This window comes from Coregonus clupeaformis, unplaced genomic scaffold (genome assembly GCF_020615455.1).
Source record: "Coregonus clupeaformis isolate EN_2021a unplaced genomic scaffold, ASM2061545v1 scaf0577, whole genome shotgun sequence".
Taxonomy (NCBI): Eukaryota; Metazoa; Chordata; class Actinopteri; order Salmoniformes; family Salmonidae; genus Coregonus; species Coregonus clupeaformis.
The window spans coordinates 45956-190134 of NW_025534032.1; the positions used below are offsets into that span (position 1 = coordinate 45956).

General features: G+C 44.5%; 3 protein-coding genes and 1 long non-coding RNA gene across 4 annotated transcripts; all 4 read right to left on the reverse strand.

Moving 5' to 3' along the window:
* Nucleotides 1–13263: 13263 nt before the first annotated feature.
* Nucleotides 13264–18055, reverse strand: LOC123485121. Its single transcript, XR_006658872.1, has 4 exons — nucleotides 17863–18055; nucleotides 17218–17255; nucleotides 16755–16819; nucleotides 13264–13281 (listed from the first exon to the last, which is right to left on the reverse strand). It is a non-coding gene; the product is annotated as an uncharacterized LOC123485121 (long non-coding RNA).
* Nucleotides 18056–19575: 1520 nt separating this feature from the next.
* Nucleotides 19576–24298, reverse strand: LOC123481217 (protein NLRC3-like; the record flags this gene model as incomplete). The annotated part of the gene is made up of 2 exons (XM_045215995.1): nucleotides 19576–19633; nucleotides 23706–24298. Coding segments are annotated over 2 exons (651 nt in total), but the record flags the coding sequence as incomplete, so codon positions are not given.
* Nucleotides 24299–24307: 9 nt separating this feature from the next.
* On the reverse strand, nucleotides 24308–26502 carry LOC123485118 (protein NLRC3-like; the record flags this gene model as incomplete). Its single annotated transcript, XM_045215996.1, has 3 exons — nucleotides 26393–26502; nucleotides 25973–26139; nucleotides 24308–25767 (listed from the first exon to the last, which is right to left on the reverse strand). Coding segments are annotated over exons 1-3 (1698 nt in total), but the record flags the coding sequence as incomplete, so codon positions are not given.
* Nucleotides 26503–54429: 27927 nt separating this feature from the next.
* Nucleotides 54430–112540, reverse strand: LOC121573544 (protein NLRC3-like). Its single transcript, XM_045215997.1, is given in 21 exon segments — nucleotides 54430–55027; nucleotides 57565–57594; nucleotides 57680–57812; nucleotides 57979–58104; nucleotides 58264–58523; nucleotides 58711–58925; nucleotides 59058–59122; nucleotides 59521–59558; nucleotides 60168–60217; nucleotides 103721–103765; nucleotides 105199–105278; nucleotides 105280–105749; nucleotides 105886–105932; nucleotides 106693–106866; nucleotides 107128–107301; nucleotides 107381–107388; nucleotides 109844–109979; nucleotides 110063–110208; nucleotides 110210–111855; nucleotides 112035–112201; nucleotides 112455–112540. Coding segments are annotated over 21 exon segments (4482 nt in total). The 5' UTR covers nucleotides 112526–112540; the 3' UTR covers nucleotides 54430–54626.
* Between the last annotated feature and the right edge of the window lie 31639 nt (nucleotides 112541–144179).

A 144179-nucleotide genomic window follows, 5' to 3' on the forward strand; every position in this document is an offset into this window, starting at 1 on the left:
GTAGATGTTTTCGAAGACCTATTACTTATGCATCATTTTTAAGATGGAAAATGGTTGAAAAATGTATCTATGCCTTCTAATTTCCCCAAAAACACAGACTCTTAAGCTTTCATTTGATACCCAATTTGATATTCTCCTATGACCTTCACATGTTGGTGCTCATGGGTCCTTTTACATGGAAATTACCTTATGCAGAAAAATGTCCAATGATGGAAAATATTGTTTGTCTGGCAAGAGCATTTGATAGTGCCTGAGCTTGGGTGTACTCGTTAGTGAACACCGTACCAAACCGTAGCAAAATGTTTCAACAACAAGACTTTTCTATTGGACAAATTCTGGTAGGTCCCTAGTGGTGGGATGGGCAACTTTGATGGGGGTGGGTGCCACAAAAAAAAACAGAACTCATCATGGGGTGCCGCAGGGTCTCTGCGTACCCACATCCATAATAGTTTTCATGTTCATTTCCTGCAATTCTACACATTTCGCCATGAGGGCGGAGAGAATATTTCGCAATTTTCTAACTCATTTCATGCAATTCTACACATTTTGCCAAAGGGTGGAGGCAAATGTTTGCCGTTTTTAATATGATAACTGACGATCAATGGTCCCCACCCGCGGTCTGTAATTCAGTAACCTACCAATCTAAAAACAAATGTAGCTGACATGGGCTAATTGAGTGACTGCTGAGGCACAACCACATTTCCAAATTGCACCTCGTGTGTTCTATTATTCTAACGGTCAACAGCAAGTTGAGACCCAGACTGAGTTCCAAAACAACGTCTTTTATTATTGGTCCGCGGGACTACAAAAGGTGGGTCGCGGCCCGCCAGTTGCCCATCCCTGGTTTAGTGAATACACCCATGTAGCGCTTGAGTTCCCTTGAGGTGCGATCAGTTTATCTCGCCCGGGGCACCGGGGTTTTGCATTCAGAGAAAAGGTGTGCTGCCGATTCAAGCTGTGGTTAACAATGCGCGTACGTGAGCCGGTAAATTATATCGAGCGCACCTGCGCCAAACGGACCACTGCCTTTCTGATCCGTCACCAGAAAGCTTTAAACTTAAAATTTGATTTAGCCCTACATTTAAATAGTTTCTATGCACATTGTTGCACGTCACTTTTACTTGACGAGACATACTATTTTATTTAGTGGACAGCTTTACATAATTCCGATGCACGTCTTCTTTCAGGAAGTGGAAGTGCGCAGTTTCCACAGTCGTTCACGCGGATAATTATCACGATAATGTGCTGTCAATCGCCAATAACAATAATACCCATAATCATAGCCCTGTAGCCTATCACATCACATTCGATCTTATCGATTAGGCTGATCACTAACACCAATGTTAATTAGCCAAAATTATCATTCACGGAAGCTGAAATCAATATTGTAATAACTTGGCGGATGTCTTACCCCCCTAAATCATCTCTCTCTTTATGATAGCATAACTTCTCAATAAATAATAGTCTACATTAAATTGTACAAGAACGCTACAAACCTCTTAAACATGTTTCCTCGACGACAACGTCCTCTACTTCCTTATACATGTATTTCCTATTTCAAACTAGTGATGGGGTCGTTCGCGAAAGAACGGCTCTTTGTGAACGGATCTTTTTTGGCGAACATCGGGAATCGAATTGCATCGGTGAAAGAGCCGTTAATTTGTCTCCCTGATTTACATGCAGCCAGGAGGTGCTTTTTGAGCTCAAAACAACGATCACCCGCAGATAAGTTACACAATAATTATCTAAAGAGGGTGAATCCTTACTGCAGAAACAGTAAATAGTGGGGAGAGCGCGTCATTCTGCTCCAGGCTTATGTTTGTAGTGCGTTAAAAATAAACTTTATTTTTTAAGCAGGGGATCTAATAATTTATCCAGGTAAAAATGTATTTGAACGCGCATTTCACTATCTGACGTAATGGTAGTCTACCTTTTGACCTTTATATTGTAGATTTGCAATTAAGCATTTTAAATGAAGAGCCATTTGGGAGCCAAATGATGGCTCTCTTATGTGAACGGAGTCAAATGAACCGGCTCACCAAAAATACTCATAGGTTTATAGCCTATTATATATTGATATTTAGGTCATGTAAAGTCTCCATACACTTAAGGCAAGTATCCAGCCGATACGTTCATATTCTAGCTAGTGAAAGTCGATTTATATTTTGTATTTCATGATTTAATGAAATTAGGGAGTGGTCGAAATGCACGCAATTGTTCACAATGGGGGAGGGTCATGATCTTTCGCTTGGTCTCAATCACATGATCCATGGCCTCTACTGTAGGCCTAAGGCTATAGGAAGAGAATGCTCGGAGAAGAACAGCGCCAAGTTCCATTTCTAAGAAAATGTACTTCCTTTTCCGAGTTTTTGCACTGCTGCTGGGATGGTGTATACAGTGTTACACAGTGCAATGGATAGGTTATCCCAATCATGAGCCCTGTCCTACCCTGCTCTTGCTGATGTAAACCCCGGTGTGCTTCCTAATCAATGGATGTGCTGTGTACCGTGGGACTTCAGGAGGCGAGTCAAAGGCTTCTAACGAAAAATACATTTAAAAAAGGTTTTAAAAAAGGCAATATCTGTGTGCGCGGACTAGTCTTACTTACTTCCTGTTCAGTTTGAGAGGGAGTACGTGAACATGAGAAGGAAGACAGGAGGTAAGCTCGCTACTGCTGTAATTGATATGAATAAAAACAATATGTTTTGTTGCCCCATAATGAAGCTATTTATCAGAGTTATTGACCTCTCTTTACAATTTATATAAATACTACTGGTCTATGTATTAAAATCCTGTAATATTCTTCTATATGCAGACTATACGGTTATGCGCCGACTGTTGACAAAGCTATGTTAGAGCTGCAATCTGATTTAGTTACATTACAGGAAGCCCTTGTTGATTTAAAACTCGTACTTATTGCGGGCAAAACTAAATATGTTGTTCTCTTATTCACTGAATAAACATGTCTCCGATGGGCTACATATTCACTCATTGGGTGGCTCTGTTATGGAGCTCGTTCCCGCTTATAAATATCTGGGCATTTGGGTTGATAAAGATCTAACGTTTAAAAAACATACTGATGAGCTAGTTAAAAAGCTAAGATTTTAAAGTGGGCTTCTTTTTTATTAACAGCTGGACGCAGATTGTGCTGTCAATTTTCCTTCCAGTTCTTGACCACGGTGACTCCATTTACCAGAATGCAGCAGCCACTACTCTTAAACATTTGGATGCCGTCTACCATAGCGCCTTTCATTTTATCACAGGTGATAGTTTGAATACACATCGCTGCATCCTGTATTAAAAAGTTGGCTGGTCCTCACTAAAATCCCATAGATCACTTCATTACTCCCTTCTTGTTTATAGAGCTCTTGTCCACAAGCTTCCAACATACCTCACTTCCCTGTTGAAATAAAACAACATGAGATACCAAACCCGTTCCGCAAGGTTGGTTAACTCTTGGGGTCCCGCTTGTCTCTACACATTTTTTGGTAAATCTGCCTTTTAGTTTTAACGCACCACAGTTATGGAATACAAAACGAATCACCAATTCGATGATTCGAATCCATCTGGATTCCCAGGTGCTGATAGGGCAGTTTAAAACTCTGTTGTTAAATGAGTCCCACTGAAGTGTGCAATCACCTGATGTCATGTATTTATAGCTGTCTGGTAGTTTCTCTTTGTCTTTTGTTGTTGTGTTGATGGAATTTTTGTCCTCAAGACACCATTACAAATGAGACACTGGTTTCAGTTGGGCTCCCCTGATTTTAAATTCAGGTAAATAAAGAAATAAACCATATTCAAGTAATTTCCATAACTTACCCATGAAGCGGCAGCCGCGGAGATGGACAGTGCATGGGTGCTGAAAGTAGGCTAATTCAAGAAGGCTTCATTCACTTAAACAACCTTCATTTTAATGTCGCTTTAGGCTACTAACAACGAGGGATTTGTGTTGCATATAGAATATCATTGGTTTGTCTCTATGACATTCAGAGGCTGTGCTACAACTTTCTATATTTTTAAGTCATTTAGCAGACGCTCTTATTCAGAGCGACTTACAGGAGCAATTAGGGTTAAGTGCCTTGCTCAAGGGCACAGCGACAGATTTTTCACCTAGTCGGCTCGGGATTAGAACCAGCAACCCTCTCGGTTACTGGCACAACGCTCTTAACCACTAAGCCACCTACCGCCCCAGCCGGTGTGACAAAGGAAACAAAACATTGACTTTGCAAATTCATTGATGATCAAATAGTTCAGTTGTAACTGGTTCTGTTGCACTTATTTTTTTACAGTTGAAATACAACTTTAGCACTGTTCCAAAACTTAAGACTATATCCTCTTTCTTAACAACAGCCTGTATAGAAATCAAAACGTCTCCGGTGAACAGCCTGTATAGAAATCAAAACGTCTCCGGTGAACAGCATGTGTAGAAATCAAAACGTCTCCGGTGGAACAGCCTGTATAGAAATCAAAACGTCTCCGGTGAACAGCCTGTATAGAAATCAAAACGTCTCCGGTGAACAGCCTGTGGGGCGTGCGCTATTCGTTGTCATGCTCTGTTGTGGTATTAAAATAGATTTCTGCTTGTCTCCAGTCATGTAAAATGACGAAGAATTGCATGAAATGCCTTTTATAAAAGCTATCTTTTCTTCACCCCTACCATTGTCCGTGGTGGTCTGCGAATCCACAACCTTCTGGCTACTTTGCCATGTGATGGTTACAAAACAACGAACAGTTTCTAAAACTCCATATCTAAAGGCTCTGGCCTGTCCTAGGAGTGAGGGTAATTTGGGGTATAGGGGAGGGTCACTTATTTTTTTCCTCATGTTTTACAAATTCACATACACAGATAGACAGACACATAGATACATTCCATTCCTTTTAATTTGATCTATGAAATGTATTTGACAGGGATACTGCACATCAATCAACATTTCAGTAAAGGTGTCAGATTTAGCCAGCTAGCTAGTTTTCCACTGTAGTCCCTGGGCAGGTAGATACAAAATAAAATTGCCCTAGCACTAACACACCCGATACAAAAAATCAAAAAATCAAGGGCTTGATGATAGAGTTAATTAGTTGAATCTAAGGTGTTAGTTCTAGGACCAAAAACTAAAACATGCACCTCCCGGGGGCCCTGGAGGAGAGCTTTGAAAAAGGCTGAGCCAGAATAACGTCATTCAAATGAAGTTATAGTATCTGAAGATTATGTCTTTGTTAAATGTTTTCATGAGAAATAATTATGGTAGTATCAGAGGAATGTTTTAAAAGAGGAGGTGGGTGTAGACAGGAGACTTGGGAGGAGGGGCAATAGGGGATAAGAGGACATTCATCATATACGACAAAGTCATTATTTGTTAATGAACTAACTGACACGTTGTAGTCCTACATCAGTTGTACAACTTCAGTGTGGACTTTACAGGTCCCTATGGCTGTGTTTACACAGGCTGACCAATTCTGGGTTCTTTTCTTTCACTCATTGGCTTTTGACCAATCAGATCAGCTTATTTTGCCAATTAACAGGAAAAATATCAGAATTGGGCTGCCTGTGTAAAACGCAGGTGATCCGCCTTCTCAATGAGACAGTCTGTTATCCTCATCACATGACCATGCTAATTAAAAGGCGCAATATGTAGCTTTGTGGGCGACCAGATCAAATTCACGTCAGTTATAGATCTGTCTTCTGGTTGAAAAGCAGTTCTGATAAACGGTAGATCTGTTCTATGTATGTGTGCTACTTCTATGCTTCCCATCCTTAAAGTGCCAATCAGCAGTTGAAACAATAAGAACACGTTATATCCGCCACTGTTTCTGTTAAAATCTGAGGGATTGGGGCTGGAGAAATGTAACCACTCTTAAATTCATAGACAGAGCTACGGATGCATGGACTGACCATCCATGATATCAACATTATAGTTTTAACCATGTTGAGGCTATACAGTGTTGGTTTACATGTACTTTGTTTACAAACAAAGTAAAACAAGCTTAGATTCTGGGTTCTGATGGGGTATGACAGTTGAACTGAGCTCATGAGGCATTTATAAGTTAGATTCTGGGTTCTGATGGGGTATGACAGTTGAACTGAGCTCATGAGGCATTTATAAGTTAGATTCTGGGTTCTGATGGGGTACCACAGTTGAACTGAGCTCATGAGGCATTTATAAGTTAGATTCTGGGTTCTGATGGGGTATGACAGTTGAACTGAGCTCATGAGGCATTTATAAGTTAGATTCTGGGTTCTGATGGGGTATGACAGTTGAACTGAGCTCATGAGGCATTTCTAAGTTAGATTCTGGGTTCTGATGGGGTATGACAGTTGAACTGAGCTCATGAGGCATTTATAAATTAGATTCTGGGTTCTGATGGGGTATGACAGTTGAACTGAGCTCATGAGGCATTTATAAGTTAGATTCTGGGTTCTGATGGGGTATGACAGTTGAACTGAGCTCATGAGGCATTTATAAGTTAGATTCTGGGTTCTGATGGGGTATGACAGTTGAACTGAGCTCATGAGGCATTTATAAGTTAGATTCTGGGTTCTGATGGGGTATGACAGTTGAACTGAGCTCATGAGGCATTTATAAGTTAGATTCTGGGTTCTGATGGGGTATGACAGTTGAACTGAGCTCATGAGGCATTTATAAGTTAGATTCTTCAAGAATCAATGGGTACATACTGTATCATTAATTTATAAGTCAAAAAATGGATTTAGCAACTGCCGAGTACCTCATTAAGTTTTGTTTTGGCATCTTTTTACTTTCTGTTTTGTACACCAGCTTCAAACGGTTATTTCTCAGCGGTTAAGATGGTACCATGTTTTGTCACACAAACTGAAATTAGACAAACTATCAGCATTTTTGCAACCAGGCAAATGTCTCATAAAACTTTCCAGTAATCCAGTCTACTAGTTTCCCCACTGAACCTTTTAACATTTCCAACATCCAAGACACCCAGGTAGATTGACTTCTCAATGAGATAATCTGGGATTCTCATCATCATTTGGACTGAATCTATCTCCATGAAGGCCAACAGGTCACACACACACACACACACACACACACACACACACACACACACACACACACACACACACACACACACACACACACAGATTAAAACACTACAGGTAGATTGACTTCGCGGGCGGGCAGGCAGGCAGGTACAGAGACAGGTCTAAAGTAGTGCACTATATAGGGAATAGGGTTCCAGGTCTAAAGTAGTGCACTATATAGGGAATAGGGTTCCAGGTCTAAAGTAGTGCACTATAAAGGGAATAGGGTTCCAGGTCTAAAGTAGTGCACTATAAAGGGAATAGGGTTCCAGGTCTAAAGTAGTGCACTATAAAGGGAATAGGGTTCCAGGTCTAAAGTAGTGCACTATAAAGGGAATAGGGTTCCAGGTCTAAAGTAGTGCACTATAAAGGGAATAGGGTTCCATTTGGGACAACATGTTCTACTAACTCCAGCTTAGCATGTGGTCTCCCAGAGTCAGGGGGAGGTTGTTACTACAACATCTGGATTGAAATAATAATTTTTCCTATTAGGTTTATTGAGAAGTCATTGAAAATAGATTATTAATGTTTTATCAACAATCTACTCAGAATAATCTAATGTCAAAGTGGACTTGTCCCCCATACATTCAACATCTGGAAGGTCCCTCAGTCAAGTATCGCATTTCAAGCACAGATTCAACTATATACAAAGACCAGGGATCTTTTAGAAAGCCTCATAAAGAAGGGCAGTGATTGGTAGATGGGTAACAATAACACATCAGACATTGAATATCTCTTTAAGCACGGTCAAGTTAATAATTATCCTGTGGGTGATGTATTAAACCACCCAGACACATCAAAGATGCAGTCGTCCTTCTGAACTGAGCTGCAGGACAGGAAGGAAACTGCTTAGTGATGTCACCATGAGGCCATTGGTGATTTCAAAACAGCTACAGAGTTCAACGTCTGTGACGGGAGAAAACTGAGGATGGATCAACAACATTGTAGTGACTCCACAATGATGACTTAAAATAACACAAATATACAGAATAAAAATATTCCAAAACATGCATCTCATATGCAACAACGTACTAAAGTAATACTGCAAAAGGAAACAGCTAAGGAATACACTTTTTGGCCTAAATGCAAAGCCTCATGTTTGGGGCAAATCCAACACAACACATCACTGAGTAACTGCCTCCTTATTTTCAAGCACGGTGGTGGCTGCATCATGTTATGGGTATGCTTGACAATACTGAGGAGTTTTTCAGGATAAAAATAAACGGGATGGAGCTAAGTACAGACTAAATCCTAGAGGAAAACCTGCTTCAGTCTACTTTTCACCAGACACTGGGAGAGGAATTCACCTTTCAGCAGGACAATAACCTACAACACAAGGCCACATCTACACTGGAGTTGCTTACCAAGAAGACAGTGAATGTTCCGGAGTGGCCAAGTTATAGTTTTGACTTAAATCTGCTTGAAGATCTATGTCAAGAATTGAAAACTGCAGTCTAGCCACGATGCCCAACATCTTGACAGAGCTTGAAGAATTATGAAAAGAATAATGGGCTAATATTGTACAATCCAGGTGTGTAAAGCTCTTAGAGACTTAGCCAAGAAGACTCCCAGCTGTAATGGCTGCCAAGGTGTTTCTAACATGTATTGACTCAGGGAGCTATTTCATTTCTATCAATCTAAATATATATATATATATATATAAATATTCTTCCACTTTGACATTAGAGTATTTGATGTAGATTGTTGACATAAAATGACAATTAAAATTAAATCCCCTTTAATCCCGCTTTGTAACATAATAAAATGTGATGCAGATACTTTTGCAAGGCACTGGGTTTCTGTCTGAATGTTCTGTAGCATTACACACCACTGAACATGACTCATGAAGGTCTTCATCACCCCACTGAACATGACTCATGAAGACCTTCATCACCCCACTGAACATGACTCATGAAGACCTTCATTACCCCACTGAACATGACTCATGAAGGTCTTCATCACCCCACTGAACATGACTCATGAAGGTCTTCATCACCCCACTGAACATGACTCATGAAGGTCTTCATCAACCCACTGATCATGACTCATGAAGAATTTCATCACCCCACTGAACATGACTCATGAAGACCTTCATCACCCCACTGAACATGACTCATGAAGACCTTCATCACCCCACTGAACATGACTCATGAAGACCTTCATCACCCCACTGAACATGACTCATGAAGGTCTTCATCACCCCACTGAACATGACTCATGAAGACCTTCATCACCCCACTGAACATGACTCATGAAGACCTTCATCACCCCACTGAACATGACTCATGAAGACCTTCATCACCCCACTGAACATGACTCATGAAGAATTCCATCACCCCACTGAACATGACTCATGAAGACCTTCATCACCCCACTGAACATGACTCATGAAGACCTTCATCACCCCACTGAACATGACTCATGAAGACCTTCATCACCCCACTGAACATGACTCATGAAGGTCTTCATCACCCCCACTGAACATGACTCATGAAGACCTTCATCACCCCACTGAACATGACTCATGAAGACCTTCATCACCCCACTGAACATGACTCATGAAGACCTTCATCACCCCACTGAACATGACTCATGAAGACCTTCATCACCCCACTGAACATGACTCCATGAAGACCTTCATCACCCCACTGAACATGACTCATGAAGACATTCATCACCCCACTGAACATGACTCATGAAGACCTTCATCACCCCACTGAACATGACTCATGAAGACATTCATCACCCCACTGAACATGACTCATGAAGGTCTTCATCACCCCACTGAACATGACTCATGAAGACCTTCATCACCCCACTGAACATGACTCATGAAGACCTTCATTACCCCACTGAACATGACTCATGAAGGTCTTCATCACCCCACTGAACATGACTCATGAAGGTCTTCATCACCCCACTGAACATGACTCATGAAGGTCTTCATCAACCCACTGATCATGACTCATGAAGAATTTCATCACCCCACTGAACATGACTCATGAAGACCTTCATCACCCCACTGAACATGACTCATGAAGACCTTCATCACCCCACTGAACATGACTCATGAAGACCTTCATCACCCCACTGAACATGACTCATGAAGGTCTTCATCACCCCACTGAACATGACTCATGAAGACCTTCATCACCCCACTGAACATGACTCATGAAGACCTTCATCACCCCACTGAACATGACTCATGAAGACCTTCATCACCCCACTGAACATGACTCATGAAGAATTCCATCACCCCACTGAACATGACTCATGAAGACCTTCATCACCCCACTGAACATGACTCATGAAGACCTTCATCACCCCACTGAACATGACTCATGAAGACCTTCATCACCCCACTGAACATGACTCATGAAGGTCTTCATCACCCCACTGAACATGACTCATGAAGACCTTCATCACCCCACTGAACATGACTCATGAAGACCTTCATCACCCCACTGAACATGACTCATGAAGACCTTCATCACCCCACTGAACATGACTCATGAAGACCTTCATCACCCCACTGAACATGACTCATGAAGACCTTCATCACCCCACTGAACATGACTCATGAAGACATTCATCACCCCACTGAACATGACTCATGAAGACCTTCATCACCCCACTGAACATGACTCATGAAGGTCTTCATCAGTGTCCTTCATCACCCCACTGAACATGACTCATGAAGGTCTTCATCACCCCACTGAACATGACTCATGAAGACCTTCATCACCCCACTGAACATGACTCATGAAGACCTTCATCACCCCACTGAACATGACTCATGAAGACCTTCATCACCCCACTGAACATGACTCATGAAGACCTTCATCACCCCACTGAACATGACTCATGAAGACCTTCATCACCCCACTGAACATGACTCATGAAGACCTTCATCACCCCACTGAACATGACTCATGAAGACCTTCATCACCCCACTGAACATGACTCATGAAGACCTTCATCACCCCACTGAACATGACTCATGAAGACCTTCATCACCCCACTGAACATGACTCATGAAGACATTCATCACCCCACTGAACATGACTCATGAAGACCTTCATCACCCCACTGAACATGACTCATGAAGACCTTCATCACCCCACTGAACATGACTCATGAAGACCTTCATCACCCCACTGAACATGACTCATGAAGACCTTCATCACCCCACTGAACATGACTCATGAAGACCTTCATCACCCCACTGAACATGACTCATGAAGACATTCATCACCCCACTGAACATGACTCATGAAGACCTTCATCACCCCACTGAACATGACTCATGAAGACCTTCATCACCCCACTGAACATGACTCATGAAGGTCTTCATCAGTGTCCTTCATCACAACTTGAAGAGACGTTTGCTCTATAACCCGTTTTATAAACCTCGTCCCCAAAAACAAACGTACCTATTGGATGAGAGTCTTTGCTGTATTCATCTAAAAGACAAACAAGAGAAAACATCATAAAAACATTTTAATAGCATCTGTAAGAAAAGTACATTTATGATTGACATACTGTTCATGTATAGTATTTCTTACCTTTTGATACCACTGATCTCCATACTGTCCTCTCATCATCCCCGATTAACTCCATCTCAATGTCAACCCCTGTGTTTCTCATAACCATCTTACAACAGCTTGGTGTGGTGTCTGCAGGTAACAGCTGAATCTTCTGTAGAAGGTCATATGGTGCAACGGTTGAGACAACAGACAGAGAAAGAGAGAGAGAAAGAAATAGAATGATATTCCAGTTATGAATATATAATATGACAGATTCATGTCCTCAGCCTGCTAAAACTGCACCTCTGGATTGATGGAGGAGGAATGGGGATTCTTGACTGCAAACCAACTGTTCAGCTTTAAGGACCCGTTTGGACTTGACAGCAGAAATTCTGAATATCCTTGGGACACCTGATGTTTCTCCCGGTCCCGAACAGCCTACAAAATGAGCAGTGTAGTAGTCAGTCTGAACAATGTAGTCTAATAATTCACACAACATGCAGCTCACTGAGCAATCCCTTTTTATCAACCCCCAAAAATGTGTACACTATTTTGTATTTATTTTACCCTTATTTTACCAGGTAATTGACTGAGAAGAGAGTCTATTTTACAGCAACGACCTCGGGAAGTGTTACAGGGGAAAGGGGTTGAATGAGCCAATTAGAAGCTGGGGATGATTAGGTGGCCATGATGGTATGAGGGCCAGATAGTGAATTTAGCCAGGACACCGGGGTTAACACCCCTACTCTTACGATAAGTGCCATGGGATCTTTAGTGACCACAGAGCGTCAGGAAACCTGTTTAACGTCCCATGCGAAAGACAGCACCTTACACGGGGCAATGTCCCCTTCACTGCCCCGGGGCATTGGGTTCTCCTTCGAACAGAGAGAAGAGTGCCGTCTACTGGCTCTTCAAATGAATGAGACAGAAATAGATTTCTCACAGAGCTGCATGTTGTCTTCGTAATCTATAGATTTTCAACAAACTATCAGCTTTCCTTTAGTAAGTTTCAACATACTGTTGTCACTTCAATGATGGTGCCTCACCTCTTTCTGACTGGAGTTTCTGAGGAGCATGTACAGCCGTGAAATTACTGTTGCCTTTTTACTGCCATATAGAGGACCACGTCACAGTGGACATCTACGTTCCAAAAAAAGATATAGCTCAGTATAACAGAGATAGCTGAGAACCTGGGATGGAGAATCTTAGCATGGAATCTGGTGACCTCATGCACTTCCTCAACAGACACTCCATGTTCCTCTACATGAAGAATCTTCATCTCATTCCTCAGGGAAGGGTTGGTCCCTGAACAACACAATAAAAAGGAGACAGAAAGACAAATATTGTATTATTCAAACAACTAAAACACAAGGAATATGCGGTACCAGATCACAGTAAACTCAAACTCCCAGAATATTCATTTATTCATTCAGGAAGTGAAACTCAGTTACATGGAAATGTCTTTCTGAATACTATGTCTATATGGTTTTACCTAAACAGACAAAGTGTGGCAGATGAACTTCCTCCAGTTCACCTAACTCCATAGTGATGTCCAGCAATGGACCACCTTGTCCGTACTGCATGTCTTTCAGAAGTTGACTGTAGGGTTCCCAGTTCCTGAAGTGATACTTCAGAATGACATCTCTCTCACACACCCAGCGGAGCCCAGACACTGTGCACTCATAACGCCCTTTGGGTGTCCTGTGCCTGAGGGCAACAACAAGATATGGTAGAGAGGGTCAATCGTCAAATGGAGAGGTTGGATTAGTAGCTGCTGTACTTAATTACAGCTACTGATAACAGTCTGCTGTAGTTTACAACAATTCTAATTTCTAAAGTGGAAGTTGGGAGAGTTTTACTCGGGTGGTTCAGTGAAACAATTATAGTTTCTGAGGTGGAAGTTGGGAGAGTTATATATATATTTTTTTTTGGTGAGGGAGGCCTGCCTCTCTCCTTTCCCTGATGTTTAGTTCATTTCATTCCGATCTCCTCTGCATTATTGTAGCCATCTGCTGCAGCCTGTCAACTATGCCTCTGCCTATCCCTGTTCTCTCCTCTCCGCACAGGCTACACAAACGCCTCACACCGCATGGCTGCTGCCTCTCTAACCTGGTGGTCCCTGCACGCACCACACACCTGGAGTTCCAGGTCTCAGGCAGCCTCTGGAACTGCCGTTCTGCCGCCAACAAGGCTGACTTCATCCCAGCCTATGCTACCCTCCAGTCCCTCGACTTCCTGGCGCTGACGGAAACATGGATTACCACTGAAAACACTGCTACTCCTACTGCTCTCTCCTCGTCTGACCATGTGTTCTCGCATACCCCGAGAGCATCTGGTCAGAGGGGTGGTGGCACAGGAATCCTCATCTCTCCCAAGTGGTCATTCTCAATTTTTCCCCTAACCCATCTGTCTATCTCCTCATTTGAATTCCACGCTGTCACAGTCACTAGCCCATTTAAGCTTAATATCCTTGTCATCTATCGCCCTCCAGGTTCCCTTGGAGAGTTCATCAATGAGCTTGACGCCTTGATAAGTTCCTTTCCTGAGGATGGCTCACCCTTCACAGTTTTGGGGGATTTCAACCTCCCCACGTCTACATTTGACTCATTTCTCTCTGCCTCCTTCTTTCCACTCCTCTCCTCTTTTGACCTCACCCTCTCACCACCCCCCACTCACAAGGCAGGCAATACGCTTGACTTCATCTTTACTAGATGTTGCTCTTCTACTAATCTCACTGCAACTCCCCTCCATGTCTCCGACCACTACTTTGTATCCTTTTCTCTCTCGCTCTCCTCCAACACTACTCACTCTGCCCCTACACAGATGGTAACGCGCCGCCGCAACCTTCGGCTCTCTCTCTCCCACTACTCTCTCCTCTTCCATCCTATCATCTCTTCCCTCTGCTCAATCCTCCTCCCTCCAATCTCCTGATTCTGCCTCCTCAACCCTCCTCTCCCCCCTTTCTGCATCCTTTGACTCCCTGTGTCCCCTATCCTCCCGGCCGGCTCGGTCCTCCCCTCCAGCTCTGTGGCTTGATGACTCATTGCGAGCTCACAGAACAGAGCTCCGGGCAGCTGAGCGGAAATGGAAGAAAACTAAACTCCCTGCCGACCTGGCATCTTTTCACTCCCTCCTCTCTACATTTTCTTCATCTGTTTCTGCTGCTAAGGCCACTTTCTACCACTCTAAATTCCAAGCATCTGCCTCTAACCCTAGGAAGCTATTTGCCACATTCTGCTCACTGCTGAATCTCCCCCCCTCCCTCTCTGTGGATGACTTTGTCAACCACTTTGAAAAGAAGGTTGACGACATCCGATCCTCGTTTGTTAAGTCTGATGACACTGCTGGTCCTGCTCACACTGCCCTACCCTATGCTTTGACTTCTTTCTCCCCTCTCTCTCCAGATACAATCTTGCGACTAGTGACTGCAGGCCGCCCAACAACCTGCCCGCTTGACCCCATCCCCTCCTCTCTTCTCCAGACCATCTCCGGTGACCTTCTCCCCTACCTCACCTCGCTGATCAACTCATCCTTGACCGCTGGCCATGTCCCTTCCGTCTTCAAGAGAGCGAGAGTTGCACCCCTTCTCAAAAAAACCAACACTCGATCCCACTGATGTCAACAACTACAGACCAGTATCCCTTCTTTCTTTTCTTTCCAAAACTATTGAGCGTGCCGTCTTTAGCCAACTCTCTTGCTATCTCTCTCAGAATGACCTTCTTGATCCAAACCAGTCAGGTTTCAGGACTGGTCATTCAACTGAGACTGCTCTTCTCTGTGTCACGGAGGCTCTCCGCACTGCTAAAGCTAACTCTCTCTCCTCTGCTCTTGTCCTTCTAGACCTGTCTGCTGCCTTTGATACAGTGAACCATCAGATCCTCCTCTCCACCCTCTCCGAGCTGGGCATCTCCGGCGCGGCTCACTCCTGGATTGCGTCCTACCTGACCGGTCGCTCCTACCAAGTGGCGTGGCGAGAAGCTGTCTCCGCACCACGTGCTCTCACCACTGGTGTCCCCCAGGGCTCAGTTCTAGGCCCTCTCCTTTTCTCCCTATACACCAAGTCACTTGGCTCTGTCATATCCTCACATGGCCTCTCCTATCTTTGCTACGCTGACGATACACAACTAATCTTCTCCTTTCCCCCTTCTGATAACCAGGTGGCGAATCGCATCTCTGCATGTCTGGCCGACATATCAGTATGGATGACGGATCACCACCTCCAAGCTGAACCCTGGCAAGACGGAGCTGCTCTTCCTCCCGGGGAAGGACTGCCCGTTCCATGATCTCGCCATCACGGTTGACAACTCCGTTGACCCTGGACAACACCCTGTCGTTCTCCGCTAACATCAAGGCGGTGACCCGATCCTGCAGGTTCATGCTCTACAACATTCGGAGAGTACGACCCTGCCTTACACAGGAAGCGGCACAGGTCTTAATCCAGGCACTTGTCATCTCCCGTCTGGATTACTGCAACTCGCTGTTGGCTGGGCTCCCTGCCTGTGCCATTAAACCCCTACAACTCATCCAGAATGCCGCAGCCCGTCTGGTGTTCAACCTTCCCAAGTTCTCTCCGTCACCCCCCTCCTCCGCACACTCCACTGGCTTCCAGTTGAAGCTCGCATCCGTTACAAGACCATGGTGCTTGCCTATGGAGCAGTGAGGGGAACGGCACCTCCGTACCTTCAGGCTCTGATCAGTCCCTACACCCAGGCGAGGGCATTGCGTTCATCCACCTCTGGCCTGCTGGCTCCGCTTCCTCTGCGGAAGCATAGTTCCCGCTCAGCCCAGTCAAAGCTGTTCGCTGCTCTGGCACCCCAATGGTGGAACAAGCTCCCTCACGACGCCAGGACAGCGGAGTCACTCACCACCTTCCGGAGACATTTGAAACCCCACCTCTTTAAGGAACACCTGGGATAGGATAAAGTAATCCTTCTACCCCTCCCCCCCCACTGGCTATAGGGTGAATGCACCAATTTGTAGTCGCTCTGGATAAGAGCGTCTGCTAAATGACGTAAATGTGCCCTTGAGCAAGGCACTTAACCCTAATTGCTCCTGTAAGTCGCTCTGGATAAGAGCGTCTGCTAAATGACTAAAATGTAATGTAAATGTAAGCCTATTCCCAAATGTAATGGGGAAATACACTAGCAAGTGGAATGAAATGTTAAAAGTAGTTATTTTACCTGAACATTGTCACTCCCTGGACAGTGGAAGTCAAGGGTTCAATCTGAAGCCAGTGTGTGGAGTCCTGAACAAGGACAAGCATGTCAGTTATACATATGGGGCCAGTTTCCTGGACACAGATTGAGTCTAGTGCTGGACTTAAAGCATGATCAATGGAAGTTTCAATAGAAAGTTTTTTAAGGTCCAAGATTAGGCTTAATCTTTGTCCGGGAAACTGGCCCATTAAATGAACAAAGTAATTTATCTAATGTATTTATTCAATGTTACATGGAATGCTGGTGATTGATCCAATTAAACTGTCTAATGACAAAATATGACAGAAGTTAAAATCCTGCATTCCTACAAGCAGAACACAGGACTGTCTATATCCCAGTATGAATGGTTGGTCAGTACACACCTGGCTTTCAGACTGTGCCTGACTCCTGAAGGTATGTAAAAGTGAGAATTGACATTATGACTTACCTCAACATGGTCACAAGTCTTACAGCTCTGAGGAATCCCTGAAGTCAAAAGTAGTTGTTATTTAAAACGGACAATCTCATGTAATAATGAATTAATAAATATTAAACAGACTTGTAATAAAAATGAATGTAAGTGAGCAACAGTCTCAGAATGTACACTCATTATCATACCATAATCTGACATTAGTGTTATATTAATGAATGTTTGTGGAAGCAGGAAACAACATGGTTCTGGTCCATGTTTTGTAGATGTTGGGGGCCTGATTTCTGGTAGATCCCAGGATGAGAGCTTAAAGGTAGAGTCAGCTAAATGATGTTGTACGAGCAGCACCGCAGATATTGTGATGAGCAAGATGCCTGACTTCTCTCTCACACAGTATCTGCCCATGTGCACGGGTTCTCTTCACTCTCTTACAGCGTGGTAGCCACGGGACCAAAACAGAGGAGTTTAGCATCGCGCTCCAACGCCCTTAGTTGTTGTAGAAATTGACCCACTATGATGTTTACTTTGTGCATCTACATCATATTGCTGACTCTACCTTTAAGTTTGTTTTGACCAAATAGATCATGATTGTGTTCCTTGCCTGGGACTCAAGAACGCTTTAATCGTATTTTGATTTTAAAACAATTATCAGTTAACACTCACATATCTGGTCTCTGGTGTTCTCAGGTCCAGGCTTGATACAACACTCTCCACCATGGTCTCTGGTGTTGGGAAAGCAGATGGATAGACTGTGATTAAACTAAATACAACTTATAAAGGCTTTATATAGCATACATACAGTCTTCATAAGCAATACAAAGGGTGTATAAAGGGTGACAGAACAGCTCCCTATGTAGGGTGCATTGCCAAATGTGACATAACACACTGTCAACTTCCATGAAGTCAATACTGATGGTGACATTACAGGTGACATTGCTTATCTTGATGAAAGCCCCTAGAGACGTGAAGTCACCAGGTATCATTTTAACAGGTTCTGATGCCCTCTTGTGGTTAGAGTGAAACTGACACTACAGTGAGACATAGGAGAGGAAACATCTGTACATCCAACAGAACACATTAAAACACACCACTACTAATCTAACTGTCTGTAGGTCCAACAGAACACATTAAAACACACCACTACTACTAATCTAACTGTCTGTAGGTCCAACAGAACACATTAAAACACACCACTACTACTAATCTAACTGTCTGTAGGTCCAACAGAACACATTAAAACACACCACTACTATTCTAACTGTCTGTAGGTCCAACAGAACACATTAAAACACACCACTACTACTAATCTAACTGTCTGTAGGTCCAACAGAACACATTAAAACACACCACTACTACTAATCTAACTGTCTGTAGGTCCAACAGAACACATTAAAACACACCACTACTACTAATCTAACTGTCTGTAGGTCCAACAGAACACATTAAAAACACACCACTACTACTAATCTAACTGTCTGTAGGTCCAACAGAACACATTAAAACACACCACTACTACTAATCTAACTGTCTGTAGGTCCAACAGAACACATTAAAACACACCACTACTACTAATCTAACTGTCTGTAGGTCCAACAGAACACATTAAAACACACCACTACTACTAATCTAACTGTCTGTAGGTCCAACAGAACACATTAAAACACACCACTACTACTAATCTAACTGTCTGTAGGTCCAACAGAACACATTAAAACACACCACTACCACTAATCTAACTGTCTGTAGGTCCAACAGAACACATTAAAACACACCACTACTACTAATCTAACTGTCTGTAGGTCCAACAGAACACATTAAAACAATCTAATTGTAGGAATGATTCCAGAGGAAAACACATGATAAAACATTGCTATGACTCACCTTTGAATGTGTTGGTCATCTATCTGACACAGGGTCACTGAGGAGGAGGAGGGAACCCCAAACCCAAACCCAGGATAGAGGGGTTCAGTGAATGTGGTGTGTTTTGTGTAAAGGTGTGTCAGTGTACCAGAGGAGGACACACTATAGAAGGACAAAGTACCAGCTGGCCAGTCCAGATACACTCCAACTCTGTTAGGAACAGGACCAGGGATGGATCTGCAGACTCCAGCATGGTGAAAGGCATATCCACTGTCAATGCAGAATAAACACCAGGACTTCCTATTGTATCCAATCCAACTGTCCTCCTCTCCCTTCCTCTTCATTCCTTTGTACACCACACCAATGCCAGCCCCGTCACCACCCATTTCCACCTCCCAGTAATAACGAGATCCAGATAAGCCTTCTCTGCAGAGAACTTGGGGATAATGGTCAAATCTGTCTGGATGGTCTTCATAATGCTGCTTCTCCTCCACCCATGTCACCTTCCTGTTCCCCTCAGACAGTATCAGGTGTGGGTTTGCTGTATTTGGGTCCAGGGTGAGATGACAGGCATCTGTAGACAAAAGGAGAGTTTAATCAAACCACATCTTCATATAAAATGTTGTTTTGTAGGTAGAGAACAAGTATTGATTAGTTACTATGTTACTGTAGTTCTGAATATGCAGTTAATTAGGATTGAAGAGACTTACATTTCCTCAGCCCTGATTTCAGCCTGAACTCTCCACCATGATCCACACTGTAGGAGAAACAGGTTATTGACTGACAAAGACCTAATACAGCAGTCAACATTTAAACCATATTGTTGTGTTCTGGTGCACTATCCAAGTTCATTACTAGAGAAATACAGGTATTCTATCCTACCTACTGCATACAGAACAGAGTACAATTCATTACTAGAGAAATACAGGTATTCTATCCTACATACTGCATACAGAACAGAGTACAATTCATTACTAGAGACATACAGGTATTCTATCCTACCTACTGCATACAGAACAGAGTACAATTCATTACTAGAGACATACAGGTATTCTATCCTACCTACTGCATACAGAACAGAGTACAATTCCAACAGGATATCAGAGATGCAGAAGAAGAGTATTAATGTGGTGATGATGTATGCTGTGTTGGAGTGCTAAGCCTGCTGGGTAAACATCCCCTGTATTCTACCATCATGTCCTCATGTTACTGAACCTACTACACTACATAGGACACAACCACTGCTCACACTATTAGGACATCTATTCTGACTTACTTCAGCTTCATCAGTTTATCTGTGGGATCCACCAGAGCAGCTGAAAGCAGTCCCCCTGCAGAGTCTCCTGGGTGATTGTAGCTCAGGTCCAGCTCTTTCAGGTGGGAGGGGTTTGACCTCAGAGCTGAAGACAGAGCAGCACAGCCCTCCTCTGTGACCAGACAGCCAGACAGCCTACAGAGAGACACAACAGCTGTCTAGGTTGGTGGACTGGTGTCAATCATCTTGTAGGACACCCATATATTTGTCCATGACACAAACATTGTGATGAAACATTTGATTTTCAGAGTATTTGTTTTACTAAGCTCAGTACCGACCTGACTGAAACAGCTGTACATACCCCAGTGTGTGTAGTTTACAGTCTGGATCCTCCAGTCCAGCAGAGGGCAGTGTAACTCAGCTCAGTACCGACCTGACTGAAACAGCTGTACTTACCCCAGTGTGTGTAGTTTACAGTCTGGATCCTCCAGTCCAGCAGACAGCAGTGTAACTCCTGAGTCCTGCAGGTCATTGTCTCTCAGCTCCAGTTGTTTCAGTTGTGAGTTGGGTGAACTCAGGACTGAGGCCAGATCTGAACAGCAACCCTCTGTCAGACCACACTGACCTAGACTAGAGGGCAGAAGAGCACATGATTAACAAATGTCTAAAACATCCACATAATAAGTCATACTGAAGAAAGTTAACTCACACTAGTGTCTGTATGTTACAGAGAGGACTGGTTAGTCCAACACAGAGTAGCTCCACTCCGCTGTCTTCCAGGTCATTGTAGCTGAGGTCCAGTTCTCTCAGGGGGGAGTTTGGTGTCTGCAGAGCTGAGGCCAGAGTCTCACAGGATTCATATGTGAGTTCACAGTCAGACAGTCTGGAGAGAGGAGATATAGTGATTCACTGTTAAATATGCAAAGCTTTAAGAATAATGAGATGCATTAAGACAATAACAGAAGGACACATGATTAACCAATGTTAAAAACATACTAACTCACTCAAGATATTTACCTTAGTTTGATATATGTTGTTATGTATGTTTCTGGATATGTCCCAAAATGTTAAAATAATGTTAAAAACATACACATACTAACTATACTGAACAGAAATATAAACCCAACATGTAAAGTGTTGGTCCCACGTTTCATGAGCTGAAATAAAAGATCCCAGATATGTTCCATACGCACAAAAGCTTATTTCTCTCAAATGTTGTGCATAAATTTGTTTAGATCCCTGTTAGTGAGCATTTCTCCTTTGTTAAGATAATCAATTTTGTTAAGATAATCCATTCACCTGACAGGTGTGGTATATCAAGAAGCTGATTAAACTGCATGATCATTACACAGGTGCACCTTGTGCTGGGGACAATAAAAGGCCACTCTGAAATGTGCAGTTTTGTCACACAACACAATGAAACAGATGTGTCAAGTTTTGAGGGAGTGTGCAATTGGCATGATGACTGCAGGAATGTCCACCAGAGCTGTTGCTAGAGAATTTTATGTTCATTTCTCTACCATAAACCGCCTCCAACATCGTTTTAGAGAATTTGGCAGTACATCCAACCGGCCTCGCAACCGCAGACCATGTGTAAACACGCCAGCCCAGGACCTCCACATCCGGCTTCTTCACCTGCAGGATGGTCTGAGACAAGCCACCAGGACAGCTGATTTAACTGTGGGTTTTCACAACCGAAAAATGTCTGCACAAATAGTCAGAAACCTTCTCAGGGAAGCTCATCTGCGTGCTCGTCATCCTCACCAGGGTCTTGACCTGACTGCAGTTCGGCGTCGTAACCGCCTTCAGTGGGCAAATGCTCACCTTCGATGGCCACTGACACGCTGGAGACATGTGCTCTTCACGGATGAATCCCGGTTTCAACTGTACCGGGAAGATGGCAGAAAGCGTTTATGGAGTCGTGATGGTATTGTGTGGGCAAGCGGTTTGCTGAGGTCAACGTTGTGAACAGAGTGCCCCATGGTGGCGGTGGGGTTATGGTATGGGCAGGCATAAACTACGGACAACGAACACAATCACATTTTATCGATGGCAATTTGAATGCACAGAGATAGCGTGACGAGATCCTGAGGCCCATTGTCGTGCCATTCAACCGCCGCCATCACCTCATGTTTCAGCATGATAATGCAAGGCCCCATGTCACAAGGATCTGTATACATTTCCTGGAAGCTGAAAATGTCCCAGTTCTTCCATGGACTGCATACTCACCAGACATGCATGTTTGGGATGCTCTGGATCGACGTGTACGACAGCATCTTCCAGTTCCCGGCAGTTTCCAGCAACTTCGCACAGCCATTGAAGAGGAGTGGGAGAACATTCCACAAGCCACAATCAACAGCCTGATCAACTCTATGTGAAGGAGATGTGTCGCGCTGCATGAGGCAAATGGTGGTCCATTTATGGACTGGTTTTCTGATACACACCCATACTTATTTTTTTTAAGGTATCTGTGACCAACAGATGCATATCTGAATTCCCATTTATGTGAAATCCATGGATTAGGGCCTAATGAATTTATTTCAATTGACTGATTTCCTCATTTGAACTGTAACTCAGTAAAACCTTTGAAATGTTTGCATGTTGCATTTATATTTTTGTTCAGTATACAGTACATACATAATATATAAACACTCACAGTGGATAATGAAGATATTTAACTCACACTAGTGTCTGTATTTTGCAGAGTGTACTGGTTAGTCCAACACAGAGCAGCTTCACTCCTCTGTCTCCCAGGTCATTGTAGCTGAGGTCCAGTTCTCTCAGGGGGGAGTTTGGTGTCTGCAGAGCTGAAGCCAGAGTCTCACAGGATTCATATGTGAGTTCACAGCCAGACAGTCTGGAGAGAGGAGATATGTTGATACACTGTTAAATATGCAAAGCTTTAAGAATAATGAGATGCATTAAGACAATAACAGAAGGACACATGATTAACCAATGTTAAAAACATACTAACTCACTCAAGATATTCAACCTTAGTTTGATATATTTATCACATTCTATGTATGTTTCTGCATATTTACCAAGACGTTCAAATAATGTTAAAAACATACACATACTAACTACATACATAATATATAAACACTCACAGTGGATACTGAAGATATTTAACTCACACTAGTGTCTGTATGTTGCAGAGTGCACTGGTTAGTCCAACACAGAGCAGCTCCACTCCTCTGTCTCCCAGGTCATTGTAGCTGAGGTCCAGTTCTCTCAGGGGGGAGTTTGGTGTCTGCAGAGCTGAGGCCAGAGTCTCACAGGATTCATATGTGAGTTTACAGCCAGGCAGTCTGGAGAGAGGAGATCATCTGTTAGATATACAAATCCTTCAGAATAATGATACTGTATACATCAACTCAATAACAGAACTTACAGTGCTCTCTTGCAGGTTTTCACTACCGGCAGCAACCTCTGATAACCTTCCTCTGATGTGGTGTATGTCTTCAGGTCAAACTCCTCCAGCACCTCCTCTGACATCAGTAACAGGTAGGCCAGGGCTGAACATTGGTCACGTTTTAGTCTTGTTTCTGAAAGAGTTCCTGATCGCAGGGAGGTTTGCATGTCTTCAACTAGAGAGTTGGCACCAAGTTCATTCAGACAGTGGAACAAGTTGATGATCCTTTCTGGTGAACGTTCCTCCTCTATCTTGTCTGAAAGGTACCTGACTGTTCTCTCAACTGTTTCCTCATTGCTCTGTGTTGTACTTCCTGTCTGTGTCAGAAGGCCTCGTAACAGATTCTGATTGGACTCCAGTGAGAGACCCAGAAGGAAGCGGAGGAACAGGTCCAGGTGTCCATTCACACTCTTCAAGGCCTGGTCCACTGCTCTCCTGTGTAAGTCAAACAACTGGATTGAATCCTCCTCTTCATCCTCACTAGTGGTGGAAAAAACATTTTCCTTCTTGTCATCATCCTTCTCTTCATCATCATCATCCTTCTCTTCATAGTCATCATCATCATCATCATCATCCTTCTCCTCATCATCATCATCATCATTCTCCTCATCTTCATCATAGTCATCATCTTCGTCATCATTCTTCTCCTCGTCATCATCATCACTGACTGAAAACGCTTCATAGTACTCTTCATCATCATCATCATCATCATCATCGTAGTCATCATAACCACTAGTGACTGCTTTGGGGGAAAAAACATTTTCCTTCTTGTCCAGCCATGATTCTAAAGCATGCACTGCTGCTAGAAACTCCTGAATGCTCAGATGCACAAAGCTGTAGACCTTCTCTTGGTTCAGCCCAGATTCTTCTTTAAAGATCTCTGTACACAATGCTGAGTACTCTGATGCCTCTGTGACATCAAGGCCACACTCTCTCAGGTCCTCCTCATAGAAGATCAGGTTGCCCTTCTGCAGCTGTTGGAAAGCCAGCTCTGCCAGTTTCAGGATCATCTCTTTGTCTGACTGAGACAGTTCCTTTGGGTTTGTCTCTGTGGCTTTGTTGTACTTCTTGTTCTTCACAATGATTTGGATGAGCGTGAAGTGTGTGAACATCTGGGTCAGAGTTTTGGGGACTTCATCCTTCTCTGCCTCTTTCAGCATAATCTCAAGGACAGTGGCTGATATCCAACAGAAGACTGGCATGTGGCACATGATGTGGAGGCTCCTTGATGTCTTCATGTGTTTGATGATTTCATTGGCCAGATTCTGATCTGTGATTTTCTTCCTGAAGTACTCCTCCTTCTGTGGATCATTGAACCCTCGTACCTCTGTCACCTGGTCAACACACTCAGGAGGGATCTGATTGGCTGCTGCAGGCCGTGAGGTTATCCAGAGGAGAGCAGAGGGAAGCAGATTCCCCTTGATGAGGTTTGTCAGCAGCACGTCCACTGAGGTTGGCTTCGTGACATCACAGCACCTCTCATTGTTTTTGAAGTCTAGAGGAAGTCGACACTCATCCAGACCATCAAAAATGAAAACAGTTTTGGTTTCACCATCTTCAATGCTGTCAATCTCTTTCAGCTCTGAGAAGTAGTGGGAAAGAAGTTGCATCAGACTGTATTGGTCCTTTTTCAGGTTCAGATCACGGAAAGGAAGAGGAAACATGAAATGAACGTCCTGATTTGCTTTTCCCTCTGCCCAGTCAAGGATGACCTTCTTCACAGAGACTGTTTTTCCAATGCCAGCGATTCCTTTTGTCAGCACAGTTCTGATAGGTTTGTCTTGTCCAGCTAAAGGCTTGAAGATGTCGTTGCATTTGATTGGTGTCTCTTGTGTGGTTTGTTTCTTGGATGCCATCTCTATCAGTCTCACCTCATGTTCATTATTGACCCCTCCACTTCCACCCTCTGTGATGTAGAGCTCTGTGTAGATGTCATTTAACAGACTTTGGTTTCCATGGTGTCTAATTCCTTCAGATATGTGTTGATACTTGTGTTTCAGTTTAGCCTTAATGTCTTGTTGGACTGTCAGAAGAGTTTGACCTGTAGGAGAACAATGAGAGTTGGGACTCATAAGTTTGTGTGTGTGTGTGTGTGTGTGTGTGTGTGTGTGTGTGTGTGTGTGTGTGTGTGTGTGTGTGTGTGTGTGTGTGTGTATGTGTGTGTGTGTGTGTGTGTGTGTGTGTGTGTGTGTGTTAGAGGGGCCTTTGTCCCGTTCTTTGTAATATTGTATGAAACACAGTCTTACTTCTTCTGTCCAGAAGGTTGTGTGTGATCTTTAATGCATCCTCACTGTCCAAACTCTCCACTTCCTTATTGTCATCTGGTAATGGTTCCTGGCTGAAAGCAGGTGGCTGATCACTCTTCATTGATAGCAGGCTGGGGGCAGGTGACTCTGCTCTGGGCTTCTGGACACTGAACAAAACAGGGAGGCAGATCACCTCATCAATATCTCATCAATACCTCACCTACATCATTTCAACAAGTGTATAGCTGAACTCATAGAAGTCCTGATGTTTCTTTATAAAGCTACAGTCTGCAATTGGTAAATCGGTTTGGGGACTTTTAAATGAATGATGTAGAACTACATTTGATGTAATTTGGGAAAACTTTTCCCTTTAGTTTTATATCTTTAAGAGAACTGTATATTTTACATGTAATCTCTTACCTCTTAGAACTGGTGTCTTGAGTCATTTTAGAGGTAGTGGTCCCCTCCTCTCTCTCCCCAGAGAGACTCATTTTAGAGGCAGTGGTCCCCTCCTCTCTCTCCCCAGAGAGACTCATTTTAGAGGCAGTGGTCTCCTCCTCTCTCTCCCCAGAGAGACTCATTTTAGAGGCAGTGGTCCCCTCCTCTCTCTCCCCCAGAGAGACTCATTTTAGAGGCAGTGGTCCCCTCCTCTCTCTCCCCCAGAGAGACTCATTTTAGAGGCAGTGGTCCCCTCCTCTCTCTCCCCAGAGAGACTCATTTTAGATGTAAGTCACAGCTCACTCAGCTACAATAAGAAATAACAGAACAGTCAATATTTCTGAACATTGTTGAAGAACCATTAACAATGACAACACTTTTACTGTCTGTGGTCAAAGTTCAAACAGAGACTTCATGTTGCATTTAAACATGCACAGTTAATTTGATTTGATTTGACTTGGATCCCCATTAGCTGATGCCATAACAACAGCTAGTCTACCTCGGGTAAACACAACTAAAAAGACGTTACAGCTTAGATTGACAGACATTATCAACATTTACCAAGTAGACATTACATACAGTTAAAATAGTTGACAGGTATTTCTTCTATACCAAAGGAAGCCAGGCTATAATGTATCTTTCGTCTCTCTTTGCTTCATAATTGTCCTTTAATTCGCAAGAGGCTGAATGTATCTCACAGGAGAAAGCATCCGAGCGAGCTAAACAGCGCCCCTCTGTCTCTCTATGTGTAGGCCATCTATCTGATGCTGTCTGGTCCAAACGAGTATGACATTGTTGCCCGTAGCATTGAAGACAAGGGAAGCCAGCGAACATTTGGCCTTTGATTTAAAAAACTATTAGAAATGAGCCAATCAGCGTTGAGCTAAACTGAGCGAGCTCAACTGTGATTGGTTCTGGTGCTCCAATAAAAGGTGTCAAGGTAAACCAGCTTGGATTTTGACAGAAACTACTTGAATTGTTGCATCTCGTTGTGTTGTTGTCCTCTGGTGTCTAGCTAGCTAGTTAACATGGGCCCTTTCCTAAATGAGCCATGGATGGAGATAGGGATTCGGACTTGTGGTTTTACTTAATTCTCCGTACTGGCGAATGATTATAACAGCGATTTTGATCCAACCATTAAGTCATACATTGCTGTGCCCCCTGGCCTGAGAGGATGGAAGTTCAATATGTAGCTAGATGTAGAAGGCTAATGTTAACTAGCTAACCTTGCCCATGAATGGAAGTTAGGCTAGTGAGCAAGCATTTTAGCCAGGTAGCCTAGGACAATAAAAAAAGCGTGTACTGTATGACAGAGTGATAGACCGTGTACTGTATGACAGAGTGATAGACCGTGTACTGTATGACAGAGTGATAGACCGTGTACTGTATGACAGAGTGATAGACCGTGTACTGTATGACAGAGTGATAGACCGTGTACTGTATGACAGAGTGATAGACCGTGTACTGTATGACAGAGTGATAGACCGTGTACTGTATGACAGAGTGATAGACCGTGTACTGTATGACAGAGTGATAGACCGTGTACTGTATGACAGAGTGATAGACCGTGTACTGTATGACAGAGTGATAGACCGTGTACTGTATGACAGAGTGATAGACCGTGTACTGTATGACAGAGTGATAGACCGTGTACTGTATGACAGAGTGATAGACCGTGTACTGTATGACAGAGTGATAGACCGTGTACTGTATGACAGAGTGATAGACCGTGTACTGTATGACAGAGTGATAGACCGTGTACTGTATGACAGAGTGATAGACCGTGTACTGTATGACAGAGTGATAGACCGTGTACTGTATGACAGAGTGATAGACCGTGTACTGTATGACAGAGTGATAGACCGTGTACTGTATGACAGAGTGATAGACCATTTTGTCAACATGAAAGAGAGGAGGATGTCATTGGCATTTCTCTACAAGTAGGGTGAGTCAACATGTTTTTTATACTTGCACAAACACATAAATCAGGACCATGAACCATTCTTTGCAACTTGCTGTAAGTCTCTGTGGTTCTAAATCAATAGTTGTTTAGTGGTCTGAAAATGTCGGAAACATTAACTGGCTTGACCATGATGTAGGTCATGTAACTGTCTGTTACATAGAATATGCTTTGTGGACTTAACCGGACAGAAGTTGCTCTCTGGTTTTGTGATAAAACAAAGGTGTGGTTGAATTTATTCTCCCACTGTGTCTTCTTATTGTCTCGACCTTTAGGCCTAAAGCCTATATCAGGGTCACAAGGCATATGAATTAACAGGTTATAGAGCAAAAACATTATTACAACACATAGATTGTATTGTATTTTTCTGTCTTCCCCAGTGATTTTACGCACGTACCTCTACTGGTGTGACCTCATAATTGGCGTGGATGCAATTTGGACACCCAAGCTTTAGGCTTCTGTAGGACTGAACCTGCCGAGTTGATGTATGAGCTTCGGAATGTTTTAATTATAGGCTGTGCCCAGGCTTTTCTCCGTTTATTTTACAAGTTGTATCATGTTAAATATCAGCCACTATCGAGAGCCACCGTCAGTAAAACCCACATACATTTATAACTGTCACGTTAGTGTTCGTTTTCTTCAATTTGTAGCTTCCATTTAGCGTCATTCCATTCTGTTTCCCTTTCTTTCCTCTGTCACGTCAGTTGTTCCTGAGGGTCGTCAGCATTAGGCTAACGTTGTGCAAGAATTTAGGACATGTAGCCTGTTTGAATCATTATGGAACTCAGACCACACGTAGCAGGTTAAACCTGTAGCCTGGTTCACGGTTCACGACGACTGAACCGGTTTCATACAGTTCCATGATTACTGAGAATTAGGGTAAATGTATAGGACCCCCCTATTCAACCCCTATTGTACACTTTTTTTCCACCTTCCAATATTTCATGGATTGAACTTGAATATGACAACTTTCAGGATGAATCAAACCACTGTATTTTTTTATTAATCAATATATTTAGTGTGTAAAGGTTCTCCAAACCAGTTTATTTTATGATTCATACATACTTTCCTAACCCTAAAATGTGCCTAAATAATCTACAAAATCTGAGTATTTTTAAATCTACCAAGCAAGTGGGAGTGTTTTCAGCGGTTGAAATACATTTATTCAGCGGTCGCAAGCGAACCACGCCTGCAAAACCCGTTGTGCAACTTAATAAGGTAAAGTCTGAATAGAAACTATGAGCAGTGCGTAGGAAAGGCGTAATTTCATAAGTTGGAATAGTGCCCTTAGTGAATACACCCATAAACTGCTTGACTTGGTGCCAACAGTTTATCTCGTCCGTTGCACCCGGGCTTGTATTCAGGGTGTGCGGACAACGATGCGGAACATTACGCAACAGTGCGCTGGCCAAGTTATATGAAGCGTAGAGCACTGAGCAAAACGGACCACAGCCTTTCTGATCGGTGTCGCCAGAAAGCATTTTCAACTTGAACTTTGACTGATCCCAACATTTAAATAGTTTCTATGTCTATTGTTGCACGTCATTTTTACTTGACTGACTTGTCGAAACAGACTATTTTCTTTAGTGACAGCTTTACATAATTCCGATGCACGTCTTTCTAACGCAGTTTCGACATACGGATAATAATCACGATAATGTGATGTCAATCGCCTTTACCAATAATACCCTACCTCGTAGCCCTGTAGCCTATAACATCACATCACATTGGATCATATTGATTAGGCTAAGCAATCTGAATCAACACCAATGTACAGTAAAATTATCATTCTTGAAAGTTGAAATCAGTATTGTATTAACTTTACAATTCTGTAGATGTCTTACCCCTAAATCATCTGTCTCTCTATGATAGCCTAACTTCTCCAGAACACTTTTCTACATTAAATTGTAAAAGAAAGCTACAAACCTCCGATGTTTTTGTCTTCTACCCATAACGTCCATTTCTTCCTCTACTTCCTGATACATGGACTTCCTGTGTTGGGACATTTACAACACCTCGCCTTAAGAGGTGACGTCACCACATTTACAACACCTCACCTTAACAGAGGTGACGTCACTACATTTACAACACCTCACCTTAACAGACTGACTACACTACATTTACAACACCTCACCTTAACAGACTGACTACACTACATTTACAACACCTCACCTTAACAGACTGACTACACTACATTTACAACACCTCACCTTAACAGACTGACTACACTACATTTCCAACACCTCACCTTAACAGACTGACTACACTACATTTACAACACCTCACCTTAACAGACTGACTACACTACATTTACAACACCTCACCTTAACAGACTGACTACACTACATTTACAACACCTCACCTTAACAGAGGTGACTACACTACATTTACAACACCTCACCTTAACAGACTGACTACACTACATTTACAACACCTCACCTTAACAGAGGTGACTACACTACATTTACAACACCTCACCTTAACAGACTGACTACACTACATTTACAACACCTCACCTTAACAGAGGTGACTACACTACATTTACAACACCTCACCTTAACAGACTGACTACACTACATTTACAACACCTCACCTTAACAGACTGACTACACTACATTTACAACACCTCACCTTAACAGAGGTGACGTCACTACATTTACAACACCTCACCTTAACAGACTGACTACACTACATTTACAACACCTCACCTTAACAGAGGTGACGTCACTACATTTACAACACCTCACCTTAACAGACTGACTACACTACATTTACAACACCTCACCTTAACAGACTGACTACACTACATTTACAACACCTCACCTTAACAGACTGACTACACTACATTTACAACACCTCACCTTAACAGACTGACTACACTACATTTACAACACCTCACCTTAACAGACTGACTACACTACATTTACAACACCTCACCTTAACAGACTGACTACACTACATTTACAACACCTCACCTTAACAGACTGACTACACTACATTTACAACACCTCACCTTAACAGACTGACTACACTACATTTACAACACCTCACCTTAACAGACTGACTACACTACATTTACAACACCTCACCTTAACAGACTGACTACACTACATTTACAACACCTCACCTTAACAGACTGACTACACTACATTTACAACACCTCACCTTAACAGACTGACTACACTACATTTACAACACCTCACCTTAACAGACTGACTACACTACATTTACAACACCTCACCTTGACAGACTGACGTCACTACATTTACAACACCTCACCTTAACAGACTGACTACACTACATTTACAACACCTCACCTTAACAGAGTGACTACATTACATTTACAACACCTCACCTTAACAGACTGACTACACTACATTTACAACACCTCACCTTAACAGACTGACTACACTACATTTACAACACCTCACCTTAACAGACTGACTACACTACATTTACAACACCTCACCTTAACAGACTGACTACACTACATTTACAACACCTCACCTTAACAGAGGTGACTACATTACATTTACAACACCTCACCTTAACAGAGGTGACTACACTACATTTACAACACCTCACCTTAACAGACTGACTACACTACATTTACAACACCTCACCTTAACAGACTGACTACACTACATTTACAACACCTCACCTTAACAGACTGACTACACTACATTTACAACACCTCACCTTAACAGAGGTGACGTCACTACATTTACAACACCTCACCTTAACAGAGGTGACGTCACTACATTTACAACACCTCACCTTAACAGACTGACTACACTACATTTACAACACCTCACCTTAACAGACTGACTACACTACATTTACAACACCTCACCTTAACAGAGGTGACGTCACTACATTTACAACACCTCACCTTAACAGACTGACTACACTACATTTACAACACCTCACCTTAACAGACTGACTACACTACATTTACAACACCTCACCTTAACAGAGGTGACTACACTACATTTACAACACCTCACCTTAACAGACTGACTACACTACATTTACAACACCTTACCTTAACAGAGGTGACTACAGCAAGTTGTTGATGACTTTCGACTCCAGTGCGTTCAAAACAACTGGGAACTCTCCGACTTTCTACTCCAGTGCGGTCAAAACAACTGGGAACTCTCCGACTTTCGACTTCAGTGCGGTCAAAACAACTGGAAACTCTCCGACTTTCGACTTCAGTGCGGTCAAAACAACTGGGAACTCTCCGACTTTCTACTCCAGTGCGGTCAAAACAACTGGGAACTCTCCGACTTTCGACTTCAGTGCGGTCAAAACAACTGGAAACTCTCCGACTTTCGACTTCAGTGCGGTCAAAACAACTGGGAACTCTCCGATTTTCGACTTCAGTGCGGTCAAAACAACTGGGAACTCTCCGACTTTCGACTTCAGTGCGGTCAAATCAACTGGGAACTCTCCGACTTTCGACTTCAGTGCGGTCAAAACAACTTGGAACTCGGGAGAAAAAAAACGTTTCAATGCCCATTGCTGCACGTCACTTTTACTTGGCCTAATTGACGAGACGGACTTTTTTTCTAAGAAACTAGTTTACCTGATACACGTCTTTCTCCAGTAATTGAAAGAGCGCAAAGCTAATATCACGATCATGTGCAGTCAATCGCCCATACCCTACCTCATAGCCCTGTAGCCTATAATATAACATTGATTCATTTTGAATAGGCTAATCAATATGATCCAGCGACAATGTAAGTAAGCCTAAAATGATCCATATTGAACGTTGAAACCAGTATTTGAATAAGTTAACAATTCTGCGGATGTCTTACCCCTTAAATCACCTCTCTCTGCGATGGCCTAACTTTTACAAAACACTTTTCTACATCAAATTGTAAAAGAACGCTGCAAACCTCAGAAACATTTTTCTTCGACCGATAGTGTCCATTTCTTTCTCTATTTCCTTATAAATGTACTTCCTATTTCAACACAGTGGGCGGGTTCACCACGTATAGGTTTATAGTATATATTTATGTCATGTAAAGTCTTCATAAACTTAATGCAAGTATTCAGCCCATAAATTCATATTTTATCTAGTAAAAGTGGATTTTTATTTCAGGATTTGATTTAGTGATGTTTTGCAGGTGTCACCAAGAGAGGGCCCTGTGACAACACCCAGGTTTGGCAGAAGGACGCTAGACGGTCATATCTGTGTGGTAACATGATAGGATGGGTAACCAATGATATACAATGATTCTGCAAACCCCCAAAAATATTTATTGTAATGTATAGCATATGAATTTAAAAATTGACTATTTATAATGTGAAGTTACATTGAATTTATCACTCTTATCAAAGACACATTCACACACAGAGATCGACCGAAACACATTCACAGAAACACACACACATAAATGCATTCCATTCCTTTTAATTTCATTTATTGAAAATGTAATTGACAGTGATACTGCAAAACATTACTGCATTCGAACGATCTGTTTACAGGTCCACAACTATTTGCAAGTGTTTTTGTCTTTCAGAAACGGTCAGATAGACTTACAGCAAATGTCCCTGTAAAATAAAACATTCTGCCAACACCTCCAAAGACATTTGAAGTTCGCCATGGATATTTCCTTTAGATATACTGTCTGGGCCTAATTCCAATCCTTCCAAAGTATCCAGCAAATAAGGGCGTTATTGTCACCATAAAAGATTGATGATGGGTGTATTTCATAACGCTAGTTCATGCAGGCACCGTTTTACAACAGGTCTGATTTATAACTGCAAACATGAATGCGCCAAGTTTATACATCTCAATGCTTTTGTACACATTTATCAATTTATAAATATTGTGTAGAAACTATCCTAAAATACTACTTATAAACGCTATTGTGGTCAAAATATATTATAGCCTGTCAAGACATGTTACATGAATTCACAATGTCAATATAATTACATAAAAAAATGTCATTATTACTCTCACAATTTCACACATTTTCAACATACATATGTATATTTTGGGGAGGCAGGTCGCCTGGCGGGTAGGAGCGTTGGGCCAGTAACCGAAAGGTTGCTGGATCGAATCCCCAAACTGACAAGGTAAAAATCTGTCGTTCTGCCCCTGAACAGTTAACCCACTGTTCCCCGGGCACCGATGACGTGGATGTCGATTAAGGCAGATCCAACAACTCTCTGATTCAGAGGGGTTAAATACGGAAGACACATTTCATTTGAATTCATTCATTCAGTTGTACAACCTACTATGTATCTCCCTTTCCCCATTCTACGCTTGACAAGCAGTTCCCTTATTCCACCACTTGGCACTGATCGTGGTCATGGGGCTGAACACTCTCAAGCTAACATTTATATTGATAAATCTCCCACTTTGCGTGGAAATGATCCCTTGCATGGTTTATGTACAGATTAGCGCCTATGTATGATGTAATGAATAGTAATAATCATCATTATTTTGAAAACAAGAATAATCTCAAAGTCATGTTTCGTATGCTGCTGTAAACAAAGGAGTCTGCCTATGCTGCACTTTGATTTAGAAAGTCTTTATTCTATCAAGCTTACAGCATAAGTTTACAGACTCGGTTGAATTATAATAACCGCGTGTTATAAACCCTTCTTATATAGACAATGCCAAAATAAGGGTTACCTCTTCTGGCCAATCACCAGTCTCTCGGCGCACTCAAACGGAACATTTCAAATCAGATCATAAAACATCCCCGCTCTGGCCTAAACACCCAACATTCCATTTCGTCATGAAAAACATTTAACACAGACATAATCTCCATATACAACAGCATAAAATAAACTAGAAAATAAAAGTTTAACAAACAACACATTAGTATTTTTGGGAGGTTTGTACCAGAATTGTATTTTAGAACACAACAGGACAAAAACAAAACTATGATAAGAGGGGAGAAAAATGTAAAGTAAATAAAACCATACCTGGTTTGTTACTGATGGCCACCATGGATCACTTCCTCATTTACCCTAGCCACACCCCCCAATGGAGATGTCTCATTGTTACAGAGTAAATATCTACATATTATTCTGCTTTATTACTGTTTCATTCACATATCACTCCCCCCCCTGCTGCTCCCCCTGTGGGCATTCCCCAACGGACTCTTACCCTGCCCCCACCACCACCCAACAGACTCTTACCCTGCCCCACCAACCAACAGACTTTTACCCTGCCCCCACCACCCAACAGACTCTTACCCTGCCCCCCCACCAACCAACAGACTCTTACCCTGCCCCATCACCCCCCAACGGACTCTTACCCTGCCCCCCACCACCCAACAGACTCTTACCCTGCCCCCCACCCAACAGACTCTTACCCTGCCCCCCCACCACCCAACGGACTCTTACCCTGCCCCCACCACCAACCAACAGACTCTTACCCTGACCCCCCACCACCCGACAGACTCTTACCCTGCCCCCACCACCCAACAGACTCTTACCCTGCCCCCACCACCACCCAACAGACTCTTACCCTGCCCCCCCACCACCCAACAGACTCTTACCCTGCCCCCCCACCACCCAACAGACTCTTACCCTGCCCCCCCACCAACCAACAGACTCTTACCCTGCCCCCACCACCCCCCAACGGACTCTTACCCTGCCCCCACCACCCAACGGACTCTTACCCTGCCCCCCCCCACCCAACGGACTCTTACCCTGCCCCCACCACCCAACAGACTCTTACCCTGCCCCCCACCACCACCCAACAGACTCTTACCCTGCCCCCCACCACCCAACAGACTCTTACCCTGCCCCCACCACCCAACAGACTCTTACCCTGCCCCCCACCCAACAGACTCTTACCCTGCCCCCCCCACCACCCAACAGACTCTTACCCTGCCCCCACCACCACCCAACAGACTCTTACCCTGCCCCCACCACCCAACAGACTCTTACCCTGCCCCCACCACCCAACAGACTCTTACCCTGCCCCCACCACCCAACAGACTCTTACCCTGCCCCCCACCACCCAACAGACTCTTACCCTGCCCCCACCACCCAACAGACTCTTACCCTGCCCCCCACCACCCAACAGACTCTTACCCTGGCCCCACCACCCAACAGACTCTTACCCTGCCCCCCACCACCCAACAGACTCTTACCCTAACCCCCACCACCCAACAGACTCTTACCCTGCCCCCCATCACCCAACAGACTCTTACCCTGCCCCCACCACCACCCAACGGACTCTTACCCTGACCCCCACCACCCAACGGACTCTTACCCTGCCCCCCACCACCCAACGGACTCTTACCCTGCCCCCACCACCACCCAACAGACTCTTACCCTGCCCCCCCACCACCCAACAGACTCTTACCCTGCCCCCCACCACCCAACAGACTCTTACCCTGCCCCCCCACCACCCAACAGACTCTTACCCTGCCCCCACCACCCAACAGACTCTTACCCTGCCCCCACCACCCAACAGACTCTTACCCTGCCCCCCACCACCCAACAGACTATTACCCTGCCCCCACCACCCAACAGACTCTTACCCTGCCCCCCACCACCCAACAGACTCTTACCCTGCCCCCACCACCACCCAACAGACTCTTACCCTGCCCCCACCACCACCCAACGGACTCTTACCCTGCCCCCACCACCCAACAGACTCTTACCCTGCCCCCACCACCACCCAACAGACTCTTACCCTGCCCCCACCACCCAACGGACTCTTACCCTGCCCCCACCACCACCCAACGGACTCTTACCCTGCCCCCACCACCCAACGGACTCTTACCCTGCCCCCACCACCCAACGGACTCTTACCCTGCCCCCACCAACCAACGGACTCTTACCCTGCCCCCACCACCAACGGACTCTTACCATGCCCCCCCACCCAACGGACTCTTACCCTGCCCCCACCACCACCCAACAGACTCTTACCCTGCCCCCCACCACCCAACGGACTCTTACCCTGCCCCCCACCACCCAACAGACTCTTACCCTGCCCCTACCACCACCCAACGGACTCTTACCCTGCCCCCACCACCCAACAGACTCTTACCCTGCCCCCACCACCCAACGGACTCTTACCCTGCCCCCACCACCACCCAACAGACTCTTACCCTGCCCCCCACCACCACCCAACAGACTCTTACCCTGCCCCCCACCACCCAACAGACTCTTACCCTGCCCCCCCCACCACCCAACGGACTCTTACCCTGCCCCCCATCACCAAACAGACTCTTACCCTGCCCCCATCACCACCCAACAGACTCTTACCCTGCCCCCACCACCCAACAGACTCTTACCCTGCCCCCACCACCCAACAGACTCTTACCCTGCCCCCCACCCAACAGACTCTTACCCTGCCCCCCCCACCACCCAACAGACTCTTACCCTGCCCCCACCACCCAACAGACTCTTACCCTGCCCCCCACCAGCCAACAGACTCTTACCCTGCCCCCCCCACCCAACAGACTCTTACCCTGCCCCCCACCACCCAACGGACTCTTACCCTGCCCCCCACCACCACCCAACGGACTCTTACCCTGCCCCCCCACCCAACGGACTCTTACCCTGCCCCCCCCCCACCCAACGGACTCTTACCCTGCCCCCCACCACCCAACAGACTCTTACCCTGCCCCCCACCACCCAACAGACTCTTACCCTGCCCCCCACCACCCAACAGACTCTTACCCTGCCCCCACCACCCAACAGACTCTTACCCTGCCCCCACCACCCAACAGACTCTTACCCTGCCCCCCCCACCCAACAGACTCTTACCCTGACCCCCACCACCCAACAGACTCTTACCCTGAAACGGACTCTTACCCTGCCCCCACCACCCCCCAACAGACTCTTACCCTGCCCCCCCACCCAACGGACTCTTACCCTGCCCCCACCACCCAACAGACTCTTACCCTGCCCCCACCACCCAACGGACTCTTACCCTGCCCCCCACCACCCAACGGACTCTTACCCTGCCCCCCACCACCCAACAGACTCTTACCCTGCCCCCACCACCCAACAGACTCTTACCCTGCCCCCACCACCCAACAGACTCTTACCCTGCCCCCACCACCCAACGGACTCTTACCCTGCCCCCACCACCCAACGGACTCTTACCCTGCCCCCCCACCACCCAACGGACTCTTACCCTGCCCCCCACCACCCAACAGACTCTTACCCTGCCCCCCACCACCCAACAGACTCTTACCCTGCCCCCCACCACCCAACGGACTCTTACCCTGCCCCCCACCACCCAACGGACTCTTACCCTGCCCCCCACCACCCAACAGACTCTTACCCTGCCCCCACCACCCAACAGACTCTTACCCTGCCCCCACCACCCAACGGACTCTTACCCTGCCCCCCACCACCCAACAGACTCTTACCCTGCCCCCACCACCCAACGGACTCTTACCCTGCCCCCACCACCCAACGGACTCTTACCCTGCCCCCACCACCCAACGGACTCTTACCCTGCCCCCACCACCACCCAACGGACTCTTACCCTGCCCCCACCACCACCCAACGGACTCTTACCCTGCCCCCCCACCACCCAACGGACTCTTACCCTGCCCCCCACCACCACCCAACGGACTCTTACCCTGAACTGCCCCACCACCCAACAGACTCTTACCCTGCCCCCCACCACCCAACGGACTCTTACCCTGCCCCCCACCACCCAACAGACTCTTACCCTGCCCCCACCAACCAACGGACTCTTACCCTGCCCCCCACCACCAACAGACTCTTACCATGCCCCCCCCCCACCCAACGGACTCTTACCCTGCCCCCCACCACCACCCAACAGACTCTTACCCTGCCCCCCACCACCCAACAGACTCTTACCCTGCCCCCCCACCACCCAACAGACTCTTACCCTGCCCCCTACCACCACCCAACAGACTCTTACCCTGCCCCCACCACCCAACAGACTCTTACCCTGCCCCCCACCACCCAACAGACTCTTACCCTGCCCCCACCACCACCCAACGGACTCTTACCCTGCCCCCACCACCACCCAACAGACTCTTACCCTGCCCCCACCACCCAACAGACTCTTACCCTGCCCCCCCCACCACCCAACAGACTCTTACCCTGCCCCCATCACCAAACAGACTCTTACCCTGCCCCCCATCACCACCCAACAGACTCTTACCCTGCCCCCACCACCCAACAGACTCTTACCCTGCGCCCACCACCCAACGGACTCTTACCCTGCACCCCCACCCAACGGACTCTTACCCTGCCCCCCCACCACCCAACGGACTCTTACCCTGCCCCCCCACCACCCAACGGACTCTTACCCTGCCCCCCACCACCAACAGACTCTTACCCTGCCCCACCACCCAACAGACTCTTACCCTGCCCCCCACCACCCAACGGACTCTTACCCTGCCCCCACCACCACCCAACGGACTCTTACCCTGCCCCCCACCCAACGGACTCTTACCCTGCCACCACCCAACGGACTCTTACCCTGCCCCCCCACCACCCAACGGACTCTTACCCTGCCCCCCCACCACCCAACAGACTCTTACCCTGCCCCCCACCACCCAACAGACTCTTACCCTGCCCCCACCACCCAACAGACTCTTACCCTGCCCCCACCACCCAACAGACTCTTACCCTGCCCCCCCCACCCAACGGACTCTTACCCTGACCCCCCACCACCCAACAGATACCCTGAAACGGACTCTTACCCTGCCCCCACCACCACCCAACAGACTCTTACCCTGCCACCACCCAACAGACTCTTACCCTGCCCCCACCACCCAACAGACTCTTACCCTGCGCCCACCACCCAACAGACTCTTACCCTGCCCCCCCACCACCCAACAGACTCTTACCCTGCCCCCCACCACCCAACAGACTCTTACCCTGCCCCCCACCACCCAACAGACTCTTACCCTGCCCCCCACCACCCAACAGACTCTTACCCTGCCCCCACCACCCAACAGACTTTTACCCTGCCCCCCCACCCAACAGACTCTTACCCTGCCCCCCCACCACCCAACAGACTCTTACCCTGCCCCCACCAAACCCAACAGACTCTTACCCTGCCCCCACCACCCAACAGACTCTTACCCTGCCCCCACCACCCAACAGACTCTTACCCTGCCCCCACCACCCAACAGACTCTTACCCTGCCCCCCACCACCCAACAGACTCTTACCCTGCCCCCCCACCACCCAACGGACTCTTACCCTGCCCCCACCACCCAACAGACTCTTACCCTGCCCCCACCACCCAACGGACTCTTACCCTGCCCCCACCACCCAACGGACTCTTACCCTGCCCCCCCCACCCAACGGACTCTTACCCTGCCCCCCACCACCCAACGGACTCTTACCCTGCCCCCCACAACCACCCAACAGACTCTTACCCTGCCCCCACCACCCAACAGACTCTTACCCTGCCCCCACCACCCAACAGACTCTTACCCTGCCCCCCACCCACCACCCAACGGACTCTTACCCTGCCCCCCACCACCCAACAGACTCTTACCCTGCCCCCACCACCCAACAGACTCTTACCCTGCCCCCACCACCACCCAACAGACTCTTACCCTGCCCCCCACCACCCAACAGACTCTTACCCTGCCCCCACCATCCAACAGACTCTTACCCTGACCCCCACCACCCAACAGACTCTTACCCTGCCCCCACCACCACCCAACAGACTCTTACCCTGCCCCCCACCACCACCCAACAGACTCTTTCCCTGCCCCCACCACCACCCAACAGACTCTTACCCTGCCCCCCCACCAAACAGACTCTTACCCTGCCCCCCACCACCACCCAACGGACTCTTACCCTGCCCCCCACCACCCAACAGACTCTTACCCTGCCCCCACCACCCAACAGACTCTTACCCTAACCCCCCCCACCCAACAGACTCTTACCCTGCCCCCCACCACCCAACAGACTCTTACCCTGCCCCCACCAACCACCCAACAGACTCTTACCCTGCCCCCACCACCCAACGGACTCTTACCCTGCCCCCACCACCCAACGGACTCTTACCCTGCCCCCCACCACCCAACGGACTCTTACCCTGCCCCCCACCACCCAACGGACTCTTACCCTGCCCCCACCACCCAACGGACTCTTACCCTGCCCCCCACCACCCAACGGACTCTTACCCTGCCCCCACCACCCAACGGACTCTTACCCTGCCCCCACCACCCAACGGACTCTTACCCTGCCCCCCACCACCACCCAACGGACTCTTACCCTGCCCCCCACCACCACCCAACGGACTCTTACCCTGCCCCCCACCACCCAACAGACTCTTACCCTGCCCCCACCACCACCCAACAGACTCTTACCCTGCCCCCACCACCACCCAACAGACTCTTACCCTGCCCCCACCACCACCCAACAGACTCTTACCCTGCCCCCACCACCCAACAGACTCTTACCCTGCCCCCCACCACCCAACAGACTCTTCCCCTGCCCCCACCACCCAACGGACTCTTACCCTGCCCCCACCATCCAACAGACTCTTACCATGCCCCCCCCACCCAACAGACTCTTACCCTGCCCCCACCACCACCCAACAGACTCTTACCCTGCCCCCCCCACCACCCAACAGACTCTTACCCTAACCCCCACCACCCAACAGACTCTTACCCTGCCCCCCACCACCACCCAACAGACTCTTACCCTGCCCCCCACCACCCAACAGACTCTTACCCTGCCCCCACCACCCAACGGACTCTTACCCTGCCCCCACCACCACCCAACGGACTCTTACCCTGCCCCCACCACCACCCAACGGACTCTTACCCTGCCCCCCACCACCCAACAGACTCTTACCCTGCCCCCCACCACCCAACGGACTCTTACCCTGCCCCCCATCACCAAACAGACTCTTACCCTGCCCCCCATCACCACCCAACAGACTCTTACCCTGCCCCCACCACCCAACAGACTCTTACCCTGCGCCCCACCACCCAACAGACTCTTACCCTGCCCCCCACCCAACAGACTCTTACCCTGCCCCCCACCACCCAACAGACTCTTACCCTGCCCCCCACCACCCAACAGACTCTTACCCTGCCCCCACCAGCCAACAGACTCTTACCCTGCCCCCCACCCAACAGACTCTTACCCTGCCCCCCACCACCCAACGGACTCTTACCCTGCCCCCCACCCAACAGACTCTTACCCTGCCCCCCACCCAACAGACTCTTACCCTGCCCCCCCACCACCCAACAGACTCTTACCCTGCCCCCCCACCACCCAACAGACTCTTACCCTGCCCCCCACCACCCAACAGACTCTTACCTGCCCCCACCACCCAACAGACTCTTACCCTGCCCCCACCACCCAACAGACTCTTACCCTGCCCCCCACCCAACAGACTCTTACCCTGACCCCCACCACCCAACAGACTCTTACCCTGAAACGGACTCTTACCCTATCCCCCACCACCACCCAACAGACTCTTACCCTGCCCCCCACCCAACAGACTCTTACCCTGCCCCCCACCACCCAACAGACTCTTACCCTGCGCCCACCACCCAACAGACTCTTACCCTGCCCCCCACCACCCAACAGACTCTTACCCTGCCCCCACCACCACCCAACAGACTCTTACCCTGCCCCCCACCACCCAACAGACTCTTACCCTGCCCCCACCACCCAACAGACTCTTACCCTGCCCCCCACCACCCAACAGACTCTTACCCTGCCCCCCACCACCCAACAGACTCTTACCCTGCCCCCACCACCCAACAGACTCTTACCCTGCCCCCCACCACCCAACAGACTATTACCCTGCCCCCCACCACCCAACAGACTCTTACCCTGCCCCCCACCACCCAACAGACTCTTACCCTGCCCCCACCACCACCCAACAGACTCTTACCCTGCCCCCACCACCACCCAACAGACTCTTACCCTGCCCCCACCACCCAACAGACTCTTACCCTGCCCCCCACCACCACCCAACAGACTCTTACCCTGCCCCCACCACCCAACAGACTCTTACCCTGCCCCCACCACCACCCAACAGACTCTTACCCTGCCCCCACCACCCAACAGACTCTTACCCTGCCCCCACCACCCAACAGACTCTTACCCTGCCCCCACCAACCAACGGACTCTTACCCTGCCCCCACCATCCAACAGACTCTTACCATGCCCCCACCACCCAACGGACTCTTACCCTGCCCCCACCACCACCCAACAGACTCTTACCCTGCCCCCCCACCACCCAACGGACTCTTACCCTGCCCCACCACCCAACGGACTCTTACCCTGCCCCCACCACCACCCAACAGACTCTTACCCTGCCCCCACCACCCAACAGACTCTTACCCTGCCCCCCACCACCCAACAGACTCTTACCCTGCCCCCACCACCACCCAACAGACTCTTACCCTGCCCCCACCACCACCCAACAGACTCTTACCCTGCCCCCCCCACCACCCAACAGACTCTTACCCTGCCCCCCACCACCAAACAGACTCTTACCCTGCCCCCCATCACCACCCAACAGACTCTTACCCTGCCCCCCACCACCCAACAGACTCTTACCCTGCGCCCCACCACCCAACGGACTCTTACCCTGCCCCCCCCACCCAACGGACTCTTACCCTGCCCCCCCACAACCCAACGGACTCTTACCCTGCCCCCACCACCCAACAGACTCTTACCCTGCCCCCACCAGCCAACGGACTCTTACCCTGCCCCCCCACCCAACGGACTCTTACCCTGCCCCCCACCACCCAACGGACTCTTACCCTGCCCCCACCACCACCCAACAGACTCTTACCCTGCCCCCCACCCAACAGACTCTTACCCTGCCCCCCCACCCAACAGACTCTTACCCTGCCCCACCACCCAACGGACTCTTACCCTGCCCCCCCACCACCCAACAGACTCTTACCCTGCCCCCCACCACCCAACAGACTCTTACCCTGCCCCCCACCACCCAACAGACTCTTACCCTGCCCCCACCACCCAACAGACTCTTACCCTGCCCCCCCACCCAACAGACTCTTACCCTGACCCCCCACCACCCAACAGACTCTTACCCTGAAACGGACTCTTACCCTGCCCCCACCACCACCCAACAGACTCTTACCCTGCCCCCCCACCCAACAGACTCTTACCCTGCCCCCACCACCCAACAGACTCTTACCCTGCGCCCACCACCCAACAGACTCTTACCCTGCCCCCCCCCCACCACCCAACAGACTCTTACCCTGCCCCCCACCACCCAACAGACTCTTACCCTGCCCCCACCACCCAACGGACTCTTACCCTGCCCCCACCACCCAACGGACTCTTACCCTGCCCCCACCACCCAACAGACTCTTACCCTGCCCCCCACCCAACAGACTCTTACCCTGCCCCCCCACCACCCAACAGACTCTTACCCTGCCCCCACCAACCACCCAACGGACTCTTACCCTGCCCCCACCACCCAACGGACTCTTACCCTGCCCCCACCACCCAACGGACTCTTACCCTGCCCCCCCACCACCCAACGGACTCTTACCCTGCCCCCCACCACCCAACGGACTCTTACCCTGCCCCCCACCACCCAACGGACTCTTACCCTGCCCCCACCACTCAACGGACTCTTACCCTGCCCCCACCACCCAACAGACTCTTACCCTGCCCCCACCACCCAACAGACTCTTACCCTGCCCCCCACCCAACAGACTCTTACCCTGCCCCCCACCACCCAACAGACTCTTACCCTGCCCCCACCAACCACCCAACAGACTCTTACCCTGCCCCCCACCACCCAACAGACTCTTACCCTGCCCCCACCACCCAACAGACTCTTACCCTGCCCCCCACCACCCAACAGACTCTTACCCTGCCCCCCACCACCCAACAGACTCTTACCCTGCCCCCCCACCACCCAACAGACTCTTACCCTGCCCCCCCACCACCCAACAGACTCTTACCCTGCCCCCACCACCCAACAGACTCTTACCCTGACCCCACCACCCAACAGACTCTTACCCTGCCCCCCACCACCACCCAACAGACTCTTACCCTGCCCCCACCACCACCCAACAGACTCTTTCCCTGCCCCCACCACCACCCAACAGACTCTTACCCTGCCCCCCCACCAAACAGACTCTTACCCTGCCCCCCACCACCACCCAACAGACTCTTACCCTGCCCCCACCACCCAACAGACTCTTACCCTGCCCCCCCACCACCCAACAGACTCTTACCCTGCCCCCATCACCAAACAGACTCTTACCCTGCCCCCATCACCACCCAACAGACTCTTACCCTGCCCCCACCACCCAACGGACTCTTACCCTGCCCCCACCACCCAACGGACTCTTACCCTGCCCCCCCACCCAACAGACTCTTACCCTGCCCCCACCACCCAACGGACTCTTACCCTGCCCCCACCACCCAACAGACTCTTACCCTGCCCCCACCAGCCAACGGACTCTTACCCTGCCCCCCACCCAACGGACTCTTACCCTGCCCCCCACCACCCAACGGACTCTTACCCTGCCCCCCACCCAACAGACTCTTACCCTGCCCCCCACCCAACGGACTCTTACCCTGCCCCCCCACCACCCAACAGACTCTTACCCTGCCCCCCACCACCCAACAGACTCTTACCCTGCCCCCCACCACCCAACAGACTCTTACCCTGCCCCCACCACCCAACAGACTCTTACCCTGCCCCCACCACCCAACGGACTCTTACCCTGCCCCCCACCCAACAGACTCTTACCCTGACCCCCACCACCCAACAGACTCTTACCCTGAAACGGACTCTTACCCTGTCCCCACCACCACCCAACAGACTCTTACCCTGCCCCCCACCCAACAGACTCTTACCCTGCCCCCACCACCCAACAGACTCTTACCCTGCGCCCCACCACCCAACAGACTCTTACCCTGCCCCCCCCACCACCCAACAGACTCTTACCCTGCCCCCACCACCACCCAACAGACTCTTACCCTGCCCCCCCACCACCCAACAGACTCTTACCCTGCCCCCACCACCCAACAGACTCTTACCCTGCCCCCCACCACCCAACAGACTCTTACCCTGCCCCCACCACCCAACAGACTCTTACCCTGCCCCCACCACCCAACAGACTCTTACCCTGCCCCCCACCACCCAACGGACTATTACCCTGCCCCCCACCACCCAACGGACTCTTACCCTGCCCCCACCACCCAACGGACTCTTACCCTGCCCCCACCACCACCCAACGGACTCTTACCCTGCCCCCACCACCACCCAACAGACTCTTACCCTGCCCCCCACCACCCAACGGACTCTTACCCTGCCCCCACCACCACCCAACGGACTCTTACCCTGCCCCCACCACCCAACAGACTCTTACCCTGCCCCCACCACCACCCAACAGACTCTTACCCTGCCCCCACCACCCAACAGACTCTTACCCTGCCCCCCACCACCCAACAGACTCTTACCCTGCCCCCCACCAACCAACGGACTCTTACCCTGCCCCCACCACCCAACAGACTCTTACCATGCCCCCCACCCAACAGACTCTTACCCTGCCCCCACCACCACCCAACAGACTCTTACCCTGCCCCCCCACCACCCAACAGACTCTTACCCTGCCCCCCACCACCCAACAGACTCTTACCCTGCCCCCACCACCACCCAACAGACTCTTACCCTGCCCCCACCACCCAACAGACTCTTACCCTGCCCCCACCACCCAACAGACTCTTACCCTGCCCCCACCACCACCCAACAGACTCTTACCCTGCCCCCACCACCACCCAACAGACTCTTACCCTGCCCCCACCACCCAACAGACTCTTACCCTGCCCCCCCCACCACCCAACAGACTCTTACCCTGCCCCCATCACCAAACAGACTCTTACCCTGCCCCCATCACCACCCAACAGACTCTTACCCTGCCCCCACCACCCAACAGACTCTTACCCTGCGCCCACCACCCAACAGACTCTTACCCTGCCCCCCACCCAACAGACTCTTACCCTGCCCCCCACAACCCAACAGACTCTTACCCTGCCCCCCACCACCCAACAGACTCTTACCCTGCCCCCCACCAGCCAACAGACTCTTACCCTGCCCCCCCACCCAACAGACTCTTACCCTGCCCCCCCACCACCCAACGGACTCTTACCCTGCCCCCACCACCACCCAACAGACTCTTACCCTGCCCCCCCACCCAACAGACTCTTACCCTGCCCCCCCACCCAACAGACTCTTACCCTGCCCCCCACCACCCAACAGACTCTTACCCTGCCCCCCCACCACCCAACAGACTCTTACCCTGCCCCCCCACCACCCAACGGACTCTTACCCTGCCCCCACCACCCAACAGATTCTTACCCTGCCCCCACCACCCAACAGACTCTTACCCTGCCCCCCACCCAACGGACTCTTACCCTGACCCCCCACACCCAACAGACTCTTACCCTGAAACGGACTCTTACCCTGCCCCCACCACCACCCAACAGACTCTTACCCTGCCCCCCACCCAACAGACTCTTACCCTGCCCCCACCACCCAACAGACTCTTACCCTGCGCCCACCACCCAACAGACTCTTACCCTGCCCCCCACCACCCAACAGACTCTTACCCTGCCCCCCACCACCCAACAGACTCTTACCCTGCCCCCACCACCCAACGGACTCTTACCCTGCCCCCACCACCCAACAGACTCTTACCCTGCCCCCACCACCCAACGGACTCTTACCCTGCCCCCACCCAACGGACTCTTACCCTGCCCCCCACCACCCAACGGACTCTTACCCTGCCCCCACCAACCACCCAACGGACTCTTACCCTGCCCCCACCACCCAACGGACTCTTACCCTGCCCCCACCACCCAACAGACTCTTACCCTGCCCCCCACCACCCAACAGACTCTTACCCTGCCCCCCCACCACCCAACAGACTCTTACCCTGCCCCCCACCACCCAACAGACTCTTACCCTGCCCCCACCACTCAACAGACTCTTACCCTGCCCCCCACCACCCAACAGACTCTTACCCTGCCCCCACCACCCAACAGACTCTTACCCTGCCCCCCCACCCAACAGACTCTTACCCTGCCCCCCCCACCACCCAACAGACTCTTACCCTGCCCCCCAAACCACCCAACAGACTCTTACCCTGCCCCCACCACCCAACAGACTCTTACCCTGCCCCCCACCACCCAACAGACTCTTACCCTGCCCCCCACCACCCAACAGACTCTTACCCTGCCCCCCCCACCACCCAACAGACTCTTACCCTGCCCCCCACCACCCAACAGACTCTTACCCTGCCCCCACCACCACCCAACAGACTCTTACCCTGCCCCCACCACCCAACAGACTCTTACCCTGCCCCCCACCACCCAACATACTCTTACCCTGACCCCACCACCCAACAGACTCTTACCCTGCCCCCACCACCACCCAACAGACTCTTACCCTGCCCCCACCACCACCCAACAGACTCTTTCCCTGCCCCCACCACCACCCAACAGACTCTTACCCTGCCCCCCACCAAACAGACTCTTACCCTGCCCCCACCACCACCCAACAGACTCTTACCCTGCCCCCACCACCCAACAGACTCTTACCCTGCGCCCACCACCCAACAGACTCTTACCCTAACCCCCCCCACCCAACAGACTCTTACCCTGCCCCCCCCCACCACCCAACAGACTCTTACCCTGCCCCCACCAACCACCCAACAGACTCTTACCCTGCCCCCCACCACCCAACAGACTCTTACCCTGCCCCCACCACCCAACAGACTCTTACCCTGCCCCCCCACCACCCAACAGACTCTTACCCTGCCCCCACCACCCAACAGACTCTTACCCTGCCCCCACCACCCAACAGACTCTTACCCTGCCCCCCCACCACCCAACAGACTCTTACCCTGCCCCCACCACCCAACGGACTCTTACCCTGCCCCCCACCACCCAACAGACTCTTACCCTGCCCCCACCACCACCCAACAGACTCTTACCCTGCCCCCACCACCACCCAACAGACTCTTACCCTGCCCCCCACCACCCAACAGACTCTTACCCTGCCCCCACCACCACCCAACAGACTCTTACCCTGCCCCCACCACCCAACAGACTCTTACCCTGCCCCCACCACCACCCAACAGACTCTTACCCTGCCCCCACCACCCAACAGACTCTTACCCTGCCCCCACCACCCAACAGACTCTTACCCTGCCCCCACCACCCAACGGACTCTTACCCTGCCCCCACCATCCAACAGACTCTTACCATGCCCCCCACCCAACAGACTCTTACCCTGCCCCCACCACCACCCAACAGACTCTTACCCTGCCCCCCACCACCCAACAGACTCTTACCCTGCCCCCCCCACCACCCAACAGACTCTTACCCTGCCCCCACCACCACCCAACAGACTCTTACCCTGCCCCCACCACCCAACAGACTCTTACCCTGCCCCCACCACCCAACAGACTCTTACCCTGCCCCCACCACCACCCAACAGACTCTTACCCTGCCCCCACCACCACCCAACAGACTCTTACCCTGCCCCCCACCACCCAACAGACTCTTACCCTGCCCCCCCCACCACCCAACAGACTCTTACCCTGCCCCCATCACCAAACAGACTCTTACCCTGCCCCCCATCACCACCCAACAGACTCTTACCCTGCCCCCACCACCCAACAGACTCTTACCCTGCGCCCACCACCCAACAGACTCTTACCCTGCCCCCCCCCACCCAACAGACTCTTACCCTGCCCCCCCACCACCCAACAGACTCTTACCCTGCCCCCCCACCACCCAACAGACTCTTACCCTGCCCCCCACCAGCCAACAGACTCTTACCCTGCCCCCCCACCCAACAGACTCTTACCCTGCCCCCCACCACCCAACGGACTCTTACCCTGCCCCCCACCACCACCCAACAGACTCTTACCCTGCCCCCCCCACCCAACAGACTCTTACCCTGCCCCCCACCCAACAGACTCTTACCCTGCCCCCCACCACCCAACAGACTCTTACCCTGCCCCCCACCACCCAACAGACTCTTACCCTGCCCCCCACCACCCAACAGACTCTTACCCTGCCCCCACCACCCAACAGACTCTTACCCTGCCCCCACCACCCAACAGACTCTTACCCTGCCCCCACCCAACAGACTCTTACCCTGACCCCCCACCACCCAACAGACTCTTACCCTGAAACGGACTCTTACCCTGCCCCCACCACCACCCAACAGACTCTTACCCTGCCCCCACCCAACAGACTCTTACCCTGCCCCCACCACCCAACAGACTCTTACACTGCGCCCACCACCCAACAGACTCTTACCCTGCCCCCCCACCACCCAACAGACTCTTACCCTCCCCCACCACCCAACAGACTCTTACCCTGCCCCCCACCACCCAACAGACTCTTACCCTGCCCCCACCACCCAACAGACTCTTACCCTGCCCCCACCACCCAACAGACTCTTACCCTGCCCCCCCACCCAACAGACTCTTACCCTGACCCCCCACCACCCAACAGACTCTTACCCTGCCCCCACCACCCAACAGACTCTTACCCTGCCCCCCACCCAACAGACTCTTACCCTGCCCCCCACCACCCAACAGACTCTTACCCTGCCCCCACCAACCACCCAACAGACTCTTACCCTGCCCCCACCACCCAACAGACTCTTACCCTGCCCCCACCACCCAACAGACTCTTACCCTGCCCCCCCCACCACCCAACAGACTCTTACCCTGCCCCCCACCACCCAACAGACTCTTACCCTGCCCCCCACCACCCAACAGACTCTTACCCTGCCCCCACCACCACCCAACAGACTCTTACCCTGCCCCCACCACCCAACAGACTCTTACCCTGCCCCCCACCACCCAACATACTCTTACCTTGACCCCACCACCCAACAGACTCTTACCCTGCCCCCACCACCACCCAACAGACTCTTACCCTGCCCCCACCACCACCCAACAGACTCTTTCCCTGCCCCCACCACCACCCAACAGACTCTTACCCTGCCCCCCCACCAAACAGACTCTTACCCTGCCCCCCACCACCACCCAACAGACTCTTACCCTGCCCCCACCACCCAACAGACTCTTACCCTGCGCCCACCACCCAACAGACTCTTACCCTAACCCCCCACCCAACAGACTCTTACCCTGCCCCCCCCACCACCCAACAGACTCTTACCCTGCCCCCACCAACCACCCAACAGACTCTTACCCTGCCCCCCACCAGCCAACAGACTCTTACCCTGCCCCCCCACCCAACAGACTCTTACCCTGCCCCCCCACCCAACAGACTCTTACCCTGCCCCCACCACCCAACAGACTCTTACCCTGCCCCCCCACCACCCAACGGACTCTTACCCTGCCCCCACCACCACCCAACAGACTCTTACCCTGCCCCCCACCCAACAGACTCTTACCCTGCCCCCCACCCAACAGACTCTTACCCTGCCCCCCCACCACCCAACAGACTCTTACCCTGCCCCCCACCACCCAACAGACTCTTACCCTGCCCCCCACCCAACAGACTCTTACCCCCCCCCACCCAACAGACTCTTACCCTGCCCCCCCACCACCCAACAGACACTTACCCTGCCCCCCACCACCCAACGGACTCTTACCCTGCCCCCCACCACCCAACAGATTCTTACCCTGCCCCCACCACCCAACAGACTCTTACCCTGCCCCCCCACCCAACAGACTCTTACCCTGCCCCCCACCACCCAACAGACTCTTACCCTGCCCCCACCAACCACCCAACAGACTCTTACCCTGCCCCCACCACCCAACAGACTCTTACCCTGCCCCCCACCACCACCCAACAGACTCTTACCCTGCCCCCACCACCCAACAGACTCTTACCCTGCCCCCCACCACCCAACAGACTCTTACCCTGCCCCCCACCACCCAACAGACTCTTACCCTGCCCCACCACCACCCAACAGACTCTTACCTTGCCCCCACCACCACCCAACAGACTCTTACCCTGCCCCCACCACCCAACATACTCTTACCCTGACCCCACCACCCAACAGACTCTTACCCTGCCCCCACCACCACCCAACAGACTCTTACCCTGACCCCACCACCCAACAGACTCTTACCCTGCCCCCACCACCCAACAGACTCTTACCCTGCCCCCACCATCCAACAGACTCTTACCCTGCCCCCACCACCCAACAGACTCTTACCCTGCCCCCACCACCCAACAGACTCTTACCCTGCCCCCACCACCCAACAGACTCTTACCCTGCCCCCACCACCACCCAACAGACTCTTACCCTGCCCCCACCACCCAACATACTCTTACCCTGACCCCACCACCCAACAGACTCTTACCCTGCCCCCACCACCACCCAACAGACTCTTACCCTGCCCCCACCACCCAACAGACTCTTACCCTGCCCCCACCACCCAACATACTCTTACCCTGCCCCCCCCACCACCCAACATACTCTTACCCTGCCCCCACCACCCAACAGACTCTTACCCTGCCCCCAGAGCACCAGATTTTGCGTCCCTCTCCATGTGACTAATAAACTCATCTAATCTAATTAACGATGGGATTTTAAAGTGTTTTCTAAAATTGATTATTATAATAATATTATTATTATTATTAATAGTAGCATCATAAATAATGTTATTTGTATTACTGCTGTTACCATGACAACTGTCTAGTAATCATTACTTTCAATGCTGTTAACAGATGTCAGTGCTATAATATTATTTGTGCTATAAAGGCGGTTGACTTTATTGCTTTTTTCCATATTGTTAAACAACATTCTAAGTCACAATACATTCCTTTTAATTGACATGTACAACATGTATTTGACAGGGATACAGCACATCAATCAGCATTTCTGTAAATGTGCCAGATTTAGCTGTAGTCCCTGGGCAAGTAGATACACATAGAAAAATACAACGTTATAAAACATTTAGTAAAATATTGTGTATAGATGGGGGCTGATTGGTCCTTCAGCCACTCTCAAGTCATTGGTAAAGGGGAGAGAGGTTGAACAGCTCCTTATATGTCCTTCAGCCACTCTCAAGTCATTGGTAAAGGGGTGAGAGGTTGAACAGCTCCTTATATGTCCTTCAGCCACTCTCAAGTCATTGGTAAAGGGGAGAGAGGTTGAACAGCTCCTTATATGTCCTTCAGCCACTCTCAAGTCATTGGTAAAGGGGTGAGAGGTTGAACAGCTCCTTATATGTCCTTCAGCCTCTCAAGTCATTGGTAAAGGGGAGAGAGGTTGAACAGCTCCTTATATGTCCTTCAGCCTCTCAAGTCATTGGTAAATGGGTGAGAGGTTGCACAGCTCCTTATGTCTGTTAATGGTCAATGTGCTCTCACTGAGAAAACTGCTGATAGACTGAGATGGTTGTGTTGATATCCAGCCCCTCTCATTAACCTATATCAGGCCAACACTGTACAATATATTCATAAAATACATTTCTGTGGTTTTAAGTTGAATGCCAAATTCTCAGAGCCATTTTCCCGGACACATTCACAGTGAGTATGCAAATACAGTAAGTACATTCCAATAACATCACAATACATGTTTACAATGCGTATACAATACATGCTTACAATGCGTATACAATGAAATTTAAAATCTAAAGTTTAAAATACACAGACATCAGGTAGGTAGGTGTGTTGGTGTGAGAGAGAGACAGAGTTGTATCAACATGTTCTGCTAGATAGGGGTCCATACCTAGGTACCTAGTGGAGGACTAACTGACCCTCCTGCTAGATAGGGGTCCAGCTAGGTACCTAGTGGAGGACTAACTGATCCTCCTGCTAGATAGGGGTCCAGCTAGGTACCTAGTGGAGGACTAACTGACCCTCCTGCTAGATAGGGGTCCAGCTAGGTACCTAGTGGAGGACTAACTGACCCTCCTGCTAGATAGGGGTCCAGCTAGGTACCTAGTGGAGGACTAACTGACCCTCCTGCAAGATAGGGGTCCAGCTAGGTACCTAGTGGAGGACTAACTGACCCTCCTGCTAGATAGGGGTCCATACCTAGGTACCTAGTGGAGGACTAACTGACCCTCCTGCTAGATAGGGGTCCAGCTAGGTACCTAGTGGAGGACTAACTGACCCTCCTGCTAGATAGGGGTCCAGCTAGGTACCTAGTGGAGGACTAACTGACCCTCCTGCTAGAAGATCCACACCTCCAGGAGGCTGCAGAAGGAGAGAGGCTGTGTGGCTGGACCTTTGGTTAGTTTATTGCTATTATAGTGGTCATGTTTGATTGACATTTTCTGTACATTTTTAGGAGCCTGAATTAAAGCAACAGACAACAAGAACATGTTGAACCACCCTGCCTGTCTATTCTGCCTGGTCTCCCCACACCCAGGGGTTGGCTACAACTGTTGTTCTGAAGCTGTGACCAAAGACAGGGGTCCAGCTCCCCAAGAAGGTTGATCATCCTGGAACATGACTCAGTTCCTTTTCTCAACACCATGTCGATGATGTCACGTGCCTTCTCTGCCCTCTCAGCTATCACCTTTACTGACTCCATTTCCTCCTGGTTGATGACTGTGTGTTGCAGGAGTCCGTCCAGCAGACCATCCAGGACAGGTCCTGACACTCGTCTCACAAACTCTGTCCGTACAGAACGCAGCTGCTGCTCTGCAGAACCAGTCAGACTGCTCTCAGCCGGACGCCCTGCCCCCAACACAGCACCTGAGAGAGTCAGGTTATAAAATAACTACATTTGTTCATTCACATTTCAGACATTTAGAAACAGACTTCTTTCAGAGTGACCTACAGTAAAAGTCTTCATTGTATTATTAATCTTTGCATTAAGAACACATTCTGTAACAATAACAACCTGCATCAATGAACACATCACACCACTACTGTTTCATTCATATTTAGGGTCGGTTTTCACAGACGTAGAAAAACAGGCTGGGGCATTCAGAACCAGGCTAATCTACATCAAGTCCTGGAGGAGATGGCATTCAGAACCAGGCTAATCTACATCATGTCCTGGAGGAGATGTCATTCAGAACCAGGCTAATCTACATCAAGTCCTGGAGGAGATGTCATTCAGAACCAGGCTAATCTACATCAAGTCCTGGAGGAGATGTCATTGGGGAATTCAGAACCAGGCTAATCTACATCAAGTCCTGGAGGAGATGTCATTGGGGCATTCAGAACCAGGCTAATCTACATCAAGTCCTGGAGGAGATGGCATTCAGAACCAGGCTAATCTACATCAAGTCCTGGAGGAGATGTCATTGGGGAATTCAGAACCAGGCTAATCTACATCAAGTCCTGGAGGAGATGTCATTCAGAACCAGGCTAATCTACATCAAGTCCTGGAGGAAATGTCATTGGGGCATTCAGAACCAGGCTAATCTACATCAAGTCCTGGAGGAGATGTCATTGGGGCATTCAGAATAAGGCTAATCTACATCAAGTCCTGGAGGAGATGTCATTGGGTTATTCAGAACCAGGCTAATCTACATCAAGTCCTGGAGGAGATGTCATTGGGGTATTCAGAACCAGGCTAATCTACATCACGTCCTGGAGGAGATGTCATTGGGGTATTCAGAACCAGGCTAATCTACATCACGTCCTGGAGCAGATGTCATTGGGGAATTCAGAGCCAGGCTAATCTACATCAAGTCCTGGAGGAGATGTCATTGGGGCATTCAGAACCAGGCTAATCTACATCACGTCCTGGAGGAGATGTCATTCAGAACCAGGCTAATCTACATCAAGTCCTGGAGGAAATGTCATTGGGGCATTCAGAACCAGGCTAATCTACATCAAGTCCTGGAGGAGATGTCATTGGGGCATTCAGAACCAGGCTAATCTACATCACGTCCTGGAGGAGATGTCATTCAGAACCAGGCTAATCTACATCAAGTCCTGGAGGAGATGGCATTGGGGCATTCAGAACCAGGCTAATCTACATCACGTCCTGGAGGAGATGTCATTCAGAACCAGGCTAATCTACATCAAGTCCACGAGGAGATGTCATTCAGAACCAGGCTAATGTACATCAAGTCCTGGAGGAGATGTCATTCAGAACCAGGCTAATCTACATCAAGTCCTGGAGGAGATGTCATTGGGGCATTCAGAACCAGGCTAATCTACATCAAGTCCTGGAGGAGATGTCATTGGGGCATTCAGAACCAGGCTAATCTACATCAAGTCCTGGAGGAGATGGCATTGTTCTTGAAGACAGCCTTTTATAATCAGGACTAGTCCAACAGTAAACCATGTCGACTGGCCCTCAAGCCATTGGTTTGTACAGTGCATTTGGAAAGTATTCAGACCCCTTAACTTTTTCAACATTTTGTTACGTTACAGCCTTATTATAAAATGGATTAACTACATGTTTCTCCTCATCAATCTACACACAATACCCCATAATGACAAAGCGAAAACAGGTTTTTGCAAATGTTTACAAATGTATTAAAAATAAAAAGACAGAAATACCTCATTTACATAAGTATTCAGACCCTTTGCTATGAGACTCGAAATTGAGCTCAGGTGCATCCTGTTTCCATTGATCATTCTTGAGATGTTTCTACAACTTGATTGGAGTCCACCTGTGGTAAATTCAATTGATTGGACATGATTTGGAAAGGCACACACCTGTCTAGATAAGGTCCCACAGTTGACAGTGCATGTCAGAGCAAAAACCAAGCCATGAGGTCGAAGGAATTGTCCTTAGAGCTCCGAGACAGGATTATGTCAAGGCCCAGATATGGGGAAGGGTACCGAAAAAGTTCTGCAGCATTGAAGGTCCCCAAGAACACAGTGGCCTCCATCATTCTTAAATGGAAGAAGTTTGGAACCACCAAGACTCTTCCTAGAGCTGGCCGCCCGGCCAAACTGAGCAAGCGGGGGAGAAAGGCCTTGGTCAGGGAGGTGACTAAGAACCCGATGGTCACTCTGACAGAGCTCCAGAGTTCCTCTGTGGAGATGGGAGAACCTTCCAGAAGGACAAGCATCTCTGCAGAACTCCACCAATCAGGCCTTTATGGTAGTGGCCAGACGGAAGCCACTCCTCAGTAAAAGGCACATGACAGCCCGCTTGGAGTGTTTTTTTTTGCTTTGTCATTATGGGGTATTGTGTGTATATTGATGAGGGGGGGAAAAAACTATTTAATCCATTTTATAATAAGGCTGTAACGTAACAAAATGTGGAACAATTCAAGGGGTCTGAATACTTTCTGAATGCACTGTAACTCATGTTTACTTACTTGTTGAATGGGTGGCAGTGATGTATTCATCTGAAAGATAAATAAAATGAGGTTATATCACTCTAAATAGCATCTGTTACATAAGTACAAAGTTATGATTGACATATGCTCCTACCTTGTGATACCACTTCTTTCCATGCAATCCTCTCATCATCACCGAATAACTCCATCTCAATGTCAACCCCTGTCATTTTCACAACCGCCCTGAAAAAGCTTGGTGTGGAGTCTCTATGTATGAGATGAATCTTCTGGAGAGAGATGGAGAGTGCGAGAGACAGATTGCTTGCAATGTAAACATATGTTTCTCATGCCAATAAAGCCATGTGAATTGAGAGCCATCGAGCGAGAGAGAGCAATGGATAGAAATGTGACTTAAAATGTCAGATTCATGTTCTTAGTCTATTAAAACTGTACCTGTGGATTGATGGCGGTAGAACAGGGAATGTTCAGTCTGAAGAAACTATTCAGTTTGAAGGCCTGCTCCGGTCTTGAGATGAGAACCCTTGAAGACCCTTGAGACTTTTCCTGTTGTTCCACAGCCTGCGAAACGAGGCATGAAATACACAACCAGTCAATGTATAGTCTTATTCAAACATTATTCAGAAAACTAGCAACAAACTATTATCTTCATGTTATGAGTGTCAACATAAACCGTACCACTGCTTAGTTAAGGTCACCTCTAAAAGAATGGTACCTCACCTGTATTTGGCTGGGGTTACTGGGGAACAGGTATAGGCGTGGAATTAGTGTTTGCTTTTTCACTGTCAGATAGAGCATCAGCTCACAGTGGACATCTACGTTCCGCGAAAAGATATAGCTCAGTATAACAGAGATAACTGAGAACTTGGGATGGAGAATCTTAGCATGGAATCTGGTGACCTCATGTACTTCCTCAACAGACACTCCATGTTCCTCTACATGAAGAATCTTCATCTCATTCCTCAGGGAAGGGTTGGTCCCTGAACAACACAATAAAAAGGAGACAGAAAGACAAATATTGGATTATTCATCCAACTAAAACACAAAGAATATGTGGTACCAGATCACAGTAAACTCAAACTCCCAGAATATTCATTTATTCATTCAGGAAGTGAAACTCCGTTACATGGAAATGTCTTTCTGAATACTATGTCTATATGGTTTTACCTAAACAGACAAAGTGTGGCAGATGAACTTCCTCCAGTTCACCTAACTCCATAGTGATGTCCAGCAATGGACCACCTTGTCCGTACTGCATGTCTTTCAGAAGTTGACTGTAGGGTTCCCAGTTCCTCAAGTGATACTTCAGAATGACATCTCTCTCACACACCCAGCGGAGCCCAGACACTGTGCACTCATAACGCCCTTTGGGTGTCCTGTGCCTGAGGGCAACAACAGGATATGGTAGAGAGGGTCAATCGTCAAATGGAGAGGTTGGATTAGAAGCCTATTCCCAAAGGTAATGGGGAAATACACTAGCAAGTGGAATGAAATGTTAAAAGTAGTTATTTTACCTGAACATTGTCACTCCCTGGACAGTGGAAGTCAAGGGTTCAATCGGAAGCCAGTGTGTGGAGTCCTGAACAAGGACAAGCATGTCAGTTATACATATGGGGCCAGTTTCCTGGACACAGATTGAGTCTAGTGCTGGACTTAAAGCATGATCAATGGAAGTTTCAATAGAAAGTTCTTTAAGGTCCAAGACTAGGCTTAATCTCTGTCTCGGAAACTGGCTCATTAAATGAACAAAGTAATTTATCTAATGTATTTATTCAATGTTACATGGAATGCTGGTGATTGATCCAATTAAACTGTCTAATGACAAAATATGACAGAAGTTAAAATCCTGCATTCCTACAAGCAGAACACAGGACTGTCTATATCCCAGTATGAATGGTTGGTCAGTACACACCTGGCTTTCAGACTGTGCCTGACTCCTGAAGGTATGTCAAAGTGAGAATTGACATTATGACTTACCTCAACATGGTCACAAGTCTTACAGCTCTGAGGAATCCCTGAAGTCAAAAGTAGTTGTTATTTAAAACGGACAATCTCATGTAATAATGAATTAATAAATATTAAACAGACTTGTAATAAAAATGAATGTAAGTGAGCAACAGTCTCAGAATGTACACTCATTATCATACCATAATCTGACATTATTGTTATATTAATGAATGTTTGTGGAAACAGGAAACAACATGGTTCTGGTCCATGTTTTGTAGATGTTGGGGGCCTGATTTCTGGTAGATCCCAGGATGAGAGCTTAAAGGTAGAGTCAGCTAAATGATGTTGTACGGGCAGCACCGCAGATATTGTGATGAGCAAGATGCCTGACTTCTCTCTCACACAGTATTTGCCCATGTGCACGGGTTCTCTTCACTCTCTTACAGCGTGGTAGCCACGGGACCAAAACAGAGAAGTTTAGCATCGCGCTCCAACGCCCTTAGTAGTTGTAGAAATTGACCCACTATGATGTTTACTTTGTGCATCTACATCATATTGCTGACTCTACCTTTAAGTTTGTTTTGACCAAATAGATCATGATTGTGTTCCTTGCCTGGGACTCAAGAACGCTTTAATCGTATTTTGATTGAAAAACTATTAAATCAGTTAACGCTCACATTTCTCAGGTCCAGGCTTGATACAACACTCTCCACCATGGTCTCTGGTGTTGGGAAAGCAGAAGGATAGACTGTGATTAAACTAAATACAACTTATAAAGGCTTTATATAGCATACATACAGTCTTCATAAGCAATACAAAGGGTGTATAAAGGGTGACAGAACAGCTCCCTATGTAGGGTGCATTGCCAAATGTGACATAACACTATGTCAACTTCCATGGAGTCAATACTGATGGTGACATTACAGGTGACATTGCTTATCTTGATGAAAGCCCCTAGAGACGTGAAGTCACCAGGTATCATTTTAACAGGTTCTGATGCCCTCTTGTGGTTAGAGTGAAACTGACACTACAGTGAGACATAGGAGAGGAAACATCTGTACATCCAACAGAACACATTAAAACACACCACCACTACTAATCTAACTGTCTGTAGGTCCAACAGAACACATTAAAACACACCACTACTACTAATCTAACTGTCTGTAGGTCCAACAGAACACATTAAAACACACCACCACTACTAATCTAACTGTCTGTAGGTCCAACAGAACACATTAAAACACACCACTACTACTAATCTAACTGTCTGTAGGTCCAACAGAACACATTAAAACACACCACTACTACTAATCTAATTGTAGGAATGATTCTAGAGGAAAACACATGATAAAACATTGCTATGACTCACCTTTGAATGTGTTGGTCATCTATCTGACACAGGGTCACTGAGGAGGAGTAGACAGCCCCAATCCCAAACCCAATCCCAGGATAGAGGGGTTCAGTGAATGTGGTGTGTTCTGTGTAAAGGTGTGTCAGTGTACCAGAGGAGGACACACTATAGAAGGACGAAGTACCAGCTGGCCAGTCCAGATACACTCCAACTCTGTTAGAAACAGGACCAGGGATGGATCTGATGACTCCAGGATGGTAAAAGTGATATCCACTGTCATAGCAGAATAAACACCAGGACTTCCTGTTGAATCCAATCCAACTGTCATCCTCTCCCTTCCTCTTCATTCCTTTGTACACCACACCAATGCCAGCCTCGTCAACACCCCTCTCCACCTCCCAGTAATAACGAGATCCAGATAAGACTTCTCTGCAGAGAATTTGGGGAAGACAGTCAAATCTGTCTGGATGGTCTTCATAATGCTGCTTCTCCTCCACCAATGTCACCTTCCTGTTCCCCTCAGACAGTATCAGGTATGGGTTTGCTGTATTTGGGTCCAGGGTGAGATGACAGGCATCTGTAGACAAAAGGAGAGTTTAATCAAACCACATCTTCATATAAAATGTTGTTTTGTAGGTAGAGAACAAGTATTGATTAGTTACTATGTTACTGTAGTTCTGAATATGTAGTTAATTAGGATTGAAGAGACTTACATTTCCTCAGCCCTGGTTTCAGCCTGAACTCTCCACCATGATCCACACTGTAGGAGAAACAGGTTATTGACTGACAGAGACCTAATAAAGCAGTCAACAATTAAACCATATTGTTGTGTTCTGGTGCACTATCCAAGTTCATTACTAGAGACATACAGGTATTCTATCCTACCTACTGCATACAGAAAGGAGTACAATTCATTACTAGAGACATACAGGTATTCTATCCTACATACTGCATACAGAACAGAGTACAATTCCAACAGGATATCAGAGATGCAGAAGAAGAGTATTCATGTGGTGATGATGTATGCTGTGTTGGAGTGCTAAGCCTGCTGGGTAAACGACCCCTGTATTCTACCATCATGTCCTCATGTTACTGAACCTACTACACTACATAGGACACAACCACTGCTCACACTATTAGGACATCTATTCTGACTTACTTCAGCTTCATCAGTTTATCTGTGGGATCCACCAGAGCAGCTGAAAGCAGTCCCCCTGCAGAGTCTCCTGGGTGATTGTAGCTCAGGTCCAGCTCTTTCAGGTGGGAGGGGTTTGACCTCAGAGCTGAAGACAGAGCAGCACAGCCCTCTTCTGTGACCAGACAGCCAGACAGCCTACAGAGAGACACAACAGCTGTCTAGGTTGGTGGACTGGTGTCAATCATCTTGTAGGACACCCATATATTTGTCCATGACACAAACATTGTCATGAAACATCAGATTTTCAGAGTATTTGTTTCACTAAGCTCAGTACCGACCGGACTGAAACAGCTGTACATTGCCCAGTGTGTGTAGTTTACAGTCTGGATCCTCCAGTCCAGCAGAGGGCAGTGTATCTCAGCTCAGTACAGACCTGAATGAAACAGCTGTACATACCCCAGTGTGTGTAGTTTACAGTCTGGATCCTCTCCACGAGGGCAGTGTAACTCAGCTCAGTACCGACCTGAATGAAACAGCTGTACTTACCCCCAGTGTGTGTAGTTTACAGTCTGGATCCTCCAGTCCAGCAGACAGCAGTGTAACTCCTGAGTCCTGCAGGTCATTGTCTCTCAGCTCCAGTTGTTTCAGTTGTGAGTTGGGTGAACTCAGGACTGAGGCCAGATCTGAACAGCAACCCTCTGTCAGACCACACTGACCTAGACTAGAGGGCAGAAGAGCAGATGATTAACAAATGTTTAAAACATCCACATAATAACTCATACTGAAGATAGTTAACTCACACTAGTGTCTGTATGTTGCAGAGTGGACTGGTTAGTCCAACACAGAGCAGCTCCACTCCTCTGTCTCCCAGGTCATTGTAGCTGAGGTCCAGTTCTCTCAGGGGGGAGTTTGGTGTCTGCAGAGCTGAGGCCAGAGTCTCACAGGATTCATATGTGAGTTTACAGCCAGCCAGTCTGGAGAGAGGAGATAATCTGTTAGATATACAAATCCTTCAGAATAATGATACTGTATACATAAACTCAATAGCAGAACTTACAGTGCTCTCTTGCAGGTTTTCACTACAGGCAGCAACCTCTGATAACCTTCCTCTGATGTGGTGTATGTCTTCAGGTCAAACTCCTCCTGCACCTCCTCTGACATCAGTAACAGGTAGGCCAGGGCTGAACATTGGTCAAGTTTTAATCTTGTTTCTGAAAGAGTTCCTGATCGCAGGGAGGTTTGCATTTCTTCAACTAGAGAGTTGACACCAAGTTCATTCAGACAGTGGAACAAGTTGATGATCCTTTCTGGTGAGGATTCCCTTTTGATCTTGTTTAAAAGGTACCTGACTGTTCTCTCAACTGTTTTCTCATTGCTCTGTGTTGTACTTCCTGTCTGTGTCAGAAGGCCTCGTAACAGATTCTGATTGGACTCCAGTGAGAGGCCCAGAAGGAAGCGGAGGAACAGGTCCAGGTGTCCATTCTCACTCTTCAAGGCCTGGTCCACTGCTCTCGTGTTTAAGTCATACAACGGGTCTGACTTCATGTCTCTGTACTGTTGTGTGATGACATTTTGGAGTAGGGTTGGAGTGGCTTCATCATAGTCATCATCTTCATCATCATCATCATCATCGAAGTCATCATAACCACTAGTGACTGCTTTGGGGGAAAAAACATTTTCCTTCTTGTCTCTGTACTGTTGTGTGATGTCATTTTGGAGTAGGTATGGAGTGTCTGCTTCATCACTGACTGAAAACGCTTCATAGATATCTTCATCGTCATCATCATAGTACTCTTCATCCGGGTAATCATCATCATCACTGGTGACTGCTTTGGGGGGGAAAACATTTTCCTTCTTGTCCAGACATGATTCTGAAGCATGCACTGCTGCTAGAAACTCCTGAATGCTCAGATGCACAAAGCTGTAGACCTTCTCTTGGTTCAGCCCAGATTCTTCTTTAAAGATCTCTGTACACAATGCTGAGTACTCTGATGCCTCTGTGACATCAAGGCCACACTCTCTCAGGTCCTCCTCATAGAAGATCAGGTTGCCCTTCTGCAGCTGTTGGAAAGCCAGCTTTGCCAGTTTCAGGATCATCTCTTTGTCTGACTGAGACAGTTCCTTTGGGTTTGTCTCTGTGGCTTTGTTGTACTTCTTGTTCTTCACAATGATTTGGATGAGCGTGAAGTGTGAGTACATCTGGGTCTGAGTTTTGGGGACTTCATCCGTCTCTGCCTCTTTCAGCATCATCTCAAGGACAGTGGCTGATATCCAACAGAAGACTGGCATGTGGCACATGATGTGGAGGCTCCTTGATGTCATCATGTGTTTGATGATTTCATTGGCCAGATTCTGATCTGTGATTTTCTTCCTGAAGTACTCCTCCTTCTGTGGATCATTGAACCCTCGTACCTCTGTCACCTGGTCAACACACTCAGGTGGGATCTGATTGGCTGCTGCAGGCCGTGAGGTTATCCAGAGGAGAGCAGAGGGAAGCAGATTCCCCTTGATGAGGTTTGTCAGCAGCACGTCCACCGAGGTTGGCTTCGTGACATCACAGCACCTCTCATTGTTTTTGAAGTCTAGAGGAAGTCGACACTCATCCAGACCATCAAAAATTAAAACAGTTTTGGTTTCCCCATCTTCAATGTTGTCAATCTCTTTCAGCTCTGAGAAGTAGTGGGAAAGAAGTTGCATCAGACTGTATTGGTCCTTTTTCAGGTTCAGATCACGGAAAGGAAGAGGAAACATGAAATGAACGTCCTGATTTGCTTTTCCCTCTGCCCAGTCAAGGATGACCTTCTGCACAGAGACTGTTTTTCCAATGCCAGCGATTCCTTTTGTCAGCACAGTTCTGATAGGTTTGTCTTGTCCAGCTAAAGGCTTGAAGATGTCGTTGCATTTGATTGGTGTCTCTTGTGTGGTTTGTTTCTTGGATGCCATCTCTATCTGTCTCACCTCATGTTCATTATTGACCCCTCCACTTCCACCCTCTGTGATGTAGAGCTCTGTGTAGATGTCCTTTAACAGACTTTGGTTTCCAATTCCTTCAAATATGTGTTGATACATGTGTTTCAGTTTAGCCTTAATGTCTTGTTGGACTGTCAGAAGAGTTTGACCTGTAGGAAAACAATGAGAGTTGGGACTCATAAGTTCATGTGTGTGTGTGTGTGTGTGTGTGTGTGTGTGTGTGTGTGTGTGTGTGTGTGTGTGTGTGTGTGTGTGTGTGTGTGTGTGTTTTAGAGGGGCCTTTGTCCCGTTCTTTGTAATATTGTATGAAACACAGTCTTACTTCTTCTGTCCAGAAGGTTGTGTGTGATCTTTAATGCATCCTCACTGTCCAAACTCTCCACTTCCTTATTGTCATCTGGTAATGGTTCCTGGCTGAAAGCAGGTGGCTGATCACTCTTCATTGATAGCAGGCTGGGGGCAGGTGACTCTGCTCTGGACAAAACAGGGAGGCAGATCACCTCATCAATATCTCATCAGTACCTCATCTACATCATTTCAACAAGTGTATAGCTGAACTCATAGAAGTCCTAATGTTTCTTTATAAAGCTACAGTCTGCAATTGGTAAATCGGTTTTTGGCCTTTTAAATGAATGATATAGGCCTACATTTGATGTAATTTGTGAACACTTTTCTCTTCATTAGTTTGATATTTTTAAGAGAACTGTATATTATACAATTAATCTCTTACCTCTGAAAAATTAAGTGTATCTGCTCATCTCTCTCCCCAGAGAGACACATTTTAGAGGCAGTGGACCCCATCCTCTCTCTCCCCAGAGATAATAATTTTTGAGTCACAGCTCACTCAGGTACACTAAGAAATAACAGAACAGTCAATATTTCCGAACATTGCTGAAGTAACATTAACAATGACAACACTTTTACTGTCAGTGGTCAAAGTTCAAACAGAGACTTCATGTTGCATTTAAACATGCACAGTCCAATATGTTATTAATTTGACTTGGATCCCCATTAGCTGACTCCATAACAACAGCTAGTCTACCTGGTTGGATCCCGATTAGCTGACTCCATAACAACAGCTAGTCTACCTGGTTGGATCCCCATTAGCTGACTCCATAACAACAGCTAGTCTACCTGGTTGGATCCCCATTAGCTGACGCCATAACAACAGCTAGTCTACCTGGTTGGATCCCCATTAGCTGACTCCATAACAACAGCTAGTCTACCTGGTTGGATCCCCATTAGCTGACTCCATAACAACAGCTAGTCTACCTGGTTGGATCCCCATTAGCTGACTCCATAACAACAGCTAGTCTACCTGGTTGGATCCCCATTAGCTGACTCCATAACAACAGCTAGTCTACCTGGTTGGATCCCCATTAGCTGACTCCATAACAACAGCTAGTCTACCTGGTTGGATCCCCATTAGCTGACTCCATAACAACAGCTAGTCTACCTGGTTGGATCCCCATTAGCTGACTCCATAACAACAGCTAGTCTACCTGGTTGGATCCCCATTAGCTGACTCCATAACAACAGCTAGTCTACCTGGTTGGATCCTCATTAACTGACTCCATAACAACAGCTAGTCTACCTGGTTGGATCCGCATTAGCTGACTCCATAACAACAGCTAGTCTACCTGGTTGGATCCCCATTAGCTGACTCCATAACAACAGCTAGTCTACCTGGTTGGATCCCCATTAGCTGACTCCATAACAACAGCTAGTCTACCTGGTTGGATCCCCATTAGCTGACTCCATAACAACAGCTAGTCTACCTGGTTGGATCCCCATTAGCTGACTCCATAACAACAGCTAGTCTACCTGGTTGGATCGCCATTAGCTGACTCCATAACAACAGCTAGTCTACCTGGTTGGATCCCCATTAGCTGACTCCATAACAACAGCTAGTCTACCTGGTTGGATCCCCATTAGCTGACTCCATAACAACAGCTAGTCTACCTGGTTGGATCCCCATTAGCTGACTCCATAACAACAGCTAGTCTACCTGGTTGGATCCCCATTAGCTGACTCCATAACAACAGCTAGTCTACCTGGTTGGATCCCCATTAGCTGACTCCATAACAACAGCTAGTCTACCTGGTTGGATCCCCATTAGCTGACTCCATAACAACAGCTAGTCTACCTGGTTGGATCCCCATTAACTGACTCCATAACACTTGGGGTCCACACACAACTAAAATACATTACAGACAGTTAAAATAGCTGACAGGTATTTCTTCCTAACCCTTTAAGACAGGGGTGTCAAACGTCCAGCCCGCGGGCCGGATCAGGCCCGCAAACGGGTTTAATCCGGCCCGCGAGATGATTAAAAAAAAAAAAAAAAAAAAAACATGTGTAAAGTATACAAATGCGCTGCAATTTTTCAATAAAATAAACTGCTGTTCCAATTGCGTCCACTGGATGGCGCAATAGCAATTATGTTAAGCAAGCAAACTGTTTATACCGGGGCAGAGCAAGTAGGTCAAGCACGTGCAGCCAATGAGCTACTTTGTTTTGCCCGCGATATTTATTACGGCTTCTACTTTTAACATTATGTGCTTTGGCACCCTCATTGCCCCAATATGTCTCTGTCAAAAAAGAGAAAAGTGGACACAGAGTGCAGAGTGTTCCAAGAAAAATGGTCATCCTATTTATTCACGGAATTGAATGGGAAAGCTGTATGTTTGGTGTGTTCAGAGCATGTTGCAGTGCTGAAAGAATATAACCTTCGTCGCCACTATGTGAGTCTTCATGCCGACAAATATGACAACTTTCAAGGACAGCGGAGATGAGAGAAGGTGAATGAACTGTTGGCGGGTCTGAAGAAACAGCAGTCTGTGTTTACTCACAGCCGAGACATCAGTGACGCTGCAGTGAAAGCTAGCTACCTCATTGCTAATGAAATCGCAGTGGCTTCAAAACCTTTTAGTGAGGGTGAATTTGTAAAAACATGCACGATGAAGGCAGCGGAGATTGTGTGCCCTGAAAAGCGGCAGGCTTTTGCAAATATCAGCCTGACAAGAAACACAGTTGCAGACAGGATTTCCGATCTTTCAGTGGATTTGGACAGCCAGTTGAAGCAAAAAGTAAAGTCATTTATTGCGTTTTCGGTTGCAATTGATGAAAGCACGGACATTACAGATGTTGCACAACTGGCCATTTTCATCCGCGGAGTTGATGACACATTGACCGTCACCGAGGAGTTTGTGGAGTTGGTGCCGATGACAGATACAACGACAGCAGCTGATATTTTTACCGCACTCGTCGGGCGCGCTGGACAGGGTCGGAGTGGACTGGTCCCGCGCTGTCAGCCTGGCTACAGATGGTGCGCCCTCAATGATCGGGAAAAAAGCAGGCGTTGTGACAAAGTTCAGAGAGAAAGTGCAATCTGCAAATGGAGGACGTGATTTTTTGACTTTTCACTGTATTTTGCACCAGGAGGCTTTGTGTTGCAAGTCATTAAAGATGGATAACGTCATGAAGGTGGTCATCCAAACTGTTAATTTCATACGATCCAGAAGCCTGAATCACCGTCAGTTTGACAGCCTTCTCAGAGAGAAAGACCACATCTATGGCCTGCCATACCACACTGAGGTAAGATGGTTAAGCCGAGGTGCTGTGCTGAGGCGTTTCTTTGATTTACGAGAAGAAATTGAACAGTTCATGGAAGAAAAGGGCAAACCAGTGTTAGAATTTCATTCTGCAGAATGGATGCCGGATCTTGCATTTATGGTGGATGTTACAGAGCACCTGAATAACTTGAACAAACAGCTGCAAGGGCGCAACAAAGTTGTCACACAGTATTATGACAGCATACGTTCTTTCAAGTTGAAGCTGTCATTGTGGGAGACGCAACTCGCCGGTGGTGATGCAGCTCACTTCCCCTGTCTGAAAAATGTGTGCGCGACCCAACATGTGGCAGACATGAAGCGGTTCAAAGATAAAATAACGGGACTGTTACGGGAGTTTGAGCAACGCTTTCAGATTTATGTTTTTATGTTTTTATGTTGATGTGCTATTGTTTTTAATTTATTTAATTTTATTTGTATATTTAACCTATTCTTGACTCTGTGGTTCTTGCACTTGTTTGGGGAACAGGATTTCATTATTTTTATCTACATTTCTGCCTGAGAAATGACACCCTGATATAGTTCTGTGATCTGTGAAACAGTTCTGTTAATCACTGAGGCATTGTGTGTTTGTGTGTTCTTTTTCTTTAGAATTTTCAAATAAACTTGAGGTGTTTTATGATTAATAGTGATGTTGTGCTTGTACTATTTTGGACACACTGTCCTCAGGCTCCAGCTTTATGTTGTATGTTGATCGTATTAAAACAAAGAATACAATCTGAAGTTGTTGTTTTTAAGTTATATATACCATGATTTTTCCGGTCCGGCCCACTTGGGAATAGATTTTCCTCCATGTGGCCCCTGAGCTAAAATGAGTTTGACACCCCTGCTTTAAGAGAATACAGCCTACACACCACTGTTTCTTGTTCTGGTTTAGTAGTAGCCTACAAGGTGACACGTATTGCTTTGTTTTGGGCAATTCTATGGTAACGGAATATATTTTGATTATATTGAAAATATATTTTGGTTAATGAACTACAGTAAGTGAAGTGGATTTACACCCGGTAACAGAATTACGGTAAAGGAATTTCATCATGGGTCCCTGATCTGTACTACACAGAAATGCATAATGATGATATGAATGTAATTCTCTTCATGGTGATGTATCCTAACTAGGTACACAAAGGTAGAAATAACCACAATCATCCTGTTGCATATATGGCTATTATTCTACCCCCAAAACAAGGCCGAATTTGGTTGGTCCGGACCAGACCAAATCTAACCGAATCTTAGACGTCTACGCATCGCGAAAAAGAATAGTCAAAATACAATCATTATCATTGATACACACTTTTTTATAACTTGTTTAGGTCGTTGAAGTTCAGACTGGAGTATTTTATTCATAAAAAAATTAATTATATATTTTTATATATATTTTTTTTTACTCAGACACCCGTGACCCATTCAGAACCATTTGGGTTGCGACCCACATTATACTGTCCTCTAGTGTACTGAACTCTAATCTACTGTACTATACTGATATGTACTGTGCTGTCCAAACTCGTGAAACATAGACGTCTAGGATTGGTTCAGATTTAGTCCGGACAAAAAAATCTACGTCTGCGGACATTGAAATGAAGGACGGTCCGAGCCGGCCCAAAAAACACGTATTGCTTTGTTTTGGGCAATTCTACGGTAACGGAATATATTTTGATTATATTGAAAATATATTTTGGTTAATGAACTATGTGGACGTTGAAATCAAGGCCAGGGCAGACTGACCAAATTTCAACGTCCATGGAAGTCCGGTGTTGGTCGGTGCTCAGTGTATGCGGATGCTGGTTACAGTAGATGGGAAGAGAGGGGGCTCATGGGTAGGTGTCAGTAAGAGCCGGGAGAGGAGACATTAACTGGAGACAGAAGAGAGAGGCAAAGAGAGAGAGAGGGAGGGGTAACATTACCTGGAGAGAGAAGAGAGAGGCAAAGAGAGAGAGAGAGAGAGAGAGAGAGAGGGGTGACATTACCTGGAGAGAGAAGAGAGAGGCAAAGAGAGAGAGAGAGAGGGGTAACATTACCTGGAGAGAGAAGAGAGAGAGAGAGAGGGAGGGGTAACATTACCTGGAGAGAGAAGAGAGAGAGAGAGAGAGGGAGGGGTAACATTACCTGGAGAGAGAAGAGAGAGAGAGAGAGAGGGCGGGGGTAACATTACCTGGAGAGAGAAGAGAGAGGCAAAGAGAGAGAGAGAGAGGTAACATTACCTGGAGAGAGAAGAGAGAGGCAAAGAGAGAGAGAGAGAGAGAGAGAGAGAGAGAGAGAGAGAGAGAGAGAGAGAGAGAGAGAGAGAGAGAGAGAGAGAGAGAGAGAGGGGTTGTCCAGACAGTGTTCACACTCTCGATCTGACCACCAGACCAAGCTTATTATAGTTTGGTGTTTTTATATTAGTTCTTTCTATTCGTATTTCGATATTTATTTGAAATTCAGTTTAGTTTCAAACTTGATTTACTCGTTTCTATTCAGTTTTAGTTTGACAAAAACATTTTCTATTTTTGTTTTTAAATGATTTAGTTTCAGTTTCAGTGTGAGGGACAGGAAGTATCCATGTTGGAGGCTAAGAGCCATTTATGTTTTGTCTGTCGCCAAGACAACACAGTACAGAAGAAAGGCAGAAACTGCTGCTCCAATAGAAATCCCCCATCACACTTGTAGGCGATGTCATGGCGACGGTGGCTGGCTAAACCAACGCAGAAACACGTCATCTGGTCTAATGGTCGTCTCGCACCAAACTGTGCATGTGCAGGCCTTCAAAATCAAAAGCACTCCTTCGATATAAAGTTGTTTTTGACAAAAAATGAAAACGTATCAGTTTGTCACTTTCACGAGGCTGTAGTAACAACAGGACATTGGCTCTAATCTGTGCTGTGCCTTTGCATTTAGAGAAGATGAACAACTACTGAAGACATTGGCTCTAATCTGTGCTGTACCTTTACATTTAGAGAAAATGAACAACTACTGAAGACATTGGCTCTAATCTGTGCTGTGCCTTTACATTTAGAGAAGATGAACAACTACTGAAGACATTGGCTCTAATCTGTGCTGTGCCTTTACATTTAGAGAAGATGAACAACTACTGAAGACATTGGCTCTAATCTGTGCTGTGCCTTTACATTTAGAGGAGATTAACAACTACTGAAGACATTGGCTCTAATCTGTGCTGTGCCTTTACATTTAGAGAAGATTAACAACTACTGAAGACATTGTCTCTAATCTGTGCTGTGCCTTTACATTTAGAGGAGATTAACAACTACTGAAGACATTGGCTCTAATCTGTGCTGTGCCTTTACATTTAGAGAAGATGAACAACTACTGAAGACATTGGCTCTAATCTGTGCTGTGCCTTTACATTTAGAGGAGATTAACAACTACTGAAGACATTGGCTCTAATCTGTGCTGTGCCTTTGCATTTAGAGAAGATTAACAACTACTGAAGACATTGGCTCTAATCTGTGCTGTGCCTTTACATTTAGAGAAGATGAACAACTACTGAAGACATTGGCTCTAATCTGTGCTGTGCCTTTACATTTAGAGGAGATTAACAACTACTGAAGACATTGGCTCTAATCTGTGCTGTGCCTTTACATTTAGAGGAGATTAACAACTACTGAAGACATTGGCTCTAATCTGTGCTGTGCCTTTACATTTAGAGAAGATGAACAACTACTGAAGACATTGGCTCTAATCTGTGCTGTGCCTTTACATTTAGAGAAGATTAACAACTACTGAAGACATTGGCTCTAATCTGTGCTGTGCCTTTACATTTAGAGAAGATGAACAACTACTGAAGACATTGGCTCTAATCTGTGCTGTGCCTTTACATTTAGAGAAGATTAACAACTACTGAAGACATTGGCTCTAATCTGTGCTGTGCCTTTACATTTAGAGAAGATTAACAACTAATGAAGACATTGGCTCTAATCTGTGCTGTGCCTTTACATTTAGAGGAGATTAACAACTACTGAAGACATTGGCTCTAATCTGTGCTGTGCCTTTACATTTAGAGGAGATTAACAACTACTGAAGACATTGGCTCTAATCTGTGCTGTGCCTTTACATTTAGAGAAGATTAACAACTACTGAAGACATTGGCTCTAATCTGTGCTGTGCCTTTACATTTAGAGAAGATGAACAACTACTGAAGACATTGGCTCTAATCTGTGCTGTGCCTTTACATTTAGAGAAGATTAACAACTACTGAAGACATTGGCTCTAATCTGTGCTGTGCCTTTACATTTAGAGAAGATGAACAACTACTGAAGACATTGGCTCTAATCTGTGCTGTGCCTTTACATTTAGAGAAGATTAACAACTACTGAAGACATTGGCTCTAATCTGTGCTGTGCCTTTACATTTAGAGGAGATGAACAACTACTGAAGACATTGGCTCTAATCTGTGCTGTGCCTTTACATTTAGAGAAGATTAACAACTACTGAAGACATTGGCTCTAATCTGTGCTGTGCCTTTACATTTAGAGAAGAGTAACAACTACTGAAGACATTGGCTCTAATCTGTGCTGTGCCTTTACATTTAGAGAAGATTAACAACTACTGAAGACATTGGCTCTAATCTGTGCTGTGCCTTTACATTTAGAGAAGATTAACAACTACTGAAGAACCTTTCACTTCTCTCATTGACTTCTCAAACCCCGGACTGGTCTGTTTGGTCTCTTTTCTCCATGTTGCGCCTCTGGGGTTAGAAACTCTGTGCCTACAGTGTATTCGGAAAGTATTCAGACCCCTTGACTTTTTCAACATTTTGTTAAAATGGATTAAATAAATAAAAATCCTCATCAATCTACACACAATACCCCATAATGACAAGGTGAAACGTTTTTTTTTTTTTTGTGCAAATTTATTCAAAATAATAAACAGAAATACCTTATTTGCTTAAGTATTTAGACCTTTTGCTATGAGACTAGACATTGAGCTCAGGTGCATCCTGTTTCGATTGATCATTCTTGAGATGTTTCTATAACTTGATTGGAGTCCACCTGTGGTAAATTCAGTTGATTGGACATGATTTGGAAAGGCACACACCTGTCTATATAAGGTCCCAACAGTTGACAGTGCATGTCAGAGCAAAAACCAAGCCATGAGGTCGAAGGAATTGTCCGTAGAGCTCCGAGACAGGATTGTGTCGGGGAAGGGTACCGAAAAATGTCTGAAGCATTGAAGGTCCCCAAGAACACAGTGGCCTCCATCATTCTTAAATGGAAGAAGTTTGGAACCACCAAGACTCTTCCTAGAGCTGGCGGTCCGGCCAAACTGAGCAATCGGGGGAGAAGGGCCTTGGGAGGTGACCAAGAACCCAATGGTCACTCTGACAGAGCTCCAGAGTTTCTCTGTGGAGATTGGAGAACCTTCCAGAAGGACAACCATCTCTGCAGCACTCCACCAATCAGGCCTTTATGGTAGAGAGGCCAGACGGAAGCCCCTCCTCAGTAAAAGGCACATGAAAGCCCACTTGGAGTTTGCCAAAAGGCACCTAAAGACTCTCAGACCATGAGAAACAAGATTATCTGGTCTGTTGAAACCAAGATTGAACTCTTTGTCCTGAATGCCAAGCGTCACGTCTGGAGGAAACCTGGCACCATCCCTACGGTGAAGCATGGTGGTGGCAGCATCATGCTGTGGGGATGTTTTTCAGCGGCAGGGACTGGGAGACTAGCCAGGATCGAGGGAAGATGAACGGAGAAAAGTACAGAGAGATACTTGATGAAAACCTGCTCCAGAGCGCTCAGGATCTCAGACTGGGGTGAAGGTTCACCTTCCAACAGGACAACGACCCTAAGCACACAGCCAAGACAACACAGGAGTGGCTTCGGGACAAGTCTCTGAATGTCCTTGAGTGACCCAGTCAGAGCCCGGACTTGAACCTGATCGAACATCTCTGGAGAGACCTGAAAATAGCTGTGGAGCGACGCTCCCCATCCAACCTGACAGAGCTTGAGAGGATCTGCAGAGAAGAATGGGAGAAACTCCCCAAATACAAGTGTGCCAACCTTGTAGCGTCATACCCAAGAAGACTCAAGGCTGTAAATGTGATATTTCCGTTTTTTATTTTTTATAAAGTAGCAAACATTTCTAAAAACCTGTTTTTGCTTTGTCATTATGGGGTATTGTGTGTAGATTGTTGATGGGGGGGGGGGGACTATTTAATCCATTTTAGAATAAGGCTGTAACGTAACAAAATGTGGAAAAAAAATCAAGGGGTCTGAATACTTTCCGACTGCACTGTAAATATGTTTTCGGGGGGATGCCACTCCTTGCCACTCGGGGGCAGTAATACATAAGGTAATGCATCAGGCGATAGGTCAGGTTAGGTTTAAATTATACATTGGTTAATGGACCAATAACAAACCTCTCTACCAATGGAGAGCAATAGTAATAGTGTATTTCTGTAGGTACTAACTCCGCCATGGTTCATTGGACAAAGCCTATGGGGAAATGAATGGAATTGATGTAGTGTGGTTGGATAAAAGGCTGTCAATAAGGTCTGTGGTAAACACAGGCTTAGAAGATCTTATACGTTTTGTTCTATGAGATCATCTTCATCAGCTAACGCCATTTTGTGAAATTTGAAGCATTTATGTAAATCAGACTTTTTTTTTTTTAAACACAAAGGCTTCATAATTCATAAAGGTCATGTTAACTGATTGATATCTCATAGAACAAGACATATCAAACTGCATTGTTGGTTAAGGGGCTTGTTAGTAAGCATTTCACTGTAAGGTCAACAACCTGATGTATTCGGCGCATGCGGCAAATAACATTTGATTTGATCTACTAAGCCTTTGTTAACCTCTGACCTTATTTTCAGCGTTTATCCCCAAACCCCTATTCTTTCCCATTCATTTTCCCCATAGGGAAATATACCATAGCTGAACGAACCAGAGGTAACTCATTTCCATGTTTTTTAGGCCTACAATCTGGCCAGCTCTATAAACAGCTAGTTTCCAGTGTTCCCCTCCCCACCTAGACCACTCGCAGACAGTCCTAAATTCTTGCTTGATAAATAGTTTTTTTTTGCTAAAAAAAAGCATTTTTTTTCTCCATTTGAATGGAAATCTATTACAGTAAAGTACTTCATTAATTGTTAACCAGAAATGATTTGATATTGATGTAAAAATGCCTGCATTGGGTCTTTAAAGCTAGAATCCTTAGTTGCTACATCCATTTTTGGACTATGAATTAATTATATACTGTATACTGATTCATTCTTGAAGTACCTGGTCAATATAATGGATAATCTGATAGAGCAGCCACTATAGTACCTGGTCAATATAATGGATAATCTGAGAGCAGCCACTATAGTACCTGGTCAATATAATGGATAATCTGAGAGCAGCCACTATAGTACCTGGCCAATATAATGGATAATCTGATAGAGCAGCCACTATAGTACCTGGTCAATATAATGGATAATCTGATAGAGCAGCCACTATAGTACCTGGTCAATATAATGGATAATCTGAGAGCAGCCAATATAGTACCTGGTCAATATAATGGATAATCTGATAGAGCAGCCACTATAGTACCTGGCCAATATAATGGATAATCTGATAGAGCAGCCACTATAGTACCTGGCCAATATAATGGATAATCTGATAGAGCAGCCGCTATAGTACCTGGCCAATATAATGGATAATCTGAGAGCAGCCACTATAGTACCTGGTCAATATAATGGATAATCTGATAGAGCAGCCACTATAGTACCTGGCCAATATAATGGATAATCTGATAGAGCAGCCACTATAGTACCTGGTCAATATAATGGATAATCTGAAGAGCAGCCACTATAGTACCTGGTCAATATAATGGATAATCTGATAGAGCAGCCACTATAGTACCTGGCCAATATAATGGATAATCTGATAGAGCAGCCACTATAGTACCTGGCCAATATAATGGATAATCTGATAGAGCAGCCACTATAGTACCTGGCCAATATAATGGATAATCTGATAGAGCAGCCACTATAGTACCTGGCCAATATAATGGATAATCTGATAGAGCAGCCACTATAGTACCTGGCCAATATAATGGATAATCTGATAGAGCAGCCACTATAGTACCTGGCCAATATAATGGATAATCTGATAGAGCAGCCACTATAGTACCTGGCCAATATAATGGATAATCTGATAGAGCAGCCACTATAGTACCTGGTCAATATAATGGATAATCTGATAGAGCAGCCACTATAGTACCTGGCCAATATAATGGATAATCTGATAGAGCAGCCACTATAGTACCTGGCCAATATAATGGATAATCTGATAGAGCAGCCACTATAGTACCTGGCCAATATAATGGATAATCTGATAGAGCAGCCACTATAGTACCTGGCCAATATAATGGATAATCTGATAGAGCAGCCACTATAGTACCTGGCCAATATAATGGATAATCTGATAGAGCAGCCACTATAGTACCTGGCCAATATAATGGATAATCTGATAGAGCAGCCACTATAGTACCTGGCCAATATAATGGATAATCTGATAGAGCAGCCACTATAGTACCTGGTCAATATAATGGATAATCTGATAGAGCAGCCACTATAGTAACTGGCCAATATAATGGATAATCTGAGAGCAGCCACTATAGTACCTGGCCAATATAATGGATAATCTGATAGAGCAGCCACTATAGTACCTGGCCAATATAATGGATAATCTGATAGAGCAGCCACTATAGTAACTGGCCAATATAATGGATAATCTGAAGAGCAGCCACTATAGTACCTGGCCAATATAATGGATAATCTGATAGAGCAGCCACTATAGTACCTGGCCAATATAATGGATAATCTGAGAGCAGCCACTATAGTACCTGGTCAATATAATGGATAATCTGATAGAGCAGCCACTATAGTACCTGGTCAATATAATGGATAATCTGATAGAGCAGCCACTATAGTACCTGGCCAATATAATGGATAATCTGATAGAGCAGCCACTATAGTACCTGGTCAATATAATGGATAATCTGATAGAGCAGCCACTATAGTACCTGGCCAATATAAGGACAACGTGGCAGGTTAGGAGAACTAACACAGCAGGTTAGGAGGCAAACTAACACAGCAGGTTAGGAGAACTAACACAGCAGGTTAGGAGAACTAACACAGCAGGTTAGGAGAACTAACACAGCAGGTTAGGAGAACTATCACAGCAGGTTAGGAGAACTAACACAGCAGGTTAGGAGAACTAACACAGCAGGTTAGGAGAACTAACACAGCAGGTTAGGAGAATGAACACAGCAGGTTAGGAGAATGAACACAGCAGGTTAGGAGAATGAACACAGCAGGTTAGGAGAACTAACACAGCAGGTTAGGAGAATGAACACAGCAGGTTAGGAGAACTAACATAGCAAGTTAGGAGGAGAACTAACACAGCAGGTTAGGAGAAATAACACAGCAGGTTAGGAGAACTAACACAGCAGGTTAGGAGAATGAACACAGCAGGTTAGGAGAACTAACACAGCAAGTTAGGAGGAGAACTAACACAGCAGGTTAGGAGAACTAACACAGCAGGTTAGGAGAACTAACACAGCAAGTTAGGAGGAGAACTAACACAGCAGGTTAGGAGAAGTAACACAGCAGGTTAGGAGGAGAACTAACACAGCAGGTTAGGAGGAGAACTAACACAGCAGGTTAGGAGGAGAACTATCACAGCAGGTTAGGAGGAGAACTAACACAGCAGGTTAGGAAGAGAACTAACACAGCAGGTTAGGAGAACTAACACAGCAGGTTAGGAGGAGAACTAACACAGCAAGTTAGGAGGAGAACTAACACAGCAGGTTAGGAGAACTAACACAGCAGGTTAGGAGAAGTAACACAGCAGGTTAGGAGAACTAACACAGCAGGTTAGGAGGAGAACTAACACAGCAGGTTAGGAGGAGAACTAACACAGCAGGTTAGGAGAAGTAACACAGCAGGTTAGGAGAATGAACACAGCAGGTTAGGAGAACTAACACAGCAGGTTAGGAGGAGAACTAACACAGCAGGTTAGGAGAACTAACACAGCAGGTTAGGAGAACTAACACAGCAGGTTAGGAGAACTAACACAGCAGGTTAGGAGAACTAACACAGCAGGTTAGGAGGAAAACTAACACAGCAGGTTAGGAGAACTAACACAGCAGGTTAGGAGGAGAACTAACACAGCAAGTTAGGAGGAGAACTAACACAGCAGGTTAGGAGAACTAACACAGCAGGTTAGGAGAACTAACACAGCAGGTTAGGAGAACTAACACAGCAGGTTAGGAGAACTAACACAGCAGGTTAGGAGAACTAACACAGCAGGTTAGGAGAACTAACACAGCAGGTTAGGAGAACTATCACAGCAGGTTAGGAGAACTAACACAGCAGGTTAGGAGGAGAACTAACACAGCAGGTTAGGAGGAGAACTAACACAGCAAGTTAGGAGGAGAACTAACACAGCAGGTTAGGAGGAGAACTAACACAGCAAGTTAGGAGGAGAACTAACACAGCAGGTTAGGAGAACTAACACAGCAGGTTAGGAGGAAAACTAACACAGCAGGTTAGGAGAACTAACACAGCAGGTTAGGAGAACTAACACAGCAGGTTAGAAGAACTAACACAGCAGGTTAGGATGAGAACTAACACAGCAGGTTAGGATGAGAACTATCACAGCAGGTTAGGAGAACTAACACAGCAGGTTAGGAGAACTAACACAGCAGGTTAGGAGAACTAACACAGCAGGTTAGGAGGAGAACTATCACAGCAGGTTAGGAGAACTAACACAGCAGGTTAGGAGACTGAGATTAAGGTTAGGAAAAGGGTCAGGCTTAGCTAAAATGCTACATTTGTCAACAACTGTTGTCCCCAACGCAACCACTAGACAGAGCTGTAGGCCTACTCCATCTAGCCACAACGGTAGAAATGTAAACAAACCATCGGAGTTGTGCCTGTTGCCATAGAAATAGAGGACTCATCAGGGATATAACCGGTTTTAGCATGGACATTGCGCTTGAGGCTTTCCACCATTTTAAAGTAGTCAACTGGATGGGGATTCCTGTGAGTTGGGAGCAATCAGCCAATGAAGAAGAAGAAAATGTACTACTTTAAAATGGAGATAGCCTGAATGGCTCTGCCCATGCTGTCCCAGATGCTATAATGGCACAGATACAAAGATGAGTCCCTTTATCTCTATGGCCTGTTGTTCACACACATATCTGCCCTCTCATTGGCTAGATGGTCCCATCGGCTCTCGCCTCCTCCCGCCTGCCTTCCATCTTTGAGGACATGCATCCTCCCGCATGCCTTCCATCTTTGAGGACATGCATCCTCCCGCCTGCCTTCCATCTTTGAGGACATGCATTTCCGTTGTTAGAGCGGTCACTTGAGTATCTTCTCAATATAATAGACAATCTTTGCTTGTATGCAGGAACATTGGTACATTGTGGGAGGCTGTCTAGACTCTAGAGAGACTACTGATGAACAAGCTAGCCCTATTTGAAACATCGCCATCTCCTGGCAGCATTTACCAGACAGATTCAGAAGCTTGAAAACCTCATTAGATTTTTTGCCCCAAAGTATAGAAGGAAAAAAAACTAACTGAACATAGTTTATGATTGTTTTTATTTTATTATAGTTTTGGAGTCAATGATAATAGTTTCAGTATAGTTTTAGTTTTTCAAATGGGTTTCTTAATTATTGTATTATTTTAGGTTCAGATTTGGTAACATAATTACGAGTTTTAATCAGTTAATAATTCAAAAATAAAAATGTATATCAGTAAAAACACTACCTAATTGTTAGATCTACTTTTACTTGTTACGTCTGTGAACTTTCATTATCCTCCCTCCTGATGAGAAGAGAAATTAGAAAAGATCTTAAATATACTGTGTGTGTTTTTGTGGTAACGGAATTACAAGGCAATGTTTCTTAAAAACTTACAGAAGGCAACTAATTTATCCCAAACTAAATATAAGTGTTGCTATTAGTTGGCTATTAGGGGTCTTCACTTTAACATTATTGTGTTTTGATGTATTTCTAATACCTTTTTAGACTTTTTCTGGTAGATGTTTTCGAAGACCTATTACTTATGCATCATTTTTAAGATGGAAAATGGTTGAAAAATGTATCTATGCCTTCTAATTTCCCCAAAACACAGACTCTTAAGCTTTCATTTGATACCCAATTTGATATTCTCCTATGACCTTCACATGTTGGTGCTCATGGGTCCTTTTACATGGAAATTACCTTATGCAGAAAAATGTCCAATGATGGAAAATATTGTTTGTCTGGCAAGTGCATTTGATAGTGCCTGAGCTTGGGTGTACTCGTTAGTGAACACCGTACCAAACCGTAGCAAAATGTTTCAACAACAAGACTTTTCTATTGGACAAATTCTGGTAGGTCCCTAGTGGTGGGATGGGCAACTTTGATGGGGGTGGGTGCCACAAAAAAAAACAGAACTCATCATGGGGTGCCGCAGTGTCTCTGCGTACCCCACATCCATAATAGTTTTCATGTTCATTTGAATATTTCGCCATGAGGCGGAGAGAATATTTCGCAATTTTCTAACTCATTTCATGCAATTCTACACATTTTGCCAAAGGGTGGAGGCAAATGTTTGCCGTTTTTAATATGATAACTGACGATCAATGGTCCCCACCCGCGGTCTGTAATTCAGTAACCTACCAATCTAAAAACAAATGTAGCTGACATGGGCTAATTGAGTGACTGCTGAGGCACAACCACATTTCCAAATTGCACCTCGTGTGTTCTATTATTCTAACGGTCAACAGCAAGTTGAGACCCAGACTGAGATCCAAAACAACGTCTTTTATTATTGGTCCGCGGGACTACAAAAGGTGGGTCGCGGCCCGCCAGTTGCCCATCCCTGGTTTAGTGAATACACCCATGCAGCGCTTGAGTTCCCTTGAGGTGCGATCAGTTTATCTCGCCCGGGCACCGGGGTTTTGCATTCAGAGAAAAGGTGTGCTGCCGATTCAACCTGTGGTTAACAATGCGCGTACGTGAGCCGGTAAATTATATCGCACCTAACGCCAAACGGATCACCGCCTTTCTGATCCGTCACCAGAAAGCTTTAAACTTAATATTTGATTTAGCCCTACATTTAAATAGTTTCTATGCACATTGTTGCACGTCACTTTTACTTGACGAGACATACTATTTTATTTAGTGGACAGCTTTACATAATTCCGATGCACGTCTTCTTTCAGGAAGTGAAAGTGCGCCGTTTCCAGTCTTTCACGCGGATAATTATCACGATAATGTGCTGTCAATCGCCAATAACAATAATACCCATAATCACAGCCCTGTAGCCTTTCACATCACATTCGATCTTATTGATTAGGATGATCACTAACACCAATGTTAATTAGCCAAAATTATAATTCACGGAAGCTGAAATCAATATTGTAATAACTTGGCGGATGTCTTACCCCCCTAAATCATCTCTCTCTTTATGATAGCATAACTTCTCATAATAATAGTATAATATAATAATAGTCTACATTAAATTGTACAAGAACGCTACAAACCTCTTAAACATGTTTCCTCGACGACAACGTCCTCTACTTCCTTATACATGTATTTCCTATTTCAAACTAGTGATGGGGTCGTTCGCGAAAGAACGGCTCTTTGTGAACGGATCTTTTTGGCGAACGTCGGGAATCGAAATGCATCGGTGAAAGAGCCGTTAATTTGTCTCCCTGATTTACATGCAGCCAGGAGGTGCTTTTTGAGCTCAAAACAACGATCACCCGCAGATAAGTTACACAATAATTATCTAAAGAGGGTGAATCCTTACTGCAGAAACAGTAAATAGTGGGGAGAGCGCGTCATTCTGCTCCAGGCTTATGTTTGTAGTGCGTTAAAAATAAACTTTATTTTTTAAGCAGGTGATCTAATAATTTATCCAGGTAAAAATGTATTTGAACGCGCATTTCACTATCTGACGTAATGGTAGTCTACCGTTTGACCTTTATATTGTAGATTTGCAATTAAGCATTTTAAATGAAGAGCCATTTGGGAGCCAAATGATGGCTCTCTTATGTGAACGGAGTCAAATGAACCGGCTCACCAAAAATACTCATAGGTTTATAGCCTACTATATATTGATATTTAGGTCATGTAAAGTCTCCATACACTTAAGGCAAGTATCCAGCCGATACGTTCATATTCTATCTAGTAAAAGTCGATTTATATTTTGTATTTCTTGATTTAATGAAATTAGGGAGTGGTCGAAATGCACGCAATTGTTCACAATGGGGGAGGGTCATGCTCTTTCGCTTGGTCTCAATCACATGATCCATGGCCTCTACTGTAGGCCCAAGGCTATAGGAAGAGAATGCTCGGAGAAGAACAGCGCCAAGTTCCATTTCTAAGAAAATGTACTTCCTTTTCCGAGTTTTTGCACTGCTGCTGGGATGGTGTATACCCAGTGCAATGGATAGGTTATCCCAATCATGAGCCCTGTCCTACCCTGCTCTTGCTGATGTAAACCCTGGTGTTTTCAGGTAAATAAAGAAATAAACCATAATAAACCAGTAATTTCCATAACTTACCCATGAAGCGGCAGCCGGGAGATGGACAGTGCATGGGTGCTGAAAGGCTAATTCAAGAAGGCTTCATTCACTTAAACAACCTTAATTTTAATGTCGCTTAGGCTACTAACAACGAGGGATTTGTGTTGCATATAGAATATCATTGGTTTGTCTCTATGACATTCAGAGGCTGTGCTACAACTTTCTATAGCCGAGGAGACAAAAACATTGACTTTGCTTGGGAAATAATGTCTGATTCTGTCACTATCAAATTGACTTTCAACTGGCTACTAAACAACATACTAACTGTAAATCAGTCAGGAGCAAAGCCAGGTAGCCTAAGAAGGAACGAAAATCAATGATTTAGTCTATATTATTATTATCATTTCAGAAATAAATGGTGAAGCATTTGTGACACGCTACAGGCTGGCAGGAGCGCATTTCAACAACAACACTTCAACATCGTGCCTATACAGTTAGCATTTATGCTATATAAAATTAAATCAAACAAATATCACTTAAAGCAGGAGCGCTCAGCATTTCAACAACAACACTTCAACATCGTGCCTATACAGTTAGCATTTATGCTATATAAAATTAAATCAAACAAATATCACTTAAAGCAGGAGCGCTCAGCATTTCAACAACAACACTTCAACATCGTGCCTATACAGTTAGCATTTATGCTATATAAAATTAAATCAAACAAATATCACTTAAAGCAGGAGCGCATTTCAACAACAACACTTCAACATCATGCCTATACAGTTAGCATTTATGCTATATAAAATTAAATCAAACAAATATCACTTAAAGCAGGAGCGCTCAGCATTTCAACAACAACACTTCAACATCATGCCTATACAGTTAGCATTTAGGCTATATAAAATTAAATCAAACAAATATCACTTAAAGCAGGAGCGCTCAGCATTTCAACAACAACACTTCAACATCATGCCTATACAGTTAGCATTTAGGCTATATAAAATTAAATCAAACAAATATCACTTAAAGCAGGAGCGCTCAGCATTTCAACAACAACACTTCAACATCATGCCTATACAGTTAGCATTTAGGCTATATAAAATTAAATCAAACAAATATCACTTAAAGCAGGAGCGCTCAGCATTTCAACAACAACACTTCAACATCGTGCCTATACATTTAGCATTTAGGCTATATAAATTTAAATCAAACAAATATCACTTAAAAATGCCTTATTAGGCTATACAGTCATTCTACACAGCCTTTGAATTCCCTTTTAGAAACATGAGTTTGGCCAGTGTTTGGTTTGAGAATCATGTGGTTAGCTAGGTATGCCTAATTTGTTAATTTAGCCTAGCAGATGCTTAATGTTCCCATGCGCTAATCACAGTCAACACAAATCTATTTCGTAACAACAATATCATGGAATAAATCAGAAAATGATAGTTTCCCAAATGAAAGAAAGTTACAAGTGCATAAAGGCCTACTTCATGATACGCGGCTGCTGTGTTAAACAACATTATTTTATTTTGCAAATTCATTGATGATCAAATAGTTCAGTTGTAACTGGTTCTGTTGCACTTAATTTTTACAGTTGGAATACAACTTTAGCACTGTTCCAAAACTTAGACTATCCTCTTTCTTAACAACAGCCTGAATAGAAATCAAAACGTCTCCGGTGAACAGCCTGTATAGAAATCAAAACGTCTCCGGTGAACAGCCTGTATAGAAATCAAAACGTCTCCGGTGAACAGCCTGAATAGAAATCAAAACGTCTCCGGTGAACAGCCTGAATAGAAATCAAAACGTCTCCGGTGAACAGCCTGTATAGAAATCAAAACGTCTCCGGTGAACAGCCTGTATAGAAATCAAAACGTCTCCGGTGAACAGCCTGTATAGAAATCAAAACGTCTCCGGTGAACAGCCTGTATAGAAATCAAAACGTCTCCGGTGAACAGCCTGTATAGAAATCAAAACGTCTCCGGTGAACAGCCTGTATAGAAATCAAAACGTCTCCGGTGAACAGCCTGTATAGAAATCAAAACGTCTCCGGTGAACAGCCTGTATAGAAATCAAAACGTCTCCGGTGAACAGCCTGTATAGAAATCAAAACGTCTCCGGTGCTGCAGCGTGCGCTCATTCGTTGTCATGCTCTGTTGTGGTATTAAAATTGATTTCTGCTTGTCTCCAGTCATGTAAAATGACAAAGAATTGCATGAAATGCCTTTTATAAAAGCTATCTTTTCTTCACCCCTACCATTGTCCGTGGTGGTCTGCGAATCCACAACCTTCTGGCTACTTTGCCATGTGATGGTTACAAAACAACGAACAGTTTCTAAAACTCCATATCTAAAGGCTGTGGTCTGTCCTAGGAGTGAGGGTAATTTGGGGTATAGGGGAGGGTCACTTTTTTTTCCTCATGTTTTACAAATTCACATACACAGATAGACAGACACATAGATACATTCCATTCCTTTTAATTTAATCTATGAAATGTATTTGACAGGGATACTGCACATCAATCAACATTTCAGTAAAGGTGTCAGATTTAGCCAGCTAGCTAGTTTTCCACTGTAGTCCCTGGGCAGGTAGATACAAAATAAAATCGCCCTAGCACTAACACACCCGATACAAAAAATCAAGGGCTTGATGATAAAGTGAATTAGTTGAATCTAAGGTGTTAGTTCTAGGACCAAAAACTAAAACATGCACCTCCTGGGGGCCCTGGAGGAGAGCTTTGAAAAAGGCTGAGCCAGAATAACGTCATTCAAATGAAGTCATTATTTGTTAATGAACTAACTGACACGTTGTAGTCCTACATCAGTTGTACAACTTCAGTGTGGACTTTACAGGTCCCTATGGCTGTGTTTCCACAGGCTGACCAATTCTGGGTTCTTTTCTTTCACTCATTGGCTTTTGACCAATCAGATCAGCTTATTTTGCCAATTAACAGGAAACATATCAGAATTGGGCTGCCTGTGTAAAACGCAGGTGATCCGCCTTCTCAATGAGACAGTCTGTTATCCTCATCACATGACCATGCTAATTAAAAGGCGCAATATGTAGCTTTGTGGGCGACCAGATCAAATTCACGTCAGTTATAGATCTGTCTTCTGGTTGAAAGCAGGTCTGATAAACGGTAGATCTGGTCTATGTGTGCTACTTCTATGCTTCCCAGCCTTAAAGTGCCAATCAGCAGTTGAAACAATAAGAACACGTTATATCCGCCACTGTTTCTGTTAAAATCTGAGGGATGGGGGCTGGAAAAATGTAACCCCTCTTAAATTCATAGACAGAGCTACGGATGCATGGACTGACCATCCATGATATCAACATTATAGTTTTAACCATGTTGAGGCTATACAGTGTTGGTTTACATGTACTTTGTTTACAAACAAAGTAAAACAAGCTTAGATTCTGGGTTCTGATGGGGTATGACAGTTGAACTGAGCTCATGAGGCATTTATAAGTTAGATTCTGGGTTCTGATGGGGTATGACAGTTGAACTGAGCTCATGAGGCATTTATAAATTAGATTCTGGGTTCTGATGGGGTATGACAGTTGAACTGAGCTCATGAGGCATTTATAAATTAGATTCTGGGTTCTGATGGGGTATGACAGTTGAACTGAGCTCATGAGGCATTTATAAGTTAGATTCTGGGTTCTGATGGGGTATGACAGTTGAACTGAGCTCATGAGGCATTTATAAGTTAGATTCTGGGTTCTGATGGGGTATGACAGTTGAACTGAGCTCATGAGGCATTTATAAGTTAGATTCTGGGTTCTGATGGGGTATGACAGTTGAACTGAGCTCATGAGGCATTTATAAGTTAGATTCTGGGTTCTGATGGGGTATGACAGTTGAACTGAGCTCATGAGGCATTTATAAGTTAGATTCTGGGTTCTGATGGGGTATGACAGTTGAACTGAGCTCATGAGGCATTTATAAGTTAGATTCTGGGTTCTGATGGGGTATGACAGTTGAACTGAGCTCATGAGGCATTTATAAGTTAGATTCTGGGTTCTGATGGGGTATGACAGTTGAACTGACCTCATGAGGCATTTATAAGTTAGATTCTGGGTTCTGATGGGGTATGACAGTTGAACTGAGCTCATGAGGCATTTATAAGTTAGATTCTGGGTTCTGATGGGGTATGACAGTTGAACTGAGCTCATGAGGCATTTATAAGTTAGATTCTGGGTTCTGATGGGGTATGACAGTTGAACTGAGCTCATGAGGCATTTATAAGTTAGATTCTTCAAGAATCAATGGGTACATACTGTATCATTAATTTATAAGTCAAAAATGGATTTAGCAACTGCCGATTACCTCATTAAGTTTCGTTTTGGCATCTTTTGACTTTCTGTTTTGTACACCAGCTTCAAACGGTTATTTCTCAGCAGTTAAGATGGTACCATGTTTTGTCACACAAACTAAAATTAGACAAACTATCAGCATTTTTGCAACCAGGCAAATGTCTCATAAAACGTTCCAGTAATCCAGTCTACTAGTTTCCCCACTGAACCTTTTAACATTTCCAACATCCAAGACACCCAGGTAGATTGACTTCTCAATGAGATAATCTGGGATTCTCATCATCATTTGGACTGAATCTATCTCCATGAAGGCCAACAGGTCACACACACACACACACACACACACACACACACACACACACACACACACACACACACACACACACACACACACACACACACACACACACACACACACATAGATTAAAACACTACAGGATAATAAACACAATATTTAACTTTTACTAAAAATATATTTTCATAGCGACTATGTACATGGTTTGGGTCAATTTCATTTTAATTCCAGTCAATTCAGAAAGTTAACCAAATTCCAATGCCAAATTGTCTTAATTGAAAAGCATTGAGGAGAATTGGAATTAGAATTTCAGTCTACTTCCTGAATTGACTGACATTTTAATGGAATTGACCCCAACCCTGACTATGTATTGGTTTACCAACCTTTCTCAATATATTTTTCAATGATGAATTCTCACACACAGGGGCCATTCTGAGGCAGAACCATTCTGTGTCAGTTTTGAGCCACAGCACTTGTCAGTTGCACTGCAGAGACTGGGTTAAGATGTCAACAAACCTGTCTTGGGGTTGATGAACATGGCAGGTGGCATGTTGAGATAGTCAACCTGTCTCTTAAAGTCATCCAGTTCAGCAGTGGTGAGCTCCCTTCACTTACCTGGAACATTAAGTCATTATAGTGAATATACATGACTTCATTTAGTGAATTACATGACTCATTTCTTTATTTTATTCAGTTCAATCCAATTCAATTAAACTGAATCCAATCCATGCAATTCAATTCAACAGAGTCCAATCAATTCAATTCCAATCCATTCAATATGATTCAATTCAGTTGTTACTGGAGATTTCCAGAGAGGTGTAGGTGTGTCCATGGATGGTGGTTGTAGTCTGGGTCAGATAACAGTCTGGACAGGTAGACAGGAAGATGGTGGTGGAAGAGACAACGAACACTGTGAAGAAAGAAAGAAAGAAAGAAAGAAAGAAAGAAAGAAAGAAAGAAAGAAAGAAAGAAAGAAAGAAAGAAAGAAAGAAAGAAAGAAAGAAAGAAAGAAAGAAAGAAAGAAAGAAAGAAAGAAAGAAAGAAAGAAAGAAAGAAAGACAGACAGACAGACAGACAGACAGACAGACAGACAGACAGACAGACAGACAGACAGACAGACAGACAGACAGACAGACAGACAGACAGACAGACAGACAGACAGACAGACAGACAGACAGACAGACAGACAGACAGAGAGAGAGAGAGAGAGAGAGAGAGAGAGAGAGAGAGAGAGAGAGAGAGAGAGAGAGAGAGAGAGAGAGAGAGAGAGAGAGAGAGAGAGAGAGAGAGAGAGAGAGAGAGAGAGAGAGAGAGAGAGAGAGAGAGAGAGAGAGAGAGAGAGAGACTGGTCTAAAGTAGTGCACTATAAAGGGAATAGGGTTCCAGGTCTAAAGTAGTGCACTATAAAGGGAATAGGGTTCCAGGTCTAAAGTAGTGCACTATAAAGGGAATAGGGTTCCAGGTCTAAAGTAGTGCACTATAAAGGGAATAGGGTTCCAGGTCTAAAGTAGTGCACTATAAAGGGAATAGGGTTCCAGGTCTAAAGTAGTGCACTATAAAGGGAATAGGGTTCCAGGTCTAAAGTAGTGCACTATAAAGGGAATAGGGTTCCAGGTCTAAAGTAGTGCACTATAAAGGGAATAGGGTTCCAGGTCTAAAGTAGTGCACTATAAAGGGAATAGGGTTCCAGGTCTAAAGTAGTGCACTATAAAGGGAATAGGGTTCCAGGTCTAAAGTAGTGCACTATAAAGGGAATAGGGTTCCAGGTCTAAAGTAGTGCACTATAAAGGGAATAGGGTTCCAGGTCTAAAGTAGTGCACTATAAAGGGAATAGGGTTCCAGGTCTAAAGTAGTGCACTATAAAGGGAATAGGGTTCCAGGTCTAAAGTAGTGCACTATAAAGGGAATAGGGTTCCAGGTCTAAAGTAGTGCACTATAAAGGGAATAGGGTTCCAGGTCTAAAGTAGTGCACTATATAGGGAATAGGGTTCCAGGTCTAAAGTAGTGCACTATATAGGGAATAGGGTTCCAGGTCTAAAGTAGTGCACTATAAAGGGAATAGGGTTCCAGGTCTAAAGTAATGCACTATAAAGGGAATAGGGTTCCAGGTCTAAAGTAGTGCACTATAAAGGGAATAGGGTTCCAGGTCTAAAGTAGTGCACTATAAAGGGAATAGGGTTCCATTTGGGACAACATGTTCTACTAACTCCAGCTTAGCATGTGGTCTTCCAGAGTCAGGGGGAGGTTGTTACTACAACATCTGGAGCCCTGTCTAAAGAGAGGAGGAGGAGGAGGAGGAGGAGGAGGAGGAGGAGGAGGAGGGGGGAGGAGGAGGAGTCTGAGCAGGAGGAGGAGGAGTCTGAGCAGGCGGAGGAGGAGAACGAAAAGAGGTTAGTTCAATACCTGTTGGCATCCAGAAAGAAAACAAATACTATTTCGGTAAGGTCTGGCAAACACACGTCCAAAACACACACGTATGTAAATACCAACACAGCCTGTATCCGCAAAATCATCACACACAGGCAAGTCGATTAGTATTTAGTGGAAATGGAGAATATGATGGACAAGCTTATTCATAACAATAAAAAGGTTGATAACAAGATGTAATCAAGTGCAAGTGTAGTATCGAGTCAGTGCTGGTAATTATTGCTGTCAAACAAAGGAGTCCGCTCATACTGAACCTTGATCATGAGTTTTATTCATATCACAAGATTTCAGCATGAGTTTACAGGTGTCAAGATCACCCGGAGAACGGCGTCCCATATTGCAATGGCCGCTCTAACCTCTTCTTCGTTTTTACCCAGTATATATAATCTTCCCAAGATAGGGGTGGCTCCCTCTACTGTCCAATCCCCTGTCTACAACACACACTTCCTGCCTGTCTGTTGTATGTGGCGTTACACTAAAACCGGCTCTCTTTCTGCCAAATAAACCTCTCAGATTCCACTTAAAAACATTAACAAAGTCATAATCTTCATATACGACACAAGTCGATTAGTATTTTGTGTAAATGGAGAATATGATGGACAAGTGTCACACTCTGGCTCCGGGACTGTGTGTTAGAGCCAGGGTGTATTTCATTTGGTGGTGTTGGGGATGGGTGTGTTTCATTTGTTTGTGTTTAGTGGTGATTGGTCAATGACTCCCAATCGGAGGTAACGAGTGTCAGCTGTCGGCTCGTTATCTCTGATTGGGAGACATATTTAAACTGTGTGTTTTCACTTTGTGGTTGTGGGTTTTTGTTCCATTGTTCTATGTTACGTGTTCCTGTTCAGTTGTAGTCACTGAGGACGTTACGATCGTGTTTTGTTTCGTTTTCGTGTGTGCGCTTTACATAATAAAGTATGTACGCTTATCACGCTGCGCCTTGGTCCGCTCATTTTGAAGACGATCGCGACAGAAAAACCCACCATCAAAGGACCAAGCAGCGTGTCCAGGAGCCTAGGGTCTGGACATGGGAGGAGATTTTGGACGGAAAAGGGTCCTGGACTTGGGAGGAGATCCTGGATGGGATGGATCGCCGTCCATGGAGCGAAACTGTGGAGAGGCGACGGAGAGAGGAGCAACGGGCGTCGGCAGGGCCATCGTCGGAAGGACGAGAGGCAACCCCAAGAAATTTTTGGGGGGGCACATGGCTTAGGGCGGCTGGGCAGCAGGAGGCTGCCACAGGTAGACGTGGAGAGAAGGCTACCGGAGTACGGGAGCCATTGGCGAGTAGAGGGAGGGAAGTTGTTGTGGCACGGCGTGAGAGACTGAAGTGTGTTACCAGTCCGGTCCGGCCCGTTCCTGAGCCCCGGTTAAGGCCAGTGGTGTGTGTTCCCAGTACGGACCGGCCTGTGTCTACTCCACGCGTCAAGCCCACGGTGTGCGTCGCCAGCCCAGCCCGGCCTGTTCCTGCGCCACGTCACGAAGCCTACGGTGTGCGTCGCCAGCCCAGCCCGGCCTGTCCCTGCGCCACGTAGGAAGCCTACGGTGTGCGTCGCCAGCCCAGCCCGGCCTGTTCCTGCGCCACGTACGAAGCCTACGGTGTGCGTCGCCAGCCCAGCCCGGCCTGTCCCTGCGCCACGTAGGAAGCCTACGGTGTGCGTCGCCAGCCCAGCCCGGCCTGTTCCTGCGCCACGTACGAAGCCTACGGTGTGCGTCGCCAGCCCAGCCCGGCCTGTCCCTGCGTCACGTAGGAAACCTACGGTGTGCGTCGCCAGCCCAGCCCGGCCGGTTCCTGTGCCACGTACGGAGCCTACGGTGTGCGTCGCCAGCCCGGCCCGGCCTGTTCCTGCCACTCGCACCAAACCAGGGGTGCGAGTCGCCAGCCTGGTCCAGCCCGTTCCGGCTATTCGCACCAAGCCTCCTGTGTGTCCCCAGAGTCCTGTGCGTCCTGTTGCTGCTCCCGCACTAGCCCTGAGATGCGTGTCCTCAGCCCGGGACCACCAGTTCCGGCACCACGCACTAGGCCTTGTGTGCATCCCCAGGATCCGTCAGCCAGCCATGAGCAGCCAGATCCGTCAGCCAGCCATGAGCAGCCAGATCCGTCAGCCAGCCATGAGCAGCCAGATCCGTCAGCCAGCCATGAGCAGCCAGATCCGTCAGCCAGCCGCGAGCAGCCAGATCCGTTAGCCAGCCACGAGCAGCCAGATCCGTCAGCCAGCCATGAGCAGCCAGATCCGTCAGCCAGCCATGAGCAGCCAGATCCGTCAGCCAGCCATGAGCAGCCAGATCCGTCAGCCAGCCATGAGCAGCCAGATCCGTCAGCCAGCCATGGGCAGCCAGATCCGTCAGCCAGCCATGAGCCGTCCAGCCAGGATCCGCCAGAGCCGTCCAGCCGGGATCCGCCAGAGCCGCCCAGCCGGGATCCGCCAGAGCCGTCCAGCCGGGATCCGCCAGAGCCGTCCAGCCGGGATCCGCCAGAGCCGTCCAGCCGGGATCCGCCAGAGCCGTCCAGCCGGGATCCGCCAGAGCCGTCCAGCCGGGATCCGCCAGAGCCGTCCAGCCGGGATCCGCCAGAGCCGTCCAGCCGGGATCCGCCAGAGCCGTCCAGCCGGGATCCGCCAGAGCCGTCCAGCCAGGATCCGCCAGCCAGCCAGGATCCACCAGAGCCAGCCAGCCAGGATCCGCCATTTAGTCCGGTGCTGCCCCTTAGCTCGGTGTTGCTCCTTATCCTGGTGCTGCCCCTTATCCTGGTGCTGCCCCTTAGTCCGGTGCTGCCTCTTAGTCCGGTGCTGCCTCTTAGTCCGGTGCTGCCCCTTAATCCAGGTGGGTTAGGTTGTAGGGTGGTCAAATGGAGGAGGCTACTAAAGCGGGTAGTGACTATGGTGGGGTGGGGACCACGACCAGTGCCAGAGCCGCCTCCGAGGAGCAACACCCACCCAGCCCTCCCCATTTTTTTGAGTTAGGCGCGGTCGGAGTCCGCGCCTTTGGGGGGGGGGTACTGTCACACTCTGGCTCCGGGACTGTGTGTTAGAGCCAGGGTGTATTTCATTTGGTGGTGTTGGGGATGGGTGTGTTTCATTTGTTTGTGTTTAGTGGTGATTGGTCAATGACTCCCAATCGGAGGTAACGAGTGTCAGCTGTCGGCTCGTTATCTCTGATTGGGAGCCATATTTAAACTGTGTGTTTTCACTTTGTGGTTGTGGGTTTTTGTTCCATTGTTCTATGTTACGTGTTCCTGTTCAGTTGTAGTCACTGAGGACGTTACGATCGTGTTTTGTTTCGTTTTCGTGTGTGCGCTTTACATAATAAAGTATGTACGCTTATCACGCTGCGCCTTGGTCCGCTCATTTTGAAGACGATCGTGACAACAAGCTTATTCATAACAATAAAAAGGTTGATAACAAGATGCAATCATTTTCCGTTAGAGATAAAATATATTTCGTTTCTTTGCATTTTAAAATAATTACAAATATTCATCTATTTCCTAGGCTATTATTTATTTCGTTTCCATGATCATTGCATAATAAATTCCTCACCTTTTCTGTGATGGTTTCATACTCACGTGGTAGCATATAGACCTACAACAAGGTTACTGTTCCAACCATCTCTCGTTTAATTGGACCCACTTCACAGCAGTAAATAGATAAGCTATTTCAAGTATTTTGCTCTATAATACCAGGGGTCTCATTTATAAACGTTGCCTACACACAAAATTTGCCACAAAACAAGCATGTGGCACTTTTCACGCAAATGTTGTCATTTATAAAAACTGAACTTGACCTGAGAATTTGCTGCAAACTTTAGACCATGCGTGCGCACAGTTTCTAGTGGTTGAAGTCTTGCATATTAATGAGGCAAAAGTAGCCTAGTAGCTTTGTGCAGATGGGGAATATATGACGAGACTCTTATTCAGAACAAAACAACCGGTAGGCCTAGCTAAATACAATAACAAGATGCAATAATTTGCTGCTAGTGAAAATCCATTTATCTTCACATTCTAAAATAATTAGAAATAGGCATATATTTCCTGTTATTGCAGAATAAAGCCTATACTCGCCAAATAGCCTATAGGCCTATAACAAGTTCGGATTGGCTACCATTCGTCCCATCTCTCATTTAATAGGACCCACTTCACAGTAGTAAATAGATCAGCTACAGTATTTCCAGCAGCCGATTTTGCTCTATGCGATCCGATCCGAAGCGCAGTTTAACGTTAGAACAGACGATTCACCTTTTCCCTTGACGTTTGTAGGCGACTGAATGATGTAATGTGCCATTTCTTGCGTAGAAAATATTTCATTTACAAACATGATACATTATCATAATCATTGCATAATAAATTCCTCACCTTTTCTGGCCATGATGAGTTCATATTCCCGATGTAGCCATACAACAAATGACCATGCGCATTTCTCATTTAATTGGGCCTATTAAAACATTACTGCATTCAAACGATCTGTTTACATGTCCACAACAATTTGCAATTGTTTTTGTCTTTCAGAAACGGTCAGATAGACCTACAGCAAATGTCACTGTAAAATAAAACATTCTGACAACACCTCCAAAGACATTTGATCAAGTTCGCCATGGATATTTCCTTTAGATATACTGTCTGGGCCTAATTCCAATCCTTCCAAGGTATACAGCAAATAAGGGCGTTATTGTCACCATAAAAGATTGATGATGGGTGTATTTCATAACGCTAGTTCATGCAGGCACCGTTTTACAACAGGTCTGATTTATAACTGCAAACATGAATGCGCCAAGTTTATACATCTCAATGCTTTTGTGCTCATTTATCAATTTATAAATATTGTGTAGAAACTATCCTAAAATACTACTTATAAACGCTATTGTGGTCAAAATATATTATAGCCTGTCAAGACATGTTGCATGAATTCACAATGTCAATATAATTACATAAAAAATGTCATTATTACTCTCACAATTAAACCCATTTTCAACATACAGTATATTTTCCCCGTTCTACGCTTGACAAGCAGTTCCCTTATTCCACCACTTGGCACTGATCGTGGTCATGGGGCTGAACACTCTCAAGCTAACATTTATATTGATACATGATCATTTTAGTCATTTAGCAGACGCTCTTATCCAGAGCGACTTACAGTTAGTGAGTGCATACATTATTTTTTTATTTTTCATACTGGCCCCCCGTGGGAATCGAATCCACAACCCTGGCGTTGCAAACGCCACGCTCTACCGACTGAGCTACATCCCTGCCGGCCATTCCCCAACAGACTCTTACCCTGCCCACACCACCCAACAGACTCTTACCCTGCCCCCACCAGCCAACAGACTCTTACCCTGCCCCCACCACCACCCAACAGACTCTTACCCTGCCCCCACCACCCAACAGACTCTTACCCTGCCCCCCCCACCACCCAGTTGTAAATGTCTACATATTATTATCATCTTTATCTTGTCTCATTCACTTCTCTTGATTTGATTTGATTTATTTTGACCTGCGCTGTTGGAGCCCAGAGCACAAGATTTTGCTTCCCTCTCCATGTGACTAATAAACTCATCTAATCTAATTAACGATGGGATTTTTAACGAGAGTGTTTTCTAAAATTGATTATTATTATAATATTATTTTTATTATTAATAGTAGCATCATAAATAATGTTATTTGTATTACTGCTGTTACCATGACAACTGTCTAGTAATCATTACTTTCAATGCTGTTAACAAATGTCAGTGCTATAATATTATTTGTGCTATAAAGGCGGTTGACTTTATTGCTTTTTTCCATATTGTTAAACAACATTCTAAGTCACAATACATTCCTTTTAATTGACATGTACAACATGTATTTGACAGGGATACTGCACATCAATCAACATTTCTGTAAATGTGCCAGATTTAGCTGTAGTCCCTGGGCAGGTAGATACACATAGAAAAATACAACGTTATAAAACATTTAGTAAAACATTGTGTATAGATGGGGGCTGATTGGTCCTTCAGCCACTCTCAAGTCATTGGTAAAGGGGAGAGAGGTTGAACAGCTCCTTATATGTCCTTCAGTCACTCTCAAGTCATTGGTAAAGGGGTGAGAGGTTGAACAGCTCCTTATATGTCCTTCAGCCACTCTCAAGTCATTGGTAAAGGGGAGAGAGGTTGAGCAGCTCCTTATATGTTCTTCAGCCACTCTCAAGTCATTGGTAAAGGGGTGAGAGGTTGAACAGCTCCTTATATGTCCTTCAGCCACTCTCAAGTCATTGGTAAAGGGGAGAGAGGTTGAACAGCTCCTTATATGTCCTTCAGCCACTCTCAAGTCATTGGTAAAGGGGAGAGAGGTTGAACAGCTCCTTATATGTCCTTCAGCCACTCTCAAGTCATTGGTAAAGGGGTGAGAGGTTGAACAGCTCCTTATATGTCCTTCAGCCACTCTCAAGTCATTGGTAAAGGGGAGAGAGGTTGAGCAGCTCCTTATGTCTGTCAATGGTCAATGTGCTCTCACTGAGAAAACTGCTGATAGACTGAGGTGGTTGTGTTGATATCCAGCCCCTCTCATTAACCTCTATCAGGCCAACACTGTACAATATATTCATAAAATACATTTCTGTGGTTTTAAGTTGAATGCCAAATTCTCAGAGCCATTTTCCCGGACACATTCACAGTGAGTATGCAAATACAGTAAGTAAATTCCAATAACATCACAATACATGTTTACAATGCGTATACAATACATGCTTACAATGCGTATACAATACATGTTTACAATGCGTATACAATACATGTTTACAATACGTATACAATACATGTTTACAATACGTATACAATACATGTTTACAATGCGTTTACAATACATGTTTACAATGCGTATACAATACATGTTTACAATGCGTATACAATACATGTTTACAATACGTATACAATACATGTTTACAATACGTATACAATACATGTTTACAATACGTATACAATACATGTTTACAATGCGTATACAATACATGTTTACAATGCGTATACAATACATGCTTACAATGCGTATACAATACATGTTTACAATGCGTATACAATACATGTTTACAATGCGTATACAAAACATGTTTACAATGCGTATACAATACATGGTTACAATGCGTATACAATACATGGTTACAATGCGTATACAATACATGCTTACAATGCGTATACAATACATGTTTACAATGCGTATACAATACATGTTTACAATGGGTATACAATACATGTTTACAATGCGTATACAATGAAATTTAAAATCTAAAGTTTAAAATACACAGACATCAGGTAGGTAGGTGTGTTGGTGTGAGAGAGAGACAGAGTTGTATAAACATGTTCTGCTAGATAGGGGTCCATCCCTAGGTACCTAGTGGAGGACTAACTGACCCTCCTGCTAGATAGGGGTCCAGCTAGGTACCTAGTGGAGGACTAACTGATCCTCCTGCTAGATAGGGGTCCATACCTAGGTACCTAGTGGAGGACTAACTGACCCTCCTGCTAGATAGGGGTCCAGCTAGGTACCTAGTGGAGGACTAACTGACCCTCCTGCTAGATAGGGGTCCATACCTAGGTACCTAGTGGAGGACTAACTGACCCTCCTGCTAGATAGGGGTCCAGCTAGGTACCTAGTGGAGGACTAACTGACCCTCCTGCTAGATAGGGGTCCATACCTAGGTACCTAGTGTAGGACTAACTGACCCTCCTGCTAGATAGGGGTCCAGCTAGGTACCTAGTGGAGGACTAACTGACCCTCCTGCTAGATAGGGGTCCAGCTAGGTACCTAGTGGAGGACTAACTGACCCTCCTGCTAGATAGGGGTCCAGCTAGGTACCTAGTGGAGGACTAACTGACCCTCCTGCTAGATAGGGGTCCAGCTAGGTACCTAGTGGAGGCCTAACTGACCCTCCTGCTAGATAGGGGTCCAGCTAGGTACCTAGTGGAGGACTAACTGACCCTCCTGCTAGATAGGGGTCCAGCTAGGTACCTAGTGGAGGACTAACTGACCCTACTGCTAGATAGGGGTCCAGCTAGGTACCTAGTGGAGGACTAACTGACCCTCCTGCTAGATAGGGGTCCAGCTAGGTACCTAGTGGAGGACTAACTGACCCTACTGCTAGATAGGGGTCCAGCTAGGTACCTAGTGGAGGACTAACTGATCCTCCTGCTAGATAGGGGTCCAGCTAGGTACCTACTGGAGGACTAACTGACCCTCCTGCTAGATAGGGGTCCAGCTAGGTACCTAGTGGAGGACTAACTGACCCTCCTGCTAGATAGGGGTCCAGCTAGGTACCTAGTGGAGGACTAACTGACCCTCCTGCTAGATAGGGGTCCATACCTAGGTACCTAGTGGAGGACTAACTGACCCTCCTACTATATAGGGGTCCATACCTAGGTACCTAGTGGAGGACTAACTGACCCTCCTACTAGATAGGGGTCCATACCTAGGTACCTAGTGGAGGACTAACTGACCCTCCTGCTAAATAGGGGTCCAGCTAGGTACCTAGTGGAGGACTAACTGACCCTCCTGCTAGATAGGGGTCCAGCTAGGTACCTAGTGGAGGACTAACTGACCCTCCTGCTAGATAGGGGTCCAGCTAGGTACCTAGTGGAGGACTAACTGACCCTCCTGCTAGATAGGGGTCCAGCTAGGTACCTAGTGGAGGACTAACTGACCCTCCTGCTAGATAGGGGTCCAGCTAGGTACCTAGTGGAGGACTAACTGACCCTCCTGCTAGATAGGGGTCCAGCTAGGTACCTAGTGGAGGACTAACTGACCCTCCTGCTAGAAGATCCACACCTCCAGGAGGCTGCAGAAGGAGAGAGGCTGTGTGGCTGGACCTTTGGTTAGTTTATTGCTATTATAGTGGTCATGTTTGATTGACATTTTCTGTACATTTTTAGGAGCCTGAATTAAAGCAACAGACAACAAGACCATGTTGAACCACCCTGCCTGTCTATTCTGCCTGGTCTCCCCACACCCAGGGGTTGGCTACAACTTTAGATCTGAAGCTGTGACCAAAGATAGGGGTCCAGCTCCCCAAGAAGGTTGATCATCCTGGAACATGACTCAGTTCCTTTTCTCAACACCATGTCGATGATGTCACGTGCCTTCTCTGCCCTCTCAGCTATCACCTTTACTGACTCCATTTCCTCCTGGTTGATGACTGTGTGTTGCAGGAGTCCGTTTAGCAGACCATCCAGGACAGGTCCTGACACTCGTCTCACAAACTCTGTCCGTACAGAACGCAGCTGATGCTCTGTAGAACCAGTCAGACTGCTCTCAGCCGGACGCCCTGCCCCCAACACAGCACCTGAGAGAGTCAGGTTATAAAATAACTACATTTGTTCATTCACATTTCAGACATTTAGAAACAGACTTCTTTCAGAGTGACCTACAGTAAAAGTCTTCATTGTATTATTAATCGTTGCATTAAGAACACATTCTGTAACAATAACAACCTGCATCAATGAACACATCACACCACTACTGTTTCATTCATATTTAGGGTCAGTTTTCACAGACGTAGAAAAACAGGCTGGGGCATTCAGAACCAGGCTAATCTACATCACGTCCTGGAGGAGATGTCATTGGGGCATTCAGAACCAGGCTAATCTACATCAAGTCCTGGAGGAGATGTCATTGGGGGATTCAGAACCAGGCTAATCTACATCAAGTCCTGGAGGAGATGGCATTGGGGCATTCAGAACCAGGCTAATCTACATCAAGTCCTGGAGGAGATGGCATTGGGGCATTCAGAACCAGGCTAATCTACATCAAGTCCTGGAGGAGATGGCATTCAGAACCAGGCTAATCTACATCAAGTCCTGGAGGAGATGTCATTGGGGCATTCAGAACCAGGCTAATCTATATCAAGTCCTGGAGGAGATGTCATTCAGAACCAGGCTAATCTACATCAAGTCCTGGAGGAGATGTCCTTCAGAACCAGGCTAATCTACATCAAGTCCTGGAGGAGATGTCCTTCAGAACCAGGCTAATCTACATCAAGTCCTGGAGGAGATGTCATTGGGGCATTCAGAACCAGGCTAATCTACATCAAGTCCTGGAGGAGATGTCATTCAGAACCAGGCTAATCTACATCAAGTCCTGGAGGAGATGTCATTGGGGCATTCAGAACCAGGCTAATCTACATCAAGTCCTGGAGGAGATGTCATTCAGAACCAGGCTAATCTACATCAAGTCCTGGAGGAGATGTCATTGATCTTGAAGACAGCCTTTTATAATCAGGACTAGTCCAACAGTAAACCATGTCGACTGGCCCTCAAGCCATTGGTTTGTACCTCTCATGTTTACTTACTAGTTGAATGGGTTTCAGGGATGTATTCATCTGAAAAAAACAAAAAGAGGTTATAATCACTAAATAGCATCTGTCAGAAAATAACAGAGTTATGATTGACATATTCTCCTACCTGTTGGTACCATCTCTCTCCATACTGTCCTCTCATCATCCCCGATTAACTCCATCTCAATGTCAACCCCTGTGTTTCTCATAACCATCTTACAACAGCTTGGTGTGGTGTCTGCAGGTAACAGCTGAATCTTCTGTAGAAGGTCATATGGTGCAACGGTTGAGACAACAGACAGAGAAAGAGAGAGAGAAAGAAATATAATGATATTCCAGTTATTAATATATTATATGACAGATTCATGTCCTTAGCCTGCTAAAACTGCACCTCTGGATTGATGGAAGTGGAATGGGGATTCTTGAGTGCAAACCAACTGTTCAGCTTTAAGGACCCGTTTGGACTTGACAGGACCAATTCTGAATATCCTTGGGACACCTGATGTTTCTCCCGGTCCCGAACAGCCTAGAAAATGAGCAGTGTGGTAGTCAGTCTGAACAATGTAGTCTCTTAATTCACACAACATGCAGTTCACCGAGCATTCCTTTTTTGTCAACATCAAAAAAATGTGTACACTATTTTTGATTTATTTTACCCTTATTTTACCAGGTAATTGACTGAGAAGAGAGTCTATTTTACAGCAACGACCTCGGGAAGTGTTACAGGGGAAAGGGGATGAATGAGCCAATTGGAAGCTGGGGATGATTAGGTGGCCATGATGGTATGAGGGCCAGATAGTGAATTTAGCCAGGACACCGGGGTTAACACCCCTACTCTTATGATAAGTGCCATGGGATCTTGTGTTCACAGAGAGTCAGGAAACATGTTTAACGTCCCATGCGAATGACAGCACACTACTCAGGGCAATATCCCCTTCACTGCCCCGGGGCATTGGGTTCTCCTTCGAACAGAGAGAAGAGTGCCGTCTACTGGCTCTTCAAATGAATGAGACAGAAATAGATTTCTCACAGAGCTGCATGTTGTCTGTAATCTATAGATTTTCAACAACCTATCAGCTTTCCTTTAGTAAGTTTCAACATACTGTTGTCACTTCAATGATGGTGCCTCACCTCTTTCTGACTGGAGTTTCTGAGGAGCATGTACAGCCGTGAAATTACTGTTGCCTTTTTACTGCCATATAGAGGACCACGTCACAGTGGACAGCTACGTTCCGCCAAAAGATATAGCTCAGTATAACAGCGATAGCTGAGAACTTGGGATGGAGAATCTTAGCATGGAATCTGGTGACCTCATGCACTTCCTCAACAGACACTCCATGTTCCTCTACATGAAGAATCTTCATCTCATTCCTCAGGGAAGGGTTGGTCCCTGAACAACACAATAAAAAGGAGACAGAAAGACAAATATTGTATTATTCATCCAACTAAAACACAAAGAATATGCAGTATCAGATCACAGTAAACTCAAACTCCCAGAATATTCATTTATTCATTCAGGAAGTGAAACTCAGTTACATGGAAATGTCTTTCTGAATACTATGTCTATATGGTTTTACCTAAACAGACAAAGTGTGGCAGATGAACTTCCTCCAGTTCACCTAACTCCATAGTGATGTCCAGCAATGGACCACCTTGTCCGTACTGCATGTCTTTCAGAAGTTGACTGTAGGGTTCCCAGTTCCTGAAGTGATACTTCAGAATGACATCTCTCTCACACACCCAGCGGAGCCCAGACACTGTGCACTCATAACGCCCTTTGGGTGTCCTGTGCCTGAGGGCAACAACAAGATATGGTAGAGAGGGTCAATCGTCAAATGGAGAGGTTGGATTAGAAGCCTATTCCCAAAGGTAATGGGGGAAATACACTAGCAAGTGGAATGAAATGTTAAAAGTAGTTATTTTACCTGAACATTGTCACTTCCTGGACAGTGGAAGTCAAGGGTTCAATCAGAAGCCAGTGTGTGGAGTCCTGAACAAGGACAAGCATGTCAGTTATACATATGGGGCCAGTTTCCTGGACACAGATTGAGTCTAGTGCTGGACTTAAAGCATGATCAATGGAAGTTTCAATAGAAAGTTTTTTAAGGTCCAAGATTAGGCTTAATCTTTGTCCGGGGAAACTGGCCCATTAAATGAACAAAGTAATTTATCTAATGTATTTATTCAATGTTACATGGAATGCTGGTGATTGATCCAATTAAACTGTCTAATGACAAAATATGACAGAAGTTAAAATCCTGCATTCCTACAAGCAGAACACAGGACTGTCTATATCCCAGTATGAATGGTTGGTCAGTTCACACCTGGCTTTCAGACTGTGTTTATATTACTAAAGCAGAACACAGGACTGTCTATATCCCAGTATGAATGGTTGGTCAGTACACACCTGGCTTTCAGACTGTGTTTATATTACTAAAGCAGAACACAGGACTGTCTATATCCCAGTATGAATGGTTGGTCAGTACACACCTGGCTTTCAGACTGTGTTTATATTACTAAAGCAGAACACAGGACTGTCTATATCCCAGTATGAATGGTTGGTCAGTACACACCTGGCTTTCAGACTGTGCCTGACTCCTGAAGGTATGTAAAAGTGAGAATTGACATTATGACTTACCTCAACATGGTCACAAGTCTTACAGCTCTGAGGAATCCCTGAAGTCAAAAGTAGTTGTTATTTAAGACGGACAATCTCATGTAATAATGAATTAATAAATATTAAACAGACTTGTAATAAAAATGAATGTAAGTGAGCAACAGTCTCAGAATGTACACTCATTATCATCCCATAATCTGACATTAGTGTTATATTAATGAATGTTTGTGGAAGCAGGAAACAACATGGTTCTGGTCCATGTTTTGGAGATGTTGGGGGCCTGATTTCTGGTAGATCCCAGGATGAGAGCTTAAAGGTAGAGTCAGCTAAATGATGTTGTACGAGCAGCACCGCAGATATTGTGATGAGCAAGATGCCTGACTTCTCTCTCACACAGTCTCTGCCCAGGTGCACGGGTTCTCTTCACTCTCTTACAGCGTGGTAGCCACGGGACCAAAACAGAGGAGTTTAGCATCGCGCTCCAACGCCCTTAGTTGTTGTAGAAATTGACCCACTATGCTGTTTACTTTGTGCATCTACATCATATTGCTGACTCTACCTTTAAGTTTGTTTTGACCAAATAGATCATGATTGTGTTCCTTGCCTGGGACTCAAGTATAATGAACGCTTTAAAAGTATTTTGATTGAAAAACAATTAAATCAGTTAACACTCACATTTCTCAGGTCCAGGCTTGATACAACACTCTCCATCATGGTCTCTGCTGTTGGGAAAGCAGATGGATAGACTGTGATTAAACTAAAAACAACTTATAAAGGCTTTATATAGCATACATACAGTCTTCATAAGCAATACAAAGGGTGTATAAAGGGTGACAGAACAGCTCCCTATGTAGGGTGCATTGCCAAATGTGACATAACACTATGTCAACTTCCACGAAGTCAATACTGATGGTGACAATACAGGTGACATTGCTTATCTTGATGAAAGCCCCTAGAGACGTGAAGTCACCAGGTATCATTTTAACAGGTTCTGATGCCCTCTTGTGGTTAGAGTGAAACTGACACTACAGTGAGACAGGAGAGGAAACATCTGTACATCCAACAGAACACATTAAAACACACCACTACTACTAATCTAACTGTCTGTAGGTCCAACAGAACACATTAAAACACACCACTACTACTAATCTAACTGTCTGTAGGTCCAACAGAACACATTAAAACACACCACTACTACTAATCTAACTGTCTGTAGGTCCAACAGAACACATTAAAACACACCACCACCACTAATCTAACTGTCTGTAGGTCCAACAGAACACATTAAAACACACCACTACTACTAATCTAACTGTCTGTAGGTCCAACAGAACACATTAAAACACACCACTACTACTAATCTAACTGTCTGTAGGTCCAACAGAACACATTAAAACACACCACTACTACTAATCTAACTGTCTGTAGGTCCAACAGAACACATTAAAACACACCACTACTACTAATCTAACTGTCTGTAGGTCCAACAGAACACATTAAAACAAACCACTACTACTAATCTAACTGTCTGTAGGTCCAACAGAACACATTAAAACACACCACTACTACTAATCTAACTCTCTGAAGGTCCAACAGAACACATTAAAACACACCACTACTACTAATCTAACTGTCTGTAGGTCCAACAGAACACATTAAAACACACCCCTACTACTAATCTAACTGTCTGTAGGTCCAACAGAACACATTAAAACACACCACTACTAATCTAACTGTCTGTAGGTCCAACAGAACACATTAAAACACACCACTACTACTAATCTAACTGTCTGTAGGTCCAACAGAACACATTAAAACACACCACTACTACTAATCTAACTCTCTGTAGGTCCAACAGAACACATTAAAACACACCACCACTACTAATCTAACTGTCTGTAGGTCCAACAGAGCACATTAAAACACACCACTACTACTAATCTAACTGTCTGTAGGTCCAACAGAACACATTAAAAACACACCACCACTACTAATCTAACTGTCTGTAGGTCCAACAGAACACATTAAAACACACCACTACTACTAATCTAACTGTCTGTAGGTCCAACAGAACACATTAAAACACACGAATACTAATCTAATTGTAGGAATGATTCCAGAGGAAAACACATGATGAAACATTGCTATGACTCACCTTTGAATGTGTTGGTCATCTATCTGACACAGGGTCACTGAGGAGGAGGAGGAATAAACCCTAAACCCAGGATAGAGGGGGTTCAGTGAATGTGGTGTGTTCTGTGTAAAGGTGTGTCAGTGTACCAGAGGAGGACACACTATAGAAGGACAAAGTACCAGCTGGCCAGTCCAGATACACTCCAACTCTGTTAGAAAAAGGACCAGGGATGGATCTGTCGACTCCAGCATGGTAAAACTTATATCCACTGTCAGAGTAGAATAAACTCCAGGACTTCCCGTTGAGTCCAATCCAACTGTCCATCACTCCCTTCCTCTGCATTCCTTTGTACACCACACCAATGACAGCCACGTCACCATCCCTCTCCACCTCCCAGTAATAACGAGATCCAGATAAGCCTTCTCTGCAGAGAACTTGGGGAAGACAGTCAAATCTGTCTGGATGGTCTTCATAATGCTGCTTCTCCTCCACACGTGTCACCTTCCTGTTCCCCTCAGACAGTATCAGGTTTGGGTTTGCTGTATTTGGGTCCAGGGTGAGATGACAGGCATCTGTAGACAAAATGAGAGTTTAATCAAACCACATCTTCATATAAAATGTTGTTTTGTAGGTACAGAACAAGTATTGATTAGTTACTATGTTACTGTAGTTCTGAATATGTAGTTAATTAGGATTGAAGAGACTTACATTTCATCAGCCCTGATTTCAGCCTGAACTCTCCACCATGATCCACACTGTAGGAGAAACAGGTTATTGACTGACAAAGACCTAATAAAGCAGTCAACATTTAAACCATATTGTTGTGTTCTGGTGCACTATCCAAGTTCATTACTAGAGACATACAGGTATTCTATCCTACCTACTGCATTCAGAACAGAGTACAATTCATTACTAGAGACATACAGGTATTCTATCCTACCTACTGCATACAGAACAGAGTACAATTCATTACTAGAGAAATACAGGTATTCTATCCTACATACTGCATACAGAACAGAGTACAATTCATTACTAGAGACATACAGGTATTCTATCCTACCTACTGCATACAGAACAGAGTACAATTCATTACTAGAGAAATACAGGTATTCTATCCTACATACTGCATACAGAACAGAGTACAATTCATTACTAGAGACATACAGGTATTCTATCCTACCTACTGCATACAGAACAGAGTACAATTCATTACTAGAGAAATACAGGTATTCTATCCTACATACTGCATACAGAACAGAGTACAATTCATTACTAGAGACATACAGGTATTCTATCCTACCTACTGCATACAGAACAGAGTACAATTCCAACAGGATATCAGAGATGCAGAAGAAAGAGTATTCATGTGGTGATGATGTATGCTGTGTTGGAGTGCTAAGCCTGCTGGGTAAACGTCCCCTGTATTCTACCATCATGTCCTCATGTTACTGAACCTACTACACTACATAGGACACAACCACTGCTCACACTATTAGGACATCTATTCTGACTTACTTCAGCTTCATCAGTTTATCTGTGGGATCCACCAGAGCAGCTGAAAGCAGTCCCCCTGCAGAGTCTCCTGGGTGATTGTAGCTCAGGTCCAGCTCTTTCAGGTGGGAGGGGTTTGACCTCAGAGCTGAAGACAGAGCAGCACAGCCCTCCTCTGTGACCAGACAGCCACACAGCCTACAGAGAGACACAACAGCCGTCTAGGTTGGTGGACTGGTGTCAATCATCTTGTAGGACACCCATATATTTGTCCATGACACAAACATTGTCATGAAACATCAGATGTTCAGAGTATTTGTTTTACTAAGCTCAGTACCGACCTGACTGAAACAGCTGTCCATACCCCAGTGTGTGTAGTTTACAGTCTGGATCCTCCAGTCCAGCAGAGGGCAGTGTAACTCAGCAAAGTACCGACCTGACTGAAACAGCTGTACTTACCCCAGTGTGTGTAGTTTACAGTCTGGATCCTCCAGTCCAGCAGACAGCAGTGTAACTCCTGAGTCCTGCAGGTCATTGTCTCTCAGCTCCAGTTGTTTCAGTTGTGAGTTGGGTGAACTCAGGACTGAGGCCAGATCTGAACAGCAACCCTCTGTCAGACCACACTGACCTAGACTAGAGGGCAGAAGAGCACATGATTAACAAATGTTTAAAACATCCACATAATAACTCATACTGAAGAAAGTTAACTCACACTAGTGTCTGTATGTTGCAGAGTGGACTGGTTAGTCCAACACAGAGCAGCTCCACTCCTCTGTCTCCCAGGTCATTGTATCTGAGGTCCAGTTCTCTCAGGGGGGAGTTTGTTGTCTGCAGAGCTGAAGCCAGAGTCTCACAGGATTCATATGTGAGTTTACAGCCAGCCAGTCTGGAGAGAGGAGATATGTTGATACACTGTTAAATATGCAAAGCTTTAAGAATAATGAAATGCATTAAGACAATAACAGAAGGACACATGATTAACCAATGTTAAAAACATACTAACTCACTCAAGATATTTACCTTAGTTTTATATATGTTATGTATGTTTCTGGAGATGTCCCAAAATGTTAAAATAATGTTAAAAACATACACATACTTACTATACTGAACATAAATATAAACCCAACATGTAAAGTGTAGGTCCCACGTTTCATGAGCTGCAATAAAATATCCCAGATATGTTCCATACGCACAAAAGCTTAGTTCTCTCAAATGTTGTGCATAAATTTGTTTAGATCCCTGTTAGTGAGCATTTCCCCTTTGTTAAGATAATCCATTTTCTTAAGATAATCCATTCACCTGACAGGTGTGGTATATCAAGAAGCTGATTAAACTGCATGATCATTACACAGGTGCACCTTGTGCTGGGGACAATAAAAGGCCACTCTGAAATGTACAGTTTTGTCACACAACACAATGCCACAGATGTGTCAAGTTTTGAGGGAGCGTGCAATTGGCATGATGACTGCAGGAATGTCCACCAGAGCTGTTGCTAGAGAATTTTATGTTAATTTCTCTTCCATAAACCGCCTCCAACATCGTTTTAGAGAATTTGGCAGTACATCCTACCGGCCTCACAATCACAGACCACATGTAACCACGCCAGCCCAGGACCTCCACATCCGGCTTCTTCACCTGCAGGATGGTCTGAGACAAGCCACCAGGACAGCTGATTTAACTGTGGGTTTTCACAACCGAATATTTTCTGCACAAACTGTCAGAAACTGTCTCAGGTAAGCTCATCTGTGTGCATGTCATCCTCACCAGGGTCTTGACCTGACTGCAGTTCAGCGTCGTAACCGACTTCAGTGGGCAAATGCTCATCTTCGATGGCCACTGGTACACTAAAGAAGTGTGCTCTTCACGGATGAATCCCGGTTTCAACTGTACCGGGAAGATGGCAGAAAGCGTGTAGGGCGTCGTGATGGCATTGTGTGGGCAAGCGGTTTGCTGAGGTCAACGTTGGAACAGAGTGCCCCATGGTGGCGGTGGGGTTATGGTATGGGCCGGCATAAGCTACGGACAATGAACAAAATCACATTTTATCGATGGCAATTTGAATGCACAGAGATACCGTGACGAGATCCTGAGGCCCATTGTCGTGCCATTCAACCGCCGCCACCACCTCATGTTTCAGCATGATAATGCACGGCCCAGTGTCGCAAGGATCTGTATACAATTCCTGGAAGCTGAAAATGTCCCAGTTCTTCCAAGGACTGCATACTCACCAGACATGCATGTTTGGGATGCTCTGGATCGACGTGTACGACAGCGTCTTCCAGTTCCCGGCAGTTTCCAGCAACTTCGCACAGCCATTGAAGAGGAGTGGGACAACATTCCACAGGCCACAATCAACAGCCTGATCAACTCTATGCGAAGGAGATGTGTCGCGCTGCATGAGGCAAATGGTGGTCACACCAGATACGGACTGGTTTTCTGATACACACCCATACTTATTTTTTTAAAGGTATCTCTGACCAACAGATGCATATCTGAATTCCCATTTATGTGAAATCCATAGATTAGGGCCTAATGAATTTATTTCAATTGACTGATTTCCTCATATGAACTGTAACTCAGTAAAACCTTTCAAATTGTTGCATGTTGCATTTATATTTTTGTTCAGTATACAGTACATACAGAATATATAAACACTCACAGTGGATAATGAAGATAGTTAACTCACACTAGTGTCTGTATGTTGCAGAGTGGACTGGTTAGTCCAACACAGAACAGCTCCACTCTTCTGTCTCCCAGGTCATTGTAGCTGAGGTCCAGTTCTCTCAGGGGGGAGTTTGGTGTCTGCAGAGCTGAAGCCAGAGTCTCATAGGATTCATATGTGAGTTCACAGCCAGACAGTCTGGAGAGAGGAGATATAGTGATACACTGATAAATATGCAAAGCTTTAAGAATAATGAGATACATTAAGATAATAACAGAAGGACACATGATTAACCAATGTTAAAAACATACTAACTCACTCAAGACATTTAACCTTAGTTTGATATATTTATCACATTTTATGTATGTTTCTGCATATTTACCAAGATATTCAAATAATGTTAAAAACATACACATACTAACTACATACATAATATATAAACACTCACAGTGGATACTGAAGATATTTAACTCACACTAGTGTCTGTATGTTGCAGAGTGGACTGGTTAGTCCAACACAGAGCAGCTCCACTCCTCTGTCTCTCAGGTCATTGTAGCTGAGGTCCAGTTCTCTCAGGGGGGAGTTTGGTGTCTGCAGAGCTGAGGCCAGAGTCTCACAGGATTCATATGTGAGTTTACAGCCAGACAGTCTGGAGAGAGAAGATCATCTGTTAGATATACAAATCCTTCAGAATAATGATACTGTTTACATCAACTCAATAACAGAACTTACAGTGCTCTCTTGCAGGTTTTCACTATCGGCAGCAACCTCTGATAACCTTCCTCTGATGTGGTGTATGTCTTCAGGTCAAACTCCTCCAGCACCTCCTCTGACATCAGTAACAGGTAGGCCAGGGCTGAACATTGGTGAGGTTCTAGGACTGTTTCTGAAAAGAGTTCCTGATCGCAGGGAGGTTTGCATGTCTTCAACTAGAGAGTTGGCACCAAGTTCATTCAGACAGTGGAACAAGTTGATGATCCTTTCTGGTGAGGATTCCCTTTCGATCTTGTCTGAAATGTACCTGACTGTTCTCTCGACTGTTTCCTCATTGCTCTGTGTTGTACTTCCTGTCTGTGTCAGAAGGCCTCGTAACAGATTCTGATTGGACTCCAGTGAGAGACCCAGAAGGAAGCGGAGGAACAGGTCCAGGTGTCCATTCTCACTCTTCAAGGCCTGGTCCACTGCTCTCCTGTGTAAGTCAGACAACTGGATTGACTTCTCATCTTCATCCTCACTAGTGGTGGAAAAAACATTTTCCTTCTTGTACAGACATGATTCTAAAGCATGCACTGCTGCTAGAAACTCCTGCATGCTCAGATGCACAAAGCTGTAGACCTTCTCTTGGTACAGCCCAGATTCTTCTTTAAAGATCTCTGTACACAATGCTGAGTACTCTGATGCCTCTGTGACATCAAGGCCACACTCTCTCAGGTCCTCCTCATAGAAGATCAGGTTGCCCTTCTGCAGCTGTTGGAAAGCCAGCTCTGCCAGTTTCAGGATCATCTCTTTGTCTGACTGAGACAGTTCCTTTGGGTTTGTCTCTGTGGCTTTGTTGTACTTCTTGTTCTTCACAATGATTTGGATGAGCGTGAAGTGTGTGAACATCTGGGTCAGAGTTTTGGGGACTTCATCCTTCTCTGCCTCTTTCAGCATCATCTCAAGGACAGTGGCTGATATCCAACAGAAGACTGGCATGTGGCACATGATGTGGAGGCTCCTTGATGTCTTCATGTGTTTGATGATTTCATTGGCCAGATTCTGATCTGTGATTTTCTTCCTGAAGTACTCCTCCTTCTGTGGATCATTGAACCCTCGTACCTCTGTCACCTGGTCAACACACTCAGGTGGGATCTGATTGGCTGCTGCAGGCCGTGAGGTTATCCAGAGGAGAGCAGAGGGAAGCAGATTCCCCTTGATGAGGTTTGTCAGCAGCACGTCCACTGAGGTTGGCTTCGTGACATCACAGCACCTCTCATTGTTTTTGAAGTCTAGAGGAAGTCGACACTCATCCAGACCATCAAAAATGAAAACAGTTTTGGTTTCACCATCTTCAATGTTGTCAATCTCTTTCAGCTCTGAGAAGTAGTGGGAAAGAAGTTGCATCAGACTGTATTGGTCCTTTTTCAGGTTCAGATCACGGAAAGGAAGAGGAAACATGAAATGAACGTCCTGATTTGCTTTTCCCTCTGCCCAGTCAAGGATGACCTTCTGCACAGAGACTGTTTTTCCAATGCCAGCGATTCCTTTTGTCAGCACAGTTCTGATAGGTTTGTCTTGTCCAGGTAAAGGCTTGAAGATGTCGTTGCATTTGATTGGTGTCTCTTGTGTGGTTTGTTTCTTGGATGCCATCTCTATCTGTCTCACCTCATGTTCATTATTGACCCCTCCACTTCCACCCTCTGTGATGTAGAGCTCTGTGTAGATGTCCTTTAACAGACTTTGGTTTCCAATTCCTTCAGATATGTGTTGATACTTGTGTTTCAGTTTAGCCTTAATGTCTTGTTGGACTGTCAGAAGAGTTTTACCTGTAGGAAAACAATGAGAGTTGGGACTCATAAGTGCATGTGTGTGTGTGTGTGTGTGTGTGTGTGTGTGTGTGTGTGTGTGTGTGTGTGTGTGTGTGTGTGTGTGTGTGTGTGTGTGTGTGTGTTTTAGAGGGGCCTTTGTCCCGTTCTTTATAATATTGTATGAAACACAGTCTTACTTCTTCTGTCCAGAAGGTTGTGTGTGATCTTTAATGCATCCTCACTGTCTAAACTCTCCACTTCCTTATTGTCATCTGGTAATGGTTCCTGGCTGAAAGCAGGTGGCTGATCACTCTTCATTGATAGCAGGCTGGGGGCAGGTGACTCTGCTCTGGGCTTCTGGACACTGAACAGAACAGGGAGGCAGATCACCTCATCAATATCTCATCAGTACCTCATCTACATCATTTCAACAACTGTATAATTTAACTTCTAGAAGTCCTGATGTTTCTTTATAAAGCTACAGTCTGCAATTGGTAAATCGGTTTGGGGACTTTTAAATTAATGATGTAGAACTACATTTGATGTAATTTGGGAAAACTTTTCCCTTTAGTTTTATATCTTTAAGAGAACTGTATATTTTACATGTAATCTCTTACCTCTTAGAACTGGTGTCTTGAGTCATTTTAGAGGCAGTGGTCCCCTCCTCTCTCTCCCCAGAGAGACTCATTTTAGAGGCAGTGGTCTCCTCCTCTCTCTCCCCAGAGAGACTCATTTTAGAGGCAGTGGTCCCCTCCTCTCTCTCCCCAGAGAGACTCATTTTAGAGGCAGTGGTCTCCTCCTCTCTCTCCCCAGAGAGACTCATTTTAGAGGCAGTGGTCCCCTCCTCTCTCTCCCCAGAGAGACTCATTTTAGAGGCAGTGGTCCCCTCCTCTCTCTCCCCAGAGAGACTCATTTTAGATGTAAGTCACAGTTCACTCAGCTACAATAAGAAATAACAGAACAGTCAATATTTCTGAACAATGTTGAAGAACCATTAACAATGACAACATTTTTACTGTCTGTGGTCAAAGTTCAAACAGAGACTTCATATTGCATTTAAACATGCACAGTCCAATATGTTATTAATTTGATTTGATTTGACTTGGATCCCCATTAGCTGACGCCATAACAACAGCTAGTCTACCTCGGGTAAACACAACTAAAAATACGTTACAGCTTAGATTGACAGACATTATAAACATTTACCAAGTAGACATTACATACAGTTAAAATAGCTGACAGGTATTTCTTCTATGCCAAGGGAAGCCAGGCTATAATGTATCTTTCGTCTCTCTTTGCTTCATAATTGTCCTTTAATTCGCAAGAGGCTGAATGTATGTCACAGGAGAAAGCATCCGAGCGAGCTAAACAGCGCCCCTCTGTCTCTCTATGTGTAGGCCATCTATCTGATGCTGTCTGGTTCAAACGAGTATGACATTGTTGCCCGTAGCATTGAAGACAAGGGAAGCCTGCGAGCATTTGGCCTTTGATTTAAAAAACTATTAGAAATGAGCCAATCAGCGTTGAGCTAAACTGAGCGAGCTCAACTGTGATTGGTTCTGGTGCACCAATAAAAGGTGTCAAGGTAAACCAGCTTGGTTTTTGACAGAAACAACTTGAAATCTTGCTTCTCGTTATGTAGTTGTCCTCTGGTGTCTAGCTAGTTAGTTAACATTGGTCCTTTCCTAAATGAACCATGGATGGAGATAGGGATTCGGACTTGTGGTTTTACTTAATTCTCCAAGCATTTTAGCCAGGTAGGAAAGGCGTAATTTCATAAGTTGGAATAGTGCCCTTAGTGAATACACCCATGCACTGCTTGACTTCACATGAGGTGCCAACAGTTTATCTCGTCCGTTGCACCCGGGCTTGTATTCAGGTGTGCCGACAACGATGCGGAACATTACGCAACAGTGCGCTGGCCAAGTTATATGAAGCATACAGCACTGAGCAAAACGGACCACAGCCCTTCTGATCGGTGTCGCCAGAAAGCATTTTCAACTTGAACTTTGATTTATCCCAACATTTAATTAGTTTCTATGTCTATTGTTGCGCGTCATTTTTACTTGACTGACTTGACGAAACAGACTATTTTCTTTAGTGACAGCTTTACATAATTCCGATGCACGTCTTTCTAACGCAGTTTCGACATGCGGATAATAATCACGATAATGTGATGTCAATCGCCTTTACCAATAATACCCTACCTCATAGCCCTGTAGCCTATAACATCACATCACATTGGATCATATTGATTAGGCTAAGCAATATGAATCAACACCAATGTACAGTACAATTATCATTCTTGAAAGTTGAAATCAGTATTGTATTAACTTTACATTTCTGTAGATGTCTTACCCCTAAATCATCTGTCTCTCTATGATAGCCTAACTTCTCCAGAACACTTTTCTACATTAAATTGTAAAAGAAAGCTACAAACCTCAGATGTTTTTGTCTTCTACCTGTAACGTCCATTTCTTCCTCTACTTCCTGATACTACCTATGTTGGGACATGAGGTGGAGGGAGGGGAGAGGTAGAGGGAGGGAGAGAGGGAGGAGAGGGAGGGAGGGAGGAGAGAGGGAGAGGTGGGGGGGAGAGAGGGAGGGAGGAAGAGAGGGAGGGAGAGGTGGAGGGAGAGGTGGGGGGAGAGGAGGGAGGGAGGGAGGGAGGGAGGGAGGGAGGGAGGGAGGAGAGGTGGAGATTGAGCATAGTGCAATATCAAAAGTAGTGCACTATATAGGGAAAAGGGTGTCATTTGAGAGTACGTACTCTATACACTGTGTAGTAACATAGGACCTTAGAGCTTATTGACATAGGATCTGCCTCTCTCTCTAACACACACACACACAGAGACACACACACAGACACACACACACACACACACACACACACACACACAGACACATACAGACACACACAGACACACACACACACAGACACACACACACACACACCCACACACAGAGACACACACACAGAGACACACACACACAGAGAGAGAGACACACACACACACACACAGAGACACACACACACACACACAGACACAGACACAGACACACACACACACACACACAGACACACACACACACACACACACAGACACACACACACACACACACACACACACACAGACACACACACACACATACCTTAACAGAGGTGACTACACTGCATTTACAACTTGCGGTAACTCTCTGTGGTTCTAAATCAATAGTTGTTTAGTGATCGGAAACATTAACTTGCTTGACCATGATGTAGGTCATGTAACTGTCTGTTACATAGAATATGCTTTGTGGACTTAACCGGACAGAGGTTGCTCTCTGGTTTTGTGATAAAACAAAGGTGTGGTTGAATTTATTCTGCCACTGTGTCTTCTTATTGTCTCGACCTTTAGGCCTAAAGCCTATATCAGGGTCACAAGGCATATGAATTAACAGGTTATAGAGTGTAGTGTATTAAGATTATGTCTTTGTTAAATGTTTTTCATGAAGAAATGGAATGTTGGTTATGTTAGTATCAAAAGGCAATGTTTAGTATAATGTCACATATAATAGACAGGAAGTGTGTTGTAAACTGGTGATTGGCCAGAAGAGGGAGCCCATCTTGTTGCATTGTTTATAAATAGGGGTACACGAAGAAGATAGGGCAGAGCAGCCATTAGAATTGGAGGACACTGCTCTCCAGACCTCGCGAGTCTGTCACCCATGCTGAAGCTTGTGATCTGAATAAACCTTATGATCAACGTTCAGTATGAGCAGACTCCTTTTGTTCATCAGCAATAATTGCCACCACTCACTCGATACGACAAATGGCGAGCTTGCCAGGAGGGGTTTTGCAATCCTTCTTTGCTGCATTTGGAGTCGCCAAGCTAACTCAAGCTAACTTCGGTCTGGAGTCATGACCCGACTAAACGCAGCTAAGTTGTTGGTTTTGTTACTGCTTGTGTACACTGGAGGAATGTACCATTATGACCGTGCCTCAGGTGGTGTTTTTGCTGATGATTGGGGTCTGGCTAATCATTATACAAATTTTAAAAATAGCGCAAAAGTGGTTAGAGTTTAGGGATTGTTTATAGAGATGTGTTGCTTGAATAGTAAGTCAAGAACAGTCGGGGCCAAGATATGTATACAATTTTAGAGCATTGCAGGTTTAGATAAGCCCTCGTGACGAACGGGGCGACCACCAGGGTGGACCAAAATCCTGGCAACGCATTATGAGTTTCAGGTTCAGTCTGGGACTGGGGGTTGGTGGGACATTTCTTGGGGATGGCTTGCTCAACTTCTGTTCGACGGGATAGTTGCATTGGGGGGGATCGCTCGTAGAAATAGCCATACCCATGGCAGAATAAATTTAGGACAAACGAAACAGTACTCAATTAAAGACGCAATGCGGGTTTGTTACATGTTGTAGGCCGCAGTTGGCTAAAGGCTAATGCTAAGGCTAAATGCTAAATGTGTGTTGTGTCACATTGTACCTAAGGCTAAAGGCTAAGGCTAATTGCTAAATGCTAATTGTGTTGCGTGCTACATGATAACTTTAACCTTAGAGGTCCACTGCGATGGATTCAAGCCTCTTAAACTTGTTTGTATGTGGTGGAACTGAAAGTTCTACGCAAATGTGAGCTCTGTTATGTGTAATTGTGTGAGTATAAGGTATAAAATAGTGACGCTGTAGCGTAATGCTATCGGTCTATTGTGTGGTAAGCATGGGCTTAAGGGGATGTGCGCATGTGCTTGATTTTACGGGGCTAAAACTACGACATGAGGTCGCGCTGAGCCTACAAACCAAAATGGTGGGTTAAGGTCATAGGTCCCATTTGGCGTTACCCTGCAAGGGGGAAATGGACACAGACAAGAGAGGAGAGATTTTAACATGAGTATTCTAGTTTAAACGGCGATGGTTAAAGATGAAACTTGTTTTGTGACCTATTGAATTTATACATTAAATATATGTTGGCGAAGTATAATAAATTGAATTAAATAATTAAATAACGGATTAAAATAAAATAATGTTTTTGAGCGATCTATTTAGTTCTGAGTTTAGTCTTAGAGTGAATAATGTAGAACGAAGGAATATTGAATGGTTGGAAATACTCAGTGATGGCATTAACTACTAAAAGCTGTTTCTGTGTCTTTGTCCCTTGTCATGAGAGACAGGAGAGAGGGGGAGCGAGGAGATACAGGAAGTGATCACGTGACGCGGCAGAGGATCAAGTCAAAAAACAAAATAAGGTTTTGAGACTGTTACAAGATATGTGATGTTATGACAATTTTACATAGGCTTGGCAAATACTATTTCATAAAAAATTGCATTTTGGAAGCTTTGTGTATCACTGGGGTTTGATTACAGATGTGTTGGGAATCAAGGATTGACTATTCTGTAAATTTAAGATAATCAGAGCTGATAGAGCAAGGGGTTTATGGGAATTGGAGTAATGATAGGGTTAGAGGCTTTGTTTTTGGGGGATTGCTTTGAAGTTGACTAACTACATTTACTTGCATTTGATGGGTTGTGGTAATATAGCCACCACTAATGGATAAATTGGTGACATAGGATATAGGAATAAAAATTGGTTTTAATTATTCATGATTTTTAATTGATTTATTTGGAGTTTTTTGGGGTTGTTAGGGTTATATTAATAATTTAAGGGGGGAAGTCATAGGCTATACAGTCTAAAATAAGATAGTTCACGAGGAAGGGGATTACACCGATTGATATAGGGGTAAAATAGTAATCCTTTAATTAAAGTAGTGTTAGAAAGTAGGGTTAGAAAAACTAATGGCAGAAGTTAGTACACCTTTCTCACATACGGATTCAGCAAAAAGTACAGCTTAGGGATGTTTATCCTCAGCTTTCAGTGATCATCCAGCAGGGTGATTATGGCATCAGAGATGAAGATGAATAATAGATAGAGGACAAGTAGAAAAGACGATGAAGATGGATCAAAACTCCAGAAGGAAGAAAATGTGAGGTCTGGAAGAAAAGAGGAAGGTTAAGGAGGATGGAACTTAAAGAAGATGAGGATGGTGAAGATGAGTGATGATGAAGAGGTCATGCATGGGTGGATATGACTCTGTGATCAGAAGGAAGTTGGCAAGAGGAAAAAGAAGGATACACGAGATTTGATCTCTGATGGAAGTTGAAGATGAAGATGGCGATGAAGATTTGGAGATTAAAGGGGCTTTATGTTCAAGAGGATTTTATCCTACAATGACTAGCAAAGAAGAAATGGATATATAGACCAATGCTTATCATGCCTGGATAAAGCAAATAGTTTAGAAGTAACACAGCTGAAGATACAGAAGAGGAGAAACTGCTGAGAGCATCGATGAGAGAAGAAGAGAAAATAGCCAACAATTGAAGTAAAAACAACCGACCATTAGAAGTGATAGTGAATAGGGGAAAACTTATCCGGGTTCAGCCTAAAGAGGTTAAACATCTCACTAATTGATAACGAATTAGGATAGGGATTTGAGGTAGTAAAACAGTTAATTACTCTTAAGGTACTAATATTAGAAGATATTGTTATTGCAGTGTTGGGAAGAGATGCATTGTTTAAATTGAATTGTACAATAAGATGTACACTAGACGACTGGGTTTTTGGGAATCATTTGCTTAAAAACGATAATATCATAGGAAGGATGATAATCTATTGTTCTGTCTATTAGACAATCTGTCTGGGAAAATAAAGTTAAAAGGGGTGACTATTATTCTGGGTTATATTCTTACACTAAGAGATTTCAGGCTAGGCTAAAAGGTGTTTAGTCGTTTGCCAAGTGTGTGTAATGAGTCAGAAGCAGGTGGGGAACTTTCCAATCACATATTCTGAAATTTGGTGGTAAAGAGATTTTGTGGATAAATCAGGGGAAAAGGTTTTAAATGTTATGAGAGAAAACATTAGATTAAAATAAGTTAGGGGTAGATTTGGGTTGAAGGAACTCTGAGACAGTAAGCTAAGTTTCAAAGTTAGTAGTAAGACAGAGAGAGAAGTGGTGAATGACATTTTTAGAAGTTTAGTGGGAAGATATGGTAGGAGTTTAGATCTGTTAGGAGCAGATGCATTGAGAAAGTATGTGTTGCTGAATGATAAGAGAAGATTGAGGGTGATTGAGTATCTATATTTACAGTTTCCAGCAGGAAGATCAAGGTAATTATAGGTGTATTTTGTGTAATCAAAAGTTTGAAAGTCAGGGATTTAGAGAAAGGACTGAGATTTGGGGAAAAAATGACACTAGTGGTGATAGATGGAAGTACAAGCAGAGACATCTTTTCTTTGGGGAAAACTAGGAGTAACTAAGGACATTAACACTTCAGTTTATTAGAACAACAGGGAGAAGCAATTTAATTCTTTCAACATTGATAGTTATTAAAGCCATAAATATATCGCATTTGGTTATAAGGGAACCAATACAGCACCAATGTTAGGGAAAGAATACTTATTAGGGATTAGGATGGGGACGTTCCTCCCATATGGAGAGATAATTATGGAGAATAAGTATTGTTATCAGGACCAGGAGTAGAAGCTGTTGCACCTAGTCAAAGGAGGGATAGTTTGTACAACGATATGAAGTGGAAGATGTTAGGAGTGACTGTTCACTTATGGTGCGTAATGTTACAGAGAAAGGTCAGGGAGAATATATGTATACTTATCTAGTGCAAGCATTAGAATTTGTTCCGGTTAAGAATTATTGGTTAAAGGGCTATGTAATTCGTAAAGTGATGCCTATAATGGAAGATTTGAAATCTGTTGAAGTTCCACAGTCACCGAGGGAGTTCAGGAAGAGTAGATTATAGTAGTCACTCCAACAGTAGATAATACACAGAGGATAATGGGAACTTTTGCACTAGAAGTAATTAGGGTTGATACAGCAATTAAGTCAACTACTTTAATGGTAACTTTGGAAGGGATTAATGATACGATGGCAATAGCAAAAGAGGGAGTATGACATCGACAACAACTTTTCTGAAATTAAATGGGGAATTTTAGACTCATGGGTTATGTTACGGATGGAGAGTGCTGTCAATGATAGTACGAATGGGGTTAAAATAGGAGAACAGATAGTAGTAGAGAGAATATAGATTCATCATGGAGGACAGGATGAGATCTTTGATTTTTATGACAGACAAGGAGAGGTATCTGATCAGTACCGCTTGTTCTTCTGTTGTGGAAATTAGAGATAGATTAACTCATTCTGTAAGATCAGTGAGGAATCTTGAGGGTCCATGTCTGTTGAGAATTCCAGCACCAAACATGTTAGACGGTCGCGCGGCCTCTATCAGGTATGGGTCAGTCTTATGCTTTGTCATGACTGTGGTATTGGCAACAGTCATTGACAGATAAAATAATGTCGTTGTCAGAACAGTGGTTTAAGCCTAGGTTTAAGTGTTCTTGGTTAAATGAATTACCCTATGGGAATTGTTAAATGGGAAAGGGAAATTTGGTAACAACGGAACCCTGAAGTATTCAGGTGAAACATTGAGGGCTAAAAGTTGTTTTTGTTCTAATAAAACATATGAGGTAAAGGGTATGTTTATGGGAATATCAGATTGTGATGTTATATGATGACTTTGGATAAGCACGGACAAAAGGTTAGAGAGGACAAATATGTTACTTTTTTATGTACCAGGTAGTAAGATGAGCAGGACTTTGATGGTTAAATGATTAGCTTTTGACTGACAATGTGACTATGGGGATTTTTGAGATATTTGGAGGGTTTGTGGTGATAAAATATATATTCTTACATTATGGATGGATAGGATTTTGTTACATGTCAACGTTGAAGCTTCCATATGAGGTTTTTACCATTATAAGAGGGATAGCACCGGACAAGCTAGAGATAGGGTTAAAAGGGTGACATGTCATAGTCTTCAAGCCTATCATTGAAGGATGAGTTTAAGGGAGAAGGGGGGACTTTATTCATGGTATGGTGTAACATTTGGGAAGATCATAGTGATAAATATTAGTTATACTTTGAGTCCAGATAGTTCAGATAATATCACTGGGGTTATAGATGCATTATAAGGGATGTGTTTGGGAGATCTGAGAGGATTTGGTTGCAAGATCAATTAGGCCAGTAGGGGCAGTGATGGGTCAGATTTTAGTTTCAGCTTTGATAACACTGTGTGATGTTTGTAATTTGTTACTGACCTTTGAGAAAGCTATGATATTGAGATAGGTTGGAGAGTGATGCCTGGAGACAACACTCAGATGCCGGTGTTGACTGTTCCTGATCTGGAGGAAGATGGATGGACTACTGATGGATAAATATCTTTTTTTTTTTTTTTTATGAGTTGATTATTTTTCAAATTTTTTTCAATATTAGGGTGATGTTGGTATGATTTATGAATCAAAGGGGGGAATAGGTTTATGTGATTCATGCATCATTTATATATCATTTCTATATTCTTAGTTGATATTGATGTTCAATTTGAAAGTGTTTTTTTGGAAAAGATACTGTTTGGTTTCTTTTCTTTTCTTCCAGAAGCATTTGGGGGAACATGTGGAGATTGAAATACTCAAACAAAGACAATATGAAGGGACAATATGACTGGAGGAGATGAAACAAGGAGGGTGTGGCCGATTCCATCATCAACAGTCCATTGGAAGTCGAGACTACAGGGAGATGAAGTGTAGTGGACTACATTCCAGTGTTTGCAATGACATATAGACATGTGTAATACATAATTGTGTCATATTTTTAGGTATTAATTTTTGTAGAATGATGTTTGATGTTATTGAATACATGTGAGGATCTTAGATGTTTTTGTTTATTTCGTGAATGTTTAGGGACAGGAGTTTAGGCAGGGAGAGGTTCATTGATTGATGGATGGATATCTGAAAAGATGGCTGCCGGACAGTTTTTCGCTCTTACACTCCATAGAGATTTGTTCATATTTCATAGTAATGTATTCACACTTCATAAACAGTTATTTCATAGAAAGGTATTTACACTCTAGAGGAGAATGTTTTTGGTTTAATGTTAAAGATACTCAATAAGATAAATTGTTACTGGTCATAATCCTGTTCTGTTTGTTTTCGAGACGTTTAGTTCGTCTCGAAGGGGGGAAATGTAGTGTATTAAGATTATGTCTTTGTTAAATGTTTTTTATGAAGAAATGGAATGTTTATGTTAGTATCAAGGGGGAATGTTTTTAGTGTAACGCCGCATACAACAGACAGGAAGTGTGGTGTAGACATGGGGATTGGACAGTAGAGGGAGCCACCCACATCTTGGGAGGTTATATATACTGGAGGAACAACGCCGAATGGGCAGAAAGCATTGAGATTTATTTGGGACTGCTTCTCCGGATCTCCGCGGGTCTGTTAACTTATGCTGTAACCTCGTGGTATTAATAAAAGCCTCTAAAACACGATACAGCTTAAGTGGATTCTTTGATCGACAGCAATACCCACCAGCATTCGACGCGATACCACATTAACAACTACTGAAGACATTGGCTCTAATCTGTGCTGTGCCTTTACATTTAGAGAAGATTAACAACTACTGAAGACATTGGCTCTAATCTGTGGTGTGCCTTTACATTTAGAGAAGATTAACAACTACTGAAGAACCTTTCACTTCTCTCATAGACTTCTCAAACCCCGGCCTGGTCTGTTTGGTCTCTTTTCTCGATGTTGCGCCTCTGGGGTTAGAAACTCTGTGCCTACAGTGTATTTGGAAAGTATTCAGACCCCTTGACTTTTTCAACATTTTGTTACGTTACAGCCTTATTATAAAATGGATTAAATAAATAAAAATCCTCATCAATCTACACACAATACCCCATAATGACAAAGTGAAAAGTTTTTTTTTTTTTTTTGCAAATTTATTAAAAATAAAAAACAGAAATACCTTATTTGCATAAGTATTTAGACCCTTTGCTATGAGACTAGACATTGAGCTCAGGTGCATCCTGTTTCGATTGATCATTCTTGAGATGTTTCTATAACTTGATTGGAGTCCACCTGTGGTAAATTCAGTTGATTGGACATGATTTGGAAAGGCTCACACCTGTCTATATAAGGTCCCAACAGTTGACAGTGCATGTCAGAGCAAAAACCAAGCCATGAGGTCGAAGGAATTGTCCGTAGAGCTCCGAGAAAGGATTGTGTCGGGGAAGGGTACCGAAAAATGTCTGAAGCATTGAAGGTCCCCAAGAACACAGTGGCCTCCATCATTCTTAAATGGAAGAAGTTTGGAAATACCCAGACTCTTCCTAGAGCTGGCGGTCCGGCCAAACTGAGCAATCGGGGGAGAAGGGACTTGGGAGGTGACCAAGAACCCAATGGTCACTCTGACAGAGCTCCAGAGTTTCTCTGTGGAGATTGGAGAACCTTCCAGAAGGACAACCATCTCTGCAGCACTCCACCAATCAGGCCTTTATGGTAGAGAGGCCAGACGGAAGCCACTCCTCAGTAAAAGGCACATGACAGCCCGCTTGGAGTTTGCCAAAAGGCACCTAAAGACTCTCAGACCATGAGAAACAAGATTATCTGGTCTGTTGAAACCAAGATTGAACTCTTTGTCCTGAATGCCAAGCATCACGTCTGGAGGAAACCTGGCATCATCCCTATGGTGAAGCATGGTGGTGGCAGCATCATGCTGTGGGGATGTTTTTCAGCAGCAGGGACTGGGAGACTAGTCAGGATTGAGGGAAAGATGAACGGAGAAAAGTACAGAGAGATCCTTGATGAAAACCTGCTCCAGAGCGCTCAGGACCTCAGACTGGGGCGAAGGTTCACCTTCCAACAGGACAACAACCCTAAGCACACTGCCAAGACAAAGCAGGAGTGGCTTCGGGACAAGTCTCTGAATGTCCTTGAGTGACCCAGCCAGAGCCCGGACTTGAACCTGATCGAACATCTCTGGAGAGACCTGAAAATAGCTGTGCAGCGACGCTCCCCATCCAACCTGGCAGAGCTTGAGAGGATCTGCAGAGAAGAATGGGAGAAACTCCCCAAATACAAGTGTGCCAAGCTTGTAGCATCATACCCAAGAAGACTCTAGGCTGTAAATGTGATATTTCCGTTTTTTAATTTGTTATAAAGTAGCAAACATTTCTAAAAACCTGTTTTTGCTTTGTCATTATGGGGTATTGTGTGTAGATTGTTGATGGGGGGGGGGGGACTATTTAATCCATTTTAGAATAAGGCTGTAAAGTAACAAAATGTGGAGAAAAAAAATCAAGGGGTCTGAATACTTTCCGACTGCACTGTAAATATGTTTTTGGGGGGATGCCACTTCTTGCCACTAGGGGGCAGTAATACATAAGGTAATGAATCAGGCGATAGGTCAGGTTAGGTTTAAATTATACATTGGTTAATGGACCAATAACAAACCTCTCTACCAATAAAGAGCAATAGTAATAGTGTATTTATGTAGGTACTAACTCCGCCATGGTTCATTGGACAAAGCCTATGGGGAAATGAATGGAATTGATGTAGTGTGGTTGGATAAAAGGCTGTCAATAAGGTCTGTGGTAAACACAGGCTTACAAGATCTTATACGTTTTGTTCTATGAGATCATCTTCATCAGCTAACGCCATTTTGTGAAATTTGAAGCATTTATGTAAATCAGACTTTTATTTTTATTTTTAAACAAAGGCTTCATAATTCATAAAGGTCATGTTAACTGATTGATATCTCATAGAACAAGACATATCAAACTGCATTGTTGGTTAAGGGGCTTGTTAGTAAGCATTTCACTGTAAGGTCAACAACCTGATGTATTCGGCGCATGCGGCAAATAACATTTGATTTGATCTACTAAGCCTTTGTTAACCTCTGACCATATTTTCAGCGTTTATCCCCAAACCCCTATTCTTTCCCATTAATTTTCCCCATAGGGAAATATACCATAGCTGAACGAACCAGAGGTAACTCATTTCCATGTTTTTTAGGCCTCCAATCTGGCCAGCTCTATAAACAGCTAGTTTCCAGTGTTCCCCTCCCCACCTAGACCACTCGCAGACAGTCCTAAATTCTTGCTTGATAAATAGTTTTTTTTTGCTAAAAAAAGCATTTTTTTTCTCCATTTGAATGGAAATCTATTACAGTAAAGTACTTCATTAATTGTTAACCAGAAATGATTTGATATTGATGTAAAAATGCCTGCATTGGGTCTTTAAAGCTAGAATCCTTAGTTGCTACATCCATTTTTGGACTATGAATTAATTATATACTGTATACTGATTCATTCTTGAAGTACCTGGTCAATATAATGGATCATCTGATAGAGCAGCCACTATAGTACCTGGCCAATATAATGGATCATCTGAGAGCAGCCACTATAGTACCTGGTCAATATAATGGATAATCTGATAGAGCAGCCACTATAGTACCTGGTCAATATAATGGATAATCTGATAGAGAAGCCACTATAGTACCTGGCCAATATAATGGATAATCTGATAGAGCAGCCACTATAGTACCTGGTCAATATAATGGATCATCTGATAGAGCAGCCACTATAGTACCTGGTCAATATAATGGATAATCTGATAGAGCAGCCACTATAGTACCTGGCCAATATAATGGATAATCTGAGAGCAGCCACTATAGTACCTGGTCAATATAATGGATAATCTGATAGAGCAGCCACTATAGTACCTGGTCAATATAATGGATAATCTGATAGAACAGCCACTATAGTACCTGGTCAATATAATGGATAATCTGATAGAGCAGCCACTATAGTACCTGGTCAATATAATGGATAATCTGAGAGCAGCCACTATAGTACCTGGTCAATATAATGGATAATCTGATAGAGCAGCCACTATAGTACCTGGCCAATATAATGGATAATCTGAGAGCAGCCACTATAGTACCTGGCCAATATAATGGATAATCTGAGAGCAGCCACTATAGTACCTGGCCAATATAATGGATAATCTGAGAGCAGCCACTATAGTACCTGGTCAATATAATGGATAATCTGATAGAGCAGCCACTATAGTACCTGGCCAATATAAGGACAATAGTTAAACATGGCAAGTTAGGAGGCAAACTAACACAGCAGGTTAGGAGAACTAACACAGCAGGTTAGAAGAACTAACACAGCAGGTTAGGAGAACTAACACAGCAGGTTAGAAGAACTAACACAGCAGGTTAGGAGAATGAACACAGCAGGTTAGGAGAACTAACACAGCAAGTTAGGAGGAGAACTAGGAGGAGAACTAACACAGCAGGTTAGGAGGAGAACTAACACAGCAGGTTAGGAGGAGAACTAACACAGCAGGTTAGAAGGAGAACTAACACAGCAGGTTAGGGAGGAGAACTAACACAGCAGGTTAGGAGGAGAACTAACACAGCAGGTTAGAAGAATGAACACAGCAGGTTAGGAGGAGAACTAACACAGCAGGTTAGGAGGAGAACTAACACAGCAGGTTAGGAGGAGAACTAACACAGCAGGTTAGAAGAATGAACACAGCAGGTTAGGAGGAGAACTAACACAGCAAATTAGGAGGAGAACTAACACAGCAGGTTAGGAGAACTAACACAGCAGGTTAGGAGAATGAACACAGCAGGTTAGGAGAACTAACACAGCAGGTTAGGAGGAGAACTAACACAGCAGGTTAGGAGGAGAACTAACACAGCAGGTTAGGAGAACTAACACAGCAGGTTAGGAGAACTAACACAGCAGGTTAGGAGAATGAACACAGCAGGTTAGGAGAACTAACACAGCAGGTTAGGAGGAGAACTAACACAGCAGGTTAGGAGGAGAACTAACACAGCAGGTTAGGAGGAGAACTAACACAGCAGGTTAGGAGGAGAACTAACACAGCAGGTTAGGAGGAGAACTAACACAGCAGGTTAGGAGGAGAACTAACACAGCAGGTTAGGAGGAGAACTAACACAGCAGGTTAGGAGGAGAACTAACACAGCAGGTTAGGAGGAGAACTAACACATCAGGTTAGGGAGGAGAACTAACACAGCAGGTTAGGAGAACTAACACAGCAGGTTAGGAGGAGAACTAACACAGCAGGTTAGGAGGAGAACTAACACAGCAGGTTAGGAAGAGAACTAACACAGCAGGTTAGGAGAACTAACACAGCAGGTTAGGAGAACTAACACAGCAAGTTAGGAGGATAACTAACACAGCAGGTTAGGAGGATAACTAACACAGCAGGTTAGGAGAATGAACACAGCAGGTTAGGAGAACTAACACAGCAGGTTAGGAGGAGAACTAACACAGCAGGTTAGGAGGAGAACTATCACAGCAGGTTAGGAGAACTAACACAGCAGGTTAGGAGAACTAACACAGCAAGTTAGGAGGATAACTAACACAGCAGGTTAGGAGGATAACTAACACAGCAGGTTAGGAGGAGAACTAACACAGCAGGTTAGGGAGGAGAACTAACACAGCAGGATAGGAGAACTAACACAGCAGGTTAGGAGGAAAACTAATACAGCAGGTTAGGAGGAGCACTAACACAGCAGGTTAGGAGAACTAACACAGCAGGTTAGGAGGAGAACTAACACAGCAGGTTAGGAAGATAACTAACACAGCAGGTTAGGAGAACTAACACAGCAGGTTAGGAGAACTAACACAGCAAGTTAGGAGGATAACTAACACAGCAGGTTAGGAGGATAACTAACACAGCAGGTTAGGGAGGAGAACTAACACAGCAGGTTAGGAGGAGAACTAACACAGCAGGTTAGGGAGGAGAACTAACACAGCAGGTTAGGAGAACTAACACAGCAGGTTAGGAGGAGAACTAACACAGCAGGATAGGAGAACTAACACAGCAGGTTAGGAGGAAAACTAATACAGCAGGTTAGGAGGAGAACTAACACAGCAGGTTAGGAGGAGAACTAACACAGCAGGTTAGGGAGGAGAACTAACACAGCAGGTTAGGAGGAGAACTAACACAGCAGGTTAGGAGGAGAACTAACACAGCAGGTTAGGAGAACTAACACAGCAGGTTAGGAGGAGAACTAACACAGCAGGTTAGGAGGAGAACTAACACAGCAGGTTAGGAGGAGAACTAACACAGCAGGTTAGGGAGGAGAACTAACACAGCAGGTTAGGAGGAGAACTAACACAGCAGGTTAGGAGAACTAACACAGCAGGTTAGGAGGAGAACTAACACAGCAGGTTAGGAGGAGAACTAACACAGCAGGTTAGGAGAACTAACACAGCAGGTTAGGAGAATGAGGTTAAGGTTAGGAAAAGGGTTAGGCTTAGCTAAAATGCTACATTTGTCAACAACTGTTGTCCCCAACGCAACCACTAGACAGAGCTGTAGGCCTACTCCATCTAGCCACAACGGTAGAAATGTAAACAAACCATCGGAGTTGTGCCTGTTGCCATAGAAATAGAGGACTCATCAGGGATATAACCAGTTTTAGCATGGACATTGCGCTTGAGGCCTTCCACCATTTTAAAGTAGTCAACTGGATGGGGATTCCTGTGAGTTGGGTGCAATCAGCCAATGAAGAAGAAGAAAATGTACTACTTTAAAATGGAGATAGCCTGAATGGCTCTGCCCATGCTGTCCCAGATGCTATAATGGCACAGATACAAAGATGAGTCCCTTTATCTCTATGGCCTGTTGTTCACACACATATCTGCCCTCTCATTGGCTAGATGGTCCCATCGGCTCTCGCCTCCTCCCGCCTGCCTTCCATCTTTGAGGACATGCATCCTCCCGCCTGCCTTCCATCTTTGAGGACATGCATCCTCCCGCCTGCCTTCCATCTTTGAGGACATGCATCCTCCCGCCTGCCTTCCATCTTTGAGGACATGCATCCTCCCGCCTGCCTTCCATCTTTGAGGACATGCATCCTCCCGCCTGCCTTCCATCTTTGAGGACATGCATCCTCCCGCCTGCCTTCCATCTTTGAGGACATGCATTTCCATTGTTAGAGCGGTCACTTGAGTATCTTCTCAATATAATAGACAATCTTTGCTTGTATGCAGGAACATTGGTACATTGTGGGAGGTTGTCTAGAGAGACTACTGATGAACAAGCTAGGCCTATTTGAAACATCGCCATCTCCTGGCAGCATTTACCAGACAGATTCAGAAGCTTGAAAAACCCCATTAGATTTTTTCCCCAAAGTATAGAAGGAAAAAAAACTAACTGAACATAGTTTATGATTGTTTTTATTTTAGTTTAGTTTTGGAGTCAATGATAATAGTTTCAGTATAGTTTTAGTTTTTCAAATGGGTTTCTTAATTATTGTATTATTTTAGGTTCAGATTTGGTAACATAATTACGAGTTTTAATCAGTTAATAATTCACAAATAAAAATGTATATCAGTAAAAACACTACCTAATTGTTAGATCTACTTTTACTTGTTACGTCTGTGAACTTTCATTATCCTCCCTCCTGATGAGGAGAGAAATTAGAAAATATCTTAAATATACTGTGTGTGTTTTTGTGGTAACGGAATTACAAGGCAATGTTTCTTAAAAACTTACAGAAGGCAACTAATTTATCCAAAACTAAATATAAGTGTTGCTATTAGTTGGCTATTAGGGGTCTTCACTTTAACATGATTGTGTTTTGATGTATTTCTAATACCTTTTTAGACTTTTTCTGGTAGATGTTTTCGAAGACCTATTACTTATGCATCATTTTTAAGATGGAAACTGGTTGAAAAATGTATCTATGCCTTCTGATTTCCCCAAAACACAGACTCTTAAGCTTTCATTTGATACCCAATTTGATATTCTCCTATGACCTTCACATGTTGGTGCTCATGGGTCCTTTTACATGGAAATTACCTTATGCAGAAAAATGTCCAATGATGGAAAAGTTTGTTTGTCTGGCAAGTGCATTTTATAGTGCTCGTTAGTGAACACCGTACCAAACCGTAGCAAAATGTTTCAACAACTAGACTTTCTATTGGACAAATTCTGGTAGGTCCCTAGTGGTGGGATGGGCAACTTTGATGGGGGTGGGTGCCACAAAAAAAAACAGAACTCATCATGGGGTGCCGCAGTGTCTCTGCGTCCCCACATCCATAATAGTTTTCATGTTCATTTCATGCAATTCTACACATTTCGCCAAAGGGTGGAGGCAAATGTTTGCCGTTTTTAATATGATAACTGACGATCAATGGTCCCCACCCGCGGTCTGTAATTCAGTAACCTACCAATCTAAAAACAAATGTAGCTGACATGGGCTAATTGAGTGACTGCTGAGGCACAACCACATTTCCAAATTGCACCTCGTGTGTTCTATTATTCTAACGGTCAACAGCAAGTTGAGACCCAGACTGAGATCCAAAACAACGTCTTTTATTATTGGTCCGCGGGACTACAAAAGGTGGGTCGCGGCCCGCCAGTTGCCCATCCCTGGTTTAGTGAATACACCCATGCAGCGCTTGAGTTCCCTTGACGTGCGATCAGTTTATCTCGCCCGGGGCACCGGGGTTTCGCATTCAGAGAAAAGGTGTGCTGCCGATTCAACCTGTGGTTAACAATGCGCGTACGTGAGCCGGTAAATTATATCGAGCGCACCTGCGCCAAACGGACCACCGCCTTTCTGATCCGTCACCAGAAAGCTTTAAACTTAAAATTTGATTTAGCCCTACATTTAAATAGTTTCTATGCACATTGTTGCACGTCACTTTTACTTGACGAGACATACTATGTTATTTAGTGGACAGCTTTACATAATTCCGATGCACGTCTTCTTTCAGGAAGTGAAAGTGCGCAGTTTCCACAGTCTTTCACGCGGATAAGTATCACGATAATGTGCTGTCAATCGCCAATAACAATAATACCCATAATCATAGCCCTGTAGCCTTTCACATCACATTCGATCTTATTGATTAGGCTGATCACTAACACCAATGTTAATTAGCCTAAATTATCATTCACGGGAAGCTGAAATCAATATTGTAATAACTTGGCGGATGTCTTACCCCCCTAAATCATCTCTCTCTTTATGATAGCATAACTTCTCAATAAATAATAGTCTACATTAAATTGTACAAGAACGCTACAAACCTCTTAAACATGTTTCTTCGACGACAACGTCCTTTACTTCCTTATACATGTATTTCCTATTTCAAACTAGTGATGGGGTCGTTCGCGAAAGAACGGCTCTTTGTGAACGGATCTTTTTGGCGAACGTCGGGAATCGAATTGCATCGGTGAAAGAGCCGTTAATTTGTTCTCCCTGATTTACATGCAGCCAGGAGGTGCTTTTTGAGCTCAAAACAACGATCACCCGCAGATAAGTTACACAATAATTATCTAAAGAGGGTGAATCCTTACTGCAGAAACAGTAAATAGTGGGGAGAGCGCGTCATTCTGCTCCAGGCTTATGTTTGTAGTGCGTTAAAAATAAACTTATTTTTTATGCAGGTGATCTAATAATTTATCCAGGTAAAATTGTATTTGAACGCGCATTTCACTATCTGACGTAATGGTAGTCTACCGTTTGACCTTTATATTGTAGATTTGCAATTAAGCATTTTAAATGAAGAGCCATTTGGGAGCCAAATGATGGCTCTCTTATGTGAACGGAGTCAAATGAACCGGCTCACCAAAAATACTCATAGGTTTATAGCCTATTATATATTGATATTTAGGTCATGTAAAGTCTCCATACACTTAAGGCAAGTATCCAGCCGTTACGTTCATATTCTAGCTAGTAAAAGTCGATTTATATTTTGTATTTCATGATTTAATTAAATTAGGGAGTGGTCGAAATGCACGCAATTGTTCACAATGGGGGAGGGTCATGCTCTTTCGCTTGGTCTCAATCACATGATCCATGGCCTCTACTGTAGGCCTAAGGCTATAGGAAGAGAATGCTCGGAGAAGAACAGCGCCAAGTTCCATTTCTAAGAAAATGTACTTCCTTTTCCGAGTTTTTGCACTGCTGCTGGGATGGTGTATACCCAGTGCAATGGATAGGTTATCCCAATCATGAGCCCTGTCCTACCCTGCTCTTGCTGATGTAAACCCTGGTGTTTTCAGGTAAATAAAGAAATAAACCATAATAAACCAGTAATTTCCATAACTTACCCATGAAGCGGCAGCCGCGGAGATGGACAGTGCATGGGTGCTGAAAGGCTAATTCAAGAAGGCTTCATTCACTTAAACAACCTTCATTTTAATGTCGCTTTAGGCTACTAACAACGAGGGATTTGTGTTGCATATAGAATATCATTGGTTTGTCTCTATGACATTCAGAGGCTGTGCTACAACTTTCTATAGCCGAGGAGACAAAAACATTGACTTTGGGAAATAATGTCTGATTCTGTCACTATCAAATTGACTTTCAACTGGCTACTAAACAACATACTAACTGTAAATCAGTCAGGAGCAAAGCCAGGTAGCCTAAGAAGGAACGAAAATCAATGATTTAGTCTATATTATTATTATTATTATTATTATTTCAGAAATAAATGGTGAAGCATTTGTGACACGCTACAGGCTGGCAGGAGCGCATTTCAACAACAACACTTCAACATCATGCCTATACAGTTAGCATTTATGCTATATAAAATTAAATCAAACAAATATCACTTAAAGCAGGAGCGCATTTCAACAACAACACTTCAACATCATGCCTATACAGTTAGCATTTATGCTATATAAAATTAAATCAAACAAATATCACTTAAAGCAGGAGCGCTCAGCATTTCAACAACAACACTTCAACATCGTGCCTATACAGTTAGCATTTAGGCTATATAAAATTAAATCAAACAAATATCACTTAAAGCAGGAGCGCTCAGCATTTCAACAACAACACTTCAACATCATGCCTATACAGTTAGCATTTAGGCTATATAAAATTAAATCAAACAAATATCACTTAAAGCAGGAGCGCTCAGCATTTCAACAACAACACTTCAACATCATGCCTATACAGTTAGCATTTAGGCTATATAAAATTAAATCAAACAAATATCACTTAAAGCAGGAGCGCTCAGCATTTCAACAACAACACTTCAACATCATGCCTATACAGTTAGCATTTATGCTATATCAAATTAAATCAAACAAATATCACTTAAAGCAGGAGCGCTCAGCATTTCAACAACAACACTTCAACATCATGCCTATACAGTTAGCATTTAGGCTATATAAAATTAAATCAAACAAATATCACTTAAAGCAGGAGTGCTCAGCATTTCAACAACAACACTTCAACATCATGCCTATACAGTTAGCATTTAGGCTATATAAAATTAAATCAAACAAATATCACTTAAAGCAGGAGCGCTCAGCATTTCAACAACAACACTTCAACATCATGCCTATACAGTTAGCATTTATGCTATATAAAATTAAATCAAACAAATATCACTTAAAGCAGGAGCGCATTTCAACAACAACACTTCAACATCGTGCCTATACAGTTAGCATTTATGCTATATAAAATTAAATCAAACAAATATCACTTAAAGCAGGAGCGCATTTCAACAACAACACTTCAACATCGTGCCTATACAGTTAGCATTTATGCTATATAAAATTAAATCAAACAAATATCACTTAAAGCAGGAGCGCATTTCAACAACAACACTTCAACATCATGCCTATACAGTTAGCATTTAGGCTATATAAAATTAAATCAAACAAATATCACTTAAAGCAGGAGCGCATTTCAACAACAACACTTCAACATCGTGCCTATACAGTTAGCATTTAGGCTATATAAAATTAAATCAAACAAATATCACTTAAAGCAGGAGCGCATTTCAACAACAACACTTCAACATCATGCCTATACAGTTAGCATTTAGGCTATATAAAATTAAATCTAACAAATATCACTTAAAGCAGGAGCGCATTTCAACAACAACACTTCAACATCGTGCCTATACATTTAGCATTTATGCTATATAAAATTAAATCAAACAAATATCACTTAAAGCAGGAGTGCTCAGCATTTCAACAACAACACTTCAACATCATGCCTATACAGTTAGCATTTATGCTATATAAAATTAAATCAAACAAATATCACTTAAAGCAGGAGCGCTCAGCATTTTCAACAACAACACTTCAACATCATGCCTATACAGTTAGCATTTAGGCTATATAAAATTAAATCTAACAAATATCACTTAAAGCAGGAGCGCATTTCAACAACAACACTTCAACATCGTGCCTATACATTTAGCATTTATGCTATATAAAATTAAATCAAACAAATATCACTTAAAGCAGGAGCGCTCAGCATTTTCAACAACAACACTTCAACATCATGCCTATACAGTTAGCATTTAGGCTATATAAAATATTAATAAAACAAATATCACTTAAAAATGCCTTATTAGGCTATACAGTCATTCTACACAGCCTTTGAATTCACTTTTAGAAACATGAGTTGGGCCAGTGTTTGGTTTGAGAATCATGTGGTTAGCTATAGGTTATAGCTTAGTTTAGCCTAATTTGTTAATTTAGCAGATGCTTTATTGTTCCCATGCGCTAATCACAGTCAACACAAATCTATTTCGTAACAACAATATCATGGAATAAATTAGAAAATGATAGTTTCCCAAATGAAAGAAAGTTCCAAGTGCATAAAGGCCAACCTCATGATACGCGGCTGCTGTGTTAAACAACATTATTTTATTTTGCAAATTCATTGATGATCAAATAGTTCAGTTGTAACTGGTTCTGTTGCACTTAATTTTTTACAGTTGGAATACAACTTTAGCACTGTTCCAAAACTTAGACTATCCTCTTTCTTAACAACAGCCTGAATAGAAATCAAAACGTCTCCGGTGAACAGCCTGTATAGAAATCAAAACGTCTCCGGTGAACAGCATGTATAGAAATCAAAACGTCTCCGGTGAACAGCCTGTATAGAAATCAAAAGCGTCTCCGGTGAACAGCCTGTATAGAAATCAAAACGTCTCCGGTGAACAGCCTGTATAGAAATCAAAACGTCTCCGGTGAACAGCCTGTATAGAAATCAAAACGTCTCTGGTGAACAGCCTGAATAGAAATCAAAACGTCTCCCGGTGAACAGCCTGTATAGAAATCAAAACGTCTCCGGTGAACAGCCTGTATAGAAATCAAAACGTCTCCGGTGAACAGCCTGAATAGAAATCAAAACGTCTCCGGTGAACAGCCTGTATAGAAATCAAAACGTCTCCGGTGAACAGCCTGTATAGAAATCAAAACGTCTCCGGTGAACAGCCTGAATAGAAATCAAAACGTCTCCGGTGAATAGCCTGTATAGAAATCAAAACGTCTCCGGTGAACAGCCTGTATAGAAATCAAAACGTCTCCGGTGCTGCAGCGTGCGCTCATTCGTTGTCATGCTCTGTTGTGGTATTAAAATAGATTTCTGTTTGTCTCCAGTCATGTAAAATGACAAAGAATTGCATGAAATGCCTTTTATAAAAGCTATCTTTTCTTCACCCCTACCATTGTCCGTGGTGGTCTGCGAATCCACAACCTTCTGGCTACTTTGCCATGTGATGGTTACAAAACAACGAACAGTTTCTAAAACTCCATATCTAAAGGCTGTGATCTGTCCTAGGAGTGAGGGTAATTTGGGGTATAGGGGAGGGTCACTTTTTTCCCCCTCATGTTTTACAAATTCACATACACAGATAGACAGACACATAGATACATTCCATTCCTTTTAATTTAATCTATGAAATGTATTTGACAGGGATACTGCACATCAATCAACATTTCAGTAAAGGTGTCAGATTTAGCCAGCTAGCTAGTTTTCAACTGTAGTCCCTGGGCAGGTAGATACAAAATAAAATTGCCCTAGCACTAACACACCCGATAAAATCGCCCTAGCACTAACACACCCGATACAAAAACAATCAAGGGCTTGATGATAAAGTTAATTAGTTGAATCTAAGGTGTTAGTTCTAGGACCAAAAACTAAAACATGCACCTCCTGGGGGCCCTGGAGGAGAGCTTTGAAAAAGGCTGAGCCAGAATAACGTCATTCAAATGAAGTCATTTTTTGTTAATGAACTAACTGACACGTTGTAGTCCTACATCAGTTGTACAACTTCAGTGTGGACTTTACAGGTCCCTATGGCTGTGTTTACACAGGCTGACCAATTCTGGGTTCTTTTCTTTCACTCATTGGCTTTTGACCAATCAGATCAGCTTATTTTGCCAATTTAACAGGAAAAATATCGGAATTGGGCTGCCTGTGTAAAACGCAGGTGATCTGCCTTCTCAATGAGACAGTCTGTTATCCTCATCACATGACCATGCTAATTAAAAGGCGCAATATGTAGCTTTGTGGGCGACCAGATCAAATTCACGTCAGTTATAGATCTGTCTTCTGGTTGAAAAGCAGGTCTGATAAACAGTAGATCTGTTCTATGTGTGCTACTTCTATGCTTCCCATCCTTAAAGAGCCAATCAGCAGTTGAAACAATAAGAACACGTTATATCCGCCACTGTTTCTGTTAAAATCTGAGGGATGGGGGCTGGAGAAATGTAACCACTCTTAAATTCATAGACAGAGCTACGGATGCATGGACTGACCATCCATGATATCAACATTATAGTTTTAACCATGTTGAGGCTATACAGTGTTTGTTTACATGTACTTTGTTTACAAACAAAGTAAAACAAGTTTAGATTCTGGGTTCTGATGGGGTATTGTCGTATCGAGTGAGTGGTGGCAATTATTGCTGATGAACAAAAGGAGTCTGCTCATACTGAACGTTGATCATAAGGTTTATTCAGACCACAAGCTTCAGCATGAGTGACAGGTGACATGACACCCGGAGAGTGACGCCTCAGAATGGCTGCTCGTTCTGCCCTCTCCTTCGCTCCTTCCCCCTATTTATAAACCATGATGCTCCCTCTTCTGGCCAATCACCAGTCTCCCCTGGGGGCGTCACCCTAAAACATTCCCCTTTTGATACTAACATAAACAACATTCCTTGTTCCTCCAAAACAGTCATAATGTTAATACACCACATTTCCCCCTTCGAGAGCGAACTAAACGTCTCGAAAACAAACAGAATAGGATTATGACCAGTAACAATTTATCTTATTGAGTATCTTTAACATTAAACCAAAAACATTCTCCTCTAGAGTGTAAATACCTTTCTTATGAAATAACTGTTTATGAAGTGTGAATACATTACTATGAAATATGAACAAATCTCTATGGAGTGTAAGAGCGAAAAACTGTCCGGCAACCTTCCATCCATCAATCAAGACAGTAAAATTCTCTCACGGTCCCTCTGCCCCAGGCAACCACCTTCGGTACTCCAGATAAACTCATAACCCATGTAAATGCATTTGAAAGTATGATGCAATTAAATACACATGTAAGCCCCTGCAAACAAAATCCTATCCAATAAATATTCATTGCAAGGCTGGTCAACCCATAGGACCGTACAGTGGAACTCTCCCTGCCTAAATTCCTGTCCCTAAACATTCACGAAATAAACAAAAACATCTAAGTTCCTCACATGTATTCAATAACATCAAACATCATTCTACAAAAATTAATCCCTAAGAATATGACACAATTATGTATTACACATGTCTATATTTCATTGCAGACACTGGAATGTAGTCCACTACACTTCATCTCCCTGTAGTCTCCTCTTCCAATGGACTGTTGATGATGGAATCGGCCACACCCTCCTTGTTTTATCTCCTCCAGTCATATTGTCCCTTCATATTGTCGTTGTTTGAGTATTTCAATCTCCATATGTTCCCCAAATGCTTCTGGAAGAAAAAGAAACGACCAAACAGTATCTTTTGCAAAACAAACACTTTCAAATTAAACCTCAATATCAAATAAGAATATAACAATGATATATAAATGATGCATGAATCACATAAACCTATTCCCCCCTTTGATTCATAAATCATACCAAAATCACCCCAATATTGAAGATTTTTTTTTAGAAAAATCATCAAATAATCAAAAATGATATTTATCCATTCCATCTTCATCCAGATCAGGAACAGTCAACACCGGCATCTGAGTGTTGTCTCCAGGCATCACTCTCCAACCTATCTCAATATCATAGGTTTCTCAAAGATCAGTAACAAATTACAAACATCACACAGTGTTATCAAAGCTGCCATTAAATCTGACCCATCACTGCCCCTACTGGCCTAACTGATCTTGCAACCAAGATTTCGCTGACTTCTGCTCTCTCAGATCTCCCAAATGCATCCCTTATATTCTTCAATGCATATATAACTATCTGAACTATCTGGACTCAAAGTATCTACTAATATTATCAATATGATCTTCCCCCAATGTTACACCATACCATGGAAAAAAATCCCCCCTTCTCCCTTAGATTCATCCTTCAATGATAGGCTTGAAGACTATGACATGTCTTCATGTCTCTTTCATCCAATTTCAAATATAGCTTCAGATTTCTGTGTCCGGTGCTACCCCTCTTATAATGGTAGAAACCTCATATGGAAGCTTCAACGTTGACATGTAACAACATCCTGTCTATCCATAGTGTAAGAATATATATGCTTTATCACCACAAACCCCTCTAAATATCTCTAAAATTCCCCATAGTCACATTGTCAGGCAAAAGCTAATCTTTTAACCATCAAAGTCCTGCTGTTCCTACTAACTGGTACATAAAAAGTTACATTATATTTGTCCTCTCTAACCTTATGTTCATGCTTATCTAAAGTCATCATATAATCATCACAATCTGATATTCCCATAAACATACCCCTTACCTCATATGTTTTATTAGAACCAAACAACTTTTAGCCCTCACTGCGTTCACCTCCAATACTTCAGTTACGCTGTTACCTGATTTTCTTTCCATCTAACAAATGCACCCAAGTTAATTCACTTAACCCAATTACACCTAAACCTAGGCTTAAACAAATGTTTTGACAACGACATTATTTTATCTGTTACTGACTGTTGCTGCTGATACAACAGTCATGACAACGCATAAGATTGACACATACTTGATAGAGGTCAAACGACCGTCTCTAACATGTTTGGCTCTGGAATTCTCCCCAGACATGGACCCTCAAGATTCCTCACTGATATTACAAAATGAGCTACTGGAACCAAAGATTCCTACCTGCCTATCTATCTCTAATTTTCACAACAGAAGAATCAAACTACATGCATTTAGTTTCTCTCTTCCCTAACGAGCGGTACTGATCAGATACCTCTCCTTGTCTGTCATCAAAATCAAAGACCTCATCCTGTCCTCAATGATAGTATCCTTCACTATTTCAGATGAATCTATATTGACTCTCTACCATTATCTGCTCTCCTATTTTAACCCTATTCGTACTATCATTGACAGCACTCTCCATCCGTAACATAACCCATGAGTCTCTCTTGCTGCCTCCTTTAATTTCAGAAAAGTTGTTGTCGGTGTCATACTCCTACATTTGCTATTGCCATAGTATCATTAATCCCTTCCAAAGTTACCATTAAAGTAGTTGATGTATTAACCTTAATTATTTCTAGTGGCAAAGCTACCAATATCCTATGTGTATTATCTACTATTGGAGTGACTACTGTAATCTATTCTTCCTGAACTCCTTTGGTGACTGGAACTTCAACAGATTTCAAATCTTCCATCATAAGCGTCACTTTACGAATTACATAGCCTTTTAACCAATAATTCTTAACCGGAACAAATTCTAATGCTTGCACTAGATAAGTACACATATATTCTCCCTGACCTTTCTCTGTAACATTACGTCAAATAAGTGAACAGTCACTCCTAACCTCTTCCACTTCATATCGTTGTACAAACTATCCCTCCTTTGACTAGGGGACACCGCTTCTACATCTGGTCCTGATAACAATACTTATTCTCCATAATTATCTCTCCATGTGGGAGGAATGTCCCCATCCTAACCCTAATAAGTATTTTTCCCTAACATTGGTGCTGGAGCTATTGTTTCCCTTATAATCAAATGCGATATATTTATGGCTTTAATAACTATCAATGTTGAAAGAGTTAAATTGCTTCTCACTGTTGTTATAATAGACTGAAGTGTTAATGTCCTTAGTTACTCCTAGTTTTTCCCCAAAGAAAAATTGTCTTTGCTGGTACTTCCATCTATCACCATTAGTGTCACTTTTTCCCCAAATCTCAGTCCTCTCTATAATCCCTGACTTTCAAACTTTTGATTATAAAAAATACACCTATAATTACCTTGATCTTCCTACTCTAAAGTGTCATTCACCATTGTTCTCCCTCTCTTACTACTAACTTTGAAACTTAGCTTACTGTCTTAGAGTTCCTTCAACCCTAGTTCTCCTAACTTATTTTAATCTAATCTTTTCCTCCTAACATTTAAAAACATTTTCCACTGATTTATTCACAAAATCCCTTTACCACCAAATTTTTTGAATATGTGATTGAGAAAGTTCCCACCTGGTTTTGACTTCTTTACACACAGACTTGGCAAACGACTAAACACCTTTTAGCCTAGCCTGAAATCTCTTAGTGTAAGAATGTAATCCAGAATAAACAGTCACCCCTTGTAACTTTTCAGACAGATTGTCTAATAGACAGTCGTCTAGTGTACATCTTATTGTACAATTCAATTTAAACAATGCATCTCTTCCCAACACTGCAATAACAGTATCTTCTAATATTAGTACCTTAAGAGTAATTAACTGTTTTACTACCTCAAATCCCTATCCTAATTAGTTATCAATTAGTGAGATGTTTAACCTCTTTAGGCTGAACCCAGATAAGTTTTTCCACTATTCACCATCACTTCTAATGGTCCTCTGGTTTTACTTCAATTGTTAGCTATTTTCTCTTCTTCTCTAATCGGTGCTATCAGCTGACACCCCCTTCCGGATCTTCTAGGCACTAACAGGTGATCTTCACTTGCTCCTTTATCTTCCTCTGTTGTTTTCTCCTGACGCATTTCCATCACAGGTAAAGCACCCAATCTGTCCATAATTATAACAGTCTTCTGAAAGTTGCTGGAAGTGTAGCTGAAATCTTCCTCCTCCTTCTAAATCTTCTCGTCCTCTTCCTCTCCAATTCTGTGTCTGTCCAGAAACTGGCTGTGGATATGGAACATTTGGTACCCCCCTTGGCTGGTACAATTGCATTTGATATTGTTCAGTTGAAGCTGTAGCAGTGATTGTTGATTTGGTTCACTCTGATTCTTCATAACCAAAGCTTCTCTTCTCCTTCTTCTTCTCCACCAGTTGTAAGTTGTATTTGATTGAGTTTTCTGAGAGTTTCTTGATCCTGTTCTTTCTTGTTGTTGACATATCAGTATTCTTCAACAGCTTATACTAAGTTCTGTCCTCGAAATATCATCTTCCATCATCTTCTTACTTTTCTTCTGTGATCGTCGTTTCTGCTTGCCCTCTATCTATTATTCATCTTCATCTTCATCTCTGATGTAATAATCACCCTCCTGGATGATCACTGGAAGCTGAGAATAAACATCCCTAAGCTCTACTCCCTAAGCTCTACTTCCTTCTCATAAGGTGGGTGTCTTTTTGCTGAATCCGTATGTGAGAAAGGTGTACTAACTTCTGCCATTAGTTTTTCTAACACTACTTTAGTTAAAGGATTACTATTTTTTCCCCTATATTAACCCTTTTATATTCCTTTATTATGAATTATCTTATTTTAGACTGTATAGCCTATGGCTTACCCCATGTAATTATTTTTTAAATAAATCAATTAAAAATCATGAATAATTAAAACCAATTTGTATTCCTATATCACCAATTTATCAATTAGTGTTGGCTATCTTACCACAACCCATCAAATGCAAGTAGTCCCCTTCAGACTAAAATACCCATAAACAAAGCCTCTAACCCTATCATTACTACCATTCCCATAAACCCCCTTGCTCTATAGGCACCTAATTATCTTAAATTACAGAATAATGTCAGTACCTGATTTCCAACCGAACTGTACTCCAGCCCAGTGATGCACAGAGACTCCAAAATGCAAATTTTATTCAAATAGTATTTGCCAAGCCTATGTAAAATTGTCATAACATCACATATTTTGTTAGGGATGATTTTGTGAACTAGCCTGATATCTGATCCTCTGCCACGTCACACCTTGTCACGTCAGCACTTCCTGTATCTCCTCTCTCCTCTCGTCTGTCGTCTAGTCCTATTGCTCCTCTCATATGACAGAAGAACATACACAGAAAAAGACTTTAGTAGTTAATGCAATCACTGAGTATTTCCAACCATATTCAACATTCCTTCGTTCACCCATTATTCACTCTAAGACTAAACTCAGAACTAAATAGATCGCTCAAAAACATTTGTATTTTATTTTAATCCGTCTTTAATTTAATTCACTTTATTATAATCCGTTACCATATATCTAATTTATAAATTCAATAGGTCACAAAACAAGTTTCATCTTTAACCATCCGCCGTTTAAACTAGAATACTCGTGTTAAAATTTCTCCTCTGTCTCCCCCTTGCAGGGTAACCCCAGATGGGACCTATGATCTTTACCCACAATGCAGTTTTGTAGTCTTAGCACATAACCGCATGTCGTAGTTTTAGCCCCGTAAAATCAAGCGCATGCGCACATCCATTTAACCCCATGCTTTTCCACCATAGAACGATAGCATTACGCTACAGCTTCACTATTTTATACCTTATACTCACACAATTACACATAACAGAGCGAACTTTAAATTCTACACACACATACATATTTTAAGAGGCTTAGTCCATCGCAATGGGACCTCTAAGGATACATTAGCATGTAGCACACAACACAATTAGCATTTAGCATTACCCGCCATGTACCATGTAGCATGAAACACACTCCCATTTAGCATTAACATTAGCCTTAGCCTTTAGCTAACTGCGGCCTACCCAGCCCTAAGTAACCTGCACCGTGGCCAAATCATTGTCCATCATTATCCATATCTCCGCCTAACTTTATGCTGCCGTAAGTTCTGGATAATCATAGAGAGGTTACCCCACACATATACTTCGTCAACTATAAGATGAGCATAACATACATATAATGCGTCCAGCTTATAATTCCCAGAATCAACCTTACCACACCGAACGCGTTGCAAGGATTTCATGGCCCATTCCTAAAGAATCACCTCGCTTCGAGGTCTTTACCAGATTCACGGTGCCCTAAATATGCATACGTATCCCAGCCTTTATTCTCTACCAATCCATTTGTTCTAGACTTTACCGTTTACACATCAACCAAATTTAGAATATTTTCCAGACTCCCAGTCAACAACAATAACGCCACCCGAGGCACGGTCATAAAGGTACATTCCTCCAGTGTACACAAGCAGTAACAAAACCAACAACTTAGCAGGAACACTCACCCTGGTCGGGTCATGACTCCAGACCAAAGTTAGCTTGAGTTAGCTTGGCGGCTACAAATGCAGCAGAGGAGAAGTGCAGACCCCTCCTGGCAAGCCTCGCCATTTGTCGTATCGAGTGAGTGGTGGCAATTATTGCTGATGAACAAAAAGGAGTCTGCTCATACTGAACGTTGATCATAAGGTTTATTCAGACCACAAGCTTCAGCATGAGTGACAGGTGACATGACACCCGGAGAGTGACGCCTCAGAATGGCTGCTCGTTCTGCCCTCTCCTTCGTTTTCCCCCTATTTATAAACCATGATGCTCCCTCTTCTGGCCAATCACCAGTCTCCTCTGGGGCGTCACCCTAAAACATTCCCCTTTTGATACTAACATAAACAACATTCCTTGTTCCTCCAAAACAGTCATAATGTTAATACACCACAGTATGACAGTTGAACTGAGCTCATGAGGCATTTATAAGTTAGATTCTGGGTTCTGATGGGGCATGACAGTTGAACTGAGCTCATGAGGCATTTATAAGTTAGATTCTGGGTTCTGATCGGGTATGACAGTTGAACTGAGCTCATGAGGCATTTATAAGTTAGATTCTGGGTTCTGATGGGGTATGACAGTTGAACTGAGCTCATGAGGCATTTATAAGTTTGATTCTTCAATAATCAATGGGTACATACTGTATCATTAATTTATAAGTCAAAAAATGGATTTAGCAACTGCCGATTACCTCATTAAGTTTCGTTTTGGCATCTTTTGACTTTCTGTTTTGTACACCAGCTTCAAACAGTTATTTCTCAGCGGTTAAGATGGTACCATGTTTTGTCACACAAACTGAAATTAGAAAAACTATCAGCATTTTTGCAACCAGGCAAATGTGTCATAAAACTTTCCAGTAATCCAGTCTACTAGTTTCCCCACTGAACCTTTTAACATCCAGGTCGATTGACTTCTCAATGAGATAATCTGGGATTGTCATCATCTGGACTGAATCTATCTATCTCCATTACACACACACACACACACACACTCTTTAGCAGACGTGCAAATAGGGAATATATGACGAGACTCTTATTCATAACAAAACAACCGGT